Source organism: Bombyx mori, chromosome 1 (genome assembly GCF_030269925.1).
Source record: "Bombyx mori chromosome 1, ASM3026992v2".
NCBI classification, from domain to species: Eukaryota; Metazoa; Arthropoda; class Insecta; order Lepidoptera; family Bombycidae; genus Bombyx; species Bombyx mori.
This window is the reverse complement of record NC_085107.1, coordinates 1425326-1564541: the sequence shown is the minus strand read 5'-3', so window position 1 is coordinate 1564541 and position 139216 is coordinate 1425326. Positions and strand designations below refer to the sequence as shown.

Genomic DNA, 139216 nt, shown 5'->3' with positions numbered 1-139216 from the left:
TATATGTATGTCTTTATGTATATACATAGTTCTAAAAAAAATTATTCGGCACGTGCCCAAGACTAAATGTAACAGCGTTAATGTTTGCCGTGCCGCTTTGGAGTTATACAGCGTATGAACATAGCACGCGTCCATTTTTATCGGTCTACGGTCAAACCAAAAAGATCTACGAATATTATTATTATTATTAATACTATTAGCTAGCTAGCGAGATTGGCTAGTTCCGTTCGTAGCTCATACGAATAAGGTACGACTTTCTGTCTACCATCACGACTCTATCCATCACGTTGGAGCAACCGGTGTGTGACTCTAGCTGTAAAATTATCAGGATAATTAGTACGCGCAAAACGGGCTTGTGAATTATTTTTAACTTTTTTATCTTTATTTCACTAATATTAAGTTTTACTAATAATCTATGTTAGTGACTTAAAAACATAACACATTGTTATCTGACTCTATTTATTACTATATTTTAGAGCCTTTCCTGAGTGCATGCTGAAAAGGCTAATAACTAGCAGTCCGTTGATCTTGCTCGATACGATTTTGAGAAGACTGTTTCCACTCTCACGCACTCGACGCAATAACGATTTTTCTACATTAATTTACATTTAGAGTCGCCAATGTAAGCCTTAAATATATGACTCGGTTTTTACTGACTCATTTCGTAATAATCAAAATCGAGTTTGAAAAATTCATTCGTTTGTCGTCAAAACAAAACGAGACACAAAAATATGACGGGAGAGCGGAGCTTGAAAGTTTTACAGCGTGAAAAAATAGAAAGCAGTCGGAATACTAAGGTGAGTTTTAATCGTTCCTCCAAAGCTATTCAGTTTATTGTGAACTTTTAAATTTTGTAACGCATGAAAATAAAAAAAGCTGCACACGGAATATCCTTTGAGTCGTCGACTAAGCTCTCGATACTTACTTAAATATTTTATTCCGCATTTCCTGGAATGTTTCATGTTGAGAGTTCGTTAGAGGAGCTTACGGACGGCTAGGAACGGAAAACATAAGTTTTAATCGACTTCAAATTAGAAATAAGGTAGGGGGCTCTCGAAGCGCGGCGCGGGAGGTAGGGGCTCCCGAAGCGCGGCGTGGGTTTCATTTCATTTCTTAACGTCTCTCGTCTGTTCTGAACGTGCAAGTCTGTTTGTTTGTTATCTATATATATATATATAAAATGATTGGTGTTCGTTAGTCTCGCTAAAACTCGAGAACGGCTAAACCGTTTTGGCTTATTTTGGTCTTAAATTATTTGTAGAAGTCTAGAAAAGGTTCAAAAGGTAGAAAATATGAAAATGTTCGGAATTAAATAAAAATAACAATTTTGTTTTTCTTTTGATGTGTCCCCCGTCGGACGGATTCCTTTTGTTTGTTTTAAGTTTATTTTATACAAAAGTTTAGGTCTTTTATTTATCGATTGTGGCACCACGAAGTTTGCCGTTCAGTTAATATAACATAAAAAATTCAGACTCCATGTCTCTTCGTGTATAACAGTAATTCCATTATTTGATGTCCCATAAACAAGCAGCTGAAGGTAAAATACAGCTCGTTCCAAACTACAAATCTCATTTCATCAAAATCAATATGCAAGTGGATTAGAAAACAATTTCGGATACAACAAGCAAGCGTTAATTAAATTGCGGCCTTATTTACTTCACTTGTCTATGAATATTTCAGGTTTAAAAACTCCCTCTTGGTTCGAGAGCCAGGAGTAAAATGTTCCACTGTATTGGATAACTTAACTCGTTCCGCCATTCACGATATACTACTACTACTACTACTACTACTACTACTACTACTACTACTACTACTACTACTACAACTGTGACTATTTCTATTACTAAGACTACTATACTACTAGCAACCTGACGCTGAGAGGTCATTGAATCCCATAAATATCAACGTGAAGACATGCACCTTGAGACGTGAGGTTAAAGTTTCTGCTGTCCCATCTTTCAAATCGAACCGCATTACTGCTTTGCGGCAGAAATGCCGGTGGGTACCTGATTTTTAGGGTCCACATGATACTCTGTCGCTAATCATTACGCTACTTTCAGTTTTTGTTGGTTTGATTTCGATCACACGATCTAGACATATCTAATTATATCTAATACTAGCTGACCCGGCAGACTTCGTAGTGCCTCAATCGATAAATAAAAGACCTAAACTTTTGTATAAAATAAACTTCAAACAAATAAAAGGAATTCGTCCGACGGGGGACGCATCAAAGGGAAAACAAAATTGTTATTTTTATTTAATTCCGAGCATTTTCATATTTATCTACCTTTTAAACCTTCTCTGGACTTCCACAAATAAAATTCAAGACCAAAATTAGCCAAATTGGTCCAGCCGTTCTTGCGTTTTAGCGAAACTAACGAACAGCAATTCATTTTTATATAGGGTAAAGCCGAGATAGATGCCCCACTTTTTGAAATAGTCATGTAATTTTGAAAATATTAATTTTATACGAATAATTTCTATTAATTTAGTTAGCTCAATCCTTTATGTTTAATTAGTATAATTTTTCTTTAACCTATCAAATACAGATTTTGTAGAAATTCGTTTTTCGTAGAACCTTTTTTTGGAGGATAGATGCCTACCTGTATGGATAGTTGCCCCACCAAGAAAATACTGAGTAGGATAGATGCCTGCAGTGCAGGATAGATGCCCTTTATATCGTGTAAACGAAAAAACCAAACCAAATATTAAGAAGTTCTATTCCTAACAGAGCAATAATTGTCTCCAAGAAACATAGGTCATAATAATAAAAAATATTTTGTATTTTTTAAGTCTTTGAATGTTTATAATTAAAAGATAATTGTCATATCACACAAATGATCATAATTAAATTTTTAAAGCGTTAAGTAAGCGTAAGCTAAGTTACAATTTTTTTAGTTTCAACATGCATTATCCTATTTTTTTATTCAATTAAATTTTACAAATATTTATTCAACAAAAATATAAACTCTTAATTGTTTATAAAATATTCACATTAAGTGTCAATGTGTACATTGCAAAATCGTATTTTTTTTATATTAAATTAACACAATAAAGGTATCTTTATTATTTTGTCCAATTGAAGTTAACTGGATAGTGCTTTAAATTTTTCACATCTTCTACATCATTTCTGAAAAACACGTTTCATGTAGCTAGTTCTGAAACACTAAAGATTGAATCCAGTCTGATTGCGACTTCGTATTTTTATAGTTTTCAAAACATTCAATGCAGATATTATTACATGCGTTTTAGGTTTATCCCTTAGATTTCTTTAGGGGCAAATCTATTGTTTTATTTCCTTTCATTTTATAGTCATCTTCGCTTCTTGAACTGTAAATCAGTTGTTTGTGTTTTATGTTTTCGTGGCATATTTCAGCTATATTCTGAAATGGTAGAGTATGGAGGGATAGATGCCTCTAAAGGCACCTATACCCCAAAAAATCAGGGCAACTATCCTTTGTGATAAGGATAGATGCCCAAATTTTTTGTAAATAAATTATAAACTTAATAGCATTTATTTACACCTAGATGCAGACTCAATGAACCAATATATTCACGTAGTAAAAAATATAATGGAATTTTACACTAATTATAAAGTTATACCACGCTAAATACTAACCTTTCAATCTTTTACGTGTTCGTGAAATTCCGCGCGGAGAAAATTACATGCACGAGGAAAACACTTCGTCACCACGCGATTTTCAAATGGTAGATAAGGTATAGGGTGACTGTGGTTCCTACTTATTAAATTCATTTTTTGTCATGAGTGCGGGAAGTTAGGTTTTTAGAACATGAGGCATCTATCCCGCTGCGGCATCTATCCAGGTTTTACCCTATATAGATAAACTAGCGACCCGCCCTCGCTTCGCTTCGGAAACATTAAAACACCCATGAAACCAAAAAAAAAATAAAAAAAAAATTAAAAAAAGTAGCCTATGTTCATCAGGGACAATGTCGGCTTCTAATGGAAAAAGAATTTTTCAAATCGGTCCAGTAGTTTCGGAGCCTTTCGAAACAAACAAACAAACAAATCTTTCCTCTTTATAATATTAGTATAGAAAATAAATATAAATATCTAATTCGCTCAATAACTACAATCGTAGCTTGAATACGGGATCTTTATCCTAAATAGTTTGACTGCATTAACAGCCAGCACCCGAGTTATTTTAAATCACAGTTCAAATATTCTCCCTCCATCGATGTTCCGTAGCGGTTCTCCTGCGCTTAGCACTCCGAAACTCGAACAAATTGAGTTCCGAAAATTGTAAGCTTCATAAAATGATGTCGGTGCGTCCCTGAAATAATTATTTTTGTTACAGTAACACACCTATCGAAGGGTTATTTAGTTTGAGCGAAATGTCGCTTAATCTATCTATCTATTCTATCTATCTATACGTAAAGCAAAAACTTTGCATCCCTTTTTACGAAAATTGCGCGGACGGAGGAGTATGAAATTTTCTACACTTATAGAGAATATAGAGAAGAAGTGCACAATGCTAATATTTTTTTTAAATAATGCATAAAAGATACATTAAATCATTAAAGAAAACATTACACACACTACATATCATGTATTTGACGCACACACGGATGCATACTATTTATTGTCAAACTTTTGTTCTTGACGTCTGTGGTCAAATTGAGAATAGATTAAATTTTAATATTGTTTGTCTTTATTAATATTTTTTATAGAGTAGCCTTGGCGAAATTTGTGATTATAGAAGTATAAAATACAATCATAATAGTGTACAAACTTACAATTCCAATTAGTTATAGTCGAATTTCGACTACTGCGGGACCTCTAGTGTATATAAAAATGAATAGCTATTCGTTAGTCTCGCTAAAACTCGAGAACGGCTGGACCGATTTAGCCAATTTTGGTCTTGAATTATTTGTGGAAGTCCAGAGAAGGTTTAAAAGGTATGAAATTTCTCGGAATCAAATAAAGTTTAGGTCTTTTATTTATCGATTGAGGCATTACGAAGTCTGCCGGGTCAGCTAGTATGCGATGTTTATCTTTGTAATTATAGGTCAATAATTCGATATTTTTAATTGAACTTCAGTTAAATTTACCCCACGACAATAGCTGAAGTGATCTTTTGTTATGATATTTTAACAAATTTTAAACTTTATATGGCTCTCTTTGTAGATTTGTGGATACTGGTGGTAGGACCTCTTGTGAGTCCGCACGGGTAGGTACCACCGCCCCGCCTATTTCTGCCGTGAAGCAGTAATGCGTTTCGGTTTGAAGGGTGGCGCAGCCGTTGTGACTATACTAAGACCTTAGAACTATATCTCAAGGTGTGTGGCGCATTTACGCTGTAGATGTCTATGGGCTCCAGTAACCACTTAACACCAGCTGGGCTGTGAGCTCGTCCACACATCTAAGCATTAAAAAAAAAAAAAGTTTTGCAAAAAAGTCTCTTGAACCAAATAGATTTTCATTCCGCGATATAGTTTCAGTTTTTCAATACTGAGAAAGTATTTTGTTATTAGTTTTCCAAAGAGGTAGTACCATCCTGCTAATTTTGGAATAGGAATTTTGGATTTATGGATTCACATGTGCTAGCTCCATCCATGGACGGCACAGAGCTCACCGAGTGAAAAGTATCAGGAAAAATCAATTTCGCAATATTAATGTACCTCAAACAGTTGGTACCTAATTTTTTACGCCAGACTTAATAATGTTATGCAGCAGATACGTAGTTGTGTGCTTTGGAAATATTTAAAATAAAGACGCGATCGGATTACAGGGCCGTCTGCGCTGTCGAATGCTTTTTGTTGGTTTGTATTTTTGTTCGTTTCTCAATAATTTTACGTTTTTTTGTTTTTTGTTGCTTAGACAGGTAGACGAGCTCACAGCCTAATCGGTGTTAAAAGGTTACCGTGGCTTATTGATATCAACAAGGTAAATACTGCCACTTACTTTGGGTTTTAATTTCCATAGTACAACAGCTGCCCTACCCTTCTAACTGTACCGCATTACTGTTTCATGGAGACATCAGTAGTAACTATCTCTGGTGGCTACAAGACGCTTCTAGTAATTAAACAAATTGCAAAATTCTCAGGTTTTGTAATTTTTATTAAACGATGCTATTTCTTTATCTTTGAAGACATTAGTGAACATGAGTTAATTACGTATTCCATTAGAACAATTTGTATCTACCCCTGCCAGATTCTAATATCGGTACAGTCGTATCGCATTGAGCCTGTATTTTGTTCTACTCCATACCAAGATACTGGTGGTACCTTACTGGTGGTAGGGCCTCTTGTGAGTCCGCGCGGGTGGGTACCACCGCCCTGCCTATTTCTGCCTTGAAGCAGTAATGCGTTTCGGTTTGAAGGGTGGAACAGCCGTTGTAACTTTACTAAGACCTTAGAACTTATGTCTCAAGGTGGGTGGCGCATTTACGTTGTGGATGTCATATGGGCTCCAGTAACCACTTAATACCAGGTGGGCTGTGAGCTCGTCCAACCATCTAAGCAATAAAAAAAAAGATACCATGTATGAATAGCTCTTTTAATTCTCCAGAACACGGTTGGTCTCACACGTTTAGATATTTCTCTCACAAAATTCAAGTATAGAAAGCGAATGTTGTTTCTTCATTGTTTTGGATATCGTGATAATCGAATTATAATTTGAAAAAAGAAAACACAAAATTTTATCATAACGTAATGACACCTGTAACTCTAGGCGAAATATAGACGAGTGGTATTACCATTCATGCTTATAATAACCATCATAGAGAGAATTTATAATTCAAAATTCATATCACCCCTGACCGCTTACATCTGTGGGCCTAAAATACGCCATATTTAAAACAGTGAAAGTAACTTTAAAAATATCTTTAAACAAGTTGAAAATATGTAATCCCACGAACGGAGTTGCGCGTGAAAACGCGTCTAGCGTAAAATATGTTAATTTTCAAAGCGGAATAAATCTCTCATAGTCTCTATACAGTGCAGATCACGAGTTTCGGACCAACTTTTATTTGGTACAAAAAGTAAATTAATAATAGAAGTAACACAGTAATAATTTATGCAATAAAATTGAGACTTCGACAAATCAATGATCGAAGTTAGCTTAATTTAACATCGGTTAGACCGTGGGTTTGTACATCACAATAAAAACGTAGTTATACAAAGCGAATTAACAGCTTTTTTTTTTTTTTTTTTGTCAGGAGGAAATCGCCGGACTTCCGCCCTCCCCTGGGGATGGAAGGCGGGGCATGTCGGAGTCGAACTGACTAAAACCTCCTGTCGCTCAACAACCCGCGTCCGAACCTCGCATGAGACAGAACCCATGAAAAGGCAAAGGGGGGAAAGTGAAGCGTTTAGTGCGGAGCACATCTCTCCCATCACCCTCCCCCTCGAGACGCCGGACCGGCGGTCGTCGGCGCCACGACCACCAGCCCTCTCGGTCGGCAGGCTATCCAGAGCCCGCCTAGATGGCGCCGGTTAGAATGGTCTATCCTACGGAATACCCCGCTGGGTCAGAACCAGCGTGGGTCGAGGATAGCCGGCCTTCCATCACCCGGATGCTCTTGCGTAAAACGCGTGCAGAGCAGCTTGCACGTCGTCTTCTTAGGCCCCCTTCGCCTGTCCCCAGACCGACATATGAAGGGGACCCGAAACACTTAGAGGGCCAGGGCTTGGGCGAGATCCGCCTCCCTGGCCCCCGCTCGACGGCGGCGGGCTTGCGTGTCTCTCACGCGCCCCGCCGCCTCCTTCTGCGAGATGGTGCACTCGCAGAAGTCGAGCATCGCCTTCCACGACTCGTCGTCGCCGAGCATCGATGCCACAACACTCGGCAACGACAAGTCGTTTCCTATTTTTGCGACGAGGACACGGCGCCAACCCTCCCATGCAGGGCAGGCGACGAGCGTGTGCTCCGCCGTGTCCAAGCCGCAACCACAATGGTGGCACTCTGCCGTCGGCTCGGCTCCGATCCGGTGCAGGAACTCACCGAAGCAACCATGCCCAGAATTAACAGCTGAGATATCTTATGTTCAACTAGCGACCCGCTCTCGCTTCGGAAACTATAATTTATTATTGATTTCTTTACTATTTAATGGATGTTATTATACATATAAACCTTCCTCGTCAATCACTCTATCTATTAAAAAAACCGCATCAAAATCCATTGCGTAGTTTTAAAGATTTAAGCATACATAGGGACAAAGAAAGCGACTTTGTTTTATACTATGTAGTGATACAGTATATAGCATTCATGGAGGCAAACTTCGGTGGCGTATTTTTTTTTATTGCTTAGAGGAGTGGAAGAACTTACGGCTCTTATGGTGTTAATATATCGCCAGAGCCCGTAGACATCAGCAACGTAAATACCGCCACCCAGTTTGAGACATGAGTTCTGAGTCGCGGCTTTTACAGTACCAACGGCTGTCCCCCCCTTCAAACCGAAATGCATTACTGCTTCATTTCTCGAAACTATCCTTGAGTTAATTTACAAATTTATGCTAACGAATAATGGTTTTAAAATTAATGAAAACGTCCAATTCTTTCGGGCTGCATTGTACGTATATTCTCAACTTATTGTACGTAGGTTCCTACGTACAATAAGTTGATGCTCCACTTGAACCTGTTACTTTGTAATAAGTATTCGATATTATTGACGATAATATCAGAGATAAGCTCTCTCGTTAATTATTTTTCTTTTCTTGTGTTTCTATCTTAACTTAGATTAATATAGGATACAGTATTTAAAACTGTGAGATCAGATTTCATTATTGGTAAAAGTTTTTTATTTTATATGAACCAACACTATTTTGTTACTTTTTATTTTAACTGATGCTTAATTAACTTGTAAAAATAATGTGCATGCGTAGAAGAAAAAATGGTTTTAAGAAGTCATTTTTTTTCGTGCTGGACGCCGAAACTTACCTGTGCCCCTGGGATTGCCGACGTCCATGGGTGATGGTAACCACTTATCATTAGGTGGGACGTATGCTTGACTACCAACAAGGACAATTAAAAAAACTTCTTACGAGGTTCCCGGGTCAAGATAGGTAGAGGTGGGTAAAGGCCCCCCCACTGAACTCCACCCGATGCCCTATCCCCGTTGGATATAGAATCCGGGCAAGGGAGGGGAGATAGCGGGATCAACACTACTCATCCGTAGTTGTCCCCAAGGATACCCGAGCGACGCAGTGGTGGAAACGATAGTCGACGACTCTATTATGCCCGTCTTGGAACGGCAGGCTGCCTCTACAGGCGATCCTGGCGATCCGGCGGCATGCCTGTAAAAGCCAATCCTCCTTACACGTGACGTTATGAAGTCGTCGTGGCCTAAAAGATAAGACGTCCGGTGCATTCATATCTAGCAATGCACCGGTGTTCAAATCTCAGGCGGGTAACAATTTTTCTAATGAATTACGTACTCAACAAATGTTCATGATTGGCTTCCACGGTGAAGGAATAACGTCGTGTAACAAAAATCGAACCCGCAAAATTTTAATTTTCATAATTACTGGTGGTAGGACCTCTTGTGAGTTCGCGCGGGTAGGTACCACCACTCTGTCTATTTCTGCTGTGAAGCAGTAATTCGTGTCGGTTTGAAGGGTGGGGCAGCCGTTGCAACTATACTTGAGAACTTAGAACTTATATCTCAAGGTGGGTTTGAGCATTTACGTTGTAGATGTATATGAGCTCCAGTAACCGCTTAACACCAGGTGGGCTGTGAGCTCGTCTACACATCTAAGAAATAAAAAAATAAAAATAAAATAGCATTTCACTAATACAGCTACCCTCACCGCATAGGTAGCGTCTGTGGCATCTGAAATTCGGTCCAAACATATCGACAAATATACTTGATATCGCAAGCAGTTTACAGGTATTAAAAATCTCATCTCAACAATGCCTTGCGCAAAATTGTTTGTGTAATAAAATTCTTATTTCAAACAAAAAACGTTTAGAAAATGAAAACAAAAAAATTAACTTAATAATGACAACGAGGTTATGCGGGGCAGTGAATTCACCTTCAATAAAATCCATTCGTCTGCAGTCGAGAATAACTCATAAACCGCTATTTGTCTAACTGAACGATCTTTGTTCTCACTGAATGAATCTTTAAGAGAATTCGCTGTCTACACAAAAGAGAAATGAAAAAAAATATTGTAAACGTCAAATTTAATAAACACTGCGTGACTGTAATATCGCTCAGCGACTACCCATTGGAACTTGTAAGCGAAGCTATCGATATTCCGAAGTCGACATATACTCGTGTAGTTCACGAAAAGTAGTTCAAATTTTAAACTTATATGTGAATTCTCGTACGCGACGCTGCAATTCGCAGCTTCCAATGCATGCGTTTCGCAATAATAGCCTTATGAACTGCGATATAAGAATTATTGCGATTTAGTCATGCGTCATTTTATTTGAATTTCAAAGGACCGATTTTTCAATCAAACTACATCGGGGGTTGAAAGCCTATTTGATTTAAGTGACATTTTTGCAAGTTTACAGGAAAGCCATTTCAGTTTGGGAAAAAATATCATAAAAAAAAAATCTTCAGATATTTTAATGGGGTACTCTTTATTGAAATTCACTTAAAAACATCGAGCTGTTGATTCGAATGCCAAATAAAACGGACCCTTTAATTGCAAAGATAATTGCTTAAACCAAATAACCTTTCACCTCTCTATATATTATTATTACTTTTAAGACATAGGAGCCGTTTGATTTCTTAATTTATTCCATACGTGTCACTCACCTGATACCAGGTAGATCTTCAACTTGTACATGATAGAGTTCGTGACCACGTTTCATATTATTACGAACGAGACAATGATCAGATACGGACCATACACACATTGAAAGCCGAATGCTCTACAGGAACCAACATACGACATGTCATTGTAAAACCGTCATGTAATTGTACCGTCTGTCTATTGTCTGTCTATAGAGCACACGATCTCGCCACTGCAACGGTTACTATACACGTAAGGTCCTTTGTGGGTCTCTAATTGGTGTGATTTGGTTCTCTACATCGAGCCTGATTCTGGATCAAACATTCATATCAAATTACAAACTGTTTCGTGCAGTAATATGGAACACTACATTCGATTTGCAGGGCGATGTGAATTGCCGGTTATTTTAAGTTAGTAGCTTTGGTATCAGCTACAACTGACTTCCGTGAGAGATAGTTAAGATCAGGCGATGGTAAGGGAACTACAGTGATAATACAAAAATAATACAATTAGTGTTTAAAAAAAGTTCGACATTGGATTTGCTCTACATTTCTCTGGTGTTCGCTACATTTTTGACCTTAACATGATATCACAGAGTCGAATCCCAGGAGCCAGTATTATAGTTAAAATACATATATAATAAATCGACGTGTACATATTCTATTCTGGTTTGTGCATTTCCGGACATAACACAGGAGAAAGTTCTGCTTAGGGATCGTTACAATAATTTTGTATATAGCCCTTTTTTGTTGCTGTTGATGGACAAATTATGTGTTGACAGATAGCCTCGCAATCCATTTGAAGTCGTCGTGGCTCAAAAGATAAGATGTCCGATGCATTCGTATCTAGCGATGCGACTGTGCCGGTGCTCGGATCCCGCAGGCAGGTACCAATTTTTCTAATGAAACGCTTACTTAACAATCGTTCACGATTAACTTCCACGGTGAAGGAATAACAACGTGTAACAAAAATCAAACCCGCAAAATTATTATTTGCGTAATTACTGGTGGTATGAGGTCTTGTGAGCCCGCACGGGTAGGTACCACCACCCTGCCTATTTCTGCCGTGAAGCAGTAATGCGCTTCGGTTGGAAGGGTGGGACAGCCGTTGTGTTGTTCTGAGACTTACGACCCAAAGTGGGAGGCGGAATTTACGTTGTTGGTGTCGATAGGGTTCCATAACCACTTAGGACCAAGTGATGGTGAGAACGTTTAACCGATCAAGCATTGAAAAAAAAAACAATTCGTTATAAGAATTGAAATAAATTTCACAATTGTCTTAACTAGAGGTCCCGCAGTAGTCGAAATTCGACTTTAATTAATTGGAATTGTACATTTGTACACTATTATGATTGTATTTTATACTTCTATAATCACAAATTTCGCCAAGACTACACTATAAAAAATTTTAACAAAGAGAAACAATATTTAATCTATTCTCAATTTGACAACAGACGTCAAGAACAAAAGTTTGACAATAAATAGTATGCATGCGTGTGTGCGTCAAATACATGGTATGTAGTGTGTGTAATGTTTTCTTTGTTGATTTAATGTATCTTTTATGCATTATTTAAAAAAAATATTAGCATTGTGCACCTCTTCTCTATATTCTCTATAAGTGTGGAAAATTTCATACTACTCCGTCCGCGCAATTTTCGTAAAAAGGGATACAAAGTTTTTGCTTCACGTATTAATATATAGATACATTTAATATTCATCGATTTTCATTTCAATTAAGAGAATTAAACTTATCATCTTAATATATTAAGTTAAATAAATAAGAGCTAATTCTAACGCAAAGTTTTAAATATTTTAAAATAAAATTAAGCTGCGACTTTAAAAGGTTTTATGTCCGAAGCATCTAGAATTGGTTTATTCAAAACATCATTTAACTAATGTAGATGAGCTTCTCCGTTTATTTCACGGCGGTTCTGAGTTTTGAGTCTGTAGGTCTGTAGATAATTTGTAATGCCCTCTATGAAATGCTCTGAATCTACTTTTAACTACTGTTACAAACTTTGCCTAATCTAAATTAAACCGGATTCATCTCGAGTGGGCTTTCAGCGAACTTACCATTCACAAAGCTTAGTGTTAATATCTCTCTTTTTTATTTATGTAATAGACGGGTCAACACCTTCGATATCATTCCTATCGTTTGGCATGAGGTTGAAAGCTCCATTGCATATTAGTTGCTCTACCCAGCAAACTGGGATGTATTCTTTATTTATTGACTGAGGTGGGTGGATGAACACACGGCCCACCTAACGTTAAGTGGTTACTGCAGCACACAGACATTTACGAAGTAAATGCCGCCACCCAGCTCGAGACATGAGTTCTAAGGTCTCAGTTTTTACAGTACAACGGCTGCCCCGAAGTACCTAGTGTAGTTAGGGTTTCTTGTTGTAACGTTCGTTAGTTTGCTAAGCAATATTCACATCCTACAACGTATCTAGTTTACAAAAGTTGTGCAGCCTTGTAGTCCTTCGCATCCCGATCAAAAGCATTAACCGATGATCAATAGGAACTTGACTGGTTCTTATGTCAGCGTTGGTGACAGATAAAAGCAGACAACGTTGCGCTCACCCTCTTTAGAATCCATAGATTGTTTAGGATCCTTATATTGTAGGTGCTGACCAATAAAGACTTCTTCTTATCAGCCCACAAACGACCACTGCTAGACATAGGTGTCCCCCAAACCTCGCCACAAAGACCGGTCCTGTGCTGTCTGCATCCAACGGATCTCCGCGAAACTCAATAGATCGTCGGTACATCTTGTGAGAGGCTTACCCACGCTACATTATTAAAATACATTTATCATCAATTATAAAATAGGTAATGAAGATTATATCGTGAAAGATATTTCGGTCAATACAACATTGTTCTATTCCTACCGAGGATCTCCCATCTCTCTCTCTCTCTTTCTCTCTCTCTCTCTCTTTCTCTCTTTTTCTCTCTCTCTCTTATCACAATTTACAATACAGGAAATTTATCGATATGATTTTCTATTAGGAAAGTCGTTATTAGTTTTAAATGGTTTGCGTCTGATTGGGGGTGGCAGCCGCGCGATGCATTTTCACGACGGAGGTGGGGTTGCCGCCTCCCTCGATTCGTAGCCAGCGAACATTGAAAACAAGGGCTCGTCGGACGATAATTTTACACCCATACAAAAAATAAAAATAAGAACTTCCATCGGACGGAGAGTTTAAACCGTTTGCTCTTTGAAACGGATCCCTACAAGTTTCCGATTTAACTGAAGTACCTTAACTGTGAAACTAAAATGTGGGTAAAACTATTGTTTTAATTTAATTTTATAGGTTTCGATTATTATCGATTATGATTAATTAGTCATGCATGTTTTTCATAATCGATAAGAGATGACGAGGAAGCAAAGAGTGGTATCAACGTGAGTCTCGCGCTCATTTCGATATAAAAATTTAAAGTTAAAAGTCAACTTGCGTTCCAATTTGAGAAACGAGAAAATCATCAAATAAGGCAGTTGGGACTTCGAATTTCAAGCCTTTTATTTGCGGCGACATTCCAGTTGCGCTATACTCTGCCTTCTTTACAACGCGAAATAAAAAAACGAGACTTTTTGGCGGGAACGCGAGGAGTGAAGTTGTGTGATTTGTTTTATTTTGTCTATTTAGTATTTTTTTTTGGGTTCTAACGGGTAATAACGGTGTTTTATTAACTGTTTAATATCTGTGAAAGTGCACAAATGTGGCAAAATGAAACAAAGCCGCTGGTCGTAACTTCTCAGGATACTCCAAAAAGTCCACTGAAAAAATCTCAGTAAATGATTTTTCATAAAAATAAGAATATAAATTAAAATAAGACATGACTTAAAGGTCTTAGTTACCAGGTCATTAAATCCATTAAAAAAATGAATATCGAAAATCTCGACTAGGCAGCTATCTGTTTTATCCATGAATATTGAAATTCGGTAGCATTCACTTTAATTTATAGTATAGGGTCCGGTAACCGCATACACCTAACCATAAAGTATACCTTATGAAATGATTTTCCCGAACAAATTGGTTGAAATTCAACTACGTGCGGTACAAGCCAATTAATATCTTTTGCTCACATGTATTTTACGCCACGATACATGAAAATACAAAATATCATTCGTATAATACATTAGCTGAATTCGATTGCTATTATGAACTTCGAATATTTAGAAATGGAGTACTGAGTATCATTATAATATATTGTAAGTAATATTATATTAATATTAATATTAGGTACATCATTATATAAGTAAGAAGACGGAAGTAAGTAAGAAGAAGTACAGATGACGTAAAGTGGGACGCCCCCTGGCTAGTTAGTGTGATGACCTCCGAACGGTGGCCGGCAAGAAGTGAATGAGGAGAGCCGTAGACTGCGCTCAGTGGTTTAGATTGAGAGAGGCCTATGTCCAGCAGTGGACGAAAGTGGGCTTGGGCTGATGATAATGATGATATAAGTAATAACTGTTCAGTTTATGATGTATATAATTACGTACATACTTATATATTATGTCTATTTCTTTAGTACGCTTTATTAACTCCGATGGAAGTTAAAGACTTAATCAAAGATCTACGACCTCGCAAGACTCCCAGTTCCGTCGGTATATCTAACCGCGTTATTAAACTTCTACCCGTCCAACTTATCGTGATGTTGGCATTTATTTTCAATGCCGCTATGACGAACTGCATCTTTCCCGCGATCTGGAAAGCCACGGACGTTAACGGCATAAATAATCCTGGTAAATCCAAAAATCATCCGGCAAGCTACCCCCCGATTAGCCTTCTCATGTCTCTAGGCAAACTGTATGAGCGTCTGCTCCACAAACGCTTCAGAGACTTCGTCTCATCCAGGGGTATTCTCATCTATGAAAGATTCACACAGGTCACAGTATGGGGGGGGGCTCCCGCGGTCAACACTACAACCAGACACGCGGCGCCACCCCGAGGACGCTCGACCGACGGGTCGTCGAGGTGATAGTCGACAAACAACGACGTCGGTCTCCGCGGTACGGCAGCCCCACCAGGCCGCCCGGGCGATTCCGCTGGTGTTCCCGGATACCCCACTGGGCCAGGACCAACCTGCCGGGTCGGAACGCGATACACCGCCGATCGGGTTGCTCTTCCACAGTATGTTCGGCGACGACAGTTACGACGACAATGCGGACCGTATCGCAGTCCGCAGCCGCCGACACGTCGGCCGGTCCTCCTGGTGCCAGCGCGCTACAGTGACGTTAGCGTGCGGCGCAGCCTCAACTCCTGCCTCTTTTGGCTCGCTCACCTGTCCTTGCCAAACTGGAAAGGCCTCCGGGCCACCAGTAAAACCTCAATCATAAAAAAAAAAAAAAAATAGTACGCTTTATAGCTTAATAAAATAATCTAACAATCTCAACACATGAGATGTCATTAGATTCTTCTGAATCGTGGGCTGGATACGATATGTAACTAACTATATAATAATATAACAAAAAAGTTTAACATAAAATATTGTTTTTAAGATATGAATAGCTGTTCGTTAGTCTCACTAAAACTCGAGAACGACTGGACCGATTTGGCTAATTTTGGTATTGAATTATTTGTGAAAGTCCAGAGAAGGTTTAAAAGGTAGATAAATATGAAAATGCTCGGAATTAAAAATAACAATTTTGTTTTCCTTTTGATGCGTCCCCCGTCGGACGAATTCCTTTTTTTTGTTTTAAGTTTTATCGTTTATTTGTTTTATTTTTTATTTGTTTTATTTTATACAAAAGTTTAGGTCTTTTATTTATCGATTGAGGCACTACGAAATCTGCCGGGTCAGCTAGTTTTTAAATAAAACAAGAATCCCGAATGTTTTAAACAAATGTATATTAAGATATCGATTTAAAGTCGTCGTATCCTAAAGGATAAGACGTCCGGTGCATTCGTATCGAGCGATGCACCGGTGTTCGAATCTCGCTGGCGGGTACCAATTTTTCTAATGAAATACGTACTCAACAAATGTTCACGATTGACTTCCACGGTGAAGGAATAACATCGTGCAGAAAAATCAAACCCGCAAAATTATAATTTGCGTAATTACTGGTGCTAGGACCTCTTGTGGGTCCGCACGGGTGGATGCCACCGCCCCGCCTATTTCTGCCGTGAAGCAGTAATGCGTTTCGGTTTGAAGGGTAGGGCAGCCGTTGTGACTATACTGAGACCTTAGAACTATATCTCGGGGTGTGTGGCGCATTTACGTTGTAGATGTCTGTGGGCTCCAGTAACCACTTAACACCAGGTGGGCTGTGAGCTCGTCCACACATCTAAGCAATAAAAAAAAATATAACTTAAATAACCCAACTAAACGCCTGCTAGCAAATTCCTGCTATTTATGCCAAATTTTGGTACACTTTCTCAATTATATAGTTAAATATAGTAAACTACAGGTAAGAATATTTTAAGTAGAAATAAAAATAAAAAATAGGAGAAATAAAAATTCCATCAGGAAATACTAATTAAAAATGAATTTAATTATTACGATAATCAAGGCAGACCGGTAGACAGGGCACATCCATGTTTAAATTGAGTATGCCATAAACTGTAGATCAACTGACAAAATAAAGTTAATAGCTCTTAAACTTTAAAAGTTTAAGTTAGTAACTCATTTATCAATTTATTTTAATGTTTCCCGGACGTGGCGAACAATTACAGATGATAAATTACACTTTTGCTTACAACGCTGCACAAATATAAACTAGGTACTAGAAACTCTGTACCACAGATGGAAACGTCAGGACCCTTCAAATATACGTTAGCTTTTAAAATTTCAATTCTGATCTGAACGATGTCCTATGCAGGTTTCCACATTCGTCTTACGGATACATCCAAAAACGTATGGAAGGCAAAATGAAGATACAAACGTAAAATTGATGACACAAACCAATCGATTCTAGTGATGTTAATTTTATACTACTACAAATGATTACTACTTGTAGTCTTAGTTTTCAATGCGATGTACATTATATAATCGAAACAAGATCTCGAATTGATATTATATAATGTTTATGTATGTTTGTTGAAGATACAAAGAGTAGTACGTAAGATCTAGATACACCACAGAAGTCATAAAATAAATAATTAAATAAGCTCAAACTAATTACTGGTGGTAGGACCTCTTGTGAGTCCGCACGGGTAGGTACCACCACCCTGCCCATTTCTGCCGTGAAGGTCTATGGGTTCTAGTAACCACTTAACACCAGGTGGGCTGTGCAGGTGGTGTGGCTGTGTGTGTGAGTGTGTATGCAATAAAAAAAAATTATTGTTATTGTAACTCAGTTACCGTCATGTCTAACAGTCGTAGATCGAAAACTAAACGGAAGAAAAGTTGATTACCCTTTCAGTCCTCTCTGGAATGAAACGCAAAAAGTATTGCAGGCAGAAGAAAAATAATACAGAAAAGTCAAACTGTCTTGATTGATTTTACAATTACTATCTATTCATTTCGTTTTAAAAGAACATTTTATAGTTGAGTGGACCGTCAGAGAAAACTTTTCTTTATTTTACGACAGTGCCAGTGCGACGTAAACTAATTAAACAGCTTTTCAGCTTGAGAACTGGTGCTTTTGACGCTCAATATTGGAATAAATATTAACTCCGAACGCCTTGATTAAAATACTCACAAATATATGAAAGCGTCACAGAGTTACATTTAAAGAAATATTAACACAGAACAAGTTATATGTTCGACATATTTGATTGAAAAATTAAGAACTTTTTTTCATGCTAAACAAAAGCCATAATGTAATTATGCTTCAGTCTGTTTTTATATAATAAAACGAACTAACTTTATTCTTGAAATTTTAAGTTTTTAGGTAAATCAGAGGTTCTTTAAAGAAACATCCCTTTTATAAGGCAACTTAATTAAGTTATTACTGATTCTAGATCACTAGTCCACGTATACGTACTCTAAGTAGTAATAGTAGATAAAAGTAAATACAGCAACGTGGATTCTATTTCCCTATTCTTGTGAAATATCACCATTTTATCAATTAAATTCTTGATGCGAGTTGGACACTTTTAAGTGCGTACTCTAGGTAATTACGGTCATATTTTGTTTAAATGGTGAAACATCATTCGGTCAACCCTGTCTTGCATAAACTGAAAAGAGAGTATTTTTATAACATTTTTATTTATTTATTATACACAGCCCACCTGCTGTGATGTGGTTACCGGAGCCCATAGATATCTATAACGTAAATGCCGCCACCCACCTTGAGATATAAGTTCTAAGGTCTCAGTATATTTACAACGGCTGCCCCACCCTTCAAACCGAAAAGCATTACTGCTTCACGGCTGAAATAAGCAGGGTGGTGGTACCGACCCGTGCGGACTCACAAGAGGTCCTACCACCAGTAATTATAAGTTTACTGGTTTGATTTTTATTACACGATGTTATTCCTTCACCGCGGAAGTCAGTCGTCAACATTTTCTCGTCGAATCCGTCGCTTGCCACGAAGGATCCGGCGAGTAAACTAATCCATAGACACAGCCCACTGAGTTTCTCGCCGAATCTTCTCAGTGGGTCGCGTTTTCGATCCGGTGTTAGATTCTGCGAAGCACTGCTCTTCTAGGGCCAGTGTTAGCAACACCTCCTGGTTTGAGCCTAGAGCTCATCTACACGCTAGGGTAACGCTGATATAGCCTCTCAAGGCCCTCAGCCTAAGTAGGAAAACGTATTACGTACGTATTTCATTAGAAAAATTGGTACCCGCCGGCAGGATTCGAACACTGGTGCATCGTAAGAGATGAATGCACCGGACGTCTTATCCTTTAGGCCACGACGACATAGTGATGATTGGAGATTAGACCGCGGCTGTCATAATCATTTGAATCGGTCAATAAATATGCCAAATTGTATTGTAAGCGATGTGGCCTGCCCTCTTCTGAATGCACTGAGCGGGACCACGAATGACTGGGTAATGAAAAGAGAAAAACATCAGCAGAGAGGTGTCTTCGCCCGGTAGACCGACGGTCCGAAAATTGTTGTTGTAAACTTTTCGTCCCGTATCGTAGACCGATTTATATTCAAATTTCGAGCTATCTTTTGTTTGTGTAATACCTTGCCGAACAAAAGGCGAAATTTGTGAGCCTTATTCGTTCGATCTATCCATGTTTCCGCTTGCTTTATTTTAATAAAAATTTTATTATTCAGTTTAAAGAAAATGTGTTGATAAAATATTAGTGCATTTTCTTTATTTTGTTACTTTAAAAATTTATTGTTACATACCTGGTCCTTTGTGCTTTCCTGTTTACTTTTTATTCAAGAACCCCAAATAATTTGTATTTTGTTCTATATATTGATTCAGTTGATACAACCTTCATTGCTGTTTTAAATTCAATTGCAATACTCGATTCATTCTGTTCTGTTCAATAGGTGTATTTGAAAGAGCGTAGCGGAAAATAATAATCGTGCTAGAAAAGGCAAAGGCGGGGTATTGATTAATTATGGTCTTGTAGTCCACGGTCAATCAAAGTACCAAATTTTTCTATAACGCAGCATCCATACATTTAATGGATGGATGAGAATACAACAATGCAAATGAGATTTCGACCTCACGCTTGGGTCATGTTGTGATGTTCATAGACTCCGATAAGCACTTAGCATCAGTTCATTAGCATGCTTACGTCAGAACACATTAAACAATTCACTTGTGTTACAACAAATATAAATGTTAAAATCACCTCAACCCAATACCAATGTTTTTAATCGTTTTTCCTTCAGTAAACATCAACAGTTTGAGATTTTTTCGATAAATGCGGAATTGCAGCAGAATCCAATACAAAATGCTGATGAAATGTTGAATTTTGATTGAAAACGATTAATATTCGGCTAATGGAGAATTTTGACATGATCCTCTGCATATGATCAGTCACGTCCGATCTGCGGAGAGCGCACTGTTCTGAAATCTAGTGACGAAACGGAATTAAACGCCACCGATTTGACCATACGTTATGTCAGGGCTGCCAATAACTTATGGGCATAGTGATTTCTGTTAATTAATTATTTACACTGTGTACACAAATGATCTTCTTAGTGCACAGCCATTGTAACGTCAAGTGGTTACCAGAGCCCGTGGACATTAACAACGTAAATGCCGCCACCTCGTCTATTTTTACCGTTTTACAGTGAAGGGTAGGAGAGCATATGTACTAAACAATTGAGGCGTAGGCCTCATATCTCAAGAAAAAAAAGCATTAGCACAAAGCTCCTTTCAAGCAATCCCGAACATTCGTTGCAGAAATATTCAAAAGGGTAGTACACACGTGTTTTTAATACGTTGTCCGAATACGTACTGGTGGTAGGACCCTGCCTATTTCTGCCGCAAACCAGTAATGCGTTTTGGTTTGAAGGGTGGGGCAGCCGTTGTAACTTACTTGAGACCTTAGAACTTATATCTCAAGGTGGGTGGCGCATTTACGTTGTGGATGTCTATGGGCTCCAGTAACCACTTAACACCCACCTAAGCAATAAAAAAAAAACGATGTAGACGACCTGATTCTCCAAAGGTTGGACCAGTTAATCTAGTTCATTGATACAGGCCATGTTTCTTCTGATTAATAACATTTCTGTTACCATCCGATACCTTAATGTAACGACATATTTAAAAGTATTATTAAGTTGAATTGTTTGGCAACCCTAATGACTACTCCGTCAGGTGTTGACAACATTTTAATGAGTAAATGCCGCGAACAACCGCTTTACGTGATACGAAATAACTTCACATTAAGCGGGGCCTTATGACGTATTACTTAAGCCTTGTTCGGATTAGGTGAGTATTTTAGTCGAGTACCGAGTAATTTAGTAGCTAAATGTGTCTGAACACCAAAAATTTAGTCGAGTAGGTTAGTAAATAATTTAGTCAAGTCAATCTATTTTGTTTTATTTTTTCGGGCGAGTAGCGCCTCCCACCACGCATCCTTGCTCACTGGCTCACTGACTAAACAAGTCCGAACCTGTTGATTAGTCGAGTTCATTAGTAGCACTTCTCAAATGGGTATCTTTGCGCTGAATTTGAGAGTGTATTTTCGTTAAAAGAAAATTAACACAACTTTCGGACATTCTCAAACTATCGAAGTATTCTTTGGGATCTGTTCCAATGCCAATTCCTTCAGAAGACATTTAGTAGCTCCTAGTTTATCTCTTCTATCGATCCATTTTCGTACCCATAACTTATTTTTTTTATCACAGAAATTTCCTCATCCATCTCTTCTAAAAAAGCCATTACGATTAGCTCAATAAGTTTATTCACTCTATTGCGTTGCAGCCTGTTCATCTTGCAAAACACCACTCACTTGTGTACTCTACTGGACCGTAATGCGAACGATTTCTGTGCAGTAGCGAGCAGTTTAGCTATTAAATTACTCGGTACTCGACTAAAATACTCGCCTAGTCCGAACAAGGCTTTAGCGACAGACGTTGCGCACGTGTCGACATCAGTCGTGAAATCTTAAATAATAAATCTACAGTGTTTTTTACGGAAGTTCCGTTATAACTAGTGAACTATGCATCCGACTGACTTGAAACTTGGTATCCACGGAGAAAATACATGTGCTTAATGGATAGGCTAATATTTATATGAGTGTTGGACTCCCTAATAAAAATGACAATAAATAATGATGCTAATTTTAAATGCCCAGCAAAGCGGACGAGTACGGCTAGTATTTTATAAGTTAACGTAATACTGCTCCTCACTCGCAGTTTGCCGTCATATAACTGGCGCCGAACGCAATGTTTGAAGCTAAAAAAGTTTTATTTGATTTGTTTTTGTTGAAGCACTGAAAATTGAATTATAAAAGAAAGCGTATCACATCATTTTCGAGTGGAATTGACCTTTGAAAGGCAAAGTGAGATCTGCCAATTCTGTTGCATTCAGTAAAACATGAATATAAGTTGAGAGGCTATATGGTTAAGCGATGTTTCTCTTAATACGCGACATTTATATTTACAATCAAAGGTGTGTCTTATTTTGTACTAGCATCAACAGTTCGATGTTTTTAATTGAACTCCAATTAAGCTTACTCCATTCAAATAGCTGAAAAAGGTTTTGTTAAGATATTTTTTCCAAATTTTAAACTTTAAATGGATCTCCTGTTAAGTTTTAAAAATGTCTTTTAAACCAATAGCCTTTCTTCACCCCTCGAAGTGATAATTAAATTTACATACTACATAAAAATCGTCGTTGACGTACATTTGAAATTGACAGTTGACAGAAACATTACTTTGGGAATTATATATGTACGTCATAGGCGATGCTACCATGATGCCAGCACATGAATCCCAATCTGACTATAGATTGTCAACGGAGAAGGCATCAAAATGTCATGAATTTAGATTTGGTAAAAGTCGGAGATTTGTCGTACTATTTCACTACCACTACTAATATCAGAGCGTATCTGGGTTTCCTGCAATCGCTCAATACAAGACAGTTAATAAATCGCCTATATATTTGTCAATCAAAATGAATCGATATCTGAAATACCAAACATCAATAAAAAAAAAAAACAGAAACGAAATTATTTTGAGAGTCCGTCAAATTAAGCACAATCATTTATTTATACATAGTTAAGCAGCCCGGGCACGTTACATTAAAGGCAAATCCAGCTCAGCTATTCGCGGTCAATTCGAAATAGTAAATTTTACTACCATAAAACTAACCACAAATGAAAACTACGAGCAAAATTAAATTCGTAACGTTTTCACCGTGTTTAATAAATTTTATTTTAATATTAAATCAGCTAGTGGCTAGTGAATACTAAACTTGTTTACAGGATTTTGCACGGTAAATAATTGACAGGCCCCAAGGGGCATTGTCAAATCCACACGCGTAGATGTAGCGGGCACCTATCACAAAACAAAAGTATTTGACAGATTCCTGAATCGCGTCAACAACATTTCTAACCAAAATTTGCAACATTCGGACTGTCGGTCTACCGATTTTCACGCGCTCAGTGGAAGATTTCCCTTTGTCATATACCCCCAAACAGATACCGTCATTCTGTATATATCTCTGTCGCGAACTATTGCGTTTGGATTTAAATTTAAAGGCCGAAAAGACAACACAAGCAAAACTCCGTTCGCACAGGAGTGCTCGTTCGAGATTATCCCGTCATCTCGTTTTTAACATCGCACCGCTTGCCCCGGATCAGAGTCCATCCATACTACCGAAAAAAAACTGCGTTCATCCGCAGTGCGTTTTCAGAGATCTTTTTTGCCACGTACCGTTCATTCCAAAACTTTACTCCCTGTACGGTTTGTCCACACAACCCTCTGTTGTGATAATGATAACAACTCCTACATTAAGTTATTGTTTATTGATATGCTTACACTAAACTGGTGGCTGTTTATATGATAAAAATGACATTATGCGAGTACACGACGCCTTGCTGATGTCGGTACACGAACTGACTCGAAAATGAATGACTGATGTAAAATGCATCGGTATGCAATATGATGTGCGCGCTGGCCCGTACTCTCCCCTCTACCTGAGCGCTAGGATATGTCCTTTTTCAAATAAGGCTTTGGAGAGCACTCAGAAGTAACCAGCGGCTCGACTGTTCCCTTAATATTGCTGAGGTCCATGAGTGACAGTAGCCAGTTACCATCAGATACTATTTTCGGCCCACAATGGCATCAAAAAATAAGGCTCAAGATGGATTGGCGGCATTTAGGTTGGAAAAATTATGCGTTGCTGCAACCCTTTAATATGAGCTCTGCTCTGCACGCGTTTTACGCAAGAGCATCCGGGTGATGGAAGGCTGGCTATCCTCGACTCACGCTGGTTCTGACCCAGCGGGGTATTTCGTAGGATAACCCATTCAAACCGGCGCCATCTAGGCGGGCTTCGGACAGCCTGCCGACCGAGAGGGCTGGTGGTCGTGGCGCCGACGATCGCTGGCCCGGCGTCCCGAGGGGCAGGGTGATGGGAGAGATGTGCTCCGCACTAAACGCTTCACTCTCCTCCCCTTGCCTTTTCATGAGTTCTGTCTCATGCGAGGCTCGGACGTGGGTTGTTGAGCGACAGGAGGTTTTAGTCGGTTCGACTCCGACATGCCCCGCCATCCATCCCCAGTGGGCGAGGGTGGGAGTCCGGCGATTTCCTCCTGATAAAAAAAAAGGCAGTAGACACGTTTACTCGTCTACAGCTAAAAATTAAACTACATATTATACGCTCCGTAATACCTTCGCTGATGCATATAATTCATTATTGATCAAATCTTCAAGACAATTGTTATAACAAACCTATGCTATCTCACAGCAATATAGCTTACCGTTTTAATTACGACACAGCAAGCAATTAATTACTGTACTATTGAATTTAAAAAGAAAACAACGCTGCAGACATCATCATCATTCTGCATTTACCAATGAATAATGTTTAGAGCATAACACGTTGCAGAGTAAATTTCCACGCACTGCTAACACAGCCTTCCCTTATATTTCCATTTGAATTAATAAGAGGCCGGCTTTAGAAATATTCAAGTTAACTTATGAGCAGAATCGGTGATACGAATGTACTGATGTCTCATCTATATATTAATACGTGAAGGAAAAACTTTGTATCCCTTTTTACGAAAATTACGGGGACGGAGGAATATGAAATTTTCTACACTTATAGAGAATATAGAGAAGAAGTGCACAATGCTAATTATTTTTTTTAAATAATGCATAAAATATACATTAAATCAATAAAGAAAACATTACACACACTACATACCATGTATTTAACGCACACACGCATGCATACTATTTATTGTCAAACTTTTGTTCTTGACGTCTGTGGTCAAATTGAGATTAGATTAAATACTGTTTGTCTTTATTAATATTTTTTATAGTGTAGCCTTGGCGAAATTTGTGATTATAGAAGAGTTTATATTATAGTCGAATTTCGACTACTGCGGGAACTCTAGTTTGTTGAAATCCATCAAAATGTTCAGGCTACAGACCGTACCAAAAATTACACATACGTACACGCGCTTGAAAACACAACATTCTCACTCATTCCGGTAGCCGGGTAAAAAAAATTATAGAAAAACATTGTGCAAAAAATGCACAAAATGGGAAAACAATTTCAAAGTTGATTACACAAAAAACAAAAATTATAGTATAGTACGTATAGTAAAGGATACTATAATAATTTAAATATTTTTATGAAACCTAAGTTCGTGTCTGTGTTAGGGCTTACACACGAAGGTAAACTCCAAACTACGTATATTATTATTTTCATTTATGTCAGGACTTGCTGATGGGTTTTCCTAGTTTACATTGGAGAAACAAACTTATTTTAGCCCTAATGTATGATGTAGTTCTGAAAATTATTAGACTTATATTAAAATCAAAGTTGTTGGATGAATATAGCTCGTATGAGTTATTGGTATGTTGTATTAGGTATCAGGTATAGTATACCTGATATTACGTACTCTATTCATAAATCGGCTGAAAATTCCCAAAAAAATCTCACGTTACATCATTTATTGAACTTAAACCTTATTTGATGAAAGAGCGGAAAAAAATAGAAGCGTTCGAGATGTGGTGTTGGCGAAGAATGCTCCACATACCGTGGACCGCCAAGAGAACAAAAAAATCTGTCCTCGAGCAACTTCGTATAGAAACGAGACTGTCGACGATTTGCTACCAGAAGGTTCTTGGTTACTTTGGTCACATTGCTCGGCGACCACCAGACAACCTTGAAAGATTGACTGAGTTGGGCAATGTAGAAGGAAAAGACCCGATGGCCGGTCACCAAACCGTTGGTCAGATCAGATAACTGCGCTCACTGGACTCTCTGTTGCGACTGCCCTGAGAGAAGCCGAAAACCGAAGCAAATGGAAGCTGATGGTACAAAGAGCCACGAAGGGCTTTCAGGGACACGACCTTCAGCAATAAAGTATTCGACTAAGAAGAAGAAGAAGATGATACAAAGAAAAGTCTAAGATCTAAATGCTTGATTTTAGAGTATATTGTCAGTTCATGTGCATAGATACCATTTTCTTGGCCTCTGCTATGATGTCTTATAATTTAAAAGGTTCGACAGTCATTATGAGCTATAACACAATCCGCGAATTCGTACAAGTATCTAACATGTTTCGATATTTTCCAGATCAGTTAGCTGAGCCAGTTAAAACAACTTAGGACAGTGATTTCGGAAATGGCGCATCGACATCAACCCCACGAAAAGCAGAGCCGTGCTCTTCAGAAGGGGTCATTCTCCTGACACCACTGCCAGTATCTCGTCACGAATTATGCGCGGTAACTTCATTCCCGCCATCCCATACTGTGGGCTTCGAAAGCCAAGCACTTGGGCGTCACTCTCGCCAGGACCTTTGAACATTTGGACCCCACATTAAGTCAGTACGCGACCGAGCCATATTCCTACTCGGTCGACTCTACTCCATTACCCGCAAGCGAAATAAATTGACCCTTCGGAACAAGGTGACATTCTACAAAACTTGCATACGCTTCTTCATGACCTGGGCCAGTTCTCAGGCACATAAAGATTCTCCAGGTCATTCAATCCAATTTCTGCAGGATAGCTGTCGGAAAAACGTGGTACGTAAGGAATGACGGCCTTCACGACGATCTATATATTTATTAGAACCGATACGTAAGTATCTTAAGGTTGCGTCAAAACGGTACTTCGACAAAACGGTGCTACATGATAACCTTTTAATCGTGACCGCCGCTAATTACATATCCGACCCAGGCGATGGAGCAATGCAAAATCGCCGTCGCCCGAAACATGTCTTGTCGGATCCTCAGGATCCACTCCCGATGCTTTTAGACCCCTCAAGCACCGGTCTCGGTCCTCGTCAAACTCCTAGATTACTTATTTATTTATTTGGGAAACCAACAGCATAAACTAAACGTCGAAGAGTTCGTCGAACGAACTAGCCCATAGACACAGCACACTGAGTTTCGCGCCGGATCTTCTCAGTGGGTGGCATCTATCCTTTGGAAGATTCTGCGAAGCACTGGTCTTGCTTGGGCTAGGTGTTAGCAAATTATCTCAGATTGAAAGTGGAATAGCCCCTAAGGCTACCGACAAATGTGTAGGGAAAATACAATGGATATCATACAAAGTTCACACATAATATGAAATCGTCGTGGCCTAAATTATGAGACGCTTGTTTTACTTGTAACGAGCTACACGATTGTGCCGATAATCAAATCCTGCACAAAGCCCATACCAATTTTATACCAATTATAAACATATAAATTTATAATTAACTTACTTAATTCATATCCACGAATGACTTCAACGATGAAGGAATAACATAGTGAAATTAAAATCAACCCCGCAAAAATGATAATGTGTCAATATATAACCTCAAATATATTAAGTGTATAATCTATGATATATAACCTTGATTTCAAATCTCAAATTGGGTGGCGTGATTTACGTTGTGATATCTATGGACTCTGGTAACCACTTAACAAGAGGAGGGCCGCGAACTCCTTCTCTTGTCTGTGCAATAATAATAAAATCACTACATATATTTTATCGCTATTCAATGAAGATTACCGATGAAAAGTATTTAAGATGTATTTTGTTTTGATCTTAGGTATATGTAAAATTGAATCTGCGTAATGTATATTATGTATGCACGCGCGTAACTTCAGAACGCCAGCAACAAATTGGATAATTCTTTTTTGTTGCGTTTTTTATTGTCAGGAGAAGGTTTTTATGAGAGCAAAAAATTAAGAAAAATGCGCGCAAAATTAGAAAATTAAAAAATAAATAACTACCACATATTAAAATTTCTAATGTAACCTTATGACGTTTGACAGAACATTGACAGAATGCGTGCTGCAATTTTTTTATTATTTTTTTAATGCGTAGATTGGTGGATGAGATCCCAGCCCACCTGATGTTATGTGGTTACCGAAGCCCATAGACATGTATAACGTAAATGGCACCTCCCACCTTGAGATGTGAGTTCAAATGTCTCAGTATAGTTACAACGGCTGCCCCACCCTTCAAACCGAAACGCATTACTGCTTCACGGCTGAAATAGGCAGAGTTGTAGTACCTACCGTGCGGACTCACAGGAGGTCCTACCTCCTCCTACCGCCAGGAAATATCGTAAAAGAGAATGTAATAAAACTGAAAACCGTTTAAAACAAATGCTTCGGTCGGAATTATATTTAAAAATACATAAGATGTAAAACACTGAATTTTAAAGCTTAGAACAAATTGTTCCTGTGCGGACCAATTAACGTTGTGTGTCAGTATTTCAAGGCATTTAAGTTTAAAAATGAAGCTTCTAGATTGTGTTGTGCGAGCGGTAAAATGAAATTGACGCCATTGGTACCGCCATCAAAGCCACATATTAATTGGTTGAAATGGGCCAGATTCTAAACATTCATTGACTCATATCCAGCCATACAATATTTGCTTTCAAATGACGCTATATGGAGTAACAAAAGCTATTCAAGAAAAATTTTAGTCAAGAAAAAAAGGGAAACGGCAGTGCTCACAATTTAGAGAGCCACGTGGTAGACCCATGGAGTCATAGAGCCATAGAGTCATGGAGGTACTACAAACGATTCACTATACAATATCCTATCAGATTTGTATATAAGAAAATTCAATAAAAACAATACTAAATTATAGTCCACGAAGCGAAGCGAGGACGGGTCGCTAGTTTATTATATAAAGAAGTATTTAATTAAAACAAATAATAATGGTAAAAAATCTTTTTTTGTCTATAATGACAAGAAAACAATTTTCTACAACTGACAGTTCGGAATAAAAATTCTTTATAGTCGTTGTTATATTTAGATAATTAGAAAATAAATTTCAAGTGTTTTAAATCCGTTATGGAAACATTAGATCGAATAACAACTACGTTCGAAAATGTGAGGAACGTAATCAAGAATAAGAGTTCAATGGAACGCCTTCAAAGTCTCAAGAAAGACATGCACACCCTGGGCATGGAACTGGTAGCTTTGGGTAAGGAGAATCACGACCAGTACGTGAGGTCTCTTGCAATGGACGCCTATTTATCTCTTCTTTCCGCCAAAACTATGCCTTGCTCTCTCGTAGAAAAAAAGAATATCCTTCAAGTTGCGTTCGACAAATTAAAACCATACGCAATCCGAGAAGAATGTCTATTTATTTTATTGAAAGTTCAAAATCTGCTTTGTTATTATCTTATACAGCTTGATCAGTTCACTCAGGCTTCAAACATTCTGAAAAGCATGGAGGAACTCTATGACAAAATAGAAAAATCACAAACCGATAAGTTTTTAGACGCAGAAGACTTATTCACCACAGAATCGATCGCTAACATCAAACGTGTGAATCCAGAAAAAATTGACAAAGTCATTACAAACAACGTCCAGATGCAAGCATTTTTGTATAACAAATTGAATTGTCCTGAAAAATATGTACTTTACAATCATACCGCTCTACGAAGGCAGCTGGAAATGAAAGAAGGAACGCCTCAGGACTGGGCTTTGAAGACAGCACGCTTAGGTAACTATTTTACATACCTTAATCAAATGGGTAACGCTCGACACCATCTCTGTGCTGCGTACCACGTGCTCAGGACGTGTCACGACAACTGCAAATTGATGCCAGAGGAATTTGTACTCCAAAAGGCAGATTTCGAAATTCACTTTTTAGAATTGAGTCACCATTGGGTCAAGTACGGGCTCACACTGTTCAAGCTATCCAAAAAGAAGATCTTAAACAAATATTTCTCAGAGCCGTCTTGCAGAACTGACTTATGGAAGACTGTGGAAATGGCTGATGATAATCATGACACTAAAATTCAAGAAGAAAACCTAAAAGACTTAGGAGCTGAAAAATCAAAAGGAGACGGTACTCCCGAAAAGCTTTTCAGCTTTCCCTCATTAGATTTGATAGAAATGGAAAGCAAAGTACCTTTAGGTTTGGTATGTACAGCAGAAGATGCTAGAAAACTTTTTGCTTTTACACACAAATGGCTCATGCGAGCTAAACATTACTACGACTTTGAACACCATTCGGCTCAATACATATCGTGTTCTCTACAGCTCGCTGAGTTGTATGAGCACCTTGCTTTCTTCGAGAGGAACATAGACAACCAATACAGCATACAGAAGCGCCGCGCTGACGTTTTAGAAAACCTGAATTCTTTGTTAAAGACCTGCGACAACATGATGTCGGTTCAGATAGATGTCATCAGAGAACTATCACAAGTTCAGTTAGAGTTGATGGCTTTGAACTTGCAGAAGCTTTGGCGGCAGGAGTCACAAACGAACATATTCAACCTTGACAACGATGCAGATTCGATCATAAACTCTTTAGATTCTGATTCAACTAAAACGATTACAGAGAAAACTCTCAATACATCATGCAAGAATGTGTTTCTGCGTAAGATGGAAGCTACCACTTCTTTGAATGAAAAGCTGTATCGCCTGAGCGGACATTTGGGACTTAAGACGCCTTCGCAGCTTAGTTTTGGAACTGGAATACTGAAAAACTGAAAACAACTAGCAAAATCAAAGGTTTACTCAATTACTATGAAATCCTAAATAATATTAAATTGAAAAGACACCCAAATAAATAAAAATCATTGTTGATGAGAGAGGATATTAAACTGAAATTCTAATAAATATTTTCAAATACAAAGAAGGCTCTTTAACTATTAGCTTACAATACAAACAGATTAAAAATAAAGATGAGAATAAAAATCTTTTCTGTCTAATTTATTGGATAAAATGTGTTTTTTTCCCTGTGTAAAACTTAATATTGTGCTCGCCGCAAGCCATTCGCAACAAAGTCGACAGGTCTTTTGCAAAGCTGTAACGTTATTGTAAGCCGCAAAGGGTAATTTGTTTAGTCAAAGCTTTGAAGAAGTTGTTCTCGACGAAATAGTCTTAGAAACTTAAAAAAGTAGTTTAATCATCTTTCACTGATAATCGTTTAAAATGTTAGGATGCTTTATAAACCAGTTCATTTTATTACGAAATTATGTTTGGCTGTTTAAAAAATGGCACGCACGGCTTGCCACTGCCGCGCTAACAATTTCAGCCGCAAAACAATAACGGCTTCTTTGATTTGACTTTCGAGCGCAATTGAAACCTAAATATTATTAAAATAGACAGCGACGATACACATATCGATCTATAGCTTCTTCTTAGGTTTAGTATGTGGATACTTTTTATATATTTTAAAATAGGGCGCTATCTATCCTAGTTCTCTTATCCTGTTTGTTATTCCATGAATTTCGTTAATACTTCGACCCCAACGCTGGTGGTATTTATACGATAAAGTTCCAGTGTAACTATCAGGTCGTCTCCAAGTGGAAGCTGTAATTTCGATTGAACCACTAGATCTTGAAGAGAGAAAAAGCGAGCTACTTTCTCTTATACACATTCTGTTTACGGACGTTGGTCACTAGATGGCTTGTTATTAGCTCCTCATTGCTCCTGTAGATGGCAGTAACATATAAAATATATTTCAAGCAGTTTATTTTTACTGAAAGATTTTAATATTTTTTTTCCATATACAATTTTAAATATATTTAAATGGTGAAGATGTCATTTCTCTTATACACGGCATTCCCTATTGCAAGAGAAATTCCATTATACATATTTCATCCAACGCAAGGTTCTAGTAAGACAAAACAGTTATTTTTGGTTGCCGTGCGTTCGTTACAAGCCAATCTAAAAACGGAATATATTCGTAGTAAGAGACGCGTTTTAAATTAAAAAATACGATCACTAACGTATGTATAGAATGAAATATGCGTTTAGCTTGTAACTATACTGAGACCTCAGAACTTATATCTCAAGGTGGGTGGCGCATTTACGTTGTAGACGTCTATGGGCTCCAGTTACACTTAACACCAGGTGGACTGTGAGCTCATCCACGCATCGCAACGCTCATCTAAGCAAAAAAAAATGTTTTTACTGCATATAATCTGCGTTCCTCTGATATTATTTTTTTGGGATAATATTCAATATTTTTGTGCCTTGATTATATTATGATAGACCACCACGCATAATAATAACAGACAGGGTCAAATTTCAATTGAAGTTTCATTATTCGATAATAAATTTATGTATTCAACTGTAACTGTAAGTATACTGAGGTCTTAGAACTTATATCTCAAGGTGGGTGGCGCCATTTACGTTGTAGATGTCGACGGGCTCCAGTAACCACTTTACACCAGGTGGGCTGTGAGCTCGTCCAGCAATCTAAGCAATAAATAAAAAATCATTAAAACACCAACAATTGTATGCAACTGAAGGTTCACCTCAAACATGAAAACGTTAAAAGAAAAATGAAATAAACATACAGCAGAATATAAAATACACTTTATTTATATCAATTAACTGAATTTAATATTCAAATGTAAATGTAAATTAATACTACAATGACTAAATTTCACACAGCTTGTAATTTTTCAACTAAATAAATTCCTTCATAATGCTACATAGATGTAGCGTGTTTTTTTTTTTAAATCGTTACATAATTGCTTTATTCAAATCATTCTTAAGCACCACAAAAATATACAATCCACTAAGAGCTCGGGCGAACTAACAGAACATTTGTCTTTGGTTACTACATTGCTACCATACAACAAAATTTAAAAAAATACAATACTTACATCCCTATTTATCTTTGTGATAAGATATAAAAAAAAAATCAGAAGCTTAGAATATTTATTTGATAAAATAATGAAAATACAAAAGTTAGTTTCAAAAACTGATACCACGATCGTTTAGTGAAATATTAATTAGCGCGAACGCTGAAAGACAAAAAATATAATAAATCAAACATTGTCGATGCAAATTTGAAAGCACCTTGATACCTTACATGCGTTACCTATACGTTCTGGGATAGGCGAAAGGCGATAACTATTATCTTAATATAATAACATTGATTAAGTAGATTTTATGTATCAAACTCAACCAGAGATTCCGATGTTAAATAAGCAATGTATTTATTTATAAAACGCATTAAGGATACAACTATGCACTGAGATTTAACTTATAATCTCATATGTTTTTCAACGAATTAAGATTCGACATTTTAATTGGGACTATTTAAAAAATATATTTTATCTCGATTTTATTTTATTAGATGATTGTAATTTGAACGATCCGTAGCCAGAATTTTGCTACAATTAAAAAAATACACAATTAATCATTTTTCGTTATTGTTTCCAAACTTGCCATAAACGCCCTCCGATACCTTTAAATATGAAGTCCAAAGAATGTACCTAGGTCATTGACCGGCCTGCTGTGCAAGAACGCGCGAATAGTTCGCGCCAAAAATAAGACGATATTGTCTACGCGTGCTGATTGACTAGTAGATTCCTACCACATTTGAAACATAATTAACTGTATTCTGTGTTGATAATAATAGTCCTTCTAGCAATTGTCAAAATTATGATTAAAAAACATTTTAATGAAAGTGGATCCGAAATCTAAATTATTTCAATATAAAAGTTGACTGAGAAAACAAGACTTTAATCGAAATTAGAAAATGTGTTTTTTTTTTTATTTATATTTAATTTAATTTAAGGGCCATTAAACCGTATTAGTTACCGTTGTAATGGTTTCTGACTAACTTTAATATAATTGAAAAATATATTATGTAATAATTGCTTGGTTTAAAATTTAATCAAATATCCTTTTAGTTTCATGCTGAACATATCAATTTATTACGAATCTCAATAACATTTCATAAAATACGAATCTCTAATAATATAAAATATGTACATTTTGTCTTATGTTATCTTTTTAGATAGGTACATTATTTATGTAAAAACGTGTGATGAAGGTTAATGTCAAAAAATACATTTATTTCCCTTTGAATATATTACGTGATAAGACTTATAAGTATTGTGCGTATGTATTAGCTAATTAGTATTATATTATTATAATATTATGCATAAGTTACTCGTTAAAATCGGAGCCGAAATTTTGGGAATTTTCATCGATGCCGATTTCAATGAGAAGACTACCATTAGACAGGGTGCTGGCTGTACCTCTGACACCGCCATTACGAAAGAAATCCTTCGCATTACGTACGTGAGTTTCAGAAGAGCTGAAAGCATTTGAGACACCGATTAAATTTCGAACTAGCGACCTCTTGTGAGTAATCGCGGAGTCACGCATAGTATCATACAAAACGGATGCGATTTGAATATAAACTTGGCAAAGCCACAAAAAATGTATAAATATTTGTATGTCACATTAGGCATGTCTAAAACGTTATGACTTTGAAGTCATAATTTTAAAACTATCATTACATTGGATAAGGGATCTTATCAGCATTTCATTACTGCTATTTTTTACCAATAGAGGCAGGACAAATACAATGTTTATATTTCAATATCAATAAAAAGGAGGTAATTAGAAATCTTTAAATATTCTATTTGACACAAATTGTATTATACTATACTAACTGCAGACATTGTTTTTTTTAATTATGAATTCATGAGAATAGTTACTCCATTCATATGCCATAACTGTATTTTTATTCATGAAAAAAAAAAGAATAAGAATCAAAATCCAAATATGCCAAATAAGATTCAAAATCAGTAATCATATCGCATAAAAGCATACTAAATACAAGTTTTACTCTGCTGTTACTACAAGTGCACGAAAATCTATTATCGTAATTATATTATAAACATTATATATATTATCATAATCATATTATCATAAATTACGTAGAATACATACCAATGATTATTTGTAATATATCTATATGATTACGCTTGTTTGGGCACTAAGGTAGAAAAAAAAACTAAACAATTTTTATAGTAAATTAAATGGACGTTTAATAGTTTTTATCGTTGTACGGTGAAGACTTTCATTCAAAATATTTAAAATAAAAATAAAATACAACAAAGATCACAACCTAAAGAGAACTTAAAAAATAATAATTTATAAATGTTTCAATGGTTAAATATTTTTTTTATTTTCAGCCGAGTTGTCTTGTCATGCCGGATATAAGTACAACATTTAACTTCAGTCAATAGACTGTGTAAAATAAATTCCATTAGGATCCGTCCACAATAGACTGTGTAAAATAAATTCCATTAGGATCCGTCCACGTCTATATTTTTTTTTTAAGTCTTTTTGCTTTCAACCGGTCTTCGTTAGTGAAAATGAAACGCTTGAACCTAAGAATAAAGGGCCAGTTTCGGGATCATGTACCCTAACAACAAGCCATTGGGCCTATAGTTGCATACCTTATTAGATATTTTCCAGTGACTCCAAATCGTTAGGCTAAATACGGATCGGTGACATATTCATTCGTAATAGACTGAGTGTAATGTAAGCCGCGACTCTAAATGAAGAAAAATATTGAATTATTTAAAAAAAAAAGATGTGACGCCATCTTGCTTTCGATGATAATACTGTAACGAAAACCTTCTCTGAGACAGCACGACTGTTTAAATTTTCATGCACTCGTTCGATTTTTTTTTTTTTTTATATTGGAACACGTTAGCTTTTTATTCGAAAATTTTACTGTTAGGATTCTTTTGGCTTAAGTCAGTGCCCACATAATTCGTCTTCTCGCATTAAAACTGTATAATCTCAAAACTTACTAATTTTATAGGAGAATGTTTTAAAGGTTTAACATGTGATATTTTTAATATTAATCATCTTTGCAACATTTTTTTTTACCAGTTACATTATCTGTCTTTTAAAGTAAGATTAAATTATGTATTAATTTTGTTAATAATAGTCAAAACATATGGAAAACTAAAAAAAAAAAAAAAAACTAAATTATGCTCTTTTGACAGTATTTATGAGAAAAATACTGGTGATGCCAAACGATTCCGCATATTAACTCAATTTGTACACTTGTAATGCGAAAAGACGATTATATATTGAACAGTTTCGATAATTGTAAAACGATCATAACAAACAGCAGATTTAAATTAAAATAATTACCATCCACCACCATACTGTGCTGTGATGGCAATATTATTAATTTCAAATTTTATAATCGATTTCGCATCAAATGTATCTAAACAATTGCTAACAATTTACAACGAACTCCGTTCTGAAACTGCCGGTTATATTTTTATTGGCAACATTCGACATAACATCAACCACACAAAACTAACTCACACTTGAGTTTACAACAAAGGAATGTTTGATTTAAATTAAAAAAGAAAAAAAACCTCAGAACAGTATTATATACATAATAAATTCACTGGGCACGGTTATTTAGGAACTATTTTCGAATTTAAAGTTTTAGTTTCGGATAAGGTTGTTATGCGAGAGGGACACAGTGCGCTTGAGAAGCATTATATCAGTAACAAATGACATTTGAAGACACACACTGATTTCATACTTCTAAATGTTTCTCACCTTTATAGCCATTAAATATTGCAAAAAAATCTTGGAATCCCTACATAAGGTCTTTATAGCACGTTATTTAGCAATCATTTTAATTGAATATGCAATTTCGAAAAGGGCACATGTCGCATATTTTGTCAAATACGTTTTTTCATATACATGTAGTTTGAGGTTTACCTGCACTCATTTTATAATAATTACAGTAATTTTCAATTGCTAATAAACACTAAAAAATATCTAAAAAGTTAATATTTTAAATTTTACACTGCTTTAGAAAATAATCAGTTTTTTTTTCATTTCCTGAACATTTTACATTTTCAGAGATGTGCCCTTTTCGAAATTATATATTCAATTGATTGCTTCCTTCTCGCTTAACAACTTCAAACGAAGCTTTAAATTCGGGAATGTTGTTAGACTACAGGAATATACGTTCGATTCGCATCACGTTACACAATGGCTATAATAAAAATGCACTTTACTTAATTTTATTTGAACAGGTCTTGTGAGCACAGCAAGTGAGCACACGAGTACTAAAGTTTAACACTATAGCACAATCGACTAAAAGTGAAACATTGAGCACTGTGCGATACAGATTATGACTGTAAATAATTATTATTTATAATATATTATTATTACGCCGATGTCTATTCTTGTGAAATATAGATTAAAAACATTTTCCTATTCATACATTAATAGAAGTTCATCGATAATTTCATTTGGGATACAGATTATGACTGTAAATAATTATTATTTATAATATATTATTATTACGCCGATGTCTATTCTTGTGAAATATAGATTAAAAACATTTTCCTATTCATACATTAATAGAAGTTCATCGATAATTTCATTTGGGATACAGATTGACTGTAAATAATTATTATTTATAATATATTATTATTACGCAGATGTATATTCTTGTGAAATATAGATTAAAAACATTTTACGATTTGTAAATTAATAAAAGTACATCGATAATTTCATTTCATCAAACTTATAGGTAGGTACCTACTTTTATAATAATTTCATCGAATTTTAAACGTATACTTGCGTAACACAAGGTGAGAATCGGCACTTGTTATCGTTAAAAATATCTAATAAATTAATTAAATCTATACAATAGGATGTAGAAAAACACGCTTTAGTAACAAAATATATATACATAATCATCATCTCAGCCTGTCTACTGTCCACTGCTGAACATAGGCCTCTCCAACTGATGTCCAGTGCGGCCGTTCCGTTGCCACCTGCATCCAACGTGACCCATCAATTTTCACCAGGTCGTCGGTCCATCTGGTAGGTGACCGTCCCACACTGCGTTACATGCGTTATATACATAATAAAACCACATAGTTGGCAACTTTTGAGGGTCCCCGGCAATAAACTTGATTGTGCTTGCTGACGTCCATGAGCAACAACAACCACTCACCATCAGGTGGGCCGTGTACTCGTCTGTACATCGCGAAAACAAAAAAATAATAATTGAGAACTGGCGAACAGCCTTCCCTTACATAAATCTTCTTCTCGCATTAAAACTTATACGTTATAGTATAGTTATAGTATATTATCAAAACTTACTAAATTTTAAGGTTTAAAGGTTTAACATATTATATTTTTAATATTAATCATCTTTGCAACATTTATTTTTTAGTTTTTACCAGTTACATTATCTGTATTTTAAGGTAAGATAAAATTATGCATTCATTTTGTTAATAGTAGTCAAAATATAGGTAAACTAAAAAAAAAACTAAAACTAAGCTACGCTTTTTTGACAGTATTTAGAGAGAAAAATAATGGTGATTCCAAATGATGCCGCATATTAACTAAATTTCGAATATTTTTGGAAATTGTACACTTTTAATGCGAAAAGACGGTATATATGTATATAACTCATTAAGTAACTTCTTCGGATTTCCAAAGTCGTAGACATAAATAAAACCATACTATTACGATTTATGGTCCGAAAACTATACACTACAACAACAACAAAAAACGGGAGATTAAATCGTAGAATTTTAATCGAAATTAAGACAATCATTGCTGCCACAAAACATTCATACTAGCGGCCTGATTGCAATGTACTTTAAACTTATACCTCACGTCTTGAGGCGGACGACGGCAATCATTCTAACCCATAGACACAGCCCACTGAGTTTCTCGCCGGATCTCTCAGGGGGTCGCGTTTCCGATCCGGTGGTAGATTCTGCGAAGCACTGCTCTTGCTAGAGTCTCTCAACTTGAGCCCATGAGCTCACCTACCCGTCCGGGCGTAGCTGGTATAGCCCCCTTAGGCTACTAAAAAAAATGGAAAAAAAAACTGGACATCAGACGTGCTGAGAGCTGGTATCACCGAGCTGCCAGTTACGGTAAACAAGGTAAACTCCAAAAAAAAAAAATACGGTATCCTACACACGGCACCTCACCCCACCTCGAGGTGTAAGATGAACGCCCCTATTGCCTTGGAATAAAGACTATTCAAACCTTTCAAAAGTCAAACATAAAATCCCTTGTGTCAAGTGGATACACCAGAGACTGCATTTTGGTAAAGAAAAAATGGTTTTATGTTGTTACTGTACATTACATCATGGAGTTATGTATGGATCATGGTGTTGCTATTATCGAAAACGACCATTTTCAGATTTGTAAACTACAATGGCTTTAATTATTATTATTTTTATACTCATTTTATTTGGAATGTTATTAGTAACAGGTATAAACTAAACGATAACAAAACTATAAGTCAACTTATAATCTAATAAAATGCAATATTTGCATAACGCCAAACAACAAAAACAACAAATATAATAAAAGTCTTTTAAAAATAAAATTATATAAATATACCGATTGCATCTACGTTTGTAAAAATCGCGCGTCTTTTTTTGTATATACATATTTTATGTAAGTAGATAAATAAAATTTTAACTGTTCTAAAGCAGTCATTTATACAATTCTCTATATGTAGACTAGTCTTTCGTAATATGAAAATTGATTATTAGAACGCTTAATATTAATAATATTATAAAAATATATTTATCACTATGCATTATAGAATATACGATTATATTTTATAAATGGAAAACATTGAACAACTGGTGAGGTTTTGTCTCTTTGTATCTGCTTTGACAGATCATTAGTATGCTATCCTACGGTGCATTTTCTATTCGTGTTACCCGCGTGCGAATGCCGCAAGCGTGAATGAGACAAAACATCGTATACAGCGTTCTTAGCTTACGTACTCATACGGGCGAGCGGTTCATCAGATTCGAACTATAGCCGTCGCGCGTTCCATAGACGTTACAATACCGGTGTTGCTAGCTTTAAAACATTTTCCGACTAAAACTACACAACATCGTCAGCACTCGTATTTCAAATATAAACGTGTACATTTATGTACGTTTGAGTTTTATATAAGTAAAAATTATACATTAAATAGAATCTGTGTGTATTGTGCTAACGATTCACTATTAATTTTCTTGAAAATATTCACGACAGGAGGTATTAATGTGTTCGCGATTCTTATACACAATCGGGCTGGTATTCTTCATAGTGTGTATAGTTGTGTAGTATAGAGTTGCCTCGATGTTGTGTCGCTTCAATGCATTCAAATGTTAATGTCCGTCGCGTCTCTGCAATACTTCGTATAGCACCACGTTAGCGTCTACGTCGCTGTCTTCGCTAAGCCAACTCTTCTCCGTCAGTAGAGGTTCATCTGTTTCGTCTTTATTCGGGGACCTGAAGGAGACACAATTTAAATGATAAATTTTATTACGGGCAACACTCTTAAGCTTATTCGGGGACCTGAAGGAGACACAATTGAAATGATTAATTTTATTACAGGCAACACTCTTATAAGCGATTTATTCGAAACCAGTAATACAATGAACATCCACAATTCTCCGAATATTTCAAATCATCGTACAATTCTTAAAATCGACCTTATTAGAGTGTATATAAAATTGATTTCCGTCGCTCGGAATCTTGGAAATCTATTTGTCGATTAAACTATAATATTGGTTTTGATATACAAGAAATCAATAAATAGGAAACACGGCTAAAGGGAATTAAATTAAGTGTGACGGCATTTGAGTCTAAAATAAACGAGTTTGGCAGAGATCCTCGACTAATACAAAACGTTGAACCACATATGAAATAGGGTGTTGTGATAAGGCCTTTATCTTGACGTAAATAATAAAACTAGAATTTAATGTTTAAATTATGTATCAAAACAGTTATCTAATGATTTAATTGACTTAAATATAGTTACTGTTTGGATGCTTATAGTTGCCTGGTTGGATATTACAAATGAAGGGTAAAAAAAGGCTGAAGATAAGCGTTATAACAATGTACGTTTTCAAGGATATATTTTACCTAGATGACCTTATCTTCAAGTACCTACACAAAAAAATTGGTGGTAATCTGAATATAATCTAAGTAAAATCTCAACGCTGACCTGTTCTTGACAGCCTCGAAGTTATCGACTTCGACAACAACGGCACTCTCGACGGCTCTAATGATCAACATCTTATGGACGATGTGGCCAATGATCCCGAGCAGACACACCGCAAGACCGACCACGTTTATGAGGCTGAGCTGATCGCCGCTCACCTTCACCGCTAAGACCAGTATGCACATCTCCTGAAAACGTACAGAAAAACAAGACATTCATAATCTATTTTTTTTTCCTACCTATACTGATAGTCAAGCCTCTCAAGGATCGCCCTAACGTGTAGGTGAGCTCCCGGGGCTCAAGCAGGAGTGTTGCTAACACTGGCCCTAGCAAAAGCAGTGCTTCGCAGAATGTACCACCGGATCGGAAACGCGACCCACTGAGAAGATCCGGCGAGAAACTCAGTGGGCCGTATCTGTGGGTTAATTCGCTCGTCGAGCCCTTCGCCGCAAGCGACGGGTTCGACGAGGACGGTGACCGGTGCTTGTGGTACCTAAAAGCACCGTTAATGGATCGGGAGGATCCGTAATGATGTGTTATAATCTAATGAGATTTTAATAGATATACTGCCGTCAATGAATATATGTATAATCGCATCGCGTAGCGATATTGATTCGTCACAATTATTTACAGGGCGTGATGTAAGCCTGCTCAGCAAGATACCACTGACGTTTTTATTTTAACCGCCAATCAGGAATCCGTTCCGGTTCGAAGACTGAAGATAGCCTTTGTACAGTTAAAATTTCGACTTTATGCACTTCTTGTTTAGGTCCACCTAATCCGACATGCAGCATAAGGCAAAAACATCTAGAAGCGATTTTATTGTAATTTGAAACTCGATCGCAAAATGTCAATTGAAAAGCGACACTAAAAAGAGACAATCGTGCAAATCCATAAGATTTAACCTGTGAAGGAAAGAGATAAAATACTTCGGGAGATTCCACTACTACAGCTTTTAGCCATCGACCAAGTTAAGGCTCAGTTTTTACAGAAACACTTTGCCCCATTCTTCAAACTGGAATGAATTGCGGCTTCACGACAGAAATAGACCGGGTGATGGTACCTACCCCTCACAAGACGCTTTACCACCAGTAATTACGCAAATTTTAATTTTTGCGGGATTGATTTTATGAACTGCACAAGGTTTCTCTTTGTTTGAAGCTGTCAAGTCTAAAGCGCGATATACCGCCAACCGGTTGCTCTTCCATGGCAAAACTTTGGAATTGCTTTCAGCAGTGCGCTATTCGCCCTCCCCCTTAATTCGTCCCGTGACCTTTACCACAGCCCTCAAATCCTTTTTTATTTCATTTTTTTTTACCACGAACCACACTTTGATCTAAAGGACAGAATGTATTTAATATCTAAGTCGAGCATCGGAACTCACGTAGCTATCAACGAACCCACGATACCTATGAAAACACTGAAAAATAAACATCATCAATATGCCTGACCTTGAATATTCCAGCAATGGACAGCGTCAGACTCGAAGTGTAGGTTACGACCAGGAACTCGCTGATCTCCATTGCGAATGCGATCGTGGCTCCAACGGTCACCTTCAAGACAGTTGGGAGTAACAACTCGTCGGGTAGACCTAGTAGGAACATGATGCAATCCAGGCCTGAAAATAACAATCGTTTACAATGGTTGGTGATAAAGAAAAATTTATTCGTTACGATTATGCCATCGATCAGTATTGGAGCTAACTTTTCAATCTATATCATACTCGGCGAATTATTAGTATAATTATCGATCAAGCGTTAATTCGTAACTGAACCGTGACCAACACTATAGAGTACCTTTTCATATCTGTTGTGTCAAGTTCGCGAATCCTGGACAGGAAATACTTTTCATGATATTCGTACTAAAAGTTTTGTCTCAAGCGTGTTTTTTATAAAATTACATTTTTTACTTTGTTTCCGTCGTTTGCACACGCAAAATGCGGATTCTAATCACAAATTAATAATCTATTTTAGTTTTTAATGGTATGATAATTGTTTCTTTGACTTCGCTTCGTTATTACAAATTGAAAGTTTAATGTAATCAAACAAATTTCGAAGGTTTGGTCAATACGTCAATCTTTACTCGTGGCAGGACGTTCTGTGAGTTCACCACCCTGCCTATTTCTGCCGTGAAGCAGTAATGTGTTTCGGTTTGAAGGGTGGGGCAGCCATTGTACTGTAAAAGCTGAGACTTAGAACTCATTTCTCAAGGTCGGTGGCGGCATTTACGTTGCTAATGTATATGTGCTCCGGTAACCACTTAATATTAGATGGGCCGTGAGCTCCTCCACCCACACAATAAAAATAACAAACTCCAACTGTGCAATTAATGAGAAGACTACACAACGAAGACTCACCTTCAAAAATTGCTGTAAATGGTATCAGGGCTAAAAACATCCAAGGCTGCACGTGAAACACCATATCCACTGGGTTATGGAGTCCCAGCTTCGCCTTCTGCATGAGAAGTTGAGCGAAGGTCCAACGTAGACCCGCCGCAAAAGACGCTAGGAGTAGAAAACTGAATCCTTCGATGTTGAACTGGGTCGCTTTGTAAGTAAACATGATAAGGCCCGCCGCGATCATGAGGACGATGCCCACGAGAGACCAAGACTGTAGGACAAAATATTAAAACACCAGGTCAGGAGTACGGCATTTTGAGTCTGATTAGCGGATCAATTATCAGTCAGGAGATGTATCTCTCCCTTCAAATCTGAATGCGTGATCGCATAGCAGAAATACAGTATGGGTCCTATCTACCCTTACGAGCTCACAATAGGCTCTACCACTATCGTTTATAGCAGTACAAAATTAAAAATTCAAATTCAAAATCATTTATTTCAACTTAAATGTCAGTATAACAAACTTGTTGAATGTCAAAATATAAATACAATGTTAACTCTACCACGGGTTCCAAAAAAAGCCACAGTCCTGAGAAGAACCAGCGAAACAAACTCAGCGGGTTTTTTTTTGTTTTTTCTCAAATATATATAATTTTTTTAACAAGTAACAATATTTGCAATAAACGACAAAACAAGTCAAAAAATACAATTACAAAATAATAATAATAATAATGAAAAATGAAAAGATCAGGAGCGAACACAGATTTCAATTCCCACTAAATCATAGCCTGAACACTGAATCCAAAGTCTAGCCGAATCGAAAACGGATATACGTCAGATGGACGGTAGTCGTAAAACTTCAAACCAAATTAATCATTTACATATTAGACTAACATGATTCTAACAGTAGTCTACGCCGTGAAGTAGTTATGCGGTGAGGTTCGAAGATGGGACTACTGTTATACAGTAAAATTTAAACTTCGACCTCACGTCTCAAGGCGGATGAAGACATTTCTGTTGCTAACTTTGAGGTCGTGCACGCTCAATCATCTACGCAATAAAGAAAATAACAACATAAGAAGGTTCACAAACCGGGTCGCTAATCTGTTATAGGCATATGTATACACGCTTTATTTTCAGGCATTAAAATATAAACACTGCACACATTGTCAATCAATAAACTTAAATAGTAAGTATAATAAATATGTTGTCAATTTTGAGAATTTCCAAATACATTTGAGGTTACCTAAATAATGATCATAAGACATTGTCCGTCAAACGTCGAATGCTACGATGCTATGCTATGTAAGGCAATATGATTACAATCACGTCACTGCTAGACGAACTCAAAGTTATACAGGTAATTTTAAAAAAAAAAACGAAAACAAAAAACGATTTGTAGTAAAAAAAGACAAGTCCGCTGATCTTGTTTCGCCGGTTCACTTAGGCTTTTTTGGAATCTGCAATGGAAATCGCGTGTTGACATTATACAACTATGGTTCGATGATATTTAAGTTGAAATAAATTTGATTGATACTTGATCTGAATTTCAAAATATACCTTAGATAACATTAGCGGGATATGTTTTATTTTTAGTATAATTTTCGTGTTTTCCTAGTCTATATTAAAAACAGACTGTACAAATCAAATTTTTGCATTAGCAAGCACTTGCGATGTTTGTAATATCAGTACGGTGAACTAACACCACTTTTAATCGTTTTATGGGTCAGTTTCTTTACAAATAGCATATTGTCCTTGTGTCGTTTTCGCGGCAAATTTTAAATTTGACATTTTACAACGCCAATCGATCTCCATGTTCGGATCTATCAAATGACAGAACGAAGCTACATCGCATGCACATCCCATCGATTACAAAGGGGAGCCGAGCAACACTCAACCAAATCTACAAGATTTAAACACAACCGAATTTATCGACCGCGGGTGAAGTTCAATTATAATTAACAAAAAGGTCTAGTGAATCTAGAACAGTGCACGCGTCCAGGATCTCCATGTGGCAGACCTAGGTGCGTGTTATGCAATTTTTTTAATCCTAGACGTACATCGGGGACCTAGGATACCTTGCTGGGCAAGTTCCTTCTCCATCCCTTACTCGATTGGTTTGTGCAGACCCAGTGTGTGTGTCACGAAGATAACCGGCTGAAACAGAATTACCAAGCCGGGAATCAACGTCTCACACACAGTTCTAATTCGTCCATTGGGTCACGATCCCGTTATGGTGGTAGATGAAAAACACTGCTCTTGCTATGGCCATTGTTAGTACGTTCTCTCAGGTTGAGAGCTCAGCTACCAGTCACAGCGTAGTTCGAAAAGCCCCCTTGGCACCGGGTCATAAGGCAGGGCTGGATAATAACGTTTCTGATATTCGTTTCGTCTAAGCCTCTTTACAATTTGAAGTCGTCGTGGCCTAAAAGATAAGACGTCCGGTGCATTCGTATGTAGCGATGCACCGCTGTTCGAATCCCGCAGGCGGGTACCAATTTTTCTAATGAAATACGTACTCAACAAATTTTAATGTTCAAGATTGACTTCCACGGTGAAGGAATAACATCGTGTAATAAAAATCAAACCCGCAAAATTATAATTTGCGTAATCACTGGTGGTAGGACCTCTTGGGAGTCCGCACGAGTAGGTACCACCACCCCGCCCATTTCCGCCGTGAAGCAGTAATGCGTTTCGGTTCGAAGGGTGGGGCAGCCGTTGTAACTATACTGAGACCCTAGAACTTATATCTCGAGTTGGGTGGCGCATTTACGTTGTAGATGTCTATGGGCTTCAGTAACCACTTAACACCAGGTGGGCTGTGAGCTCGTCCGCCCATCTAAGCAATAAAAAAAATAAAAAAATTGCTTTCAATTCGAAACGAAAACTTTATACTGCATTAAAAGAAAACATATCTATTTTTGGATTACCTTTACCATTCAAAGTAGCTACAGCATAAGCTTCGTTATTCACCTTGACGCGAGCAATACATGAGGTCTAACGAACGAATCCAATGAATTTACAAGAAGGTTATATTTAAATCAAACCGATACCGCTTTATAGCCTCGCTGTAAAGTGAGTGCTACAGAAGTACGGGCGGGGGATAAATAAATAATATAAACCTCGACGAGGTACCTATATAAATTCACTATAACTAGTCAGGTCATAAGTATTGTCACACAGTAAAAACTTTTCTTTTAGAATGCTGGCCACAAAAAAGTTTATTGAATTCGAATTTCGAATTGTTCATGAAAATAAAAATGTATACTTTTAGAATTTTACTCATTTTTAAATATTGGAGTGGACGCTTAAATAAGACCGTGTTGCAGTTATTGTGTTGCATCGTTACGGTTACGCGCCAATTCAAATTTTTAACATACTGAAAAATTTGAATATAACCAAAAGATTCGTTTATCGTACCATCAAACGATACAATGAAGACTCTAGTGTAGATGACAGGTCAAGAAGTGGTCGCCCTCGGTCTGTTAGGACTCCAGCAGTGATAAAAGCTGTGAAGGCGCGAATTCAAATAAATCCCAAACGTAAGCAGAAACTGTTGGCCCTTCAGATGGGGTTAAGCAGAACCACGGTGAAAAGGGTGTTAAATGAAGACTTAGGACTTCGGGCATATCGAAGAAAAACAGGACATCGTTTGAATGCTCGTCTAATGGACCTGAGACTGAAGAGATGCCGCGCTTTGTTGAAGCGGTACGCGGGAAAAAAATATCGGGAAATAATTTTTTCGGATGAAAAAATTTTTACCGTAGAAGAGAGCTACAACAAACAAAATGTTAAGGTGTACGCACACAGTAGTGAAGAAGCGAGCAACCGTATTCCGCGTGTCCAACGAGGTCATTTTCCATCCTCGCTCATGCTATGGTTGGTAGTTTCTTATTGGGGCTTAACAGAGGTACATTTTTGTGAGAAAGGTGTAAAAACGAATGCATTTGTGTATCAAAATACAGTCCTGACGAACCTTGTGGAACCTGTTTCTCATACCATGTTCAATAACAGGCACTGGGTATTCCAACAAGATTCGGCGCCAGCCATAGAGCGAAGAGCACACAAGACTGGCTGGCGGCGCGTGAAATCGACTTCATCCGGCACGAAGATTGGCCCTCCTCCAGTCCAGATTTGAATCCGTTAGATTACAAGATATGGCAACACTTGGAGGAAAAGGCGTGCTCAAAGCCTCATCCCAATTTGGAGTCAATCAAGACATCCTTGATTAAGGCAGCCGCCGATATGACATGGACCTCGTTCGTGCTGCGATAGACGACTGGCCGCGCAGGTTGAAGGCCTGTATTCAAAATCACGGAGGTCATTTTGAATAAACTTTAGTGTCATAAGAATCTATGTTTTGTTAAGTTCATTTTGGTATATGAATGGTTACATAATGAATAAACTTGTTTCAATTATTTTACATTAAACATGTGACAGAATTTATGACCTGACTAGGTACATACTGAACTTTAATGGTGAATGAAATTAGGAAATTAGTCGTATCAAACAAATACTTTACTGGTGGTAGGACGTCTTGTGAGTCTCCACGAGTAGGTACCACCACCCTGCCTATTTCTGCCGTGAAGCAGTAATGCGTTTCGGTTTGAAGGGTGGGCAGCAAGGGTTTACAGCCGTTGTACTGTAAGAACTGAGACCTTAGAACTCATGTCTCAAGGTGGGTGGCAGAATTTACGTTGTAGATATCTATTGGCTCCGGTAACCACTTAACATCAGGTGGGCCGTGAGATCGTCCACCAATCTAAGAAAAAAATTATTATAACTAATAGTTTAGAATCACAATTTTTTTCTTATGTTTTTATTGCCCTTGTAGAAAGACATGAATACGGCCCACCTAATGGTGAGTAGTTGCTCAGCTCCTCAGTTTCTCATCGGTGACTCTGTTAGTCCTTTTTTTTGCTTCAATTTGTAATTCGTGTGTATTCAAAAATGGAAAATAATTTTAGCGCACCGTAGTTATGCTTTTGATGTTTAAAACGACAAAAAAAAATTATCTTGACGCGAAAACCGTTCAAAGCATGTATATTTAATGAAAAACATACATAATGAAGAATGACGTAGAAAACGTCTAAGCAATAAAAAAATAAAAATAACTTTGCTTTCAATTCGAAACGAAAACTTTATATTGCATTAAAAGAAAACATATCTATTTTTGGATTACCTTTACCATTCGAAGTAGCTACAGCATAAGCTTCGTTATTCACCTTGACGCGAGCAATACATGAGGTCTAACGAACGAATCGAATGAATTTACAAGAAGGTTATATTTAAATCAAACCGATACCGCTATATAGCCTCGCTGTAAAATGAGCGCTACAGAAGTACGGGCGGGGGATAAATAAATAATATAAACCTCGACGAGGTACCTATATAAATTCACTATACATACTGAACTTTAATGGTGAATGAAATTATGAAATTAGTCGTATCAAACAAATACTTTACTGGTGGTAGGACGTCTTGTGAGTCTGCACGAGTAGGTACCACCACCCTGCCTATTTCTGCCGTGAAGCAGTAATGCGTTTCGGTTTGAAGGGTGGGCAGCAAGGGTTTACAGCCGTTGTACTGTAAGAACTGAGACCTTAGAACTCATGTCTCAAGGTGGGTGGCGGAATTTACGTTGTAGATGTCTATGGGCTCCGGTAACCACTTAACATCAGGTGGGCCGTGAGATCGTCCACCAATCTAAGAAAAAAATAATTATAACTAATTAGAATCACTATTTTTTTTATGTTTTTATTGCCCTTGTAGGAAGACATGAATACGGCCCACCTAATGGTGAGTAGTTGCTCAGCTCCTCAGTTTCTCATCGGTGACTCTGTTAGTCCTTTTTTTTGCTTCAATTTGTAATTCGTGTGTATTCAAAGATGCAAAATAATTTTAGCGCACCGTAGTTATGTTTTTGATGTTTAAAACGACAAAAAAAAAAAAATTATCTTGGCGCGTAAACCGTTCAAAACATGTATATTTAATGAAAAGCATACTTAATGAAGAATGACGTAGAAAACGTCTATGATATACGCATACGAGCGCGCGTTACAAAAAAAGGCGCCCACGCGAAATTCGAGACTCTGAAAGCCTTTTACCTTAACCCATATATTATGTATATGAATACAGGAAACTACATTGAGACGTGGCATGTCAGAGTCAATTAGAATCACATTAGGAAGAACAATAGATGACCAAACACATACGCATGAAATATATCAAAATATCGAATAACATACTGACTAGACGTTCAATTAGCCTCTGGCAAGCGGATAATGTGATATTTGCTATAAAATAGGAAACAGGACCGAGATTATTATACAACTTAATCAGGGGTTTCTTTAGTTCATTTTATGGTAGGCAGCGGCTTGGCTCTGCCCCTGGCATTGCTGACGTCCATGAGCGACGGTGACCACTTACCACCAGGTGGGCCGTATGCTCGTCTGCCCACAAATGCAATAAAAAATAAATAAAAAAAATTAATAAAAAAAATTAATAAAAAAAAAAAAAAAGTTCGTTAGAATTTCTTCCGATACATTTTCGAAACTGTCAATATGGTCAATAACATCGTGTATTACAGTATTTTTTGACCCTGGTACAGTTAACTTAGTCCCCTCCTTCGTGCATCGTATTCCTCAATGCTGAGGGTCGTGACTTTTGTTAGGACTATGTTCGTGCATTCCACTCCATTCCACAGTTAACAGTCAGCCCTTTTTTTTTTTTTTTTTTTTTCCACAGGAGAAAATCGCCGGATCCCCACCCGCGCGGCAGGTGGGGTATGTGGGAGTTGAACCTCACTAAAAACTCCTGCCGCTCACAACCGGCGCCCTACCTCGGACCGGGCCGGAGCCCAGTCGGGGCTATTGAAACGGCGGGACAGGGTTGACGCAGAGCACATTACATCCATCCCACCGTCCCACGGACGCCGGACCGGTGGCCGCCAGCGAAACGACCACCGGTTCCCTCGTTCAGCGGGCCGAGAGCCCGCTTTGATGGCGCCGCGTTACACCTTCCCCCAGAGCGGTCGGGGGAACGCGGTCTACCATCACCCGGCTTCCTATTGCGGGTGAGCGTGCAGAGCACGCCACCCCTCGTCTGGGTCCCTCCCCGCACAAAACGGGTGGGACCCCTAGCTCTTAGGGGGCCAGGTCACGGATACGATCCCGGTCCCGACCCCCTGCTCGGCGGCGGCGGGTTTCTGCGTAGTGAGGAGAGCTTTCCCTCACTCGCCCCGCCGCCTCCTTCTGCGAGATGGTGCACTCGCAGAAGTCGAGCATAGCCTTCCATGACTCATCGCTGCCAAGCATCGACGCCACGACGCCAGGCAGCGACAAGTCAGGTCCTATCTTTGCGACCAGGACACGGCGCTGCACCTCCCAAGCGGGGCAGACAGCGAGCGTATGCTCCGCCGTGTCCAGGTCGTGTCCACAATGGTGACACCTCGTCGTCGGCTCAGCCCCTATCCGGCGCAGGTACTTCCCGAAGCATCCGTGCCCGGTCAGCACCTGCACCAGACGAAAGGTGAGACGTCCCTCGCCACGATTCACCCAGTCATCAAAGACCGGGTAAACCGCCTCGACGGTCCGTAGCCCCCACGTGGGGTTGGCCAATCGCCTCGACCACGACTCGAGCACGGACCGCCGAGAATGGGCCTTCCGCGCCCGCAGCTCACTCTCGGGGACACGCGCCACGCCCCGAGCACGAAGCTCGCTGCGCCACCGATAGTCGGCAGCGAGCGACTCCGCCTCCAGCTCCCATGGCGGCGTCCCCGCCAAAACACACGCCGCCTCGAAGGAGACGGTGCGATATCCGCGGATGACCCTGATGGCAACGGTGCGCTGCGGCCGGCGCAGGAACCGAGCCATAGTGGCCCGGTTGCGCGGCTCAGCCCACACAGGTGCACCGTACAGGGCCATCGATCGCACCACCCCCGCGTAGAGACGGCGCACAACCTGATCCGGTCCCCCAATATTCGGGAGCAGCCGGCTCAAAGAACCGGCCGTCCCCATCAATCGGGGGACCAGCTCCGCAAAGTGAGCACGAAAGGCCCACCGGCTGTCCAACACGAGGCCGAGGTACTTCAACTGCACCCCGACCCCTATCCGGACGCCTCCAACCACGATGTGGGTGTCAACGGGTGGCGCCCTCCGCGGCCCGTGAAACCACAGAGCCTCGGATTTATTGAGCGCCACGTCGAGACCCAGCCTCCTTATCCTTCCGACGACGAGGGCCACTCCCGAACAGTCAGCCCTTTAGGCATATTTCTGTCGGATTTACGCTTAGTTTTCGACAATTACGGTAATTATTGACCGGTAACTAACTAACATGAAAACAACAATTTAGCTAACACGAACGTGTTCTTTAAGCGCAAGTATTGTTCATTCGTCAATGCCGATCATTGTGGACCTGACAACCGTAAGATGTTTCCACATTCGAACATTAGTTAAAAAACTAAAAGTCATGTTATATTCCAGCATGTGATTTTAACAGCAGCTGTTTCAAATGTGATTATTTTTTTTTCTTTTTTTCCTACCTATTCTATGGCTTAGTCGTAAAAATAAACTACACTCAAACGTCCTTGGAAAATTTTCCTAACCGGAGCGAAGTAAGCGAACTGTCAAGTTCGCTGAACGCTCCTCAAGGCTGGTTTTCTATCAATGTCCAAATAGTATGTGGACCGCAAATGGAAATATATGATATTGTTGTGCAATGGCCTGGATCTGTGCATGATTCCCGCATATTTTGATAATTGAATTTTGATAATATTTATTAATAAAGTAAATAGTTCGAGGTTAGACATTTGAAACTCTTTTTTTTATTTACCTACATAAGAGTTATATTTTGCTTACTACCTGATAAATAAAGTCAATGCGATTATAAGTTTTATTTATATAATAATAAACCGGTGGTTGTGGAAAAGCACTTCAACAACACGATGCAATCAAAATCACAGAAAAGCGGCGAATAAAAATACAAAGCCGGATCCGAAATCTAAAATAATAATAGGTTAGAAAATAAATAATACACTTTCAGATTTACCGCACGCACACATATTTACGAATAACTCAGCAACCAAAACATCAAACAAGTTCATCTAGTTTCAAACAGACAACGGCAGCTTGACTTTGACATTAAACAATGACCGTAGACTACAGAACTCTATGGGTTTGATGCTAGCTTGATCAAATTTTCCTCAAACTGATGTTGTTGTGGTGACGCAATAACACTTCTCTACCTCACTCGAGGACGGTTGAGGAATATTGTAATGGTCGACTAAAAATACCAAACCCGAGTAAGTTTGGGAGTAATGCTCGAGCATCATCGGATGAGTTAAGAGTGGAGGACTATTTTACAAAACGTCTAAAGATACGGGCATAAGACGTTATTCCAGCTACACCCGGACGGGTAGTTGAGCTCACGGGCTCAACCTGAGATAATTTGCTAACACTTGCTCTAGCAAGAGCAGTGCTTCGCAGAATTACCAATTTTTTTACTGGTGGTAGGACCTCTTGTGAGTCCGCGCGGGTGGGTACCACCACCCTGCGTGTTTCGGTTTGAAGGGTGGGGCAGCCGCTGTAACTATACTTGAGACCTTAGAACTTGTATCTCAAGGTGGGTGGCGCCTTTACGTTGTGGATGTCTATGGGCTCCAGTAACCACTGAACAACAGGTGGGCTGTGAGCTCGTCCACCCTACTAAGCAATAAAAAAATAAAAAACCAAAGCATTGGAATCCCGACTCACTGAAAAGATCCGGCGAGAAACTCAGTGGGCCTTAACCATTGCTAAAGGCTGCCAACCGCTACCATTATTCGACACGTTTCCTACATAACAATAATAGTTACAGAACAAACAACAAGGACAAAGTAATTTAACTTGCAAATATAAATGAAACTATTGAAAAACATTTTTGTATTTCACTTAAGTAATTTTTTCATTATACGAACATTAACATTAACACATAAAACTCGCACGTTTATTTCACTTGTATATGTTTAGTTTTAAATAGAACCCGCTTTTATGAATTAAAAAACTAACACCTCTTACATAGATTTAATAATCAGTAACCGCATAACAAAAGTTGAGTTTCTGCACGACATGAAGTGCGATATGATTTGGACATGTCGGGAAAAAAATATAAAACTATGTCTAATATAAAAAATAAATAAATAATACAAAAATATGTAAAATAAACGTTATAATGATAAAACAGCTATGCGCACTTTTCTTCTCTGTTTGTCAATCGATAGTCTTTGATAAGCTTTAGCGTTTGTTGTACGTAACATAAAATAAACATTGAAAGGAACCAGTCTTTTTTTAAATCTCGCTTACAAAATAAAAGGTATTATTTATTAAAATAAAAAGTAATTAATTTAACTCTTGAAGATTCAATGATTCTGGACTAAAGCTCCATAATTGGACGAGCACAAGTCTTAAGAATGCACAGGGAAAAGTTTAAATTATGGATGACCAAAATGAGGCCTCTAATGTCAAGAAATATTAAGGAGCATATTACCTTATCACCAACCAGTATTACAGATTGCTGCCTATAATTGCTGTAGCATTTAGTCAAAATTTACCTACTGGTAACTACGATGCATTAGTGTAGTGAATAGATTAATAATTCTAAATAAATTGAAAGCAGATGACATTTAGAGGTAGCGATTGTTTTTTTTATTGCTTTTATTTAAATGGGTGGACGAGCTCACCGCCCACCTGGTGTAAAGTGGTTACTGGAGCCCATGGACATCTACAACGTAAATGCGCCCCCACCTTGAGATATAAGTTCTAAGGTCTCAATATAGTTACAACGGCTGCCCCACCCTTCAAACCGAAATGCATTACTGCTTCACGGCAGAAATAGGCAGGGCGGTGGTACCTACCCGTGCGGACTCACAAGAGCCACCAATAACTTTATCTACTTATTTGCGAGTGCTACAGAAAACATTAAGCTGTTGATTTAATGGTTTCTTCGGTTATCGCGCGTCATAGGCTTAATTAAAACTTCACAGACGACGTCGGGACCACGAAAATAATGTACCTGTAGTTTAAATTAAGTTGTCGACACTTCCATCGACTTCTTGTGCCGCAAATACCTAACGTGACGTAGCTCTAGCTTGTCACTATGACTGTCAATGAGCAACATACGTAGATATAATAATGATGTTCCAATTCTTTTTTCAATAACACAGATTAATGATTCCCATATTCTGTGACCAATAAATGAGGATTTCTATATTCTATCAAAAAACGGTTCCAACCGATGTAGTTTTTATGCAGCGAATCTATAAACTTATTGGAATAAGCACGCGTAGAAACAGAACAATACTCTTCTGTCCTTCCAAAATTGACAAATAGTATTAATAATTTTATTCTATTATTAAAAAAATAATCACTGGCTGTCATTAGTAATTGTAAATTGAACTTTAGGTGTCGATTAATTTTCACTTAAAAGTTTGAAATCAATTTTGTTTTTGTCCTTTTTTATTTTTCATTCAAAACTTATACTATTTCTGTTATAACAAATATAGTACATAATGAAATCGTTAGAGCGGTTAAATTTGATTGGCGTGTTCGATGATTCAGATTTAAATTTCTCGAAGGGGAAGTAATCGCATAAGAATTTACGCCCACATTAATCAAATCGAATGTATTCAAGCACAAGAGTGTCATTCTACAGAGAGTGTTATGACGCAAACACCTTGCCAAAACACATGCCATGTTCCTTCATCAATAATGAATCTCAAAGCTGTTACCGTGAAAATATTATGAACTATTCCTAGCCCCGTAAAAGAATTATAAAGTATGGATTTTTTCGGTTTTTAGAGACGGGGCACGATTAAAAAGTATTTTAGTTCAATTTCGTGTTTTATTTTTCAATAATCAGACGTATTGAACACATTCATGTTCCCGGTTATCTCAGTCGTTCTTTTCATAATTTTGTCAGATAAAATTTAATTAAATAGAATAATAGTTTAGTTAAAATCTAAATGCCACATGAAAATCTCAAAATCGACAACAGCTGAATTATTTTACCAATAAATCGTTTGTCGAGAAAACTTAAATTAGATTAAGTTTTGTCACACTGAATCTAAGGGGGAATCTAAGGGATGTTTATCTCAATATTCGTTTATTAGTATTTATGAGACATTTGTTGTTTTCTGTGCGTCTATTTTATCATGCATGTCTGTCGTGTGATGCCAGGCTGGAAAGCCAGATCTAATAAAAAACATTGCTTTTGCCCGGGATAAAAAGTAGCTTGTCTCACTGACCCATAGACTACCAATTACTGGCATGGTATCTTTTCCTATCTTTTGCATTGCTTTATATATGTGATGATATAAGGATACGGATGGATATGGAGAATTTCGTAAAATCCGTTCTTAGTGCGGGCTGGGATGGGCTGGGCTGGCTAGCAAAAGGAGTGCCTATACCAAATAACAGTCTATCGGACGCACGGTTTCGGAGATCTCGTAATGGTATTTCATTTGTGTATTTAAATATAGATTAAAGATAGTGGATAGGAAACCCCATAGAACGAGTTTTATGACGCTTATAGTGAAGGCACAATAATCGATTGATGAACGTAAAAGACACATTTAATGATGCAGCTATTTATTTATTAACACAAAGTCTGTGTTAATAACATTTAGCGAGATTCCACTAAGAAAAACGTTCGTACACATCAATAACTGACAAGCAAATTAAGCCTGAAAAATAGGTCGTGTGGCATTGCAAATAGCCCGAGTTCACAAGATAACGTTAGATACATTTTATACTTACTTAACATTTTTATTTAATATGTATTTGCACCACTTGTTGTTTCACTATCAACATGAATTTGTTGATAGTGGAAATTTTGGTAAATTATCTGGTATGGTCTTCATCATAATACCTATTCATATAATTTATTTAAATTAGTACTCGAATTATAAATATTAAAGGCGATGTTAATAAATAAATAGAAAACATAATTAATTTATTTTCACATACATAACTAATTTTAATAAACCTACTGCACCTGCATCGTACTAGGAACAAAGCTATTCAATGACCAAAAAAACAGACAGAGTAACAACGGAATCATGACCTCAATCATCTGCAAAGGTAAATCTGACATAATAAAGGAGCGTGGTCCAGTCTTTAAGTAACTTCAAAAGTTTCTCCAGCGTGCTTAGTGCGAGTTTTTTAACGTTCTCGATAGCGTGAAAGTTAACTCATATTTATATGGAATTGATCAGGTGGGCCGTATGTTCGTCTGCCTACAAGGGCAGTAAAAAAAAAGCCTACATTCGCCGCTAGGGTCGTTTCAACTGCATACAAAATGGAGTTAACGTTTACGCTATCGAGAACGTTAAAAAACTCGCACTAAGCACATAGAACGCTTCTGATACCAGTTAGACTACCTGATATTTCCTCATCTCTATGGTTTCAAAGAAAAAAAATAATTACACGATAAAACTAATTTCCTGTTGCTCGCGCGCTTTGATTAATTAAACACGAAAGTATGGTCTTCGACGAGGCCAACCGAGTAGCTAGAGTTTGATCAATAGCAACAATAACGAAATCAGTATCACTACATAGTATAAAACAAAGTCGCATTCTCTGTCCCTATATCTGTCTGTCCCTATGTATGCTTAAATCTTTAAAACTACGCAACGGATTTTGATGCGGTTTTTTTTAATAGATAGAGTGATTGAAGAGAAAGGTTTATATGTATAATAACATCCATTAAATAGTGGAGAAATTAATAAAAAAATAAGTTCCCGAAGCGAAGCGAGGGCAGGTTGCTAGTAATAGGTAAATTTAAGTTTTACAACGGCAACTTGGCGACGCGATTTAATTAAATTCTGTGTACTGCTCGCACTTCGATCGTTACACAAGAGAAGAACTACAAAGTCTTGATTAAATTAATTGTTGCGAGTTCAACGTGACTAGCTAAGTTGAACACGCAATTATTATATTAATCAAAAGCGAGTATGGCTTCAATAAAATTTCGCTGGTTTTTTGAAATAATCAAAAAATTACTAGTGTTATTTGTTTCGGATAAAAATATCTCCAATTTTTTTTAACGCCACCTATGTCGAGTTAGGTTAGGATTTAAAAAAGTGTTGGCCCTTTTAAGCTGCTAATTCACTTTTGCGAGGTTCAGCCAGAAGCTTAGCATAACATTCGAACGAGGTATATGCCGTTGCGGGAACCAAAGGCTAAAAACTTGCTTACAAGTAAACAAAATGTTTTTGAAAATCTGCTGAACATTTCAATTTTGGACAAGCGAAATTTTTCGTTACATATTTTATGAACGGTTCCTTATCATTCAAAAACCGTTTGGGACAAGAAATGGTATTTTGTAATTCTGAAAATAATAATATTCCTTTTTTTCAAAGGCACCCCGTGGAAGGTCTGCTTCGATCAACGTGACCTCAAACCGTAGTGTTCACGTACCTCTCCAAATATACTTGACCGATCACTAAATCGTAAACTGTAAACTCTTACGCCATCGAGTTACGTAGGTAAGAAGTTTTTTTCCCCTACCTATGCGATGGACCGACCAGATCAAGTCGGCAGTTGGCGGCTGTTTGCATGAGTGTACCAGGCTCACCAAAAACCGCGAGGAGTGGCGATTGCTCGTGAGGCGCATAACATCTGCCCACACCAATGATACTGGATGACGACCACGACCGCTCTGACAAGAGTGATACGACATACGATACGATTCACTAGTAGCCTAAAGGGTTACTCCGACTACGCCCAGAAGAGTAAGAGAGCTCACGGGCTCAACCTGAGTGAATTTTCTAACACTAGCACTAGCAACAGCAGTGCTTCACAGAATCGACCACCAGATCAGAATCGCGACCCACTGAGAAGTTCCGGCGAGAAACTCAGTGGGCACAAAAAGTATAGTTGATACTCGTGTATCGAAAACAATAACAAGGTTACGCAAAAACGATTGGCGCAAATGATCTAAGGCCGCGTCTACCGCATCGTGGCGTTACCGGAAAACGCGCTAAGGTGGCTGACCAATCGGATTCGAAGGTTGTTGTAAAACAGTCAATCAAATGGTTAAATTGAAGACTACAGATTCCAAACTCATAACCAGTCATTATTAGCATTAATTTTACAGTTCAATTCGTATTTTATCCGTTTTTTTATGACCTTGCGGTATAGCTGTTTATATGCCAGCCGTTATGTTGTTATCAAAATATAAAGACATGTCAAAGTTAATGTCGGCGCCCACCCTGAGGTTTGAGGTGGAAGTGGCAAGGCTATCAAGCGTCTGAAGGCCGGAGCCAAGGATATCGGTTCTGCGGGGTCGAAACGTGACGGCCCAACACACTGTTTGCCTGTATGAACTTCAGGAACTGAATTTCAGGTTTATTGTGACCTTCTTTTCTCGTCTGAGCCAATAAAAAACACCGTTAATCAACCTAGTTTGGCGAAAAAAAAAAAACTTTTCATTTTTCATATAGTGCTCTAGGTCAGCGGTCGGGAAACTTTTTTAAATATGACCCCAAAATATTTTTGTGCAAGTTGATATTACCCATGGCGAGGAACAAAAAAAGCGAAATCGCTTCTTTTTAGCATATTTCATATTATAGCCTCCATGATAATTTTGAAAAGAAAACAATAACTACAAATTTAATTTAAACATCATTTATTAAATTTATCAACGATTCTGAAGAAGTTTCACTTCAATAATTATATACTTTTTACTCACAAAAGTTTCATTTTTACCCCCAAAAATTTCATTTTACCCCATTTGGGGTAATTTAGCCCGGTTCCCCGACCGCTGCTCTAGGTGAAAACGGAAAACCGAAATGAATTATCAAATTAGGACCGGAATCTTTTTTCTCGCACATGTTTCATGTACACTTATTAAGTATGTAAATAATACACACAAAATTAAATCGAGCAATACACAGCTAATCAAACATACCTTCTTTTCCAAACCGAGAATTATCGCGAAGCCGAGAATGAAAATGATCGTTGTCGATTTCGTCATTGTGTACAGCGATATGGTGACGAGCTCCAGGCCCCAATTCGAGAAGCCCACGTCGATGCCGCTGGACAGGCCGGTCGGAGCCACGGACCGGATGCTAGTCCCGAGAGGCAACACCAGCTGAGGGGTCTTCGTGATGCAGTACAGCACGGAACGCACTAGCACAGACAGCAACCACTTCACAACCAAGTGGTACATCACCACCGTCAATGGGTATTTGAAGTCCTAAAAACAGTAATTCATTAACTTGACCAATATGATTTCATCATACTACATTTTTACTAATTGAAGTTTACTTATTCAGTGTTATGCAATGCAATCAATGTATTTATGGAAATTCCAAAATAACTTAGTATGATTGTAAAAGTGTGATTCCTACCTTGAATACCGGTAGTATGAAGACTTTTTTTTTATCCTACCTATGCTGATAGCATTGAGAGGCTATTTCAGCTTCGCCCTAACGTATGTGGGTGAGCTCACGGGGCTCAAACCGGAGTGTTGCTAACACTGAACCTAGCAAGAGCAGTGCTTCGCAGAATCTACCACCGGATCGGAAATGCGACCCACTGAGAAGATCCGGCGAGAAAGTCAGTGGGCTGTGTTTATGGATTAATTCGCTCGTCGAGCCTTTCGTCGCAAGCGCGGGTTCGACGGTGCCGGTGCCGGTGCTTGTGCCTAAAAGCACCGTTAATAGATCAGGAGTATCCGTAATGACGTGCTTTGGGCGACGTCGACAGTTTACCATTCGGTCTACAGGATCGGCTATGTAGTTTCCAGTGGCCACGACAAGAGAGTTCTCATGTCGTGCCGCCTTCTCAAAGTGGCGCAGCGATGCCGACTGTAGATACTTACTGACAGAGTGAAGCTCCAGGTCGTCGTGGAGATCCACGAATGAAGACTTACGAATTGGTACTACAACCTTGTCTCTTTCTACCACAAAGTTATTTGTACGGTTTGTAGAGCGGGATAGCTATCAGACCTTGCTTCAAGGAGGCGGCCGCTTAACACTACGGATACCTTCTTCTCAGTACAATGAGAAAATAAAACAATAACAATTCTTATTTTTGTGAAAATTTGTATGTACATATGTCTAAGGAATTTGGAGACTAGTAACACATGTTACAATTTCTTAGTAAATAATTTTAGTACATATTTAGAATAGTTAATGGTTTATACGTTGTATTTACAATATATTTAGAGATTTTAACATATTACAGATTGTATGTACAATATAAGTTTGGTTTTTCTTCGTTTTTATTCTTCGTTTTCAACAAGGGTGATCATACAAATCCTTGGTCTGAGTTCTGGTTAAATCAGCGGTCAATTGAAAGCCACTTCGGGTTCGAATGAATCTTTCATGCGCTATGGAAATTAACTTACATCTATACATTATTCCACCGGTAAAATTCATCGCTGAAATCTAATTTCGATTCCATTCGACTATTTTACAACAGATCCAACCCAGGCCGAGTCGTAATAAATATTATTTTGTATTATTTTACTATAACACATATACAATTAATTCATAGATATTACGTATACATATTATAAATACGAGACGATAATAATAGAATGAAAATGACGAAGTTTTTTTATACCAGTTCACCGCGCTTATCGTTACAGTGGCATTCGATACAAATACAAAATACCCAGTGACTTTCATAGTACGATTATGTACATAGTTATACTTTTACTATCTCTTTAAGTTTTTATCAATCAGTTTGTCTGAGAAATTGCACTTTACGATGGGTCTCATCATAAGCTCGCGATTTAAGCCACGTACTGTGTTTTCTTTTACGTATATATTTTTTTATTTCCCTCATATGCAGACATACGCCCACCAGATGGTGAGTGGTTACCGTCGCCCATGGACGTCAAAACTAAGCCACTGCCTATATTGCTCTCAAACTACATATAAGCTAATAGGGCACATCGTGTCTTCAAAAGATATTTCTTCGGAAGTGTATCGTCTCTAACGTGTTCACGTCAATAATAATTTATATGAAATCAATGTAGTCACACATTTTGTATGTTAGATGTACGATACATTACGTTAATTCGATAAAACGTCACTTCCGACTATCGTGGGATGCCTACTCGTTGCTTCCGATACGCGATCGCCACCCAACTGCCACCTGTTCTACGAGCAATGTACCCACCCTGGCCACTACCAATTGCATATTGCAATCCTTTGGGCTGTCGGTTACTTTGGTTCTTTTTCGAATCTCCTCAAACCGAAGATACCTCTTTCAGACAACAATTTTTATCTAACGAAATTGTAAAAAGATGCAGCGAGTATGTTGTGGTGTACTATTGTTTACAATATGCAGCAATCTATCAAAAGATCTCAAGTCTTTAAGCTAATTATTTAATTATGAAAAAAAAAATACATACATACAAAAAATATATACCTACAATAGACAAACATAATATGAAATCACTATATAAATAACTAGGGGTGCTCAATAAAAAGTATATAATAATTATAGTGCAATTTTCTTTTATTAAATGTTATTTTATTTTTCGAAGTAGTCACCTTTCAGGTTTACTTCTTACTATACTTAATTACTTCAGTGCGCCACGTAGGGCCCCAGTGGCCTACAAGGCACTCAATGTGTTAAAGTATTCAATCATTACCACCCCTTGGCTGTCCCAGAAAAAACAGCCCATGATCTTACCAGCGGATGGAATCGCCTTAAATTTCTTCAGAGTTAGAAATGACCGCCCCTTACAAGTCTTGGACTGGTTTCTTGTTTATGGGTAATAATGGTGAAACCATGTTGTGTCCATAGTTACGAATCCAGTCTAAAATTGGTCAAGATCTTGTTGTAATAAACGCACATAGCTTTATGAAATTCTCAGTCTCATTTGTTTCTGTGTGTCAGGAAACATTCTGGGCATATATGTACATGCTGATACTTTTTTATACTTAAATTATTGTGTATAATATTATGGAGACTTCCTTAGAAAATCTTCATTTCTTCTGCTATGAAACTAACAGTAACACAATGATCCACCAAGACAATGTTTTCAAGTTTATTAATCATTTGTTCAGTCACTACTGATATAGAGCATCCCATATGGAGGTCGTAGTTAAGAGAAGTATTTCCTCACTTGAACTCAGCTCACCAGCTCATAGCCATAGAAAATGGAGAAGCATAAACTCCTAATATTGCTCTCAAGTTTTGATTTACAAGCTCTGTAGTAAAATTTTTCAAGCAGAGATATTTTATTACCAGAAGCTTCACTTTTGTTCATTTTCAGAATACATTCCAGCATGATGCAAACAAATTACTTCTATTTTTAAAAAGAAAAGAGAAATGATTGCTTTTTTATTACTATTATATGTAATGTCTGGAGCGTGCCTGCCAGTATTTTTTTTGCTTTCCAAGGAGAATGTATCGCATAATCACTATTTATTAAACACCCCTGATACTTACCAATATACTTACACAGAAATAATAAAGCAACATCTTGAAAAAATTACATTAATCTCTATTGATGAATTTAATTTAAGGAACTTATAGTTGAGATTAATCAGTATGAATATGAAAATGTGTTACAGAGTATGTTATATGTATTGTCGACTAGACATTGAAGATAAGAAGCATGTTAGGCTATTGTATTTTATTGCAGTAGATAAATTAAATGATTTTCGTTATCACTATGATTATTGTATTTAATTGTTATTATGTTGTTTGCTAAGGATACTACTGTGACTGTAATGGTATTGAATTGCATAAATATATTACAAGGGAACAGTGCCTCTTCAATTTTTACAGTACCATACTATATTCCAATTTATTCAAGGCCTATATTTTGGTATTGAGTTAGACCACCACTACTTAACATGTTATAGAAAAAAATAATAATGATGTTATATATTTTTATGTGTAAGGACAAATTCATATCTAGTTTCATAATTTCTGAACTATCTGATATGTTGAAAATAAAGTGCTTTATAATAACCGCTTCATTAATATAAAAAAAGGCAAATAAAGAAACCTAGCAAAATATTGAATGAAACTAGTAGTTGTTTCATATAATTTCCTTTATGAGGTACATACTTTTGCAAATTGAGGTACATATATCGCACATATGGTGCTATAAAGTCACTTATGCAATTTTCGTTAACACTAGACTGAGTATGAGAAAATAAATTTTTTAATAGTTATTACTGAGACGACGAGCGAGATGTATGCTTTTACTGAAGAAAGTTTAAAGTTGTAGTTTAAACATTATTATTTTATTTCTATAGCCTAGCAGTACTATATAAGAATGATATAATAAGATGTTGAATTTTCCAATGTTTCTCCTGAAAAATTACATAATTTGCATAAGTGATGTTATTGCACTGTTTATGTGACATGTCCAGATAAGTTTAAAATTTATAAGTGTATAATTTTTTTATTTTTTTATTTGATGTATAAACTTTACAAAATATTGTCTTACCTAGTGTTACCAGTACACAAAGAAAATCCAATAAAAATGCTATTGCTCAGGGCTGAGAGTTTGTAATTAGAATATTATTGTAATATGGGAATCCTGTATACCTGGGAATATGGTATTCCTAAGTGACCGCTTCAACTACAAAAGAATGAACTAGTCTTATCTGCTTCTGGTTGATTTCGCGCCTTACAATAATTTTATGTTTACTAATATTACTTTAAGTTACTTACCCTTAGCAGCCAGCGTTGGTAGAAAGTAAGGCCGATTGATAAAGAAAAATAAAGCAAGATGAGGCCCAGAGATAAGAGCCCTTTTTGCAGACACACATCGCCCCATTTCGACTTGGGTTTGCTAGTAAACACGTCTTCATCAACATCGCTCTTAGTGCACAGCTGCTTGTATTTCGTACCGGGCATTTTCTATTCAACAAACACTACGATGACGCGAGTACCGCCTTTTATCATATCAGTTATCAATCTCTTTAAGAATAAAACTTTTTGAATTCAAGAAGATACGAAACATACGAACCGGTCGAACCCTCTCTGTGGCAAAATGCGCCAACCCCTCAACTAGCGTAGTCAAAGGTCGTAATTTGTCGATATGTCAATCTTGCATTTAGTGATGGTGAGTAGATTAGTGATGTTAGACGGTGGCTCAATAAGTCTTTTATAGATGTCGCTATGTACCTATGTCGATGTAACTTTTCTGCTGTTTTAAAAGTATCACTTTTGGTAGACTTTCGGACAACATTTAATTTTAGCTCCTTTATTTATAACCAATTATATTATTATAATTATAAATATAATTTGATTTGAAAGAATTTGAAATAATTATTTCTTAATTACTTGAAATTCAAAGGTTAAGATCAACAGGAGATATCAAGTAAAGATAAAGATGAACAGAATAATATAACATAATCATGATCTCAATTATTAGATACAACAAGAAGTAAAATATTTTTAGAGTTGTTCTAAGTATAAACACTTTGGACATTCGAGGCGATCCGCCCGGTCCTATCGAACTGGGTGAATGGCGACCGAGGACATCTCACCTTCCCAGCGACGCAGGTGCTCACGGGATACGGCTGTTTCGGTCTACCTACGCCGAAATGCCACCACTGCAGTGGCTGCAACGAGGACACGGTGGAGCACACGCGTACTGCCCCGCTTTCGCGGAGCAGCGCCGCGTCCTCGTTGCAAAAATAGGACCGGAGTTGTCACTTCCGACCGTTGTGTCTACGATGCTCGGCAGCGACGAGTACTGGCAGGCGATGCTCGACTTCTGCAAGTCCACCATCTCGCAGAAGGAGACGGCGGAACGGGAAAGGGAGAACTCTTCCTCACTTTCGGCGCCGTGCCACCGCCGCCGAGCGGAGGGTCGGAGGAGGGCGTTTGTCCAGCTTCGGCCTCTATGAGGAGGCAGTCTCCTCCCGGTGATGGTCATGGGGCGACCTAAGGGGGTTGAGGCTGCGCTGCACGCTACCGTCACTCTAGCGTGCTGGCACCAGGAGGACGGGACGACGCGTCGGCAGCTGCGGACTGCGATGCGGTCCGCATTTTCGTCGTCGTTGTCATCGCCGAGCATACTGTGGAAGAGCAACCCGGTCGGCGGTGTATCACGTTCCAACCCGGCCGGCTAGTCCTGGCCCAGCGGGGTATTCCGGAACACCAGCGGCATCGCCCGGGCGTCCTGGTAGGGCTACCGTACCGCAGAGACCGACGTCGTTGGTCGTTGACTATCGTCTCGAAGTCATGTCGGTTGGGTCCTCGGGGTGGCGTCACGTATCTGGTTGTAGTGTTGACCACGGGAACCCCCCTACTCTTACTGGGTTTTGACCCCGGACGGAGATCGGACGTCAGGTGTAAGAGTGCAGGGGAGTAGTTTAGTGGGTGGGGCCCTAAAATTCCTTGGGCCCGCGGTCTGCTCCCAACACCTTGCAGATCATCAAGTCCTACATACTCCGCGTGCCCCCTAGGCGCGGGGACCTCGTACGAGGTTCAGCAGTTCGAAGTATTGCTATTGCTAGGGCAGACGTTAGTAAAGTCTCTCAGGCTAAGCCCCGTGAGCTCGCTTATATATTCGGTAAACCTAGCATATAGGTAATATATAAATTGCTTTAAAGTTGTTATAGTTGCATACCAAAATAACTTTTTCTTGCTAAATGTTATTAGATCCTGAGAATTGATACCAAGAAATCTGTAAAATGATAATTATTTACTGACATTTCAGTGGAATTTTTGGAAGAACTCGAGAAGTTATATATAACGTTGTTTAATTTTCCCACATTTGTAAGCTTTCACAGTTGTTAAATGGTTATTAAAGTATCATTAATACACATTGAATCCTCAAGATTCACTCAATTGACAAAATAAAACAATTCATACAATTTCGCTCTTCAAATTTCCGCCAAAATGTGTCCTACTGCATCTGAAAGATTCAACGTAGTAGTTTCATTTTTCCATTTCAAGAAAGGCGATCAAGTGTGTGATACTTGTGTGTAATTGAGCACAATTACATAATTCACAATAAAATATCGATGACTTATTTATTAAATGAAAAGTGAAGTGACTTTCGGAACTTCCGAGCTTTCGGACTTTTGTTCCAAAAGTTTGGGGGTATCAGTTTTATGCTCTTTGTAGATTTTTTTGTAGATTTCATGGTCTAGTTACGAGACTTTTAGTTAGGCAATTTTCTTTGGAAAAGAAAAAATTAAAATCTTGAAATACAAATTAAACGTTTTAAAAAGTAAGATTCATCAGATAACAAAATTAAATTAAATCGATGTCTTTTGCAAATTTCGATTTTGATTTTTACAGTAAGAAATTGACGTATCAGGGCGATTCAAAAGAAAATATAGGCGCTTACATACTCTAGTATATCTTGTCTAATAATTTTAACAAAGACAAATTTTGTATTTGTAATTGTAGGCAGCGACTTGGCTCTGCCCCCGGCATTGCAGTCCATGGGCGACGGTAACCACTCACCATCAGGTGGGCCGTATGATCGGCTGCCTACATAGGCAATAAAAAAAAATTTAGGCCTAAATAAAATTCGATTTTCCACCATTGCTAATATTTAAAAATATAAATTATGATTGTTGTTGTTAATGTATACGCTAATGTGTACATTAATTTGTATGCCTAAAATGGTATAAATTAATTTAAACACTAAAGATCACAAATATTATCGATTATTTGTGCTGCATAATGAAAGTCGATGTGTCGATATTTTTGACATCCCTAACATACAACAAACAGACGAAACTGAAACAAAGAAAAGTAGGTACAATCATGATTTAAAGAATCATTACATAAACCAGCCCAGCAACTTGAACAGTAATAGCGCATTTTACACATGGATTTATCACAAAAGCCAGATGATATAGCGTGACAAGATTCATATTGAAGAACTAAAAAGGTATTAAAATGAATGATTCAAGTTCATTCTCATCGCTGTTGGCTCTCGTAGACAATCATCTTTCACAATCAAATGTACCCGAAAAAGAATCGGTCAACCCGCAAGGACATTCAAGTAAGGCTATTGCTATACCACTGAATAATGGAATTCGCAAAGGTATGTCAGACTCACGGCTCTCTTCACCCAGTCAGAGATTTATTGAATCGCACTCTAGCATGTCGGTAAGCCCTATAAAAAGTGTTTTAGTTGAACAAGTAACTAACATGCTAAAAGCAAAAGAACATAAGTATGAAGACAATCAGATATTAGATGTTAAACTAAATGAATTGACAATCCGTTCAAACGATGATTCAGTTGATTTAATAACAGCACTAGAAACACCCTTTGAGAACAAAGTGTTTGAGGAAAATATATTAAGTACTAGTAGCTCTTCACTCTATCTTCATGAATCAGATGATTTTCCGATAGAAGAAATTTTTGATAAAAGTTGTCCCGAAAATAATATACAAAATTTGCAGCCCTGTAAACGAGATATGTCTTATATACTGCATAACATGATACATAGAGCAAAGTGTTCTACTTTTGGTAAAATTGTGTCAGCAAGGATTAAGCCGATACCGGTGCCTTATTTGAAAGAACAAGTAACATCTAATATTGTTCCATTTGACTTCAAAACTAAGTCCCCCTGTGATATGATCAAGGATAGATTGAATAAAAGCTTGTTATTAATGGAAATAAATTGATAATTACAAGAAATAAAAAATTCTAAATAAACTTTACTAAAATATTGCAATGATAAGTACAAATTTAAGGATATAAGATTTAGACATATAGAATTAAACATATAGAAACATAATTTAGTACTATTATACTGCTATTATAAATTATATAAAACATGAAAGTTATTCTTTTATCAGAACAAATATGATCTTTTCCTATGTCTATAAAATGTTAATTTTGTAGTATATACTGTATACATCTATATTCTGTAAATTATCAATAGGTTTTAGTAATAATGTTAATTGCTATTATGGATATATTAGCATGTTATTTTCAATATATTATATTTCATAACTATTATAGACAACATATTCCCCTATAACAGAACCAATCCAGAGCAGTTATGATTTATGAATAATCTTTTGCTTTCTGTTCCTTTTTTAGGCTTAAAACTGACTGTGCCTTAGCAATTCAAGCCTAATTAAAAGCTAGTTTCATTTTTTTTGTTTTAAATTTTTTTTACTAGCTGTTATTGCTTACAGCCATGTAACTTTAAAAAAATCAATTACTATATATTATAATATAATAAGTTAATATCTGTTTATAGAAGATAAGGTGTTGCCACCTGCTTTATTTGCTAAATAAAAATGGGAATGTTGAAGGAACCATAAGAAGAGAAGCATTCTGGAAAATGGCTCATTATGATCTCTTGATTGTTGTATACACCCTGAAGGTTTCAATCCTATATTATGTATCTGATATGGGCAAATTCAAAATTATCTGAGATTTGATTATTTGTTGAAGGGAATATTATATGCAGTCTTAGTTATGATAAAAACAATTTCATGTGAAAAAGCAATAAGTTACTGGATTTATTCGTTCTAAATCATGTTAGTCAGACAGTTAACTGACGTACATATGTGCTGTTGGTGGTATAACTTATTAATATTATTATTTCACTTTTCAGTGCATAAAGTAGGCAATACAATGGTAACTACCATAAACCGAAGTGAATGAGCGGTGTTAATGTTATCTATCTCTTTTAAAAGTGATTTCAGAACAACTGGTATTGGGTGCGCAATAAAAAATGACTGATTAAATTAATTAGAAATATTAAAACAGTTAGTGTACAATGCAATTCGAAAACGGCTGAATATATATCCATAAAATAAAAGTAGACAGGACAACTGTACTACTACTATTGTTAATTTGTAAGTGATTAATGTGGCAAGTACCAGAGCTCAGTCACCGATGCCAGAGTCCCGTGAGAATCCAACTGTGTATAATATTTCAACATTAAAATTAGTGTTGGAAATGTATGTGAATTATAACAGACCGATTATAAACGCTAGTAACGCCTGTCAACTGTAACTATTTGTTAAGAATATGTTAGTTGTAATGGATTGTAAACGGGACGAGCGGCATACTCTGAAGTCTACAATCACAAAATGAAAATTATTATGAAAAGACACATATTGTGGCTGTTTTAGATAACAGGAGTTTTACGAATAATACCATCAGTACTATGCTATACGAGTATATCGAACCAGAGCATTGTAATAATATGGCCTTCTATTTTGTATACAAGGAAAAAATAGAATAAATTGGACGAAAATCAAGTAGACATCAAGATCCGAAGCCAAAATGGCTACGTTTGTAAATAACAAGAAAACTTTCTAATAATATTGTCTGCTCGCCTACAACGAATCCTTATTAAATATAACGTATTTAGCATTATTAATTATAGTATAATTTTACTATGTTGAAAGATAACGTTTAAGCAACGAATTGTTAAATAAATTAAATTGATACATAATTCCGATATCTACATTAAAATCGTCCATGTTGTGTTATTATGACTCAACTTGTGTAGTTCATGATGAACGAATATGAAACGCGGCAACCGAATGTCAATACTGAACTTATTCGGTTAAAAATTAAAGAGAATGAAACATTCGTTCGTCGTTATGTAACTACTTATGAGCGGCTCAAGAATTGTCATGTAGATATGTTATAAAACAAAAGTATTTTGTGCTTAGTGCGAGTTTTTAACGTTCTCGATAGCGTCAAAGTTAACTTAAATTTGTATGGAGTGGGAATGTTTGCCTACGTTTGCCGCTAGGGGCGCTGTTCAGGTAGTTTTTCGTAAATGACGATCCATTCACCAACACGAAAAGTAATGTGAAAGAAGACGGTAATGTCCTCACGTTGACATCGAGGCAAGGGCGGATCCAGCTTTGGCGCCAGGAGGGGGTCATATAGTCAAATTTAGATGCGTTCGTTCCCAGACGTTTGCCATTATACAAAGTTATTATATTATATTAAATTAATTAAATATTGAAGGTATGTAGTTACATAAAATCTGTATGGTGACAAAATATATAAATAAAATCATTATATTGAATTAGTGGTCCACCTAAATCCTGGAACCAGCTCAGGGGGTGGTCATGACCCCCATGACCCCCCCCCCTGGATCCGCCATTGCATCGAGGGGACGTCATAAAAAGACTGATAGACATTGTGAAAGAGGATATTCGAGAGAAGAGTGTAAGTGCAGAGAAAACGTTTGATAAGCACGAATGGAAAAGAAGGATCATGCTGCGCCGACCCCACTCTTTAAGGAATAAGGGCAAGAAGATGAAGAAGTCCAACTTTCCGTAGTAGGGGGGTGTGTGGTGGGTCAAACTTTCATGTTGAAGAAAGCCACCAAGATTATAATACATTTGTTAGTAATTTAGAAACCAGTCAGTGTTTATGAAAAAAAAAGATTGTTTGCAGTTCTGAAGTTCCAGCTCTCCCATTTGCATATCTTTGAGATTTTTAGGTCTTTTATTTTCATTTCCATTGAGCCTTCTTCCTATTTACAAAGTTTTTTTATAAAAATGAATTTAGGATTGTTTTCTTTTGCAAACACCTTTAGAGCGGAAGGTAATTTGGCGCTATTAAAAAATCAAATTAATATTTTTGTCAATTCATAAAATCCTAGTCGTCTATGAGTGACCTCGAAACCTGAATTGTACTGTATTTAAATTCAGAAAATTATAAAGTCCTGAAGAATATCATTGTACATAGAAGTAAAGAAATAATAGAACAAAATAACGAAAATTATTGCTCAGCCGTTTGACATTTTTTAAGTTTAATTAAATAAAGAGTTCATTTTTTATTCCATTTAGTCGGTATTTTTTATATATATATTAAAATAAAACTGCTTCAACCAATTAGTAGTGTTGTTGCGGGTTTAAATATTATAATATGAATTTAGAAATGTATTATCTAAAATAAGAAAATAGATTTTTAAATTAATAACAAATTTATGATTTTTAATAATTAATTTATTAATTAATAATAATATATTAAAATAGACGCATAAATATTTGTAGTTTTTTAAATAGTATTATTAATTTTTTAAATTAGTGACTCAAACATGATTTCTTATTTCAAAAAATTCTGCGTGATTTAATATTATGTTCACGAGAAAAGTCAATACGAAAGCATCAAGAAATTGCTTGGATTGTCCTAAAAGTCCCAGAAGGCTTTTACTCTTACAAAATTTATGTGCCTGTCTACACTTGTGTGCCTGTCAACGAATGTATAAAAATAAAATCAGCGACGATGAAATGATATTAAGTTGATTTTGCTAGTGCTCAAATTTGTCTTAATTTGTACGATGTTTTTATTCAAGTCAATTACTAGCTTTAACCTTCTATAAAAAATGTTTAAGAATCAAGTGAGAGACGACGTAATAAAAGAATTTTATTTTGCTAGTGCTCAGATTTGCCTGGATCTGTGTGATGTTGATAAAGTCAATTATAATGTTTATTGTTAGAATATTTTTACAAGTTAAATAATGCCTATGCAGTGGCGGAAAGTCTCATTAGTATTGAAGTTTATTATCGTAATATTGGTGTATTCATATTATGTTGCCTTTTCTGATATGGCTTTAAATCGGACGCGCAATTCTATTACTTAAATTCTCTTCGATCCTAATGAGAAGTCCGCGTGCCTATTGATTTTGTCTAAATTAATTAAAAAATTATTTCATTTTTGCATCAATCAACAACATTTTTGTATCGTTGCGCATTGAGTATTCAAAAAGGAGAATTGTGCGACAAAGTTTATAACAGTTTCATTGTGAAATAAAAATAAACGGATCTTAATTAATTTCCTGTCCAATTCGTCTGTTAGACAATTGAATTTACTTCTCATTCAGCGCTAAAAGTAAAGTATTTTGGAAAGTAGGTATTGTTAACTTTGAATTTGTCTACCGTAGACTACCATTTTTATTATAAAATAAAAGTATGATATTTTGGCACCTGATTTTTTTTAACCTTGTCACATCAATGTACCTATAAGGTACTTTTCCATTTATGGCACGAAAGTTCCCCTTCTACTGTCTTTCCTTGTTCTCCTTTGAGGATATCCCACCCTTGAAACCAATTCGACGATTGCTTCACGAATGTTGTTATGAATCAGTATTTGCAAGTGTAGTGCTCGTTCACGCGGACCGCATGCACATAAACACCCATCAGGTCATCCAATCCCGTTTCTAGAGAATAGTCATCGGAGCACCGTCGAACGTGTGGATTGTAGACCTTCATGACGATTTAAATCTAAAACCGATACGTATCTTAAGGTAACGTCAGAACGCTGCTACGACAAAGCGGCGCAACACGTTAATTCTCTTATCGGGGCCGCCGCTAATTACTTAACCGACCCAAGCCAAGGGGCAACGCAAAGCCGCCGTCGCCCAAAACATATCTTGTCGGATCCCCGGATCCACTTACGGTGCTTTTAGGTCTAACAAGTACCGGTCATCGTCCTCTTCGATTACGACGAGGAGCTCGACGAGCGAACTAACCCATAGACACAGCCCACTGAGTTTCTCGTCGGATCTTCTTAGTGTGTGGCGATTCCGATACGGTGGTAGATTCTGTGAAGCACTGCTCTTGCTAGGGCTAGTGCTAGAAAATTCTCTCAGGTTGAGCCCGTGAACTCAGGTACCCGTCCGGGCATAGCTGGAATAGCCCCTTAGGCTACCAGCGAGTAGGTAGGGACAAAAAGAAAAGGGTCGGAATTGTTTGAGGTCCTAAGGCCCCTAGGTGGGGTAGAGGGCTTCAATAGGATTTCGTCATTGCGATCGGCCTTAGGTGTGGCTTATTGCGGGCCATATTAACCCGATTGCCTTCACTTGTTTCATGTTGATTCGTCCGCTTGCTTCGCGATGTTTGTGGTCCTCCGATAAGTGTTCGCTCGAGACCTTAAGCTAAGAAATGCAAAGTATTTGCTGGCATTGCTGACATCCATGATCGACGGTTACCACTTACCATCAGATGGGCCGTATGTTCGTATGTTACAAAGCCAATAAAAAAAACCTGTCATGTTTCGCAACCATTAATGGGCCAGGGTGCGCATCCTGTCCGGATAAAATTAGCAATTACGTTTTGTAATTTTGTTTTTGAACACAAATTTATTCTCTCAGCGTGGAAAACGTGCCTGATTGATTCATGTATTGTATCTTCGCTATTTAATATAAGTTACGCATACACTCAACAGCTTCATGTTGAAATTTTGTTTATCAATACCTACTGAATAACACGGTCCAATTTTATTTAAATTAGTTACATATATTTGTAAGATCTACACACAGCTTCATAATATTATATATTGTTCAATCACAAAATGTGACTTAAACAGATGGCGCTCTATGACGGTAACCAAACCCCGGAGACACCCACCTTACGACCACCTTTCCACCTTTCACACCGGAACGCATGATTACTTTGCACCAGAAATAAGCAAGGTTGTAGTGTTTTATCAAGTGTCCACATCCAAAAATTATGTCACTCGTTAGGGGGGAGAGGAAGGGCAGAGAAGCGTTAAAATCTTTGGGACGTCACATATTAACATTCAAAACACTGAAACCGGAAATTTATGTGAATAAAAAACTAAACATTTAAGAACTCGTACTAGGATTTTTTTCGTTGCTAACACTAGCCTTAGCAAGAGCAGTGCTTCGCAGAATCTACCACCAGATCGGAAACGCGACTCACCAAGACGGCTCGGCGAGAAACTTAGTGGGTGTGTCTGAGGGTTAATATGCTCGCCAAACCTTTCGTCGCGACGGTTTCGACGAGAATGGTGACCAGTGCTTGAGAATTTATTATTACTTTAGCACTCTCGCTATGAAATTATCTCTTAAGCAACTACGTTCAACTTTATGTTATATATTATATTTATATTATACATTCATACAAGAACCGCGTTGTAATGCAAGTGAGACACTAAAATTCACGAAGTTCTGAATTGTCAATGTTTAAATAGGTTTAAGTCGTCGGCGAGTGCTCCTTAGAGAGCGGTTTTATTAAAGATTATTTAATAAAAATAAGTTAAGATTAAGAAGATTAATAAGTCACATTAGGGAAGAAGGGGTGTGACAAACTGTAGCAAGGACGCGAGGAAGTTTTTCTAAAATTAGTGAGATAATTTATGGATGGTTCGTCCCTTATGATTTACAGGCACGCGTATTTCTTAACATTTTCTGCCACGCTGCTGCTATGTTAATTGATATTTTATGAAGTATCAGGAACGGGGAGGAGGGAAATGAAGTAAAACAATAAAATTTTGTTTTTCCAACTGAGTAAATTTTAAATATTACAGAAGAGACAATATTAGCCGGGTACTTGGTCCGCAGCTACTACCTATGCAATAAAATAACTATACAATCACAATATTAAGACAGGTGAAGCTTACAACTAAATCGGTAAAGCCAGAAGACATAATTATAAAAAAAACCGTATTACAAAAACCGGAAACAAAACTAGGTCGGAAAAATTACATTATTACATTAGATGACTATTATTTATTTATGGTAAAATAAGTTACTAGTAAGTATCCCTTAACTGAACTATGCGTGAACTCCTGTAGTGTCATCTGATCTTTGCAGCCGCTGTAAAAGATTTTTCACAACAGAAATTATAACAAACGGTACGTCCTAGGTACTACGTACAATAGGTGCCTGTGGGCGACCTGACGAATAATATGTAGGTATTATATTATGTATCTGCTGGCATGCCGCTCACCCAGCGAATCTAGTAAAAACCCTCGAGGTTACTAGAATATAAAACCGGCATGCCCCTGCAAGTTAGTCTTCTAATGATGATGATGATGTCTTTTCGTCGATGTCTATAATGCAGGGACTACATTAATTATTATTTTATGTAGACAAAGACAAAGGCAACCGCGCTGGTAATTTCACTAACGTGTACGCGTGAACGATAGATGAAGCCGTGTGAACTAAGTACGTGTAAAATCCTTGTGGTCGAGTATATTCCAGAAATGTATGTTTCTTACGAAATTCATTTTGCAAAATGGACTCCAACATATTATTAGTTCGATGTAAATAGCACTTTACAGTACATAATTTAATATTTGAAAATCTTATTGATGGCGATGAGCTCAAATTGTACAGTGAAAGGAGAAACAGGCTTGTTAACAAAGAGGTTCAATTTATTTATTTTTTGCTTAGATGGGTGGACGAGCACACAGTCCACCTGGTGTTAAGTGGTTACTGGAACCCACAAACATTTACAACGTAAATGCGCCACCCACCTTGAGACACGAGTTGTAAGGTCTCACTTTTAGCAGTACAACGGCTGCCCCACCCTTCAAGCCGAAACGCATTACTGCTTCACGGCAGAAATAGGTGGGTTAGTGGTACCTACCCGTGCGGACTCACATGAGGTCCTACCGCCAGTAAAAATTCGATTGTTTATGTCATTATATAATTTATATTCAACATAATATAAAATAATAACTGTGGCAATATCACTTAAACAGGGTTTTTCATTTTATTTTTAAGTTAAAAAACTAAAAATAATCAGGAAGAAATATTTATTTTACGTTACTGGGTTTCAGCAAGAATCAGCTCTGTGCTCATGGTTCTTTGTTACGGACACAATCACCAATCACAAAAGACCTGCGAAAACCGGCTTCATAACCATTAATATGCGGGCAGTCGCTGCTGAGAACCCAAAATAATCTCTATAGGTATTGTATATAAGGCTTTAGAGGAAGATAGCTTTATTGCTGTTTCTCTGATCGCAACTGCAACACCCAAAACGTCTTTAACATCCTAATCTATGAGACGTATAAAATAGACGAATTCAAGTACTTTTGGTACGTAACCAATATTAGAGAAAATCTTGAATAAAAAATGGTCTCGCTCTCTTCTGTGCAATTAATACCTATAATAATTATATATTGATTGTTATATATACGACACAAAACCACCAGAAATGACATAAAAGTAACAGGAGGGCTGACCACAGATCAAAAAGCTAGGAAGTTAATTAACATTGGTGGTGGTAGGACCTCTTGGGAGTCCGCGCGGGTAGGAACCACCACCCTGTCTATTTCTGCCGTGAAGCAGTAATGCGTTTCGGTTTGAAGGGTGGGGCAGCCGTTGTAACTATACTGAGATATTAGAACTTATATCTCAAGGTGGGTGGCGCATTTACGTTGTGGATGTCTATGGGCTCCAGTAACCACTTAACACCGGGTGGGCTGTGAGCTCGTCCAACAATCTAAGCAATAAAAAATATTTTTTTTATTTATTTTTCATCTCCAAAAACAGTGAGAATATTAGTGTCGACCGAGACAATTTAAATAAAATGCTATCTTGATGTATCATTCTTCTATTCATTTTTAAGTACATATTAAAATTTCAAGTCTCCCTCGACGATTTCTCAAAAACAAATCAAACACTTTATAAGTATAACAGACAATTATTCCTTAGGTGAACTATTTTGATTATGTCATAATTTTACTAAGCTTGTATTCAATGTTTCAATTACTGTGACCATAATCTAGTACATATATGTATTTATCGAAGTTAACATAATAAACAAAATATTACGACACGATTTATAAAGACTGCTTGTATTATAAGAAAATTCTTTTTGTTGTTCTGTAATATTATTACTAGGAAGGAAAAAAAATTGTATTTAAAACATACAATTAGTTACAAAACTATCGGTTACCAACTAAAATTAATTCTACAATACAAGACAACCTTAAACGTAATTTTTAAAACTACACCAACCACATAATATGTAACATGAAAGTGCAATAATATTTAAATTGATAGTGAAAACACATCACATTATAACAAAAAAATATTCACAATACATACATTTTATGGGCAGTTGAAAAAAAGGATGTCAATATTGAAAATTGTCTACTAAATTTTTCTTATCAAGCATAATAATATTTCAGGAATCTAACTTATATATTGATATAATTTAATTAAGATATTTTAAATATACGCATGTATTATTTATTACATTATTACATTAGTTATATTTTATTGTTTGTTATTAATCATTTTAATGTTGGCAACACCGATCATTATGATTTAGCATACTGAAATAATCGCTTTTCTACTAATATTATATACGAATTAATATAACTAGATTTGTATATCCTATCTATCCTTTAATCTAAGATAAGTTTTCAAACCTCGCAACTAACCAAATGTATGTTCATTCTACAAGACGTACAACCAGCGTGGTAGCCTAGGATAACGGATAGACAGATTACATATACTATATCCTAAGATTATTAGGAATCTAAATTAGCATTAACCTTAAATAAGATTGCATTTCAATGAAATTAATCATTGAAATACGAAATTCGTCTTCTTACCTTTACGGGCATATATTTTCGAAAAGTTTTTTTTTTTTTGCATAATCAGGCAGAAATGCCAGCGGCCCACCAGATGGTAAGTGATAACCGCTGAACATTTATAGCGATGTTGATGCTGCCGCCCAACATGACGCCTGACGGCAGTCCCCACTGCTCCGGGAAACCGTAATCCAGCGTAATGTTTTTTTACCCTGGATTACGGTTTTTACTTCAGCGTAATTTTTACTGGTGGTAGGACGTCTGGGGAGTCCGCGCCGGTAGATACCACCACCCTACTTATTTCTGCTGTGAAGCTGTAATGCGTTTCGGTTTGAAGGGTGGGGCAGCCGTTGTAACTATACAGAGATCTTAGAACTTATATCTCAAGGTGGGTGGCGAATTTACCATATAGATGTCTATGGGCCTTAGTAAGGCTCCAGTAACCACTTAACACCAGGTTGGCTGTGAGCTCGTTCACCCATCTAAGCAATAAAAAAAAGATCAATTACATTTAATTATTCACCCGATAATCGTATTCATTTTAGGAAACGATAGTTCGATTTTACTCGGTTCGAAGTTTCACTAAGTGCTCATTAAACAATTTGTCAATAATATGTCAACCGCACTGATCGCGATACATAACGAAATATAATGCATTTTTTAAATGCAGATTTTTATTTATCCGAATTGAAGACGACATGAAAAGCCGATGAAACCAGAGCAATGGAGCGCTGCCGTCAGGAATTACGCAAATATCAACATTTGCGGATTTTGTTTTAACACGATGTTATTCCTTCACCGTGAACTACGAGATTTAGTTATTTAAAACATCCACGATAGCTATAACACGCAATTTAAACTCTTTTTGGGTGTTACTACTAACATCTTGCTTCACCTTATAATAAATACTAAGCCACAAAGCTACCATACGCTAGTCTTATAATTTAAAGGAAAGATGAGCGGCGAGTGACGTCATTGTTTAGATTCAATATCGTAAGTCCCTAACATTTCAAAATTATTTTATTTGTAATAAAACAAACATTTTGTATATGTAAAATAATTTGAATTCAGGCTCTTTACGTGGTTTTAAAGTTTCAGTATTTTGTCCGTATTGAGACAGGTTCCGAATTGTTTAAATATTCCTATTATGATCGACATACAACTAGAATATTACAGAAAGTTCGAGAACGGTGATGTTAAATATATCAAATAAGCGAACGGAACGTAATCAATATACTAATTTTGATAGTGACTACTGAAGTAGAGATTTTTAAAAACAACGGGCTTTATGATGAATAATTGTATGTAGATAGTTGTATTGAAAAAAGAATATAAATTCGCTAAAACAAACCGGAAATTTAAGCAGTTATTGATGGGCCTTGAGGGGGAATATTTCCGGCGACTTCTTGTTAAGTATTTGTTTGACGAATTTGAAAATTGACGGCTTATGATACATGTAGGTATATCAGTCAATATGTATTTATTGTATCTGCTAAATTCAAAAACTAAAACTATTTTATTTATGGTGTCTCTGCAGAGCTATGTATGTTCTATTGGAAGATAAAGCTGAAAATTTACAATAAGTGCGATTTTGCAGAACTTTTTATTTTGTGCGTAAAACGTAAAATACGTGAATATTTAAATATGATTGTTATTATACTTTAAAAAAAAGTAATATTTCATTTTTTAATTATTTTATGTTTGCATTCTTAATAAATAATATAATAAAAATTGTTCTGGTAATTACTATACCAAAATAAATGTTTCTATTTTAAGATTAGTCTCAATAAATCAGTTCCCAAATATTTAAATACGTCGATTTAAAAAAATGTCAAATTGTCATAATCCTATTGAATAATTAATAAGTATTTCCGTGTCACGCAGTTAACAGTCAAAAAGAAATGAGATAAACTTAAGGAAAGATTAATACAATTTCAATTCAGATTAATTAATAACCCGCCGTAACTTTACACGGATGAATCAGGATACTGACCATTATTATAAACTAAATTATAGTATATTATTTATATAGTATATACGTACTAGTATACTAGTAACGAAGTACTAACATTTATAATATATTATGTATTCTTAAACTTTAATTTTGAATTTTATACTTCTATCTTCGAAAGTGATTTTGACTTGAAATAAATTAGGGGTATATAATGTTGAAAGCACCCTCTTACATGAATACAATTTATTTTTAACCCGAAGCAAGTTTATGAAATAACGTGCTTCTTACGTTGAATATGACGAGCTTCTATACATATACAACTGTTCATCCTTTATTTCATTCTCCTTTCAATCCTTTCAATTCAGGAAATTTCTAGAAATTTAATATGTATACTTTCGACATGAGACATCGTCTAGCTCTGCTTTGTTCAAGCTCCGTGGTATTCTATACGTGTAGATGCATAGGTCACTAACTTCCTAATCTATACCAATATATAAATCTACAGTGGTTTGTTACGGATGTTCCGTTATAATTACTGAACCATGCATCCGATTGACTTGAAACTTGGTATCCATGTAGAAAATACATGTACTTAATGGATAGGCTAATATTTATATGAGTGTTGGACTCCCTACACCAGTTGCGGGGGCGTTAATTATGAGAATCTTTGTAGGGGTGAGAAATAATAATGCTAATTTTAAATGCCCAGCGAAGCGGACGGGTACAGCTAGTTTTCTCATATGATCATGAATATATCCATAGAAACAAGGTGTCAAATGAAATAGCTTTAAACTTAACTGTATTATAGGAAAATTAATTATTGGTATATTACTAAACATATTGTAATAAATGAAAGTTTTAATTACTTATTTCTTAAATAAGATTACTTACATTATTTATCTTTTTTTTACAATAATATTTGCTTAGTAATGTGTCTTCACCTATTCATTTAGTTAACACTATTATCGTACATTTTTATACAACCAGTAATTTGATTCGTTTTTCTTCTTTTCCAAAATTAATTAGACGAATATGGTTAACGTTCCGACTTACTTTTATGGCAAAACCATATTATTACACAAAGAGTATGAATACATTTATTTAATCAAATATCTAAATTTAAAACGTTATTATTAATTTTAAATAAAAACAAAGTACATCAAAGTACACAGCAAGACTAATTTTCGAGATCTACACACTATCCAATGACAACAAACCTATTACTATTAAAATGCTACAAGTCCTATTAAGCTTACCACATCTGCGAATATAAGATGTATAAATAAATATACATGCATAATATATATTTCTTTAATAACCTACTAGTACTAACAGTTCAATATATTTAAATATATACTATGAGATAGTATGCACATAATTAATCATAAACAAACATTCAGGATTAAAATCACTTACAGTTCTTAATTACTAACAAATCAGTAAACATTTTTTTTTTGTAATTATTAAAGGTGATTGATTATCTTCATACCCAAAATTTGACGTAAATTTAATTAAACTATAGTATTCGGATCTAAGCCTGCTCTAGCGCCAGATCCCAAAACCTGCGTGAGACTCTGCACGCTTCGTTCCTGTTGGAGACCCGTAACAAATAGTTTTAAACTATGCGCAGCACCACTTCCTTGTATTCCTCATTTTCGATTTCATCCTCACCCTCCTCCTCATCTTCGTCCTCTTCCTGTCAATTTTACATTAAGTTACCTTATGTGAAGAACTCACAATTTTGAAAATATTAAATAACTATAAAACAAAATTTTAACAAGTTATTTTCATAGATTTTCAGGATCATGAAAATTCCTCTTGAAAATTCGTGTCTAGTTCACAAATAAAAAACGTGAACGTTCGTGCAGTAAGAGAGAAGACATACAAATATTAATTTATATTTACATATTGTAACTAATTTATTTTCATATTTGACTAGTATTCAATAGGTATTTCTAAGTAATAATAAGCAAACATACATCAAAACCGAAGCAAGAATCCACATCGTTTTCTACTTTAATGGTCCTGGTTCTTTTCTGGCTGGATTGTGCTATAGAAGATTTGTCATCATCAGAATCTACACTTTCCATTTCTGTTAAATTAATAAAATAATTTAAATATGTATGTATTTAAATTAAATATAATTAATACAAGCTCATAATTAAATACTTATTATATAATATAATTGAACAGTAATAACAGTAATAAGTGCTGTTAGCTGTTTAAATATCAGACAAACAATGAATTTAGAAGAATTAAATAAGTTAATTTAATTTGTTATAAACTATACAATATTTCAGCAGTGAAAAAATTGCGCATTTTTTAAAATGGGATAACCACAACTCTAATTTAAAAGTTTAATCTTTCAATTTTCAGTTGGGAGGCAATGTTAACCTTGTATTATCTATGGGGATCGAGTAAGTACAACATAAAAAGCTGATATATCAATAATCACCTGCTTCATCTTCCTCTTCAAGATAATCAGGGGTTATAACAGCAATTTGTTGCTCGGATCCATCTTCCATTTGTATAACCTCGAGCACCACATACTGCTGTCCTTCACCGTCAGCGACGGTTACCAGCTCGCCTCGTTTCAGATCGTTAGAATTCAGACCGGTCGTCCCGAGTCCAAGACGGATCACATCAGGATCGTCATTTTCACTATCCTGAAACAATAGATTGAGCAGACTTTTAGTAGAATAGGACATATCTAAAAACAGTTTGTAGATTTAAATAAATAAATTACTACTGGAGTTTAGTATATATAAGAGTGGTTAGAAACACTTTTTAATATCTTCGGAATTGCATTTATATGTTTTGTTTGTTATTATAAACTATAAAATAAGTGAGTTTCAAATGTAAATTTTATCCTATTATCCTATATAGCACTTTAAAAATTAATTAGCACAATAGTCTTTGTTTTCGAGCATGGGTTGCACATATACATTATTTTGAAAGCTATTAAAAATAACTCAAATATCGCTAAGCCAATAAATTATGTATTTACATATTTTGGTATTACAGAGACAGAATTTTTATGTTTTTTGCAGAGAGGAATATGTAGAATTATGAAATCAAGGTGTCAAAAATTTTGTCACTAATAGACAGACATTATCAACAACACATTATCAAATTAGCTTATTTGATTTAATTAGTTTCTAAAGCCCAGGGAAGATTCTGCAGCGTTTAATAACTGATTTCTGAATAAATATCTTTCCCAAAAGTAAACTTCTAATAGATATGTCAATTTTTTCAAATAATTTCGTTAATGTTAATTGGTTATTTATGCTATTTATATAATTTATATGATGCTAGCAGCCCGCCCCCGGCTTCGCTCGGGTAGCAGCGCACGCGATTTAAAGAGTATTATAGGAAATTTTTTACACCTGGGGTTACATTATTGAAGTTTTAGTAAGGAACCCTAATTTTTTGCCAATATTATACAGCCTATGTCACCCAGGGATAGTGTGGCTTGCCAACAGTGACAGTATGTTTAAAATCGGTTCAGTAGTTTCGGAGCCTATTCAATGCGAACAAACAAACAATCTTTCCTGTGTATTATAATATTAGTATAGATACACTATAAACGCATTCTACGCTCAGCTGCTTGTAGTTAAACATCGCAATGATCAAGTGCAAACATTGCTATTAAGTCTTCGCTATGCACTGCTTTAGTTAATAATATAATACATAAATCTCGCTTTACTTTGTTTACTTCCAAAATCTAAATTCTAAATTCACATTCACAAACACATTCTAAAATCAACTCTATTCAACTCAACTCAAAAACAAAATTCAAAAGTGATTAGTTAATTTAAACAGGTTTTCTATCTTTATCACTACACAGTATAAAACAAAGTTGCTTTCTCTGTCCCTAATGTATGCTTAAATCTTTAAAACTACGCAACGTATTTTGATGCGGTTTATTTTAATAGATAGTGATTGAAGAGGAAGGTTTATATGTATAACATCCATTAAATAGTGGAGAAATCAATGATAAATTACAATTTCCGAAGCGAAGCGAGGGCGGGTCGCTAGTTCAAAATAATTTACAATTACAAGTGCTCTTTAACCTGTATAAGCAGTAAAAGAACAAATGTTATCATATAGTATGCAACATAATATTGTTCTACTGGATGCATAATTTATCTTATACTTGAATTATCAATTTATCCTATGTAGGAAGTTTTAATATATCGCACAGCTAATGTTTTAAACATTTCAGAAACATTCTAAGCGCACAGCACCTATATTACATACAGAGATTAAACTTTTCAGCATAAAAGCAGACTTATCTAAAAGGAAACTCAGTACTATTAGTTTTGACCCCTAATGCTGGTTAAAATCATTATTACTGAGTTTTATTTGTAAAATACTTGAAATTTCGGTTACGTTTTAGGGTAATTGTTACAGTTTTGTGTTAAGTGAGGCTTCATGGGTAGATTACGGTTTCAAGGCCATTAAGCCATTATGCAGTACAAATGAGATTTTTAAAGGTGGTGGGCTGCATTCCCTTTTAAACTTGTCTGCCCATTAATCCCATAAAATAAAAGCACTACTTACTTTGATTATTGGTCCATTGAGGTACTTTATTTTCTTTTCACGTCCCATTTTCAGAGCAAGCAACTTTTCCTGGTGGCCAGATTCTGGATCGTGTGTGGCCAGGTGCCGAATCAAGTTGCCTTTGTGGGCAAAATTCCGTTTACATTCATGACAAGAATGGGTTTTCTCCTTTGGTGGCTTGGCAACATAGTGAGGATTGTGATACAAGTTCTGATGACGACGTAGCAATTGCTTTTGCCTGTTAAATTGTTTAGTTTTTATTTTAATCCATGTTATTGAAGTAACTTATTTAAAAAAATATTATATGCATATTTATTTGTCCCATATTTATATAGATAGAGATTATTGTTACCATTTATTACATTTTGATGAGTTTATAAATACCCGGCCTTTTACCCATAATTACGAAGTATAATGTTTTCTTAGCAAATCACAATTTACCTGAAAGATTGATCGCATTGGTCACAAGAAAAAGGTTTTTCATCAGTATGCTTGAGCATGTGAGATTTGAGGTGACGTAGTGTTGTAGAAGCATATGGGCATAATTCGCACTTGTAACATTTCTCGCCATTGTGAGTCTGTAAAGTAAGTATTGATATGGATTATAAATGGTACACATAAATATTGAAATCATTGTTTAAAAAATTCTATTTCTATTTTCGTCAGTGAGTCTTGGCGGGTTTTGTAAAGGTGTAACTATCCATTAGTCTATATGCTTAGTACCTTATTGTGCATTTTGCAGGAATAACGGTCGGGGAAGGTTTTCCCGCATCGTTTGCACTTGAGAGGCTTGTCAGATGTATGAAGTTTCTGCACATGAATCCGAAGATCAGTCTTACGGCCGCACTTCGTTGGACACAACTCACAAGCGTAGACCGGCTTTTCAGACACTGTTGAAGGTATTATTTATTCTAAGCATGATAGAGAAAAATTCAAAGACCAATAATATACAATGGAAATATAATGGTATAATGGAAATGTTATTGTTGAAGTTAAAAAATTTAAATTGGTGTGTTACGGATTTTTTTTATTTATTCAAATACAATAACAGTTATACCTACATTTCAAACGAACCTATAACTGATTGACTAATTATTTTTTGTTTCGACAAATCACCGCAAATATTTGTTCCGACAAATATTTTGTATGATTCTCTCGCGAATCAAATTCTTAAGATGTTTATAATATATTTTCATTTCATCTAACTTCCAATCACAACAGTGTTGAGTTTTGACTTTAATAAGCTTGAAAGAATTTATGGACTGGTTAAATATTTAAAAAAATATTACTTACCATTATGAATAAGCTTATGAGCTTTAAGAGAATTTGATTGTGTGAAGCACATGTTGCAGTGTTCACATTTGTACGGTTTTTCACCAGTGTGAGTACGGAGATGGCGTTTCAGCTTGAAAGTGTCCGGTGAAGCGTACGTGCAGTGTGGACACTGATAATGAACATACGATAATTTTGTATTAATAACAACATTGATAACGGACGAAATGTTATATTTAATGAAATTATCTGATCTGATAAATTCATCATCTATATTAGAAGATGAAAATCGTACAAATCCGTCAAACGTAAGTTCGACAATGTCAAGTACGCGCTTTTTGCGGATCACCATCAAAGCTCCAAAGCTTAAGTAATATTTTTTTTACTATTTTGCTTTTATATTTGTAAATTTTAATATTCTCTAGTGGCTGTTCACAGTAACCACACGGCTGTCACGTTAAAACAACATGCCAGTATACTTTCAAATACCTAGCCACCATAAGACGATGGCGAATATTTAATTTTGTATTTATTAATAGATAAATTTAAACACTGAATATATGAAGAAAAAAAAGTTTATATAATTTCCGATTTCTATAAATGGTTCATTTCAGATCCGTTAATCACTGGCGATTTTGATTATCTCCAATCTAAGTGCTTCTTTATATTCAGTTTTTAATTGCTAAGCTTATTTATGCCTAAACTGAAATTCATAGTCTAAAGAAATAAATACTATACATTGCTACCCGCAATATAAAGCGGCAGTAGCAGTCCCGCAGTCCAATATATAAAATTTGAAGTATGACTATTTGTGTGCTAGCATATCGTTGTCAAACCAAAATCTGCTATGTGCAAAAACTTTATTTTGAATTAGCGAGTAAAAACACTTTCGTATAATTTTTTATATAAAAGGTGAATTTTTAAGAACTACATCAAATGAAAGTTATAGATAAATATTAAAGCTATAGACACAACAGTTTTTTTATACGGTAGATAGGACTGTGAACTATACGAAAAGGTCAAAAAGTAAAAATCCCAAAAAGTGCACATAGCAGATTTTGATTTGACAACGACGATATCAGAAATCACTGTTTTGTTTTCACTCCAAAAATATTGATTTGAAAATTTCGTAATTGATATACATAGTAATGTAATAGATAAATAAATTGATATAGTAATGTTTAATTTTTGCGTTACCTGGTAAGGTCTCTCTCCAGTATGACAACGCACGTGCCTACGCAGCTTCGAAAGTTCGACCGAAGCGTAGTCGCACTCCGTACATTTGTGAGGTTTTTCGTGTGTGTGCTTATAGCGTACATGACGGACCAGCTCGCCTGATAAAACCAATAACATATATACATTACAAACTTTTTCTACTCACAAACACCAATTTCTGAAACAAGTAAACATTAATTGTATACGCACTTTCGAAAAAGGCACATCTCTGAAAATGTAAAATGTTCAGGAAATGAAAAAAACTGATTATTTTCTAAAACAGAGTAAAATTTAAAATATTAACTTTTGAGATATATTTTAGTGTTAAGTAGCAATTGAAAATGACTGGAATTATTATAAAATGGGTGTAGGTAAGCCTCAAAACTACATGTGTATGAAAAAACGTATTTGACAAAATATGCGACATGTGCCCTTTTCGAAATTGCGTATTCAATTAAACAATTGTTTTTCTAATATTAAACATAAATGACTGTTTGTAATAAATGTTTAGCAGTGTAGTTTTCTGTTACGTTCTGACTTTTATGTTTACTAACCAAAATCATAATGTAAATAACAGTTTGAAGTTACAGACCTCAACTCACCACGATTCTAAGGAAAGTTAAAACAAACTTACCTGAGGTAGTAAAGGGGCTGTTGCAAAATTTGCAAACATGAGGTTTCACTCCATTATGCATATTGAGATGGTTCTGAAGCGATGCAATTGTCTTGAAGCCGCGCTCGCACACACCACACTTATGGGGACGATCTTCAGAGTGAGATTTCATGTGGCGAAGAAGCAGATATCTGGGTAGCAAATATTTTTTTTATTAACATCTTGTATACCTTTGAATAATTTCAACTAACAATTTTAGACATAAAGTTGCTTCTCTCTACCATCCCACATAGTTCTGACATGATTGCTTCTCCTCTCTACCTTCACACTTAGTACTGATATGGCTAAACTGCACACGTATTAAAAATATATGTTCGCTATTACTATTACTATTCAAATATTAAAGCTTTATGTTAAAAGAAAAAACAAAACTAGAAAAAAAAACAAATCAATTCAGTAACTAAAGTTATTTTATCCTTAAAAGCGTTTCACTATTCTATTATTATTGTAGAAATCAACAATTACGTCATTTTAGTGATGAATATCTTCGAATTTTTCCAAACTCATACGTACATAATTTCGAAACTACATATTTCACAACATTTTATATTATATTATTCTTTAAATTGAATACCAAACATAATAATACAACAGTACAATGATTTAGTTAGATTACTACTTTAACTAATTCTGAGTGTTCATAATAATATAATTATTGAATGTTTTAAATATAACTTTGCATCTAAGGTATCCCCATTCTGAGAAAGGTTTTTATCAGTAGTTATTGGACTCAGTAGTAACTCAGTAGTTATTGGATTTGTTCATTTGTTTACGCTATTATTGCTACGGGTCAGTGATTATTCTAGATAAATTCGATAGGTTCAAAATGTTGTTCTATATGAAATCATAGAAAATAGGTAACCAATTTCATGTTTGCTTGTCAAAATCACAGATGAATGTATTATGTGGCACAAGACTGTCTGGTTATTAATGTGGTTAGGCACTGTGACCATGTATAATACATTTCTTGACAAACAGAAGTGAAAATGACGCTTAACAATTTTTTTTACCTTTACCTGTATATAGATTAATATAGATAAGAACTGATATAGAGGAAGAGGTAGACTAAGACTAAGAAAAAATGGATGGATTGCGTGAATGACGATATGTGTAAGAAGGGAGTGAGCGAAGAAATAGTATTTTTACTGGTGGTAGAACCTCTTGTGAGTCCGCGCGGGTAGGTACCAACACTCTGCCTATTTCTGACGTAAAGCAGTAATGCGCTTCGGTTTGAAGGGTGGGGCAGCCGTCGTAATTATACTGAGACCTTTGAACTTATATCTCAAGGTGGGTGGCGCATTTACGTTGTAGATGTCTATGGGCTCCAGTAACCCCTTAACACTAGGTGGCCTGTGAGATCGTCCACCTATCAAAGCAATAAAAAAATATATACGAGGAGTATGAAAAGAGAATGCATGTTGCAACGACCCCAGGTGACTGAAGAAGGGCCGGAGAATGATGATGATGATGATGATATGAGAACTGACATGATGTCACATAGTCACAAATTCACATGTCACGGATATAGAGAAGCTACTTTGAAAACGGAATGCAGTGTCAGTTTGGTTTAAGGAATATACTCAAAACACTCACCGCCTGTGGCTTGAATACGAACAAAAATTGCACGTGAAACATGGACGTAAGAACTTTCCCTTCTTCGTCTGCGGTTGAGCTTTCTTTGCTTCGCTTTCGTCTTCTTCGTCGGTAACGTCTGCCTCAATCTCCTCCTCTTCAAAGTTATACACGTCTTCGGAGACCTTTTCTTCATCCTACATTGTACAAATAAACGTTACACATTTCACGCATACCACATTCAAGGACTTATAGCTAGCGATTTTCTTATATTATAGTTACCGGAAACACAGATTAATATTTAATTAATATCAAAACTCTTTAACAAAGAGACGTTCTCATCAAGTATCAAACCCGACATATATGGCACCACTAGACCAACGAGGCTTTCGAAACTTGTTTGGATCTATTTATACAAATCGAGGTGTATAAAACTAATACTGATTGTAACCGTCATTCGAACACAACTTGCATAGAAAAAAAACCATGCAATCATTAATTTATTTTAGCTCTCTACAACGCTTTTTTTACATCATCAGCACTGGTATACATTCCCACATCGTGGAGATATTCGACGAACAAGTTTGCTTTTGTTTCGGTTTTTAAAATCTATATGTATATATTATAATATATACATGTAATAAGCTACCTAAGGCGTGGACGTTTGTCGACTGAATACACAATATATTTTTAAATATTTAAATATGTATTACTACCCGTCACTATAATTTCCATAAGACAGCGATTACTAATTTAGGACCAGTGTGCTTGGTGCGAGTTTTTTAACGTAAAACGTCGAAACAGCGCCCCTAGCGGCAAACATAGGCAAACGTTCCAACTCCATACAAATTTGAGTTAACTTTTACGCTATCGAGAACGTTAACGAACTTGCACTAAGCACACAGGTGACCGTGTGTGATTTGTTCCCGATTATTTATTTACCTAAAATACATTTAATTTCGTATTGCACTTTGATCATTTGTTACGAAACTATTGGCAATACTTTTGAATACCGCTGTTCCACAGGGTTGAACAGTAACGCAACATTGCTATTAAAACTGAAAGACTATTATAAAATAATGCATCCTGATGGCCAATCAAAGAGAGTAGGACTCTTCTTCTCGACTCCGAGATATTTGTATAATATTTTATGATAAGAGGAAAATAATTTTGATATCATTTCACACAGACTAATATTGTTTTTTCGATTCTATCGTATTTTACGCTCGTACGCTTATGTGATACTTCCGTGAAGAAGTTAATTACGACAATGATCTTGTCTACCTTCATTAGTTTTATTTCGTTACAAAAGTGAGTGCTAAGGATTTTTGTAACAAAGGTGGGCGATAGGGATGTACGAATGGTCACACTTCTAATTAGATTCACCCTATTGGTTTACTCTGCAGGCAACAACAGGAAATCATTTCAGATAAATTGTTATTTGTCATAATGAGATATTATTAATTGGATATCGTGAATTATTTATCATGTATGTAATCGGTATAATTTGTTTTTTATGTTACAGATAAATGTTTTAATACGCATCCAGACCGCATTCTTGTTATCGAGAGCATGAATTCGAAATAAATGACTGCTTCCAATTAACGAAACATTGATTTTCGTTTTCAGTTCTTCTCAAGTACTTCTTGTTGGCCCTCACTTGTTTTCTCCAGCTCAAATTGTTCAACCATTACTACTTCAATTTGCTAAATGTAGTAAATTAAATTGACGGTATCAGTTTAAAACTCAATAAACACTTACCTGATCGACTTTAATATCAAGGTTGATAGGTTTAGTCTCTTCTTGCACCACGAGGACGTAGCTGACTTCACCGCCGCTGTTCTCTGACGGAACAAGAGTCACGGTCTGGTATTGTTCGGATTCGTTGCTCATCAGCACATCTTCAGCAGCATCGCTAATAGACTGTCAACAACAACAATATATATTAATAATACGTGAAGCAAACACTTTGTACCCCTTTTTACGAAAATTGCGCGAACGGAGGAGTATGAAATTTCCCACACTTATAGACAATATAGAGAAGTAGTGCAGAATGATAATATATTTTTAATTTATGCTTAAAAAATACATTAAATCAATCAATGAAAACATTACACACACTACCATGTATTTGACACACACACACACATGCATACTATTTGTTTATTGTCAAATTTTTCTTATTGCTTATAGTCTGTGGTCAAATTCAGAATAGGTTGTCTTTATTTAATATTTAATTTTGTCTAAAGTGTACATAGTCTTGACGAAATCTGTGATTATAGAAGTATAATAGTCTCCGACAATAGAATCATAATACATAGTGTACAAACTTATAATTTCAATTAATTATAGTCGAATTCCGAGTACCGGGGGACCACTAGTTTTTAACAATAAACTGACTGGACTTGGGCTGGGGGACGCTCTGTCACTAATGCTGTTCAACCTACCATATGAACACGTCATACGGAAAGTTTACACACTTAACGGCTGAACGCGGCTCAAGGGACAGCATAAGGTGAGTATGCCGATGACCTTGTTCTACTAGGAGAAAGGAAGCAGCACGTCATAGAAGCATTCAACGTCATCCAACAGGAAGCCTATCAAATTGGCCTTCGGGTGACCCACGAAAAGACGGAGTCATCTTACATGGGTCGATATACTCGAAGAACATAAGTCGAGAAGATCTAGTTGTGGGAAATACAAAGTACAAAGGAATGACCAAATTCCGGTACCTTGGTTGCAATGTAACAGACACCAATGAAATTTAAATTCGTACACAAAATTTTCTTATATACAGTGCAGCCTTACATTTGGTTTTCTCTTCGAAGTTACGAAGCAGGCGCATCAAGATTCGGATATACAAGACTCTCAAACCCATCGTATTGTATGGATGCGAAGCATAGACGCTTTCAGAGAAAGAAGAGATAAAAGTTCTCGTAACTGAGAGAAAGGAGGAAAAAAGTGGAGGAAGTTACTGACACCGGTTCAGTGGGATGTGGCGAATCCGGAACAACAAAGATGTAGAGGAGCTTCTTGTTGAGCCAAATGTTCTGGGGGAAATGAAGGCGCCCAGGCTCAAGTGGTTCGGGCATTTAGTGCAGGTAGATCAGGGTTAGGCTGTGAAGCGAGTGAACAGCTCCAAGTGCCAAGGTTTTACGCAACGCATTTATGTAGATTATACTTAAACCTAATATTTGTACGCTTTACTAGCAGGACATACTGATTGATACCTTTATTAATATTAAGCACCATCTTTGTTAACCTATGACCACAAATAATAATAAAATAAACGCCAGACGAATGACGATGTTTATTTATTGTCGGAGGCCAAGAATCACTTCGGGCACTACAGCGACAGCGAGCGCAGTAGTAATAGCAAGCCTCTGAAGCTTATCAAGCTCAAATATAAATAATATTTATGACAAAAAGACTAATTAACATTTGAAAATGGGCTACTAATAAGACTTGATGTTGAAATGGAAACAAAAAATAAAAATCTTTATATCATGTCACATGAGTTCAGAGATTACTGGTATTTTTTATTTATTGGAAACGATGGCAGACCAGTTCCGTGCTTATTCCTTTTATTAGAATCCAATTCAACTAGTTTTATTTTTGGTTACAGTTTAATCGAATAAAATTATCACACACTAGCCCACTGACAATTTTAAGTTAAGATAATAAATAACTTTCAGTATAATCTGAGCTCAGTTGTTTTGCATAATATACATGACAAAAGAAATTACTGTAAAAGACATTTCGGTACAGAGCAATTTAGCTAGGTGTAAGTGGCTCAGAATCCAACCGCCGTTGAGGGGGACCGAAGCCCAGACACCATAACGTGATGGCCCCTACTCATCTTAAGACGTGCATTCGAAATACAAGCCTGCTTATGTTTCAGACCAAACACTCAAATGCAGAAGAACAAGGATAGCTACTCATGCGTCCGTCCGCATAACTCGCCTCACCAAAATAAACATCTGTATCTAATATATAAAATTCTCGTGTCACAGTTTTCGTAGCCATACTCCTCCGAAACGGCTTGACCGATTTTGATGAAATTTTTTGTGCTTATCTGGTATCTATGAGAATCGGCCAACATCTATTTTTCATCCCCCTAAATGTTAGGGGTAGTCCACCTCTAAATTTTTTTTTTTAATTTTTAGACAAAATTTTTAATTTCTATTTTTTTATGATACAACATACAAAAATACATACAATCCTCAATTTTCACCCTTCTACGATCAACCTTTATTTTTTATTTGCTAATTAAAAACTTTAAAATTTTTGGGCAAGATTCTCATTTTTATTTTTATTTTATCATGATTTAAAATAAAAAATCTGATGTTACTCTCAATTTTTCATCCCTCTATGATCAACCCCTATTTTTTATTTTTAATTATAAACTTAAATTTTTTGGGCAAGTTTTTTATTTTGTTTTGCCATGACTTAAAATAAATAAAAACATATTACTCAAATTTTCACTCTTATACGTTCAACCCCTATTTTTCCATCCCGATTAATATTTTTTTATTCTATGCACAGATCCGCAATAAGGTTGCAAGATGGCAATCAAATATAATAATTGTAGTACGATAAATTCTTATTCAGAGTTTATAATTTCAAGTTCTTTTAATTAAATTCGTTCTTTTATTAAATTGAATTTGATCTGCCGCCCTCGCCGGTCGACTACTGATCAACTATCAATCGATCAGCTATCCCCGCTAGGTGTCACCACTCATCCAGCAAACATCACGTAGTAGGGATGAGGACGAAGCCGGTCTTCTGTCTTACTTACTCACTATACATCATAGATTATACACTTAATATATTTGAGAGCATTTACTATACATTTTTCAGCCATGTTTTTTTGGTTTTATTTGTGTATCAATAGTATGTTCAGTAGGTCTGAGAATCGGCTACTATCTGTGCAAGCGGCTCTGCACGCGTTTTACGCAAGAGCATCCGGGTGATGGAAGGCCGGCTATCCTCGACCCACGCTGGTTCTGACCCAGCGGGGTATTTCGTAGGATAACCAATTCAAACCGGCGCCATCTAGGCGGGCTTCGGACAGCCTGCCGACCGAGAGGGCTGGTGGTCGTGGCGCCGACGATCGCTGGCCCGGCGTCCCGAGGGGGAGGGTGATGGGAGAGATGTGCTCCGCACTAAACGCTTCACTCTCCTCCCCTTGCCTTTACATGAGTTCTGTCTCATGAGCGACAGGAGGTTTTAGTCGGTTCGAGTCCGGCGATTTCCTCCTGACAAAAAAAAAACACTATCTATTTTTCATACCCCTAAGTGAAAAGGGTTGTCCACCCCAAACATTAATTTTTTATTTTAATTTTTTGGATTTTTTTTTTGTTTATATTGAGGTATTATGTGGTTAAATGAGGTTTTTTTTCTACAGTAGAATTTCTCTAGAAATCTTATTTAAGGCAACACAACGTTTGCCGGGTCAGCTAGTTAATATATAAATCTACAGTGGTTTTTACGGATGTTCCGTTATAACTACTGAACCATGCATCCGATTGACTTGAAACTTGGCATCCATGTAGAAAATACACGTACTTAATGGATAGGCTAATATTTATTTGAGTGTTGGACTCCCTACACCAGTTGCGGGGGCGTTAATAATGAGAATCGTTGTGGGGGTGAGAAATAACAACGTTAATTTTAAATGCCCAGCGAAGCGGACGGGTACAGCTACTTTAATAAAGATAACACACTCACAGCTTAAGTTGCACGACAGGACCGTATCAAGTAATTGTAATTATACTGAGACCTTAGAACTTATATCTCAAGGTGGGTGGCGCATTTACGTTGTGGATGTCTATGGGCTCCAGTAACCACTTAACACCAGGTGGGCTGTGAGCTCGTCCACCAATCTAAGCAATAAAAAAAAACTAAACAATTACAAATACTACCAAGTAAAACCTTTGAGAGAGCCAGGGGTCGGTACTGGGCTCCAAAATCTGTATTATAAATCTTCAGATATTTTGGGCAAAGAAAAGTGTCATAGCTAATACCGGTAGAGAATTATTGCATCAAAACTTACTATACTACTATAATACCTAAATAAACGTACTAAAAAAGTGTTGCTTGTACTTACGTCTTTATTTGTGGTTTCCGTTGCTTCAGTCTGCAGCGGAACCAGGTCCTGATTATTCCCAGTGGGCTGGTAATAGTACCTGCCTTCTTCGTCTACGAAGTATGTCACCCCTGTGTCAGGTTCGTCTTCACTTTCCACTGTCACAATAATAGATATTAATAATCAAATGAGCGCTATAAGATGATCATGCTAACGATAGTTCGCCTGAAAATGACCCGATAGCGGATAGCGAAGTGATCGTTTCCTACAAACACGGGGAATTTTAATTTAATACTACAAATAAAACCGAAATTAAGACTAATAAGGTGGAATAGGACAATACACAACCATTTTATCGTCATACCATCAATAAAACATGCCTTCAGTTTTCATGGTTTCAAGAAGACTCATTATCACGCATGTCGTTTTGATATTTCACATGATAAGCGCTCGATATTATATGATAGTGTTTAAAAGCGCATACGTATTGTCCTTACAACTTAATTTGGAAAATACGAGGTTGATTTCGTTTTTTTTACAGCTTGATCGACTGTTTAACTTAATTACTAGTGAAACCCGGTCATGTGCTGCAGTGACATCGCTAACTGTATGAAAAACAACAATTTCTTGAAATTATTCACGCGATATCTAGGTACCTAATGTTGCTTGTACTATGACAAAAGTCTTCCCATGAGTGCTAAGAACAACCACACCAGGTTTGATAATAATCGGATGTTTTAGGGGCTCATTGAGAACAACATACAAACATTCATTTTATAATATTGATAAATTTTGATAAAAAGTTAAAATGGTGGATAATTTGAGAAATAGTGTATCAATGCCATAATTTAAAATGAGCCTCAAAAATAATACTTATTTTGACATTTTAATTAAATTCGTATAAAGCATTGTCCAATGATGACAAAACAATATTAGTTTTGTTTATTTACTTACACGTTCATTTTCGGTGGCGACATTTAAAATTTTTACAACAAAAAAAGCACAATGAAACAAACGCAAATCTTGTTTCTGTCTACTGAGGTATTATGTAACTTGTAAATCGAATTATATTTTCATAGCAGTAGACGGGCAGAGGAAATCACAGTAAATCTGTCGATAAGGCCATAAATCGTATCGCCTACACATGCACACGTGGTGCAAGTTTCTGTTGCATTGGAGTAATGGCAATGCTGACAAGGCAGGGTCCACTCACAAGGTCGACCGACGACCTGATGATGATCGCGGAAACCGTTGGACGGGGGGAACATAACCGGTCATTGTAGCAAACCTTGGGGGCAACCTATGTTCAGCAGTGAACGACTATAGCCTAAATTAATAATGATCACAACTAACTCTTAATGATATTTTTAAAGGCGAGACTGCCTAACTTCCTAAAATGAGAGAGGGGCGGGTATGATTTAATCGATTAATTTTCAATAGGTATTGGTACTGAAATCGGGAATTATTTTAAATACTGCTCATGACAGGATAATATTCATTTTTTAAAGCTATCTTTTGTGGCCTAACCTTTGTAGAATGGATGGATGGTACATTGAAAAATTGTAAACTGAAGTGTGAATTTATTTCACTGATAGTTTATCATACTATACAGAATTTTACTGACAAGCCATCCAACCATCATGCCATCACACAAAACACATTTTTGACAAAGTAGTTTTTATAGCATTTAATTTCAAGTAAACCATATTCCCTTACAAACATTAAACAGGTTACAAGTTAAAACTTATTTACGTCATTAAAATAAATATGCTTTTGAGTTAATCCAATCCCAGTCTCTAATAAATTTACTATAAGCTCAAACAGTTTCAGTCCACCATACTAGTGACAATCTTATTAACGAAAGACTATTACTGAACAGTATTACTATGTTAAAGTTTAAGCTTGTGAAATAGCCAAGTTGTGTTGTATCTTAAACTATCTTAAGTCACTATGTTAAAGTAAAGCTTTGAAAATAGCTTAAGTGGGTTATTTTCAATGCCACGAAATTTCGAAACCAATAAGAGAGCTGTTGTAACATATCTAAGTGGTCATCATCAGTCATGGACAGAGTTAATATAAGAAGGCAAGCCAAGTCCCTGTCTACTACTAGTATCCTTTCTTTTTTTGTTTTGTAAATTAGAGCATTCTTAATTATTTTTGAAAACTGAACTTCAAATAATTTATAATTTTCAAAGGATTTGCTTCAAATTAAATTACTGATACTTTTAACATAATAAAAAGTAAACTTTAAGTAAAATTAGCAGCTTACTAGTGATAACTGTTGTAGTTTCTTCATCCATGTTGTCTTTTTTTTTCTCTTTTCTGTTACCAGGAGGCATAACTGCAACAAAAGTTAGCTTTGTATGATGGGTTTAGAGATTTTGATTCTTTTTTACTTTTAATGAATGGAAAATATATAAAAGTGATATTTCTATTGTCTAGAAATAATAAAACATTAAATCAAAATGAAAATAAATACACTGAAATAACACAAATGCTAACATTTTTATTACATAAGTAGTTAGTAAACTACAAAACTACAAATTGAGCATTGTAATTGCTTCTTATGTATTTTATTTTAGATATCTATTAATATCAACATTATTTGATTGATTTAAAAATTATAATTTTAGAATTCAAAAATATCCAAAATCTTGCAGCTGAAAAAGCTATGCAGAAATTTATATAGCATCTTTGCAAATATTACCCTATGCTTCTCCTTCAATCTATGTATATATGACAATTTTTTACTGTCAGCTTCTTGGCAATTTATAAGCTTGTAAAAAATATGATACAGTCAAGGCTTACAAAAGAAATTGTATAACAACCTTGACATTAGAAAAGGTCAATTATTAGATAGATTTTAGTTTATTAATTGTTATTATATTTTAAAAATGTTTGCATTTAATGTAGTTTATCATGAGCTTTTTTAAATGGTCCAAAAATTTTGCTCATTCTTCTAGTAGATATTTTTGGTTTCAAAAGGTCAAAGATCTCACAGTTTTAATTAATAAGTATATATTTTCAAGTATATTCTATTTATTTAGTTAGTTGCACCAACAAAGTAATAATCAATAAAAACATTGACAAATTGACGATAAGTAATTGACATATTATGTCATCTCAATTATAGATGCAATCGACAGTGCAATAATCGACAACATCTTGATTTTAGAACAGTAAGATTAATTGAATGAAAATACAATGAATAATTAAGAAGATGAAATCTACTAAGAGATATGAAATCCAGAGTAATACTTTTTCATTACCAACAATTTTGATGACATACATATAGCGATTAACTAACAGTTAACTAATAGAAAAGAATCACAGAGATTAAAGATTTTAAGCAAATAAAAAATAATCCATAAGCATTTTCATATTATTATTCATAGCAACAAATATTACTTTAATATATAGATTTGGATATATAATTAGGATAGATCTGAAGTTCCACATCTTTTTTATTTAAATCATGATGTGATTCTTAGAAATACCTAGTTATTTTATGGAATAGCCACACAAATGGTGCAATCTGGGTTAGGAATATAGTATAAAAACATTATTGTTCTTGCAATGTTTATTAATTCTCTATAGTACAGATGGCGCAGAACCGGACCGAGTGGTGAAGATTAACATACAGTCACGATCCTCAGCATTGAGGGAACGACCAGAAAGAAAGAATAGTACCAAATTTCAAACAATGGACAAACTAAGCAAATAAATAAGAACGATTTAAAAATGCTCTAGAATTTTCTCTATGAAACTTAGATTAAAAATTGACATGAATATGAAGTAATAAGAAAAAATCAATTTAATACACTTTAACATTTTTTTTTAGTTAGTAAGCATGTCTACGAGTTTTAATTAATGCTTTGTTTATTTGAGGCATTGACTATCAATTTTTGACATTTCGCAAGAGAGATAGTGTCATTCTCCTAAACATACAGCTTTCTTAAATTGCCACGCTGTTATTCTAAAACTGTTTAATGACTTCACTTCATGGATGCACTTTTAGGTTCAGATCTGGGTTGTTAGCTGGCAATCTAAGAAAGAAACTGATTGCAATGTAAGAGATTCCTTAAAGATGCATGCTGTATGCTTTGGATCACTAATCCGTTGAAATGTTCAAATAACCGGAAGTTTAAAGTAACATTGTGTCTTTCAGTATATTTATATACTGGAATTGATATTTGTTTACTTTTATCAGCTTAACAAGTCCAATACCGTCTCCAGAATAGTATCCCCAAATTTTTATGTTTCCTTCACAATTTTTTAAGCTAAAATTGCCAGCTCATGTGTACTTACAGTTAATGCTTTATTTGGAGGGCTTCATATATATCATGTTCCATCACAACATACCCTGTTTATTTTTGTATTTTTGTCTGTTCAGAAAAAAGAACATTTTTTAACTACCTAACTGTCCAGTTTTCATTCTTTCTTACAAGTGCAAGCCAAGTTTGCCTTTGGCATTATTTCAACATGGGTACCTTCCTTGCTATCAGGTATCTTTTCTCCTACCAAGTCTTCAAATAGTGTGTGAAACGATTGCTACAGGGTTGTATTCATGCAAATATTATTTTCTCAGCTCATTGGACCCTTTAAAAGTATTTTGTTTTGCCAAAAACCAATATTTCAACTACGGCAATAAGATGACTTTCTCTGTTTAGGTAAACATGGAACATTTGAAGTAGTTTCATATGTGGCCAAATGCTTCATAGGGTGGAAAACCATCATCTTTGGGTATTGCAAAAGGTTGGCTTTCCTTTTGTACTATCAATCCTTCTCAGTGTTTTATCATTTCTTTCCTTGTAGATTTATCACAAGTTTTATTTATACCCATAAATGGTGCCCAAATTATACAAATAGTGACCTTACAGCCACAGAGAAAAAAATTTGAAAAAAATAAACTATTCAACATTCTGAGTTATGTGAACAGACAGTAAGCAGTAATACTCTTTTGAGATCTAATGTCTAAAGTTTATCAATTAATTTTTAATATGCTTTTGTTAGCTTTATACTCATGTTGGTATGTATGTAACTGACAGTGATTTTGACCCGTTCAAAGCATTGGGTTAACTTGAATTTTGGCCTTAACACTTATCAAAGACCAATGACATTTCAATATTTTAAGCAGTTACTTTCAGCAATCAAGACCATAAATTAATTTGAGCACCTTCTTTTATTCACTAAACAAATTGTAAGATGTCATATTTGCGTGAATGTACAGTAATAAATAATTTATGATACATAATGCTACTGAACACTCAAAAAACTAAAAAAAATGTAAAATAAAACAGAGTTTTAAAAAAACTAAACAATACGCTTATATATTAATACCCTTTTTTTAATTATAAATATATTTTCTATTTTGTAGTTGAATTTTCTATGAAAGCATGTTTTTTAGTTTTTTTTGAGCTATTATTTATTTAGCCAGTCATGTGTATCAGTGAATGTACTGCTAGTATAGAAAAGTTTTATAATACCAGAAGTACAACAGAATTCATGTTATTAGTGCTAGTGAATTGTGAGATTGAAGAAATCTTCCATTTATATGAGCATTCTTAAATTACCATAATTAGTTATGTAGTGTAAATTAACCTCTCGATTAATTGGTCACTGTGAGCTTTTACTGTGATTTATGAAAGACAAATTTAATTTGGTTAGTGTTAGTTTAAGAAAATCTTCATTTCTTAAATATAAATGTAAAAAATAATGCAAATTGTGTCATTTTGGGGGAAAAATATTGATATTTACTAACCTCATCTGTGAATATTGTTATTTCTTTTTTTAAGATTTTGAAACTTATCATATTAGTGTCTGTGATTTTAAATTTAAATATTCCATTTCCAAGATTTTATATCACTGGGTAGGGTTCCAATTATTTTCAGTAGATTTTTCTAGTAAATAATAATACATATGTGTAATATTTAAGTACTATTAAATTTATCTTTTCTCTACCTGACATGTTATTTTTTCTAATGTGCTCAAACTTCTCATTTTTTTTTTTAAATAATTCTTTATTATCTGTGAATATCGTTTTTTTACTAAACTGATATGATGTGTATTCCATTATTTTTTTCAGTTTGGAGATATTGATAATGAAAGCATTCGAAAACTATACATACCTAAAGTATGTTATAATATGGAATGTTATAATAAGGAGACTGAGTTTTGAACAGAGTGGAGATTTTGAGAATACAAAATGTTTGTATAAATTCGATCGCTCACCTCGCGTTACGTATTTCAAGCTATATTTATTTCGCTGTTCGAACAGTTAAATGTTTGTGTGGCAAGACAAGAAATTAAATGATTAACCAATTCATTAGAACACTCATTCTACAAAACATCAATACACAAAACAGGCATTTTAACACTGCAGACATTCAAACGAATTCAAGTTTTTTTTCACTCTCCGAAGGCAGTATATGATCCGCCATTTTATGTTTCAACGGCAGTGATATCATGAATAAAATGAAAAGCAGAAGCCGATTAAAAGAGATATTAGATTTAAAAAATGCCATACAAGTTTACGACAAAATATTACCGCCACTAGGAAACTATTGTTGAAATTCACAGGAGGCGCTGGAGTGACACTTCATGTCGTCAGTTATCTTTTGATTTCACGGAAAATTTCAACACTTTTGGACTTCACTGCACCACGTGTCTGTTAATATGTAGGTTTTTTAGTTGTATAAATAATATTGAGTATAAAAACCACGGTAATTTGAAAATTTGAATTAAATTATTTCATGAAAGTACCTGATGTGAATCCAACAATGGAGCTTCTAATTTCCCTCAATGAGGGCGTTTCAATCAATTCTGAAATGCGATAGTGACGCCGAAATGGCGGACGAACGAACTACGCAAGACAGCAGTGACAAACCGCAGTGTGACCAGCCCAGAAAATAGGTTTGTAATCCATAATAGCTGGGCAGCGCGGCAGCGCTGCGACTTGTGAGTTAGTCGACTATACCAGGTACTAAAATGCTAATGATGTGGTAGTTTTAAAAATATTTTTATAATAGTTCTTGTTAATTCTTTTATACCCAGGCATGTGTCTGAGATGGTACCAGGATATCCTAGGATCGTCTAAAGATAATAATTAAATGGTTTATCTATGGTAGAATAGGCAGGGAGGCTGTAAAATGGAAACATAGATAGACTTACCTATTTTATTGATGTGATTTTGTTATTAATTTTATTAACAACTTTAAAAAAAAGACTCCTTTACAGTAGGCAACAGCTGTGATTTTAGATGGACGTGCGTGCGCCTGGATTTCTAAAATGCATGAATGATTGTGGTCGCTCACAATCAGGTTATTATTTATGTCTGCCTTTGAATCCGTAAAAAACGAAATGTCAGGACAAAGGCTTTTGCTTTATAAAGTACAAGTCCGGCCTCGCGTGGAGTACTGCTCCCATCTCTGGGTCGGGGCTCCCAAATACCAGCTTCTTCCATTTGACTCCATACAGAGGAGGGCCGTTCGGATTGTCGATAATCCCATTCTCACGGATCGTTTGGATCCTCTGGGTCTGCGGAGGGACTTCGGATCCCTCTGTATTTTGTACCGTATATTCCATGGGGAGTGCTCTGAAGAATTATTCGAGATGATACCGGCAGCTCGTTTTTACCATCGCACTGCCCGCTACCGGAGTAGAGTTCATCCATACTACCTGGAGCCACTGCGGTCATCCACAGTACGTTTCCAGAGATCTTTTTTTCCACGTACCATCCGGCTATGGAATGAGCTCCCCTCCACGGTGTTTCCCGAGCGCTATGACATGTCCTTCTTCAAACGAGGCTTGTGGAGAGTATTAAGCGGTAGGCAGCGGCTTGGCTCTGCCCCTGGCATTGCTGAAGTCCATGGGCGACGGTAACCACTCACCATCAGGTGGGCCGTATACTCGTCTGCCTACAAGGGCAATAAAAAAAAAAGAATTGAATTAAAAATTACAAAACATTGTTGTTACTTACCTAACATGTTACCTACCTACTTACAATACATTTTTTCTTCCCTCTATTTAAAATAGAGGACAAAATAATGAGTAGGTAATACAAAGTTAAAAAAGTAATAAACAAAACTACATTCATAGCAATTTTCTAATTTATATAACTATTAGCTAACTTTTTTTATGGATAAGGCCTGGAGGCCCCTCCGGTTTCACCAGGGCAGGTGGGTGAGCAAAGGTTCAGCCAGGAGGGCTGGGATTTGCTAACAGCTGCCCGAGCGCCTCCAAAGGAGACCTAAATAGGTTTTTAGCTGCTTCGCGAATGATTTAGGTACAGGATCGGAATCGCGACTTGAATTTTTTTCCTACTTATACTGATAGTCTTGAAAGGCTTTAACAGCTTGTCCTTGACATGAGGTTAGGTTGCATTTCGAACTCTTTGCTGAGTTCGAAGAGTGCGGTTGCCGGGCGGGAAACTGTTTAACTTATTCATTACAACAGATTTTTAACAATTTGAATACTAGGTATAAATGCATGTAGAAATAGGTCTAAGACGATCATATCTGATACAAGGTACATTGGAATTAAAGTTGAATAGGAAAACAGATGCCGTGGCTGGAGATTTTGACGCTACAACATTTCAAAACTGAAATCGATCTTTTTACCAATGTTAGAAAATTTCCCACAATAACAATTTAAAATTAACGGTCGTGCTATAATCTCAGGCGCAGTTTTCGCTTTAAATTGCTAAATGAGGATAAAATAGTACTCTACTAAGTAAAGAATAAGTCAAAGTACAAAATTATCTTCTTTTCATCTTCGAGCACGGTTACTTTAAATACATTTATATCCATATATAAGACCGGATTGTGTGATGTTTGACAATAATCTGATTATTAATCATATTAATAATGAATCAATTGGGCAAACAAGGGTTACAAACATGTATTATCCTTCGAGACTCTAGACTAGTCTAGACTCTGCTTCCAGATCACATTTAATAGAACGGAAAATGAACTGGCTGGTGCAATTGAAACTCCTAAAAAAAGTAAAGTCGTTAGTTCTCAATGAACATACCTTATGAACTTCTGAAGTAGCATTTATTGTTATAAATTAAGAAAATTTAATATTACCATTTAATACCAAATTTGAAACGGGTTCGATTGGCTGAAACGACCTTAAAAACTCTAACCAAAGTCGTTTTAGCGAAAGAATATAGGGAGCACAGAACGAAGAATGTTCACACAAATACTGTGTCCCAAGTTGGAGTTCTTCTTAAAATAATCCAATACCTATTTTGATTTTCGTAATGGATAAGGCACGTACCTACCTAAAGGTGCTGAATTATGAGTCACAATATTTTTGGTTGTTTCATCGATTACGTAAAAACATTCAAATATTATAGTCTCTGTTCCAAAATATAGCTTAAAATGTTGTCTACAAATACAGCGAGTAAGTGACTGAGTATCACTGCCCAACATTTTGACCTTTACATCAATTTTTTTCTTACTCTCTCTCGCCTGTACTCTTCAACATCTACTTTGAGTACCTTTTATGAAGGCACTGAATATCGTAGATGTGGGTTTGGTCATGAACGGTGTCAGAATCGACAGCATCCAATATGCTGATGACACAAATTTATATGTATCCACTTTAGAGTATCTATCTCAAGGTACTTTTAAGCGATGCTCAGAAGATTAATGATGATTTTGTTTTTAACCGAAACCAATGTTTTTTTGTGTATAGATTTAAAATAAAAGTATCAATGTAAGTTCATAGGACGACCCAAACGTATCAAACGTTCCGCTAGAATTGGATTATTGACAATGGCCACCTTCTGTCAGTGGTCAAGTGATTGGACCAATATTCCACGCAAGACTCCCGGATTTTGTAAAGTACGTATCTTAGCATACCTCCTTGTCAAGCATACGCCTGGTGATGATGCATTCATGAGGTGATTTTAATAACCAATTTGGAAACCTTTTACTGGTGGTAGGACCTCTTGTGGGTCCGCACGGGTAGATACCACCAGCCCGCCTATTTCTGCCGTGAAGCAGTAATGCTTTTCGGTTTGAAGGATGGGGCAGCCGTTGTAACTATACTGAGACCTTAGAACACATATCTCAAGATGGGTGTCGGCATTTACTTTGTAGATGTCTATGGGCTCCGGTAACCACTTAAAATCAGGTGGGTCGTGAGCTCGTCCACCCAACTAAGCATTAAAAAAAAACAATTTGTATTCAATTTATACCATATATTGAGACTTCAACCTCATATCTGCAGGTAACTACCACAGGGTAAGGTAAGTAATTATTTCGTTCAACCATGAAAGCAATAAATAAATAAAAGAAAATTATACTTCTGACTCCACACCGATACACTTGTATGAGGGATTTGCACTGTGAGTTCAACACATGTACGTAATGTTAGTGAAGGTGGTAAAGGCAAGGTATTGTAAAATTTCTAGACTATTTTCTGTATTATTGAAATACAATGATTCAAGAATAGGGAATTAGGAATAAAAAAATAAAAAAAATTACACATTTAAAGTCATTTATTGAACAGAAACATGTATACAGGTTGTTATGAAATTTTAATAAAAAGCTATAATATCACAGCTCTTGAAACAATATTGGGAAACATTTTTATTTGCTTCTGACAAACACAGGGCAAATTAGAAAAAAAACTGGACATGTATGTACTCAAACAAGTTTTTAATAAAAACATATGAAATGTACCTGCAAGTGATATTATTGTAATAATATATACCATAATCGAACTAAGTCCGTTTTGAAATACTTTTATTTTACTTGCCTAAAGCAATTAATAAAATCGACTTAGATGTAACACACAAACTTAATCATAATTCGCGTAAGTAGATAATAAACTAAGTAGATAATTTGACAAAATGAGCTTCATTAACATTTTTCTTGAAATTATACTTATTGTACACTTTTTATGATATACCTACATACCTATATATTTTAGTATGGATAGCTTGTCTATAAAGGAGTTAAATTTATTATTAAATTATAGTCAATGAATAACGGGCAGACCCCTTTAAAATTGAAACCATCTTGGCTTAAATGATAAGATGCGGTCATGATAATCACCTTATCGTTGCCGCCACTGACTACTCTCCGAATCCTGATCAAGCAGGAACCAGTCACCGTTGACGCCCTATATACGTCCTTAAAGATCCATCAAATCCTAGTACTGTTGCATTACATGTCTTCGGCTCTAACACTAGGAGCAGTCGTGGGCATTCTAGTAACCGTACTCGTCGATCTCGGCAAAGAGTTCGACTTGCAAACCAACCCGTGCGTCAGCCCGCTGAGTTTCTCGCCGGATCTTCTCAGCGAGTCGCAATTCCTATCCGATAGTAGATTCATTCGCGAAGCAGCTGCTCTTTAGTTGTTAGGTTCCCTTTGGAGGCGTTTAGGTAGCTTTTAGCAAATCCCATCCCTCCTGTCTGAGCCCGTGCTCGCCAAGCTGTCCTTGTGAAACTGGAAAGGCCGTCGGGCCACCAGTAATCTTTCCTTCATAAGAAAAAGATAAGACGCCCGGTGTATTCGTGTCTAACTAGATACATTCAAGTCGCTACACAGCACGCGCTCTTCGAAATTAGTGCTGACCAAAAGTTCTCGAACAATTTCCACGATCAGATGTGTTCTTAAAATCAAACAAGGAAATTGAAAATGTTTCATTTCCCCGCAGGACAAACTAAATATAGGACAATGACCATCATTTAGAAAATCGTATATAAAAAAACAGTTCTTTAAAATTGTAAACCACCCCTGTTCTTATTTCTGCTGTGCTGGGTACTAATGCGTTCTGGTTAGATGGAAGGGGCCAACTGTTCTATATAGTAATACGATCTAGACTTTGATCTCGATTCAAGGTGGGTGGAAGAAAATATTTGTACATATACGGTTTTGTCACCACCAAGGAAAAGATTTACAATTCAGCATTTGTCGTATTGTCAGAGTAATGACTACGAAAGTGAGCAGCAAGAATGCGAATGTGCGAAGATTGATGTCTAGAGTAACACAATTAGGTAAAAACTAATTAAATATTATCAATATTTAATCAAAATTAAATTTAAGGATTATTTGAATCATTAAGTCGTTGTAAAATTTCGAAAATTACATCATATTCTGATTAATTGCTTAACAAAAATATCCTTAAGAAAAATAATAGCAAAAAAGTTATAGGACCAAAAAGCATAATGTTTTCGTGTAACAACTATGCTTGGTCAAACAGTTTTGAAACGTTACAAAACTGCAGTTTCTTAAAAAAATATGATTTTATCGATTATTATTTTCTGAAGAAAAGAAAAGCAGTATTTAACGGGCATCTTTTATTGTTTAATTGCCAACGTAGGTACGAGCGATGACTGTTTACTGTTAACGAGAGTTGATTCCAGAGCCAGAGAGCAGTGGCGTGTGATATGTGATAAAAAGAGATTATGAACCATTCCTCATATAAACTATGAAACAATAACTCAAACAGTATATAAAACCTGAACAATTTTGAAATGGTCTGCTCATTTATAATTGTGTGGATACTTTGTGGGTTGTGAGTTGCCTTAATGTTGAATGCTATGGGACTCTGTGTCCTCAGAACGCAGTAAAAACATTATGACGCTGATACAACATTTTCTGAAATGAACGAGTGTATGAAAATGAAGTAGATAAAAGACAATAAAAACGTTTATTGACAACTAAAATATGACAGCTTAAACATTGCAAAATAAAAACATACGCGAATAAAATCATAGTAGTGCAGCAGTAGACAAACGATTTTCGAGTTTTCGAGTCAATGCTGGCACTTGTTTGACAATTAAATGAAAACGTTAACTTGAATAACTAAAACAGACAACTTTTCGTAGTAGCCTCTAATGGTTTTACTTCCAAACAGCAATTATTAGTATAGGTTATAATTACGAATTAACAATACACAACATTGATTTAAAACTTATCCTTCTGACTCACTGAGATCCTTAAGACCTGAAGTACCTACTACTTACCTACATCGAAAAATACGAATGAATATACTCAGACGTCTCCTTATTATAAGATCAAAACATTAAAATTTGATTATAGTATTTTTATATAAAGCATAACACTCCGCTAAGAACATTATTTACTAAACTAAATTAATTATAGTATCATCGAATCTACCTACGATTTATATTCTTAAAAGATTGAATATACACATCGATATTGAGTTGATCTGTGTTTAAAAAAAAAACTCTTTTCCCCAATAGTTAATAAGGTGATATAGGCCTATACACTTCGCAATTTTGCCGATTTAAATGATAATACTTACTTATAATTTGATGTGTTGCCAAAGTTTGAGATAAATTGCGCGTTCGCTAAAACACAGATATTCAGAAGTGTCATCCAGTTTTCGGCTATCGATGAGCGAGAATCATTGAATGATGAATGAATCATGAACATTACTAGCTTATACGCTAATACGAGTAGACTTAACTTATCTCAAACCCCTATGTACCTATTTTTCTAAAGCTGTGTACAAAATTAAAATGCGATATAAATGCTTCATCATAACAGGAGTATCTTATAAAAGATGAAATCTTTCATGAGCAACATTCATTATTTTACTGAACCAAATTGTATTATTAATTGAGAGCAATCTATATATTTTTATAACAGTATAACTAATTATTTAATTACTATTCATACGTTTAAAAAATATGAAACTTATCAGATTGTTTCAAGTAATGAAGTTATTATTATGTATATCTAGATATATATGTAGTAGATTTAATATCTGGTTAGAATGTTAAATATTATACAATTGGTAAAATTTTGTAAGATAGGACGATACAGGAGCTAGTTCGATTGGCCGATCATGTAGGAATGCAATAAGCTTGGCTAATATTGTGCAGTGATTCAAGACTTCGATTCGCTCCGTCAAAAGACGAAACATTTTTGAAGCACTTTGAGCTCGCACTTACACTAGGTTTGGTCGTTGGATTGCTTTGAAATTTAAACATTAGAAAAAAATATTTCCCTTGCAGGCTAGTAATGAGGTGCACCATAAAAGGAGCACTACAACTGCGTAATAGATACGTAACATATTTATTCGATTGACCACGTCGAAAAAAAAGTGAAAACCTTATTAAACTGAATTTGGAAGTTGAGGGAAAATTGCGTTTAAAACAAAAACACGTTAAACAAGTGAAGAGAGCCAGTCGTGTAAACAAGCATAGGTACTTTAACAATCTATTACACTTATCCTAAAATCTACTAGACTTAATTTATACAACTACTATTTACACTCTTACGTTAAATGACGAGCGGTCTTTCATATTCGTCTGTATGTATGTAGCAGACATCCAGACGAGAACACTGGTGACAGAATAAAAAAAAATGGAAAACATTTCCGCCAGATATATAGATAGGTAGGTAGACAGTGGCTTCGTTTTTGTGCCTACGACATTGTTGATGTCCATGACCGTTGGTAACCAGCAACTTCCAAGCCAGCCGTATACCTATGAAGGCGGTATAAAAATGATCTGTCTCGAAAAATCGATTCTGGCAACGAAGATCAACTTTAACATTACCAGACTCCAAACATTGAAAAGTCTATATGTATACAACAATGTTGTTATAAACAATTCTATGTGAACATTACAAAAAAAACAATTCAAAAGAACGAAACGAGTGAGTTTTTTTTCAGACTCTACTTAATTTCATTGTGTTCCGTTGATTATGTAAACTAATATTAATAAAGATTAGTTTTGATTTCCTAATTATATAGCCATTAACTTTGGTTTCCAAATAAAAACTTTAACTTTCGGTCTTTGGATTTTTTGGTATTAAGTCTCTTGTGAAATTTTTATAAGATATGTTTTTGACGAGTGGTATTAAATAAATAGAACAGCGTCAAACACTCTCAAACTTACTCGACAGCCCGCCAAAAGTAAAATTTATATCTGTAATTTTTATAAAAGTCATTATTTACGTCCTAAATTAGTGGTGATATTTTATTCATTAACGACGTATTTACATATAGTTTTGTATTTTTCTCATATTTTGCAAAAAAACATGAAAGTTATGTCCTGCATGTAAGTAATTCTACGAATTCCGCTTTAGAAGCTCATTCCAGAAGGAGCTTAAAGCGTATCTGGACTGGTCTTTATGTAGGATGTAAAGATTTTGCTGGTATGCAGCTCTTATAAGTAAGAGTTAGTATAGAGTTATAAGTACAAATAGAAATTAACTACCTACATAATCATGTTCCTCATGGCATAGTAAGTCGTATAATAAGTAGGTAGTTATTGTACACCTGAGTTAATTTAAAAGAGATTGAAAAACCTTCATCTAACAGGTATGATGTTCATTTACTAAATATTTGAATAATTACACTTACAGAACTAAATTACTCTTCATCACGAAAATACTATTATATGGAAGTAGTATTTAACAATAATATTCACGAGTTTAAACAAAACGTTTTGGCACTCAGAAATAGAAATAACATAGAAAACAATGTGAAAAGAATGGCCTGCCTGTGAGTGAGGCTTATTCCATAAAATGTATTTTAAGTACTTAACTATACCTAGATAATGATATAAAAATGATTATTTATAACATAAGCAACAATTACTTTCCCGATACTAATTAAATAAGAAATCATTAAATGACCATAACAAGTAAAGTCAAGCTCAGCACGTCTTATAGTCCTAAGAGTTTTTTTTTTTTCGTTTAATATTTTTAGGCGATAAACAAAGAGCCTGCAAGCTTATTCTATGATTAAACAAAAACATAAACTATGTTTAAAAACTATGTATATACAACTATAGGTATAAGTACAAATAGGTATTTACAAAAACAATTAACATTCGTAAACTCAATGGCACACGTACTGAGTTAAATGATTACAACAAATCATAGAAGAGCAGGAATGACCTCTTCATAATTGGTTCCCAAGCCAATATCGATGAAAATAAAAAAGCAACAAAACAAAAAATAGGTACAACAAAAGTCTCTACAAAAACACCGACGACAGATCGCATTGCGCTGTGCAGTTTATTTGACATCGCTGGGCCAAAAAAAAAATCGCAAGGCAGCAACGTAATCTTAGTCAAATTAACTGTGCAATTCTCAATAGTGCAATGTGATGTGTCGTTCTTACCAAAATCATCTGGTCAGCTACTGGTTAGAAGCCGGGGTCTCTTGAACACACACAATACTTATTAAACACCAATCAAAAACAAACAAGATACTTTAACTTTGGAATGAATCATTCAGTCTCCAAAAACAATAATGATAATAATAATAAGGGATCTGATTAAAATAACACCTATAGGAAATTATAAAAAGTTGCCGAAAAAGTCTGGCTTAAGCAGGCTGCGGTCGCCTTGAGTGCGTCCTCATGTGGCGAGTGATCATGTCGCGGCGGCAAGCAGCGTATGGGCAGGACGGGCACCGGTAGGGCTTTTCTCCTGTGTGTGTGCGCTGGTGGGTTGCGAGGTGATCCGAGCGGGAGAACACCTGACCGCAGGCAGAGCACGAGTACGGCTTGAGGCCGCTGTGCAGACGAGCGTGCCGGGTCAGCATGTCCGAGCGAGCAAACCGTCTCAGGCATACCTCGCATTCATATAGCCGCGCCGCCTCCGGAGTGCGATTCCTGTGTCGAGAAGCAATATGTTTGGCGAGGCGGTCGTGCATGGTGAAGGTTTGGCCGCAAGTTTCGCATGTATACGTTATCTCGGGGGCCGGCGATGGCTGCTCGTGCTTAACCGAGAGATCTAAAGGCTCATCTGCAGGTGGCTTATTGTTTTGGAATGGTGGGTTCAGCGCTGGCCAATGTTGTGTTGGTGGATACAAATTATTGTTTTGCAACTGCACACTTAGTTTGTCGAGGAGACGCGAGAGACGCTGGCGTTTGTTGAGATTCTGCGTGTTTGGCGGCGAGCCTGCCGCCTGTGCCATGGTACCGACGAACCCGCTGGTGCCTTCTGCGTGTCCCGGTGCCACAAGAGTTTTGGTCCAACCTGAAAAAATTACAATTTTAATCGTTTGTTTTAGAACAGTAAGTACTTTTACCTAGATCTGTAAAACATCACGCTATATTTAATGAATAGTTGAAAGTTAATTTTTAACGACTTTTCAATTAATATTCTGTTTAATACCACGAACTCACTTTATTACTCGTATACTCACTATAAGCGAGACATACGATTTAGTATTTCGCATCACAATTTAGCATGATAATATCTTATTTATTGCTAATATTATTTTAATGAAAGTACTTTTGACAGATTAGAAATTGTTGTTTTAAAAAGTGCGTTTTAAAACGACATTACAAATCCAAAAAAAATTAATTGATTTTCCGAAGTTGTTTGTAAATAGGTCAAGCGTTACATTTATGAATTTTATTAGAACAATACCAGATTGAGATTGTTATTTTTTATTTTTTACGGTTTAAAGCTTTGAAGGCAGGTGATAATAATAAATTTATGTTTATTTAGCGAGATGGCAAGACATACGCAAATATTGATAATACGTTGCATGCACCTTTGACGCATCTGTCCGTAGGCCGTGGCCCGTAAACCTTATCCTTGCCTTCTTATTGGCGAGCTGATGAATATTGTAAACCAATAGCTGTGTGTCAGTGTACTACAATAAGGATGCCAAGAATCAACACAAAGGATAAATAAGCATCGTAATTTTTTTTTGGCAATGTGTTCATGGTTCTATGTAAAATGGACGTAATTTTAAAGGCGTAACTTCTGCTTGTTATAAGCTTAGGGGGACGAACGAGTTTCATTTTAACTGAACACATGATAGTACGGTCTATCTACTATATTGTGTGTGTGTGTTTTTTGGTTAGTTTAGTTGCTTATGAAGTTTGATTCGAACGGTGTATCGAGATCCCTTTGTTACAAAGAGAATTTAAAAAGTGTATTTGCCTAATTGTGTAATTATGTACACTAAGGTTAGGATTTTATAATTAAGGAATATTTTCTAAAAGTAAAGGACCTTAAAATATAATTTAGGATATATCTAATTAACCTAATGAACTGAACTATACCTGATCTGAACTCTCAATAGTTTGCATTTATTTTGCAATGAAGTCATTTGATTTGTTATCCTTTTTTGGAATGGCGTTCACAATTATTTAGTATTGTAATGATTTTAAGCTGATATAATCTTTCCAGGATGTTATTAAGCGGGGTTCACAGTTCAAGAACACCTTATTTTTAATTTATCTTTACTTAAATAATACTTTTGTACTATAAAATTTAAATACAAACACTATAGAAGTAAATGTCTACTCACTTATTCGAGCACAATTGCCCTTAATCAATACAAACATAATTTACAAGTACATTATCTAATAGTAGATAAATTAAACAAGCACAAATAATTTGTACACAACTTAACAGCGTGGCGGCGTGATTCTCAAAGTATTTATTTCGAAATAAAGATACTTTTTTTATTGCTAATATGGGTGGACGAGCTCATAGCCCACCTGGTGTTAGGTGGTTACTGGAGCCCATAGACATCTACAACGTAAATGCGCCACCCACCTTGAGATATAGGTAAGTTCTAAGGTCTCAGTATAGTTACAACGGCTGCCCCACCCTTCAAACCGAAACGCATTACTGCTTCACGTCTGAAATAGGCAGGTCGCTGTACCTTCCCGTGCGGACTCAAGAGATCCTACCACCAACACTGTCAAATAAATTCCTCAAAACTCGGCAGTCAGTAATCGATCCCAAAAAAAATCCTGCCTATTTCTAGCGCGAACTTCTAGATCTAATTCGTATGGTGTGACAGCAGATATTGAGATTTCAAACTTGTGCCCCAAAATGGGTGGGTTCAGTCTGTCTAGAACTGTATATTGCGTTATGCCGTACAAAATAATTAATTACAAATCGCTTAAGTTCATTCTATATATGTAAATGAATAAAATCGTGTAGATGCTTTACGAAGTTGTACGCAAATATTTATTACATTTATAGTGCATTGTGAACGCGACAGACGGTAACGAGTGTAACAGAAATAGTTGGCGGTTTATTTGCTTCCATTTTCGCAACGACGGTAATTTCGTTTTGTTTCTATGGTTCTCTCAAGACGAAAATAAGTTCAATGTCAGTATTTACCTAACGCATTTGTGTTTTTGTTTAAATTAGAAACAATTAGATACAAATTAGATACAATTAATAGTAATTGTGTGTTGCTAATTTCAATCCTGAGAGCATCTTAGTCGTGGTCCCCAAAGATACACTGAATTTACTCTCGAACCCTACCTGAGAACCAATGTTCTTCTAGACTTTTGGAGATGTTAGCGACGGGAGAAAGCTTACGAAGGAGATAACGAAAACTAACTCTGACTAAGTGGGTCCAAAGATTGTTCAGCAGAATAACTATTGGTGTTCAGGCCCAACTTCTGATGAATGTGAACAGTTGTTATTCACTATTGTCCATTGCAATGGATGTAAAGTGCTTACAGATATACATTGAAAAGCGTTGTATATATTTCAGTAGATGTGTTGTTACGACGATTGTAAATAATACAGGCTCGTTTGATTGTCGATTAATTAAAAAATGAGGTAAATTATGATGAGTAGTTCGAGTTTTATCAGGGCTCGTTGGCCCAATGACGAAGCGATTTAACGATAACTAACAATTGGTAGCGACACAAAGATATAATATTATGATTTTCTTATAACTACGACCCCCGACCTCATCACTGGATCCGTCACTGTCGACTGACAACTCCGCGCCGTTCGGGCAGGCCGAGTCTTAGTTTTTTCGTCGCGATCTAAACAGTTATTAATATGCGCATGTCAACAACGCGCCGATGGACACTAGCCGTAGAACACATATGTACGTACATGATTCACGTCGCGAATGCAGTTTCCAATTGCGGGAATCGGATGCATTTGTCCGTAATGTCCATTGCGATCACGAAACACTTTCGTATGTTTGTTGATGCACAGTTTAGTTGTGGAGTCTAGGTGCGTGTGGTGAACGGTAGGTAAGGTCGGCAGGTCGGCGTGCGACCGGTCCCGCCGGCACCGCGCCCCTCTCCGCACATCGGGCGCTCGGGTACCGTGCGCAGGCGCTACGCACGTCGCGACTCGCAGCTCGCAATCGACTGACTGACTCTAGCGAGACGCAGCAACGGGGAGACATTGACAGTCAGTGACTGACAGCTCCCGCGCCGCCCTCACACACCTGCTTCATGCTAGTACGGTATCCACGCACAGCACGTACTTACCTACTTACTACCAAACTATAGTCGAAGCGTTTGTATACTTTATGATACTGTATTGAACCCATAGGCACAGCCCACTGAGTTTCTCATCGGATCTTCTCAGTGGGTCGCGTTTCCGATCCGGTGGTAGATTCTGCGAAGCACTGCTTTTGCTAGGGCCAGTATTAGCAACGCTCCCGCTTTGAGCCCTGTGAGCTCACCTACACGTTAGGGCGAAGCTGAAATAGCCTCTCAAGGCTATCAACATATGAAGGCAAAAAAATATAGGTATGCTATAATTAGACCAGCACTGGACAATTATTAAAATATGTAGTTTGTTTACAAGAAACTAACTAATGACTATCTATTCGGTATTCGATGATTAAGCCCATCCAAACCTCAAAGTGAATACCACCGTCCATCTAGAAAAACGAGATTGAAGTCTTCAGCTGTCTTATCTTTTGAACCGAAAATGCTTTTGGCATTTTTAATACTCATGATGGTGGTATGGATTCTTTTTTTATTGTTGCATTGATTAGTGGACGAGGTCACCGCCCTGGTGGTCACTGAAGCTCATAGACATCTAAAACGTAAATGCCGCCACCCACCTTGAGATATGATTTCTAAGGTCTCAGTATAGTTACAACAGCTACCCCACCCTTCAAACCGAAACGCATTACTGATTCACGGTAGATATAGACCGGGAGGTAGTTCCTACCCGTGCGGACTCACAAGACGTTTTACCACCAGTAATTACGCAATTATAATTTTGCGGGTTTGATTTTTATTACACAGTGTTATTCCTTCACCGTGGAAGTCAATCGTGAACATTTGTTAAGTAAGTACGTATTTCATTAGGAAAATTGGTACCAGCCAGCTGGATCCAAAACCATTGCATCGCAAGATACAAATGCACTAGACGCCTTATCTTTTGGGCAACGACGATTTACAGAGCAGACACTAACTACTAACTATCGACGTATTGGATGTTAGTAATCAACTTTAAATACATTAAGAGCGCTATTATCAAAATTTCTTTACCGCGTTTTTCATTTTATCCTGTTGGATATCGTTCTTGAACACAGTTTATAACACAAATTTTGAATCACAAATTCAAAATTAAAAAGTAAATAACAAAATAGATACTTTCCGCGGGATCTAACCATAGTCCAATTGCATGACAATACGAGTATTCCCGGAATAAATGTATTCATTAAAATAATCTATAAATTTTCTTCTTATCCTGAATTTTAGGATAATATTCGCAGCACTGCACTGCACGCTAAACATGAATACCGCGTAAGTAATTTACGAACTATGACCCTAAGTTTACTCTTATCACGCAGCGTTGTAAATTGAGCTCCAAATTTCACTGGAATTGTTTTCATTCTTATAATCGCTTAAGTATTCAAACTGTAAACACAGCAAAGGCCCCACACCTGAATTTGCTTGTAAAACAAGAGATTGTGACACTAAGTTCGTCCCTGTATTTAATTGAAGTTAGAATATTTTTTTAAATATGCGAATAGGGTATGCAACTCTCGATTACAAGAGAGTGAGAACGAGGATCGACGGCTCTAAAACTTAAAAAATCTGAGATAAATTTGGGGCAACCAATTAAAAATGACTTTGTCGCCAACGGAGTATGTATATGAATTGTAATCTGAATTGTATATCATAACTAAATTCCCATACCGGACAATGGGCAGTAGTATGCCGTCCTCGCATATAGGGTAAGCGTTGCACTATATTCAGTCTTCGGCCTTATGTTTCTAGGACGGTACACGTTACTGTGTCTATATATTCCAGTCGGTGGGTATACAACTCAGGGCGAGCCATAATCTCTCGACTACCCACCTGTCTAGTCCAATAAAAACAAGGCATCGACAGACCAGAGTAAAAGTACATAAAACCTACTTAGCTTTGAGTCGAGCACATTCGATATTTTACAGCTAACATTTTTCGAATGGAAATAGCTCTTTCGGCTCGCTGTTCGATTCCCTGAAAGGATTTGAACAGATTATGTCCTGCGCGACCGTTTCTGTTTCTTTATTCGTATGCAGCCTAGGAATAATTTAAATTTTATTTGTAATCACTTTACGTACAGGCATTTGTGATATTGCTGTCGACTTAATAAAAAAGTGCATCTATACATATAAATAAAATTGGAGTGTCTGTTTGTAATATTGAAATAACCGCATTTTACTACATGCATATGAATTTATATACGGTACATACACCAAAATAACATTTTTTACAAGCTAATGATATAAGGAGTAACTTAGGCTACTTTTTTAGACTAGCTTCGCCCCGCGGCGTCATCCGCGGTACGATAATAACCGCGGGTAACATCGCGGGACTCAACTATCAATAATAAAATTTAATGTTTCCGAAGCGAAGCGAAAGGGGGTCGCTAGTATCAAATACAACTAAAGTACGTTCCAAATGTCAACAATAAAATATACAACATATTATATTCTTAATAAAGTAAAACTTGGAATGAACACGGCCACTTAAATACAGGTAACAAATGTAATGAAGATTTTGTAGATTTGGAGTATACCTCGAAAAACCCTTTACGAAGCATCAGTCTCCTCATGAAGTCGACTGTCCGTGAATCGTTATACTATTGTTGTTTGTATACAGACGTACACATCGTTAGCAATTCGATTTGTATACGGCAAATAAATTTACAATTTCTTACACCATTACATTGTTTGACAAAACGATAAATACGCTTTTACGATAAAATTGGGGCTTCGATTTCATGACTCAGGTTGGGTGGCGATATTGTAACCAGCATACTGCGATTGTTATTAATGGTGCTAGGTAGTAGTGATGGATGGCAGCGTTGAAAGTGTGATGCCCATGAGCTCCAGCAGCAACGGCACCATATATTTTTGTTTTCTTTTGATTTTTAGTAAGAAGTGTGACCTAGTCTAAGAAAATAAAAAACTGGTATTATTGGAGCCTACAGACATCAACTTCGTAAATAACGCTACCAACCTTAAGACATGATTCAATATTACAACGACTGCCCCACCCTTCAAACCGGAACGTATTACTACTTCGCGACAAAAAAAAATTTATTGTTTAGATGGGTGGACGAGCTCACAGCCCACCTGGTGTTAAGGGGTAACTGGAGTCCATAGACGTCTACTACGTAAATGCGCCACCCATCTTGAGATATAGGCTCTAAGGTCTCAGTATAGTTAAAACGGCTACCCCACTACTGCTTCACGGCAGAAATAGGCAGAGTGGTGGTACCTACCATACTACACGTCATAAGACACAGAGAAGAACAAGAGCTATGTACTTATTTCATTAGAAAAATTGTTATCCCTGGCGGGATTCGAACACCGGCTAGTTCGTATCGCTCTTTCTCTGAATGGGCTAAAAATACGATTACTCGTGTAAAAGCGTAAAAAAACTGTCACACTACAATGATACTTTTGTTAACAAAAAACAATACATAACCAGCTGTCTGTTACTATTACAATAAACATGATTCAGAAATAAATAAATGTTAAGCCAACCAGTCTGTGCAACTCACTCATTTCGTGTTTTCATTTTGTAAAATCTATATCAAACGGTCCATTATTGTGCATAATGCAATTTCAATATCAGAAACGTTTCCTACGAAATCTCTTGGACCTACCAATGAACACGTTTCATTGATATTGCACTTTTCAGGAGCTGTGCATCTCTAAGATACCGTTTGTTTTCATTTATTAACGCAAATGCATAAGTAAATTTATTGTTCTTCCATTAGCGCGGACCTTCCTACTTGTTTTCGTTGGGCAAAATTAAAACTGCAAAGTTGAGTATAAAAAAATATAGTTTCCACGTGAGCAGCCGAATTATTATGAATTAAAAAACAATACAGATGAAATTCTTAGCTTTGTGTTTGCTAGGTTTTAATTGGATCAAAGAATATCTGTCTATGTGCATGAAGATCGTAGGGGATGTGCTTAATCTAAGGGACCGTTAGTTTAATACTGTTGATGCGAAAAGACCAAGAGACGCAGAACTTTACGTAATATGACACATTCCGAAGATACCTCCTTAACTCGAAACCATTCCTTTTCAACACTTGTAGACCAAATCAAAAGCCCGTTTTGGTTGGCGCGACCGTCCTGCCTAATTTAACCACAAAGCACTCAACTACTCCGGTGCGACGGATTTTTTATTTTTTTATGGCTTAGATGGTTGGACGAGCTCACAGCCCATCTGGTGTTAAGTGGTTATTGGAGCCCGTAGACATCCACAACGTAAAGATGTAAATGCGCCACCCATCTTGAAATATAAGTTCTAAGGTCTCAAGTATAGTTACAACTGCTGTCCCACCCTTCAAGCCGAAACGCATACTGCTTCACGGCAAAAATAGGCAGGGTGGTGGTACCCACCGGCGCGGACTCAAAAGAGGTCCTACCACCAGTAAAATAGTTATAAATCCAATGTAATGGGAACTTCCACTACATGCTCAACTACATGCGCACTTATCTGCAGGTCTAGACTAAAAATGCTGAATTCTCAATCTAACAGAGACACAGATCGAAAAATCAAATTTAACTAACTATTACTGAGAATGCGCAAATACTTACCTCGTTATATCTAATAACTACATATACTTCCCTACATATACTTAGTACAATAACTATAACAATGTAATTAAATGTTCCACTTCATATTTAAGTGAACTAAATCGAAATCCTTTATTGATTATTCGACTGGATTTTGTATTCATTTGCTCGGACGCTGTGATTGATTCAGTCATAATCAGCTTCTATTCGAAATAGGATATTAATTACTAATATATCCTGTGGATTAAATTTCCACCGTTATCTGAATTTCACACTCCGGGTAACCATTATCTGTGGTATTCGTTCAAACATCACATTTCAATATAATTTTATAACTTTATCTCTTGTTTTGTTGAGTAAAATAAAACAAAAAAAATAACTAGTATAAAATAATGTAAAGTCTATTTATATAATAATAATTTTGGAAATACAAAATGTAACTGGTAAATCTCAAGATTCTCGAGCTCTTTCTTAATATGATAGAAACAGCCTTTGTTCTAAAATGTTCAAGCGGATGACGAAAGAATTTAAAAAGACATTTAAAGTGACTTTTGTGCAATGCAAGATTCTCACTCCTGTTGCCTAATACAATTTTTGTTTTAGTTATATAAATAACTAGTGGACCCCCGGTACCTAGTCGAAATTAGACTATAATTAATTAAAATTTTAAGTTTTGTACACTATTATGATTCTATTGTCAAAGATTATTTATTACACTTCTATAATCATAGATTTCGCCAAGACTACACTTTAGACAAACAATATTTATTTTATTCTCAATTTGAACAAAGACTATAATAAGCCACAAGCCGTACTCGCCCGCTTCGCTAAGCATTTAAAATTAACATTATTATTTATTGTCATTATTATTAGGGAGTCCAACACTCATATAAATATTAGTCTATCCATTAAGTACATGTATTTTCTACATGGATACCAAGTTTCAAGTCAATCGGATGCATGGTTCAGTAGTTTTAACGGAACATCCGTAAAAAACACTGTAGATTTATATATTAGTATAGATATAGACTAGTGGTCCGGCGGTAGTCGAAATTAGGCTATAATTAATTGATATTAAAAGTTTGAACATTATTATGATTCTATTGTCAAATTATATAATCACAGATTTCGTCAAGACTACACTTTAGGCAAATATTAATGAAGACAAACAATATTTAATCTATTCTCAATTTGACTACAGATTATAAGCAATAACAAAAGTTTGACAATATACAAACAATATTTTTGCTTTACGAATTAATATAAGTATAGATAGATGCTTTTAAAGAAACTTAAATTGATACTAATATATAAATCTAGTTTTGTTTTTTACCGATGTTCCGTTATAAGTACTGAACCATGCATCCGATTGACTTGAAACTTGGTATCCATGTAGAAAATACATGTACTTCATGGATAGGCTAATATTTATATGAGTGTTGGAGTCCCTAATAATAATGACAATAAATAATAATGTTAATTTTAAATGCCCAGCGAAGCGGGCGAGTACGGCTAGTCTGAATCTAAAATTATTGTTTTGTGTCTGATTTATAATTTATTAGCCGAAAAGAGTAAACGGCTCAACTAGACATAAGCGATTACCAGACGATCCCTCAGTTTTCTAGTGTTAACGAGTTAATTTACTGGTGGTAGGACCTCTTGGGAGTCCGCACGGGTAGGTACCACCGCCCCGCCTATTTCCGCCGTCAAGCAGTAACACGTTTCGGTTCGAAGGGTGGGGTAGCCGTTGTAACTATACTGAGATCTTAGAACTTATATCTCGAGGTGGGTGGTGCATTTACGTTGTAGATGTCTATGGGCTCCAAGTAACCACTTAACACCAGGTGGGCTGTGAGCTCGTCCATCCATCTAAGCAATAAAAAAAAAATGATTAATAGGTCAAACATAGACGTACTACTTTGTCACGCTATATTGTCGAAGTCTTTAAACTAACTTACACTTAAACTGAAACCTACCCTGCGCGATATTAACAGAGTTAAACGGTACTAATTCGTATCGTAGAGCGATAAGTAAATAATATGAACATTTGTTCTAAAGTAATAACATCATTTGGAAATGTCATACACAACCAAAAATGTTTGCCTGGATTCTCGACTACTTTTCTATAAGTCATGAAACTTATGTGCATAAGATAGTAAATATTAAAAATTAATACATAGAAGAAAAGAGTAGGTTTATAAAAGTGAAGAGAGTAAAAATTTTGATGGTCAGAGTTGAAGATCTAAGTACCTAATTTAAGTACTCATCATAGTCCTGTTTTAGTAGCAGTTATTGTAGTACGAAACAATTTACACTAGAAAACAAAAAAATTGTAGAATTCTAGCCACAAACTAATATTCCTGTACTTAAGTATATAAAAATGAATCGCTGTTCGTTAGTTTCGCTAAAACTCGAGAACGGCTGGACCGATTTGGCTAATTTTGGTCTTGAATATTTGTGGAAGTCCAGAAAAGGTTTAAAAGGTTAAATAAATATGAAAATGCTCGGAATTAAATAAAAATAGCAATTTTGTTTTCCCTTTGATGTGTCCCCCGTCGGACGGATTCTTTTTGTTTGTTTTAAGTTTATTTTATACAAAATTTTAGGTCTTTTATTTATCGATTGAGGCACTACGAAGTCTGCCGGGTCAGCTAGTCCTGTATAAAATATCCTAACGATATTTTCAAGTATACAATACTACATTGTGTTTTTTATCATTTGCGAAATAGGCATACTAGTTCTCGGGTCACATGGTCATTACGCAATCACTGGACCCTGTAGACACAACAACGTAAGTTACAAATAAAATATACTGAGACCTTAGAACTTATATCTCAAGGTGGGTGGCGCATTTACGTTGTAGATGTCTATGGGCTCCAGTAACCACTTAACACCAGGTGGGCTGTGAGCTCGTCCAACCATCTAAGCAATAAAAAAATAAAAAAAAAGTGCTCTCGCCCATTTGACATCGGATTAAAGTATCAATACCATGAGAAGAGAATCTTATCAGTAAAACTGCTAATAGTGCTTAGGTTATTTTGATTTTAATATCAAAATAACCTAAGCACTATTAGCAGTTTTTTATAAATACGTAATTTTATCTTATATCTATAGAAGAAAATCAACGAAGAAAAGAAATTTTATTTATTAGTTTTTTACGAGAAAATATTAATAAAATGCCACTGTAATATTGTATTTATTATTATTTAGTTGGGTCGACGAGCTACAGCCCTCCTGGTGTTTACTGGTTACTGGAGCCCGTAGATATCAACAAGGTAAATGCGCCACCCATCTTGAGATATAAGTTCTAAGGTCTCAAGTATAGTTAGAACGGCTGTCCCGCCTTTCAAACCGAAACGCATTGCTGCTTCACGTCAGCAATAGGCAGGGTGGTGGTACCTACCCGCGCGGATTCACAAGAGGTCCTACCACCAGTTTCTTTAAGCATTTAACATAGGCTAACTCTGGGTCTGCATAGCGTGATAATTTAGAAAAAAATCATAACGGAATTAGGCTCGCCTTTATACTTCCGTTTAATGTATCATTTACTGGGAATTTTTTTTATCGAAAAATCACAACAGAGGCCAGAAAAATAATAATTAAATTCGCTTAACTAACCGAATTACTTGATGTTTATCTAGTGTGTGATTTGATTTCGTTAAACTAAGATTTTCGTTGGAGTTCATAGACAACATGATATAGCCACCCACCTTGTTTAATACAACGTAATGCTTAAGTCTCAATTGTAATGCACACGTTGTGATTCTTACTTTATTTACACAAAATAACTAACAATTTTCATATTTTGCTTAAAATTCATACCCGGATTTTTTATTTATTGCCCTTGTAGGTAGACGAGCATGCGGCCCACCTGATGGTGAGTGGTTACCGTCGCCCATGGACTTCAGCAATGCCAGGGGCAGAGCCAAGCCGCTGCCTACCGTTTTATGTTGTTAACAATTGCTTTTTGTTTTTACCTGTTTTTGAGGTAACATTTTTAGCAAATACCTGACCTGTGACCGTTTATAAATGTTTCATATTAGTGTTCACCTTCTAGGTACAATTATTTTAACAGATAAACGATTGTTTGTTAAGCTTTATTAAATATAAGATAGTATGATGAACGCTAAGCAAAACACAGCCTGTGATTAGTAGTTAGAGTAAGAATACTCGCCATAAATTCCAGATAAAGTTCAACCCTGATTAATTTTGTGTTTACAAGTTATACAGTTAATTGGACTTCAAAACTCAGAAACTTACGTGAAAAACACAAACTTTTTTTCTTTTAATTATCAATATTGTTACATTGCCATGTCAAAGGAACATTACTCAACTAACAGTTCGTTTCAGAAAGGTTGATAGAATCGTACTCTAAAACAAAATAATCATTACGGAAAACATATTATAAAAATAACTATTCATTTTCAGAAATGAATTACGAATCTCGCACCAAAATATCGCTTAAACATAGCAAAAACAAACTTTCACAGGAACGTGGAACTCTCAAACATAGATATACTAGTATATAAATCAAAACTAAATAGTTTAGATTCGCTTTTGAACAGGAATACATAAAATGATAGGTACGTTACATATTCTTCGGTTTTAAAAATCAGTTCGTATACATACTTGGGATATTCATGATTGGAATGTGCCTTTTTCGCGTATTGATTAACGTGTTCATTATAATAATTATGTTTAATTGATTTAAGATTAACTATCACAAAAAGTCACTGCACACGTACGAAATCACTTAAGAAGAGCGGAGCGTGCAATGGACCGCTTGGCACGGCAGCCGTAGCTACTCTGTTCGAGGGACGCGGCCCACACGAAGTCAAGAATCACATTGTCTTGAAAGAAAAGATGAAAGAAAAGTGGCATCTCGCAGTGGAAGGGAGTCACTATTGGGGTTGAAAAATAATAGTGGTTATTGTGTAAGCCGAAGGGTCAAATTGGCAGATGCTACGACTGTGTGGGAAAGGCGGGCGTGTATGAGCTCCACGATGACTACGGCTCGATATGCAGTGGGTGGCTGAGAAAAACATAATCCGTATTGTGCGTTGATTTAATAAGATGCAGTTCTTTGAAAATGTTTCCGTGCCAACTAGTTATGGTTATAAATGTTAAAAATAAGTTTGGAAAAGTTTTTTTGATAAATTAATTAATTATCTTTTTATTTTTATAGGCATCAAATATAATACGAACGCATAAGTATTAATTTAAAACTATACCTAAGTTTAAAAAAATCAGTTATGCTGTTTTGAGTACACTTCTCTGTCGATCCTTTTATTTTATTTTAGTATGAAACTGTATGAAATGTAACTGCATAGGACTGAACTTTATCAAATGCCTTCTTAATTACACTGGCCCTAATATCTTTCCTATTAGTACAAACTAATATTGACTCTTTTAATACTGGTTGTAAGGAATCCCCCTGACCATTATTAACACATAGTCAGAGGGATTCCTTGGGAGGACCTCTTGTGAGTCCGCACGGATATGTACCACCACCCTTCATATTTCTGCCGTGAAGCAGTAATGCGTTTCGGTTTGAAGAGCGAGGCAGCCGTTGTAACTATAACTGAGACCTTAGAACTTATATCTCGAGGTGGGTGGCGCATATACGTTGTAGATGTCTATGGGCTCCAGTAACCATTTAACACCAGGTGGGCTGTGAACTCGTCCACCCATCTAAGCAATAATCTTGTATCTTCTTCTTCTATGTATATAAAAAGGAATTGCTGTTCGTTAGTCTCGCTAAAACTCGAAAACGGCTGGACCGATTTGGCTAATTTTGGTCTTGAATTACTTGTAGAAGTCCAGAGAAGGTTTAAACGGTAGATAAATATGAAAATACCCGGAATTAAAAAAAACAACAATTTCGTTTTTCCTTTGACGTGTCCCCCGTCGGACGGATATCTTTTGTTTGTTTTAAGTTTATTTTATACAAAAGTTTTAGGTCTTTTATTTATCGATTGAGGCACTACGAAATCTGCCGGGTCAGCTAGTAAAAAAAAATAAAAAAAAAAACATGAAATATCGCGAATGGAGAATTACAGCTTCAGTGTTTTCATAACGTACTCGTAGTTAAAGTTCAACTGACGCTCAGGGTATTCGCTGTTTGAATTCACTTTAATTCATCGCTTTACGGAAAATGGAGTTTCTAAAACTAAATTATATTTATTTACATTAGAATTAATAAAACTTTACAAACTTTCTACAATTTTTCGAGTGAAAATAATTAATGCTATCATTTTACCAAGCACATTAGTGGGATTATGCTCATGAGTGATTTCAAAGCTTTGAGATTTTAAGTTCATTCAAGACCACGCTCGAAGGATTTGTCTGTTCTGTAATCGATTTAAAGTAACTTCCTGATGAGCTTTTAGAGACTTCAAAGTACGTAGCTCACAGGCTATTGCACGAAAATGCAGAAGGACTTTTGGAAGACTTTGGAAGGAACTTTTGTTACACATTTAGTTCGTGATAAACATATTTTGCTCTGTACAGCGGACGAGCTCACGGGTCACCTAGTATTAAGTTACTGAAGGTACCGTTTATTTTTTTTTACCCGTGGAAGTCAATCGTGAGTTACTTATAGAAGTTAGAAAATTTAAACCCACTTGTGGGATTTGAGTACCAGCATAGTTGCATAGTTCGATACGAATGCACCGAGCGCTTTGGTCTTAATGCCTTTTTTTGCGTATCTAATCGTTGGTAGTCTAACGGACTATTCCATTACTGGTGGTAGGACCTCTTGTGAGTCCGCGCGGGTGGGTGCCACCGCCCTGCCTATTTCTGCCGTGAAGCAGTAATGCGTTTCGGTTCGAAGGGTGGGGCAGCCGTTGTAACTATACTTGAGACCTTAGAACTTATATCTCAAGGTAGGTGGCGCATTTGCGTTGTAGATGTCTATGGGCGCCACTTAACACCAGGTGGGCTGTGAGCTCGTCCACCCAACTAAGCAATAAAAAAACATATTGCAATTGCATTGTTTGCATCGCTAACATTATGCCTAGAAGGAGCAGTTCCTCGTTGAATGTACCAACGGATTGGAGTCGTGTCCTACTTAGGATATTCGATAAGAAACTGAGTGGTTTTTGTCTATTGGCTAGGTTGCACGTCGAACTCTTCGTCGTATTCGACGAGAACAGTCACTGGTGCTTAGAGAGTCTAAAGCATCGAGAATACCCTTTGGACATATACATATACTGATATTCACAAATGAGGTGATGTATTTATACTAATATATAAAATATATTTATTTATATGTATAGATAAGTGAAGGGAATTTCATACTCCCTCATCGGCACAATTTTCGTAAAAGGGGGTACCAAGTTTTTGCTTTACGTATTAATAAATATATAGATGCTTTTAGAAAGAAGAGACGTATATTGACATCTATACTAAATCTATACTAATATATAACTCTATAGTGGTGTTTACGGATGTGCCATTATAACTACTGAACCGTGCATCCGATTGACTTGAAACTTGGTATCCATGTAGGAAATACATGTACTTAATGGATAGGCTAATATTTATTTGAGTGTTGGACTCCCTACACCAGTTGCGGGGGCGTTAATAATGAGAATCGTTGTGGGGGTGAGAAATAACAACGTTAATTTTAAATGCCCAGCGAAGCGGACGGGTACAGCTAGTTGCTTATGAGAGTTATTGTTTCACCTCTATTAACACGTATATAAATGAGAATCGGAACATGAAATAAAAATATTGGGTTAATTTCTGAGACAGTTAGTTCTCTTTCGTCAAATCTCTAGGTGTTGCTTTTGTTAATAACAAAAAAAAATTGGATGTCTCTCTATTCTTAATATTGAGATTTATCTTTATCTCAAAATGGAGATTTAAGTTGCGATGTGAAGTGGTTATCCGCTTAACAGAAAGTGCGCCGTGAGCTCTTTCACCCTTCTAACCAATAAAAAGAAATCCCTTCAAACCAAAAATACTAATTTATACCTAATACATTCGAATAACATTACTGTTATTCTTTTTCTTCTTTTTTTTTCTTTTTATTGATGCACAAAACAAGTTACAACCATAGAAATTATAAGCTTAAATGTTTAACATAACAATCTGGATTGCAATTCAAGACAGGTGCATACAGAAAAAAAATTAAGAACTGAACCGATGCCTAAATACCGTGTATACATACACACATACGCGCACACACACACACACACACACACACAAACACACACACACAACCGCACGCGCGCACACTCACACACATATGTAAGTTACAATCTGATTAAATTAAATCTATCATTAACTGGACAATATTAATTATTTGAGAATATGTCTAACTAATTTACAATATTTATAAAAAATATTCTCAAATATATCAAGATCAGTGTTGCTACTTACTTGCCAACTCATTATATTGTCGTGCCATTACTAACAAATAAATAAAATAAATTTGGGCCCAGTATAACAATACCATTTCTTTTGCGGTGGGTTTCTTAAAAGACAACTCGGGAATTATTTACAGAATGGGCAACAGAAATCTCTGAATGTACAAATTACAGAAAATCGCAATCTCGTTCAACGGCCCCACTGATGGTGAGTGGTCACCGTCCCTCGCGGATGTCAGCAATACCAAAGCTAGATCCAAAGCGCTGTCTACGGATTTTTCTACTTTTTGTATTTTGGACAGTGTGTTATATCGGGTACAGTAAATTGCTTTGGCGAATTAATTGTTTGACATGACCCATCATCGCCTTTTCAACGTCGCATCACCCGTCATCGAAGCAGAATTCATCACTGTGAAACCGCTGAGCTCATTCACAGTACGTTTTAAAGAATTCTTGTAGCCACGTACCACCTTTCTTTGTAATGAACGCCACGATGCTTATTTACTGGTGGTAGGACCTCGTGTGAGTCCGCACGGGTAGGTACCACCACTCCGCCTATTTCTGCCGTGAAGCAGTAATGCGTTTCGGCTTGAAGGGTGGGGCAGCCGTTGTAACTACACTGAGACCTTAGAACTTATATCTCAAGGCGGTTTTTTTTTTGCTTAGATGAATGGACGAGCTCACAGCTCACTTGGTGTTAAGCGGTTACTGGAGCCCATAGACATCTACTACGTAAATGCGCCACCCACCTTGAGATATAAGTTCTAAGATCTCAGTATAGTTACAACGGCTGCCCCAGCCTTCAAACCGAAACGCATTACTGCTTCACGGCAGAAATAGGCAGGGTGGTGGTACCTACCCGCGCGGACTCACAAGCGGTCCTACCACCAGTAATTACGCAAATTATAATTTTGCGGGTTTCATTTTTATTATACGATGTTGTTCCTTCACCGTGGAAGTCAATCGTGAACATTTGTTGGGTACGTAGTTCATTAGAAAAATTTGTACCCGCCTGGGATTCGAACATCGGTGCATCGCTCAACGCGAATGCACCGGACGTCTTATCCCTTAGGCCACGATGATTCCAAAATGGCGCATTACGGTTGTAAATGTCTATGGGCTCCAGTAACCACTTAACACCAGGTGGGCTGTGAGCACGTCCACCCATCTAAGCAATAAAAAAATGCCGTTGCCCATTCAGCCTCTGTAACTACATATACTGAGACCTTACAACTTATATCTCAAGGTGGGTGGCGGCATTTACGTTGTAGATGTGCTCCGGTAACCACTTAACACCAGCTGGGCCGTTAGATCTAAGCAACAATAAAAAAAAACTAATGAAACATCGTTAAGCAGAGAGTATCATTTGATTTTAAATTAAAATTATGCCTCTAATGGTGACGTGCGGCTGGGCCCTCTCTTGTAACCTGGTATCCTCGGATCGGTACGTTGCCTTTGAATCAACAGGTCGCAACTTCGAGATGAGGAAATTTTACTTGTCTCTTTTTATTTATTACTAGCTTTAGCCCGCGACTTCGTCCGCGTGGAATAGTTCACAAATAATACTTTATTTTAGAACAAATTTGTTTAACATAAAAAATGTTATAGTGAGCCTACCTTAATATATAGACATATGCTGTCGCGGACTTTATCGTTTCCGCAGCGCACCCAGTGGAAGCTCTCAAAAGGGATTAAAACCACGATTTTGAAACATTCTTTATTGGTGCTTCGCTTGTATTAGTCTTAGCGTAATGTTTTATAGCCTATAGCCTTCCTCGATAAATGGGCTATCTAACACTGAAATAATTTTTGAAATCGGACCAGTAGTAGTTCCTGAGATTAGCGCGTTCAAACAAACAAACTCTTCAGCTTTATAATATTAGTGTAGATTTGAGATCGAACGCTATTTTTGTTGGCTCCTCTAGTTTTGGAGCAGCTTTCAGCTATCTGCTACCGAGGCCGTAACCTGAATCAGATACAAGCTTTAACTAAAAACATTATGCATTACTAAACTAAGCTATGACCTTAACATAAAAGCATTTTACGTTTACTACCCGCGTTCCCTCGAGGCAGTTCATCCTGTGCGTCACTACATTTTTATAACGGTGTTACATTGTGAGCGATGCAAAAAACATTACTTCTATAAAATAAAAATAAATTAACATTTTTTTTCTGCCGCGTCCGGTATTGTCCCTGGTAATAGTCGTGACAGGCGATACTCGAGTACCTTGCACAAGGAGACGGCAAGTCGTGAGAGACAGCGCTTTTCTCTTTCCGTACCAATTCTTCAACATCGAGCTGGAGGTTGGGATAGGGATCTCGTCTGATCCTTGGCTCCCTAAGTGTTTGGAGTCTCCTTCTAGTTCTGGTTATATCCCCTGTGTCTCGAGGACCAGCAAAGGAGATAAAAAACGACGTATAAGCTACTCTAAGCACGTCGTGAGAAACAGCAACCGTTGAGGGATGACGGTCCACCCCGCCCACGCTAATTCTTATCTGAGAGACCCGGCGATCGGGTCACCAATGACCACCGGTTGAGTGTCCAGATATGGCCTCAGCGCGTATCATTTTCCCCACATCGTATCTCGGATACCTCTTATCCTATCCGAGTTTCGGACGACGATTGCTAAGCCCCAGAAGATTTTATTAGGTCCAACTGCGACCTGACTCGTCTACCGCTCCCAACGCGTGGGTCGAAGTTCTTTTTTTTTCTGAATTGGGTGGACAATCTCACAGCCCACCTAGTGTTAAGGGGTTACTGGAGCCCATAGACATCTACAACGTAAATGCGCCACCCACCTTGAGATATAAGTTCTAAGGTCTCAAGTATAGTTACAACGGCTGCCCCACCCTTCAAACTATTCGGCAATTTTCCTACTTTTAAAAAAACCCGAGTCAGGAGTAACATAAACTTACCTTGGTTTTGGGGCTAGACAAAAAAATTTGTCGGCACTTTATATTTTAACTTTTGATACAGTAGTAGATTTAGTAAGAGTACAACTTGGGAAGTGAGATTGAAGCTTCATTTGAAATAACGATAACGCGATCCGATCTAAAGCTTGTTACTGGTCCACAGATGTGCTGTGTAACGGTAGACAGCTTGGTTATTGCTGAAGTCCATGGGCGACGGTAACCAATCACCATGAGGTGGTTCGTACACTCGTCTGCCTATTAAGGCAATAAAAAAAAGCTGGTATTGACAAGACACTGGTATTATCCTGTGTAGGGTAGCAACCAAAATATTATATGCGCGACCATGAACAATAAAATTTAAAACGGTCGAAACAGTTGAAGAATCAGCCGAATGCCTCATATGAGAAATAAATAATGCAAGCTTTTAAAATAAATAGCCATATTATTATGACAATACCAAACGATTCAATTGTTAATCCTGTGTTAGGGTATACGGTTTAAAAATTAATTAAACAAAAACAGGAAACGATGACTTCATAAAGACTATTCTCCTCGTTAATGTAATTAAAATAGCCACTTACCATTGGCACAGCCTTCATTGTGGTCCGATGTTCCGTTATTCATTTTTCGATTTAAGTACAATATTATTAAAAGTACAAGTTTCACCTTAAGAATAAAATAGATTAGTAAATTAACAAAATTCAATTATAATAAACGAATATTGTTTGACTATAAGAATTCGTTCGACAAAGTTCGAAAGGGACTCGGAGATGTGAGCTAGACTCGGAGTAGACAAGACAGCCCTACCGCTCCGTGCCACACGGCTAACTAGACGAGAGCCGGACTTTCTGTGCGTCGTGATACCGTCCGGCGTCGGCTGCGCGCTGACTGATCATTTTCTAACTATCCACCTCATCAAAACTATATAGAAATTATAAATATGCATAATTTCAAACTTACGCTTTTTGGCGATATTAATAAAATGACATACCATTCACAACGCAATTACAACCAGTCACAGCCTAACACGAAGTAGATCCCTTTAGCCAGGTCTCGAGAAGGATTTCGTTCCAGAGTTTAACTTCTTTTTCTTTTATTGCTTTGATGGGTGGACGAGCTTACAGCCCACCTGGTGTAAAATGGTTACTGGAACCCATAGAGATCTACAACGTAAATGCGCCACCCACCTTGAGACATAAGTTCTTCACGGCAGAAATAAGCAGGGTGGTGGTACCTACCCGCACGGACTCTCAAGAGGTTCTACCACCAGGAAGCATGACTTCAGACGTGATTCGCTTTATTTTATTACAAGTGCGTCTACTCACTATACATGTTTATAACCAACAGTAGCTTCGTAACAAGGAGGCAGACTTCGTTTAAAAAAAATAATATCACAATAGTACGAGTAGGTAAGAATAAATGAGAATTTAGTAGAACTACTTAAGTATTATGCTAAACCTTATTTACTTTTGTTAACGACAGGGTTATACCAAACGAAGTTTTCGGACCCGTAAAATTGTATTATAATAATTGTAAACATTCCTTTAAATACATTGTTCTTATACCAAATACTGTGGTTACGTATTAACGGGAGGGTAGTTTATAAAAAAAACGCTGTCAACCTTAAGATCACTCCCCACCGAGACCGAAGGTCGCGCCATTAGGTCAGCGTTGTCCGTGCTTAGGTTAGCTTGCCAGTGCTGCTCGAAGTCTGCAGTGAGCCGGCTGCGATGGACCTATTGAGGCTGCGATGCTGGCTTGCTGTGGGATGACTGTTGATCACTTGTTTTTAATTGTGAGAGTGCGGGAGCTATGTTAGTCGATGTTGATGCTGTAGCTGAAGAAGTTGTTGTAATTGTTTCGTCTATGGTCACCAGTTTCAGAGGTTTAACGAAAAAGGGAAGATATTCCATCGACCTGGTGATATTGCTCGGTAGACCGACGAACCGAATGTTGTAATTTGGCACTTGTAACTATGCAAACCTATCTTGAAAATGTCGTAAGCGAGTTTCAAACGTCTGTCAAATATCTTGTGTTTTATGATGGCTACCCGCCACACATTTATGATGTATACAATATGTTGCTGTCCTTCTCTGAGGTGAAGGACGAAATAAAAAAAAATCTAACTTGTGTAAAATAAAATATCAGAAAAGTAAGTACATTATTTTAGGTCTTTATTTAATCAATCATATTAAAGAGACCGGTATAACACATTATAACTAATGAATTAATCATTTAATGTATCGTCTCTGGTGTACATGATTAGTTTTGATATAAAAAAAACATAAATTGAAAAAATAAACAAGTTTTAATAGAAAGAAACATATAGTAAATCGCACTGAAAAATAATGAAACATTGTTTTATTACAATTTAGAATTGGTTTATTAACATAACAAAATTATTAATTGACCAACATACTACGCATGCCCCCTGGGCGCGGGGACCTCTTAGGAGGATTGGCCTCCGGCTCAAGAAAAAAGGGGTTATCTTATGATGCAGGGCGTCTGGCAAATGTTACCTTTCTGTAGCGATTTCAGGAATTTTAAAATTACCACATCGATTAGTATTTGTAATTAGTTTAAGAACTGAAGAACATATTTTTGGTTTTTATAGGGGCCGTCCACATCCTCTTCGACCGGGCATCGGAAAACGGGTTCCCCGCGCTAAAGAAAAAGGGTAGTCCACGTCGAAAATTATTTTTATATCATGCGATCTACGATATTTTTTTAAATTATTAAAATCTTTTTTGGAAGAAAAAACAAACACTAAAATACAAAATTTTTTATTTGTACACTGGTATTTACCATTCTACAAGCTACAATACCTATTGTGCTCTACTCGGAGTGTTTTGAATATAATTTTAACAAACTTATTCTTCAAGTTTTGAACAACACCTGCGTTAGCTTGTAAGGCATTCATAAATAGGAATCGAACAATAGCAACAGGAAAACATTGTGTAAAAGGCCCACTTAATGTACTTAAAGTTCTTTTACACTTGAAAAGAACTTCAAGCTAGCTTTCGTTGAATAAGTCTTACGTGGGCCGCTAGGTAGAAAAGCATACAACTCGCGTGATTGTGGTGGTTATCGTCGTTTGTCGTTAGCAACCCGTTACCTAAACGGAAAATAAGGCGCTGAAAATGTCTGACATTTTCTCAGAGGTCTACTTTAAAGTTGTAACGCGATTTACTTGTCGATCGATAGGTGACAGTGAGTAGCCGTGAATCGAAAAACGCGAATTGACGACGAATGATGCTTCGGGTAATGATGATAAGTTCTAACGTCACCCCTAGCCATTTAGATCAAAAAGTCCTATGCTAAACGTTAAATCAGAAACTCTGAATTATGGCATAACCTAAGCGTTATAAAGATTTTCAACTAAAACACCTATGTGATTTTATTTCATACGTATATGTATGCCTCTATGTATGTATGCGTTTCATTTTAAAGTTTAGATTTTTATTTAATTTGCTGTATGTATCTTCTTTTAACGTATGTTATTAACAGATATATTTTAAATTATACTAATTACTATTGGTAAAATAAAATTTGTAATTATGTGAAGCAAATAAAATTTGAAAGAAAGCGATATCCTTCAAAAAAATATCGTATTGTATTATATGCAATCTATCCTAAATTTGTAGCTATTTTATAAGCCTTTGAATAAATTTCTATGAATTTAAGATAATAAAGAGGTGAACTATTTGATCTCTTTGAAACCCAAAGCTTTGGTGTCCTAAGTCCGTAGCTAAGCCCAACACCCAAAGCGATTAAAAGAAACAATCGCCTATTTTTCTTTCATAATATATTCGTGTCCAGAAATATAGAAAATACAAACATAAATTCATACGATATTACGTGACTGGTATATAAATAACTTTACATCAATAATATAAATTAACATATTAGTGAATATAAAATGCTAATCGTTGGTAAGTGCATCCCTTCAGAAAGTCGACATTCACTTCACTTTTAAAATGCTCAAAATAGTTTAGCAAATAAAAAATATCGGTTTAAAAAATTTAATTTTTAATGCCTAAATTGGTATATTCACGGCCCATCTGATGTTAAGTGACCACCTGAAGCTGTTGATAACAATACCCTCTCATTCATAAATTCATAATCATAATGGATTGAAAAGTTTTCCCCTCGTAACATCAACGTAGACTCCAAAACTTATATAATGGTTGATCGGGGCCCATGGTCTCAAACAAAAAAAAATTTAATTCCGTTTACTATGAAGATAAATACAATGTCAGTACGAGCTATGGCTAGGACTCTATCGATTCGGGTAGGAAGTTAAGCCGATTACATTTTATTGCACAAAGCCTGGACACGACAGCAACATAATTGACGGTAAGTGGACACCAACAATGGAACCATGTCTTATACATTGTTTCTGCACCGTTGCATCGTTCCCATTGTAAGATACTCAAAATAAAACTCGGTTTTGCCGTATTAGGATCTAAGGGTGTGATAATAGAGCTTTTTTTTTGTCGGCAGTGGATCGCGACCTTTTTTCCAAGTTCAATTTTGACATAACACTTGGCATAGCGATCGGACAGGCGGGCGGGCCCAGGTCCGACACATCATCCTACTGCACCACCACAAATAGTGATAGATTCGGCAATCCAACCCACTGTTAATTGCGAACTTTTATGGTGGCAGTTGGCATTAAATACGGGAACCCGTAGTCCTCTCAGCCACCGTCCCACGACACCAGGCACAAAGTCTGATTGTATTATGTGTCGTAAGTAAGTCACGATATAGATATTAGTGTCGGTTTGCCTTTGATTGATTCAGTTCGGTTCGGATATTCATTTAACTATACAAAGCATTAAGCGGTAGGCAGCGGCTTGGCTCTGCCCCTAGCATTGCTGAAGTCCATGGGTGACAACTCACCATCAGGTGGGCCGTGTGCTCGTCTGCCTATAAGGGCAATAAATAAAAAAAGATAAAATAAAGCACATACTACTTGTCTCATGATGGGTGATGCTATTCGTATTGTCAATAAATTCCGGTAGCCACTGAATATTAGGTAAGCTGTGCGGAAACACGAGCCCGCTTATTGTCCGCGTTGATTTTCCTTTAATTCATAGTCCTTTGTTTCTATGTAGCTGCCGCATATAATTATGTCCAATCAAAGCTTTCAAATCATTACGTAAATAAGCGTTGCCGTTCAACTGGTTACTCTGGAGACGGACTTCTGCCGCGCATGCCGCCCAGCTTGTGATGCTGCTGTAAGCGTCCTGATGCCATCATAAAGGAAGCCGCTCGCGCAAAACACAATTTAATTTAATTGAATTGATTCAAACTCGCTTCTAAACTGTTTCACAATTACTCGTACAACTTCATATCGGTGAATTAAAAATATTTGCAATTTAAAACGCGGTCTCTGTAATTCGGTTTGTAACAAATTAAGTTGAAACTAACGTATTCACGCCGCGCGTCCTGCAATTCGATTGGTGTCAATAATGCCTACGATTTAGGTCATCAATTAATACCATAATACCTATATTATTATATTATAAAAAAATTAATTGTCTTTGTAGACAGACGAGCGTACGGCTCACCTGATGGTAAGTGGTTACCGTCACTTATGGGCGTCAATAATGCCAGAGGCACAGCCAAGTCGCTCCCTACCATTGAGTACCAAGCCTCGGTTGAAGAAGCACATGTCATAGCTCTCGGGAAGCACCGTTGAGCAATGAGCTCCCCTCATTCCATAGTCGGATGGTATGCGGTAGAAAAGGTAGGAAGCGGACTGTCGATGAACGCAGCGGTTCCAGATATTATGGATGAACTCTGCACCGGTGGTGAGAGGTGTAGATGGATAAATAATCTATAAGTTTACCCACAATAATATGTACATATTTTTTTCGACATGTGATGCGTAGAGAGATCATGCATGTGACTAGGAGATGTAAGGAAATGGTAGTGCAAGGTAGAGGGAGAAGAGGTCGACCGAAGAAGACATGGATGGAGTGTGTGAATGACAATATGAGAGAGAGATGAGTTAGTGTCGGGATGACGGCTGAAAGAATGGAGTAGAAAAATTCGCTGTGCCGACCCCACCTAGTGGGATAAGGCGGAGAAAAAGAAGAATTATATCTACATATTTATGTCCACTCGTTGTGGCCCAAATTAATTTGCTCTGAGTACTGCAGAGCATATAATATATTTGTGTGGCCCCGAAATAAACATAAGCGCCACTACTCTCCTTCGACGTAGATTGCCTATTGTTCATCTCTGCTCTGCAAGTAGTTAGTTCATGTGTAGTACGAGTGCTGCCTAGGGTGCAGCAGTAGCACGGTACATGTAGTGGCGCTAAATCACTTCCACGGGGTAGCTACAGACAGAATTGGTATTAGTAGTGTTGTTAGTAGTAGAATTGTTAGTAGTAGTATTGGTAGTAGTAGTGTTGGTAGTAGTAGTATTAGTAATAGTAGTATTGGTAGTCGTAGTATTGGTAGTAGTAGTGTTGGTAGTAGTAGTATTGGTATTAGTAGTGTTGGTAGTAGTAGTATTGGTAGTAGTAGTATTGGTAGTCGTAGTATTGGTAGTAATAGTATTGGTAGTAGTAGTGTTGGTAGTAGTAGTATTGGTAGTCGTAGTATTGGTAGTCGTAGTATTGGTAGTAGTAGTGTTGGTAGTAGTAGTATTAGTAGTATGACAGAATTAGTATTAGTAGTATATACATATCTTTTTTTTTTGCTGAGATAGGTGGACGAGCTCACAGCCCACCTAGTGTTAAGTGGTTACTGGAGCTCATAGACATCTACAACGTAAATGCGCCACCTACCTTGAGATATAAGTTCTAAGGTCTCAGTATAGTTACAACGGCATCTTGGGCATTTATGTTCTATAGGTAACTAGAACTATATGCTTATTGGACCGTTAGGCAGTCGTCCATTTTTGTATCAAGCTTTGACACATAACAATATACTTCGTTCTCATGTTCATTCTTTATTGCTTAGACTGGTGGAACCCACCTGTGCTATGTAGTTGCCGTAGCCCATAGAGGTCAACAATGTAAATGTCGTCACCCACCTTGAGACATGAGTTTTAAGTCTCAGTGTTATATAGTACAATGGGTGGCCCACTCTTCGAACCGAAACACATTACCACTTCGCCAGAAATAGAGGCGGCAGTCGTACCAACCCGTGCGCATGAGGCTGATGTCTGAGTGATAATTGAACTCAGATGATTACTTAAACCACATTTCAAACAGTTTTCTACATTCCAACAGGTTCTCTGAACACTTGCAAGGGAGACTCAAATTGAGCTCATGTCAACACAGCACCGTTAACAACAACAATTTATAGAGAAATTATAGGAAAAACCCTGAAACCCTTCCTATGAGTGGAAAATTATAATTAAAAAAATAAATAATAGTTTAAAAAAACTAACAAATTACGTTTTTATAGAAAATCCAACTTAGTTGAATTTAAATTTTTTCATTATATTTTTTAATTATGGACTGTCATCGGTCCTTAATAAGTATAACAAATTTCGAGTTAATCCGACTTTTTGAAGGGGTTCAAAATCATGTTCAAAGATTCCTTTACATACTAACATACATATGTCTGAAGCTAATAAAAGCGTATTAAAAAATTGGGATGATATGTTAGTATCGTGAACAAATTAATATAACTCAGATTTAGATGACAATTCAGAAAATGTAGAAGTCTTAATGTTTAAAAAACGCGG

General features: G+C 36.4%; 4 protein-coding genes and 2 long non-coding RNA genes across 11 annotated transcripts; 2 read left to right on the top strand and 4 right to left on the bottom strand.

The window, feature by feature from the left end:
* Window positions 1-17861: 17861 nt before the first annotated feature.
* On the bottom strand, window positions 17862-28091 carry LOC110386368 (uncharacterized). Its single transcript, XR_002431563.3, has 4 exons — window positions 27961-28091; window positions 20413-20637; window positions 19958-20142; window positions 17862-18828 (listed from the first exon to the last, which is right to left on the bottom strand). It is a non-coding gene; the product is annotated as an uncharacterized LOC110386368 (long non-coding RNA).
* Window positions 28092-30159: 2068 nt separating this feature from the next.
* On the top strand, window positions 30160-31336 carry L130 (uncharacterized 100270783). Its single transcript, NM_001145331.1, has one exon. The coding sequence runs from the start codon at window positions 30233-30235 to the stop codon at window positions 31199-31201; it is 969 nt and encodes a 322-aa protein (NP_001138803.1). The 5' UTR covers window positions 30160-30232; the 3' UTR covers window positions 31202-31336.
* A 1683-nt stretch (window positions 31337-33019) lies between these two features.
* LOC101744817 (solute carrier family 35 member C2) lies at window positions 33020-64909 on the bottom strand. The gene is made up of 6 exons (XM_012696076.4): window positions 64521-64909; window positions 59779-60066; window positions 43852-44104; window positions 42947-43113; window positions 41499-41683; window positions 33020-40780 (listed from the first exon to the last, which is right to left on the bottom strand). Exons 1-6 carry the CDS (start codon window positions 64704-64706, stop codon window positions 40657-40659), a joined length of 1203 nt encoding a protein of 400 aa, XP_012551530.1. The 5' UTR covers window positions 64707-64909; the 3' UTR covers window positions 33020-40656.
* A 12195-nt stretch (window positions 64910-77104) lies between these two features.
* Window positions 77105-102379, bottom strand: LOC101744433 (transcriptional repressor CTCF). 3 transcript variants are annotated; one of them, XM_062675175.1, is made up of 15 exons: window positions 102208-102363; window positions 101677-102112; window positions 97715-97786; window positions 95467-95603; window positions 91119-91280; window positions 89379-89554; window positions 87747-87916; window positions 87095-87231; window positions 85919-86069; window positions 85349-85515; window positions 85067-85203; window positions 84626-84863; window positions 82518-82728; window positions 82042-82154; window positions 77105-81758 (listed from the first exon to the last, which is right to left on the bottom strand). In XM_062675175.1, the coding sequence occupies exons 3-15, from the start codon at window positions 97782-97784 to the stop codon at window positions 81678-81680; spliced, it is 1950 nt and encodes a 649-aa protein (XP_062531159.1). In that variant the 5' UTR covers window positions 97785-97786; window positions 101677-102112; window positions 102208-102363; the 3' UTR covers window positions 77105-81677. The 3 variants fall into 3 exon arrangements, with proteins under 3 accessions (XP_062531159.1, XP_012551504.1, XP_004932797.1); XM_012696050.4 differs by having other exon boundaries at window positions 101993-102112; XM_004932740.5 differs by lacking the exon at window positions 101677-102112 and having other exon boundaries at window positions 102208-102379.
* A 5718-nt stretch (window positions 102380-108097) lies between these two features.
* On the bottom strand, window positions 108098-132341 carry LOC101741268 (zinc finger protein 135). 4 transcript variants are annotated; one of them, XR_009976326.1, is made up of 2 exons: window positions 115125-115554; window positions 108098-112426 (listed from the first exon to the last, which is right to left on the bottom strand). XR_009976326.1 is itself a non-coding variant. In XM_012696084.4 (2 exons), exons 1-2 carry the CDS (start codon window positions 132128-132130, stop codon window positions 111771-111773), a joined length of 699 nt encoding a protein of 232 aa, XP_012551538.1. In that variant the 5' UTR covers window positions 132131-132341; the 3' UTR covers window positions 108098-111770. The 4 variants fall into 4 exon arrangements, 2 of the variants coding, with proteins under 2 accessions (XP_012551538.1, XP_021208002.1); XR_009976320.1 differs by having other exon boundaries at window positions 115277-115554; XM_012696084.4 differs by lacking the exon at window positions 115125-115554 and adding an exon at window positions 132088-132341.
* A 678-nt stretch (window positions 132342-133019) lies between these two features.
* LOC119628891 (uncharacterized) lies at window positions 133020-134298 on the top strand. The gene is made up of 2 exons (XR_005245020.2): window positions 133020-133658; window positions 134121-134298. It is a non-coding gene; the product is annotated as an uncharacterized LOC119628891 (long non-coding RNA).
* Window positions 134299-139216: the final 4918 nt, after the last annotated feature.

Excerpts from the sequence above, each read along its gene's own strand:
- L130 (NM_001145331.1), top strand. The coding sequence starts at position 30,233 with ATGGGTAACGCTCGACACCATCTCTGTGCTGCGTACCACGTGCTCAGG.
- LOC101744817 (XM_012696076.4), bottom strand. The coding sequence starts at position 64,706 with ATGCCCGGTACGAAATACAAGCAGCTGTGCACTAAGAGCGATGTTGAT. Across the intron at positions 60,067-64,520 it reads ACCAACGCTGGCTGCTAAGG|GACTTCAAATACCCATTGAC; the intron begins GTAAGTAACTTA and ends TACTGTTTTTAG. Across the intron at positions 43,114-43,851 it reads ATTTACAGCAATTTTTGAAG|GCCTGGATTGCATCATGTTC; the intron begins GTGAGTCTTCGT and ends TGTTATTTTCAG.
- LOC101744433 (XM_004932740.5), bottom strand. The coding sequence starts at position 97,784 with ATGCCTCCTGGTAACAGAAAAGAGAAAAAAAAAGACAACATGGATGAA. Across the intron at positions 89,555-91,118 it reads TTGATATTAAAGTCGATCAG|GATGAAGAAAAGGTCTCCGA; the intron begins GTAAGTGTTTAT and ends TGTACAATGTAG. Across the intron at positions 87,917-89,378 it reads TCGTATTCAAGCCACAGGCG|ATATCTGCTTCTTCGCCACA; the intron begins GTGAGTGTTTTG and ends TTTGCTACCCAG.
- LOC101741268 (XM_021352327.3), bottom strand. The coding sequence starts at position 124,905 with ATGAACACGTTAATCAATACGCGAAAAAGGCACATTCCAATCATGAAT. Across the intron at positions 112,427-124,850 it reads TCCAATCATGAATATCCCAA|GTTGGACCAAAACTCTTGTG; the intron begins GTATGTATACGA and ends TAATTTTTTCAG.